Source organism: Parasteatoda tepidariorum, chromosome 4, assembly GCF_982258835.1.
Source record: "Parasteatoda tepidariorum strain Cologne lab strain chromosome 4, Ptep-v5.0, whole genome shotgun sequence".
Classification (NCBI taxonomy): domain Eukaryota; kingdom Metazoa; phylum Arthropoda; class Arachnida; order Araneae; family Theridiidae; genus Parasteatoda; species Parasteatoda tepidariorum.
Window position 1 is genome coordinate 49,651,353 of NC_141758.1, and position 138,313 is coordinate 49,789,665.

The 138,313-nt window shown below is 28.5% G+C and overlaps 3 protein-coding genes across 10 annotated transcripts; 2 read left to right on the forward strand and 1 right to left on the reverse strand.

Annotated features, from left to right (window-relative positions):
• Positions 1 to 30,857: 30,857 nt before the first annotated feature.
• On the forward strand, positions 30,858 to 32,999 carry LOC107448203 (outer dynein arm-docking complex subunit 2). Its single transcript, XM_016063317.3, has one exon. The coding sequence runs from the start codon at positions 30,952 to 30,954 to the stop codon at positions 32,953 to 32,955; it is 2,004 nt and encodes a 667-aa protein (XP_015918803.1). The 5' UTR covers positions 30,858 to 30,951; the 3' UTR covers positions 32,956 to 32,999.
• Positions 33,000 to 35,607: 2,608 nt separating this feature from the next.
• On the forward strand, positions 35,608 to 89,045 carry LOC107448205 (uncharacterized). Of its 6 annotated transcripts, none has more exons than XM_016063318.4 (28): positions 35,608 to 36,002; positions 38,654 to 38,811; positions 40,417 to 40,621; positions 45,699 to 46,154; positions 46,935 to 47,066; positions 49,119 to 49,266; positions 50,767 to 50,801; positions 51,700 to 51,827; positions 54,707 to 54,961; positions 57,051 to 57,143; positions 59,183 to 59,270; positions 60,891 to 61,024; positions 61,640 to 61,699; positions 64,148 to 64,203; positions 65,359 to 65,578; positions 67,488 to 67,557; positions 68,496 to 70,196; positions 71,730 to 71,806; positions 73,526 to 73,664; positions 76,261 to 76,385; positions 76,489 to 76,647; positions 77,467 to 77,613; positions 78,076 to 78,160; positions 79,635 to 79,975; positions 80,059 to 80,272; positions 81,846 to 81,973; positions 83,513 to 84,019; positions 86,556 to 89,045. In XM_016063318.4, exons 2-28 carry the CDS (start codon positions 38,665 to 38,667, stop codon positions 86,589 to 86,591), a joined length of 5,886 nt encoding a protein of 1,961 aa, XP_015918804.1. In that variant the 5' UTR covers positions 35,608 to 36,002; positions 38,654 to 38,664; the 3' UTR covers positions 86,592 to 89,045. The 6 variants fall into 6 exon arrangements, with proteins under 6 accessions (XP_015918804.1, XP_015918805.1, XP_015918806.1 ...); XM_016063319.4 differs by having other exon boundaries at positions 49,122 to 49,266; XM_043054450.3 differs by having other exon boundaries at positions 35,748 to 35,884.
• A 6,091-nt stretch (positions 89,046 to 95,136) lies between these two features.
• On the reverse strand, positions 95,137 to 105,992 carry LOC107448207 (uncharacterized). Of its 3 annotated transcripts, XR_015433052.1 has the most exons (5): positions 103,785 to 104,522; positions 101,267 to 101,330; positions 98,046 to 98,074; positions 97,246 to 97,753; positions 95,137 to 97,161 (listed from the first exon to the last, which is right to left on the reverse strand). XR_015433052.1 is itself a non-coding variant. In XM_087161077.1 (4 exons), coding segments are annotated over exons 1-4 (300 nt in total). In that variant the 5' UTR covers positions 105,477 to 105,992; the 3' UTR covers positions 95,137 to 97,547. The 3 variants fall into 3 exon arrangements, 2 of the variants coding, with proteins under 2 accessions (XP_087017203.1, XP_015918810.1); XM_087161077.1 differs by lacking the exon at positions 103,785 to 104,522 and adding an exon at positions 105,476 to 105,992 and having other exon boundaries at positions 95,137 to 97,753; XM_016063324.5 differs by having other exon boundaries at positions 95,137 to 97,753.
• Between the last annotated feature and the right edge of the window lie 32,321 nt (positions 105,993 to 138,313).

Sequence of the window (138,313 nt, forward strand, 5' to 3'; positions counted from 1 at the left end):
AAAGGATTTAAATATGGTGAAGAAGGAGGCCTTGCTTGACAAACTTCAAGCAATTAACATGGAATCAAGTCTGCGTTGACTTAGTTCGGTGTGATGGTGAAGAATCTTGCTGAAATATGCAATCTTTTTTGGGATACAACCTTTCAGCCTGTATCAATAAATGTGTAGCCGATACTTCCTGTTTTTAATATTCAGGATTGTTTTTTAACCCTTTATCGACGAATTTCGGGGGAAATTTTCCCTTCTTTCAAGCTTCAGCCCAAATCAATACAGAATTCGTGTTCTGAAAGCGTTGTATAGATGCATCATTGAAGGTTAATGAATATACAGCATTATTTTTAGCATTATATCATCATTCTGTGCAAAATATTTTCTCGCCAGAAAAGATTATTATATCAAAACTTTTGCTGCAGTGCCAGTTCAGCAATTTTTAAGATTTTTTAACCTTTTTAATTTTTGTGCAGTTGTCAAACCTTGATCTTTTCTTTTGTGCTAAGAGTAAAAACCAAAGTCTTCATTTTATATAAATTGCATAGTTGCCTGCGTTGTCTTTTGCAACCATTTTATTAGCAGAACGTTCTGGATTTCTTCGAATCTTTCCACGAATTCTTTTAACTCATGTAATTCTTAATATTTAATTCTTTTTAATTCTTAATATTTAATTCTTTTTAATTCTTATTTAATTCTTTTGTACAAACTGAGCGTGGACGATCAGACCTGGGTCGATCTTCACAGCTATTAGTATCCAATAATCGATATTTTTAGTTCTATATGTAAATATTCTATTAACTCAAAAGATTTTAATTGCTTAAAGATTCTACCTGTAGAAAATCTACGATCGAAAAGTTGTTTAACCATCAATCTCTTCGATTTTTTCTTTAAACTGATTAGAAATATTTTGCTTCAAATAAAAATCTTCTGCACTTATAGAAAGTGCTACTCATAGGAACAGTGAGCGGGCAATTGTTTCACAAAACGATTAAACTTAATTTCTATTTTTTGGATTGTAACAGTTCTTAGTAGCCACGCTGTAAAAAATGGCTTCCGCTAAACCAATGAGACAATTCCAATTTTAAATTGTCTCTGAACTAAAAATATAGTTTAAAAACAGAAAACCGGGCTTCATAATTTGTTTACAATTGCACTAATTTGCCTCCATGTTGTTTTTGATAGTATTTTTGGAGCCTACAGTATATCTGGTAAGCAAACACACACAGCAGACACACATGCACGCACACACATACAAATTCTTTATTATTTGTATAGATTAAGTAAAAATAATAATTATTACGATGTATATTATTTTCATGTTTCATTTCAAAACTATCTTATTCTATGGTTCGGAAAAGATGGTTCAAGGTGAGTTTATAACTATGTCTTTACACAGAATGAAAATTACTTGAAAATGTAAGTTTATGACGAAAAAACTACGAAACAAAATAATTCAAAAGACAAAAATGCAAAAATGAAATGAATAACGACGCGAAGCGATAGCAAAGTGTAAATAAAACGTCGCGGAACAGAAAAGAGGTATAAAATTGCTTAGATGCGGGTAAAAACACAAATGGGTAAAAAAGCATTAGCTGAACGTAACAAAATCATAGATCGCATGGAAGCAATAATAATGCAAACTGTAAATGATAGTTTGTAATTTTAAATATTTTTCTTAATGTTCATAGCTTAATATTAATGCCAAACGTATTGTAATAATGGCAAACGAACATACCTGCTGCCTTTTTGCATAAAAATTGGGATATTTCTCTTAAGAATCAAGATCAAGAAGAATTGGAAGTCAGGTCGCAATGAAATTTTCTTTGAGCTACTAATATTCGATATATTAAAATAATTTTCAAATTAAGAATAATTCTGATAATTCGAAAATAAAGAATTAAATTTAATTCTAGTATCTGGAAACTTAATTTTTTAAAAAATATTGACTGGCAGCATTTGAAGAATAAGTTGTTTATTTTTAGTTGTTTCTTTTGAACTTGGGCTCAATTCTGGCATTGTAATGCATTTATATTAGAATGAATTAAACTCTTCACTAAGAAAATCTTAAAATTTATGCTACAAATTATGTCAAATTTTTAATTCAATTCTGTAATTCATCTATGTCTCTAAGTATGACATAATGATATGAAAATCTGAAAATTACTGTAAATATTTTTTTTTTTGTAATAATTTTTGCGTTGTAAACAAAGTTCTGTTACTTTACAGCTCTGGTAGCAAAGTTGCCAGAGATTATCCGTATCCTACGGCAGTGGTTCATAACCTTTTTAAGCCGCGACCCAAATTTGAGAAATATGTTCATGTCGCGACCCAAGAAAAAGTCAAAATTAGGCTGAGTAAGCCACAATGACTTCTTCTAGAAGGTGTTGGTATTACTTATTATTTGGTGTATTACTAACTTTTTTGGTTCGACTCAGCGCGACAAAAGAAATATGCTTCGCGACCCATAGGTTAAGAACTGCTGTCCTACGGAAAAAACGCGTCGGCAGAAATTTCCTGTAACAAAACGGTGCTGAAAATATTTTTAAGCACCAGAAATATTCAGTGAGTCAAGACATAGCAGAGGAATTTGCCATGAAGGTAGCTGTATACCCTTTGGTTTGAAGATCACAAACAAAAACATTCTAAACAACAACAAAAATTTATTCTAAAATTTTTATTAGTTCTTTAATTTTATTCTGGTTTTTAGGTGATTCTTCGCGATGTTTGAGACATCGAAAACCATCACGTTTGAAGTAATCGTCGTAGAATGATTATATTTTTTCATCCTGAAGTGCGGAAGTTCTGAAGTGTTATTCGAACACGGGACTTCTCTAGCTTGAGGCCTACTCCCTGACTCTGGTAGAAATCGAGTCAGAATTTGTTCCAAAGTAATTTATTACTTTGGACCATATATACAGTCAAACCCCGCTACAGTGAACCTTCAAGGGACCGAAATTTCGGTTCGCTATAACCGTTCCTAACAGTTTAACTAATGGTTAAAAACTCCTTTTATTATACATTATTTAAATAAATGACTGAAAAATATTATGCAGTGACAAAAAATGTGCTAATTTTCATTTTTATTGCAAATATTAACTTGATTACACCCATTTTCAATTTTTCTGTCTATGTCCATCTTATCTCAAATGAAAAACGTTTCACGTTTACTGCTCGCCATAGTTTAATTTACGACACTTATTTGCTGGGTTCTTTAACTGAACTGAGAGTAAAAACGAGTCGAAATTAGAGCCTAATCTTCACATATTAGTGTCCACCCCTTTGACCATTAATGAATAACTACGCATTCCAATGAGCTCTCTCTGATAGGAAATAAATATTGACCCCACTGGCCCTTCACTTTTGCAACATCTGCTGGTGTTGACCTTTGTTTAGGGATGGGAAAGTGAGATAAAAGAAGCAAACAAGAAAAAATGCTTATTGCAATATTCCATGCTATATATGGTTTTAAAAATCGGTTTATGTATTTATTTCGAAGTAGAAATTTCAAAATTATCATTAAAAAAGGAAGGGAAAAAATTAGTCGAAGACAGAAAAAAGTTCATTATATCCGGGAGTACACTATAACTGGGTTTGACTATATATATATATATATATATATATATATATATATATATATATATATATATATATATATATATATATATATATATATATATATATATATATATATATATATATATATATATATATATATATATATATATATATATATATATATATATATATATATCATGATAGTTAAGAGCAAGGCATAAAAACTACATATTTGGTTACATTTACTTTAAATGTTATATTTTTTACTAGATATGTGGTATTACGAAGCCAGTAATTGGAAAACCAGAACATTCAGTAAACCGTCAGCATATGAACTTAAAAATTACAAGATTAATGATTAATACCGTACATTTTGGTTTTAGTAACCAAAATTATCATTTTTTTTACCAAATTTACCATACCTTACTTTAATTGTAGCAGATTTTTTTTTTCTCGGTGACGCTAAAAACAAGATTATAAAAAGAGCAAATACTATTAGCTCATAAGAAATGTCTGTGGCTTCTGTGTTTGGTAAAGGCTTCTCCCCATATTCAGACTGTTATTTTTTATTTTTGACGCCCTTCTTCACCAAAACCTAGGCCATAACGGTCGGTTGCACCCTCCTTAGAGGTGTGAATTATTTTTTCTTAATTTAATGGCTTCATTTATTCTTAAATTTCTGGAAAAATATCATCATTTATATCTCCCTAGATATCTAGGCGACCTTAAACTTTTCCATTCCCACGACTATATAAATATTGGAAAAATTATGAGCCTGGCGGAGTTATTGTCAATTTAAATTAAATGTATTCCACGAATCTGAAGCGGGGCCTAATTTTAGTCGAGTTATTAGTGGGAGTGATGAAAATGCTTCACAAAAAAACTTTTACCCAGCATTTGATTAAAAAAACATTGGTTACTAAATAGGTTTCACATATGCAACATAGATGTTTGTATTTACATATTCAATAAACAAAATATCATCATCATAGTTCTGAAACTGAGATTAACTTTGTAGGTCAATAATTTTCCTCAAACACTAATTAGATTTTTTTACTAATTAGTTTTCTCAGTCTGCATTGAAAAGATTCTTCATATCAAAAACTGAATCTAATCAAATGCGGATAGTTATTTATAGTTGACGGATTTCCATCTTCCTTTAATCAAGAATCTTAGAAACCAAGATACCGCATCATCATGCGAGGCTTTAAGTCAGTTTTCTATTGGTATGATAAGTAGTAAGTAAATATGCTATAATTGATACAACTGTAAACGAAAATGCTCCCGTAAGTTTCCAATTAAAACAAAAACAAAGATCAATATAATATTATCTGTCATAAAATTTTATGCATCCAAAAAAAAAAATTTTTTATAGACAATAGGAAAAAATTATCCCTTAAAAATTGCATTCAGGAAATGTTTTTCTCAACTATTTTTTTTTTTTTTTGAAAGTTGAAATTAAGAACTAATGAGTCTTAGCTACTGATCCCATTTACTTTGCTTCATGAAGCTGTTTTTTAATTATATATATTTAACTGTATTTGGAAGCATTTTCGTCTTGATTAGGTAGATATTTAGACAAGTTTCAACCGCCATACTTACTATGAAATTAAATGTAATTAATGTAAATGGCAGTAAATTGAAAATATAAGTTGTTCTAAAATTTTCAACCAATATTTATTTATAAGAAAAATTACGAATTAAACCCACTTAAAGCTTACCTTGGCATGACTCTTGGAACTCTAATGTTCTAAAAGTTGCTAAAATTTATACATTTTTTTTTAAATTAGGTTTAATGCAGATTTAATGGCTACCAAATATACTCTTCTATAGGTACAACGCATTTTTGAGTAAATTTGGTGCCAATTACAGCTGAACCAATACTATACATTTTTATGATAGATTTCTTACGACCCCTCGAAATACTGGAGAAAGTAGCTTCATTGTGGTAAATTTTAAATTTCATAAGTTGCTTGAGTAACTGCATTATGTCAGATGATACGGAATACGGTTAATCTTTATTGATGAGATGAACTGTTAAAAATGTGTTTCTTCTTAATCTAATAAAGTAAAGCAATCGAGAAAGGCAGAAAATAATAATAAATGAAAAGACATTGGAATCGATTTAGTTTTATTATTTGTGTCAGTATTAGTCTGAAATTTATATTCACGATTTCGTAGTGTTGTTCAGAACTGATAAAATGGTTTTTCCCCTCGTACGAAGAACGGGTATTCAGCTAGTTGTTACTAAAAGAGAGTATAGCAAATTGTCTAAAATTATATATTTTTCTTCAATTTCTGCAACTAGCATATTTATAATAAACTTATTGTTTTAAAATATAGCCTTCTTTAACCCTTTCCTTCTCGCTCCCGCGAAAATGACGGGGTGAGGCTTCGCCCTCTATTTCTCGCTCCCGTGATATTGACGGACTGGAAAGTTCAGTAGTAACGCACCAATAAGAATAAAACTAATTCTTTTCTTTCGCCCGGAAAACATTTTATTTCTTATTTTACACACCAGATGACAGTACCAGGATATTTTAAGGTAATTGTAGATAATTAGTTTATTTTAAACTAGATGTCAGCACTAATCAAATACGTAATACAAATACAAAAGCCAAAAAAATTAGCAATTTTATGACCGTTTTCTTGAAAATTATAACCAATCATAAAGGGGTTAAAAATGTTTTATAGATTACTAATTTAACTGTCTCATTAAATATTTATCTTTTAAGTAAAGTAAGCCTTTCAGAGCTATAATCACATATGTTTAGAACTATCATATAATATCATACACCTTCAAGTACGAATTATCTCAGTAAGGTTTGTAGAGAACCGAATTTGTTTATAATAACCTCAAAGTACATATGAGCACGTAGATTACGAAATATGCATTCTAAAAAACAGAACTCCCACTTTTGACGATTCAACAATCCTTGAGCTATATTTTGTTAATTTTAAGAATCATTTTGTCTCGAAATCATGTGATTTTTTGCGAAACGTGAACTCTCTAATGTATGACGGAACTGCTTCCTCAGATCGAAACCTCATCGTAGTGCATTGTGGGAGATTGTTAACTAAAATAATGAAACTAAGACCAAGACTATCGAAATAAAGTGATAATACTACAAGCTAACGTATGGAGGTCAAAGAGTTGACATCGGACCAGGAAGATCCTGAATTCGAATCCTCACTTTGAGCAGGATTGTAATTTATCTCTATGTTCTATCTGGCCTTCTTGTGTTGTTGGGTAGAAATTGATCCATTTGTATGAAGCTGACGATAAAGAGGTTATTCGAAAAGTTAGATGCATCAGGCACTACATGTTTTTTTTTGGGGGGGTAGACAATTTTTTTTTCCATTTTTACAAAAAAATAGTTTCCTTGAAGAAATGACGGTAGTTATTTTGCCCTTTTGACGAAATGTTCTTTCAGAGCATATATCGGGAAAAGATTTCGTCAAAAAAAATTGTGAAACTTGAGTATCAGTTTTTACATTGTATCTATCCCTCTCAATTTGTAGAACAATGTAAAGTGTGCAAAAGAAACGGATCACCCTGAATAGCTTTTGATCTAATGATCGGATTTTCACGCTTCGGACTCAACATTAATGGTTTCAGGAGTTGACCTCAAATATGTTGATTAGTTAGAGCAGACGATAACTTAAGTTGCAAAATGAGACACAAAAACATACTTTCTCGAAATAAACATGCAATTTTTTCGACGGATTCAGATTTCTGATCCAAGGTATAGGGGTAGTCGCAATCTGGGAAATATGGTCCCAATAATTTGGTCGGGAGACTATTTAAAAGTTTGGTCCCTTTCATGTTAAATTTACTTTTTGAATATTTCGCTATATCTCGCGAACTTTTTAAGCGAGTTGAAAAAATTTTACACACAATTATAAAATTCGTTTATTCAAAGATTTTTCCTGGCAAAAAGTAACTTTCAGTAAATATTTAGTATTTTTTATAATATTATTTGAAAATTGTCGAAAAAAATTTTAGGTATCCAAAATTTGCACCGTTTTTAAGAATCTTATTTTATATGGCAAAATACAAAATTTGAGTGAAATTGGTCGAATAGTTCCTGAGGAAGTGAATTTCAAAAAAATCGGACACTTAAAATTCGATTTCTCGCGAACTGTTAGACTGAATTATCTCAAATTTTTCCATGTAAAAATTACATGCTTTATAATGATGCAGAGATTTTAAGCCTTTTAATTTAAGTTTTTTTCGACTATTATAAAATAAAATTATGAAAAAATAATATATATTTAAAAAAAAAATTTTTTTGCAAGGAATTATCTTTAGCCAAACAAATTCCATAACTGTGTGCAAAAAATTTTTAATTCGCTTAAAAAGCTCTCGAGATATAGCGAAATACGCAAAAAGTAAAATTAGCATTGAGGGGTTCAAACTTTGGAGCGCTCTCTTGACCAAACTATAAGGACCATATTTCTCAGATTGCGGCTACCCACTTTATTCAGACCCTTATATACCATGGTCAGGAATCTGAATCAATTGCAAAAATTATGTTTACTCAGAGAAAGTACGCTTTTGTATCTGATTTCGTAACTTAAAATATTGTTTTGCACATGTTAATTAGCATATGCCCTTGGCCATGCCCTTGAGACATTAAGTTAGAATGCTAAAACAGGAAAATCCAATTATTAGAATCATAAGTTATTCAAGGTGGTTTATTTTTTGTGCACTGTATAATGTACTACGCTATTCAGATAAATATTTAAGCATAAAAATCAATGGATACAATTTCTTTTCTATTATTCTATTCTATTCTATTCAACTATTCAAGATCAGAGCAAGAGTTTGTCAAGTTTGTGTTTGTGCAATTGCGTTGCCCAGAACATATACGTACGTAAGCACGAGAAATGCTAAAACATTTTACATACAGAAATTTACGCATACAAATTCCAGAACTATCGTCACATATATTATTCTGTTAAGAATTTGAATTCGAAGGAATATTTTGACAAAAAATAATCTTTATTCAAAATTATAAAAATAATCTTAGAATAATCTATTTTCGTAAATTTTCATAAGAATTATTAAAATAATCATAAATATTATAAATAACCAACGGTTTTGTAGTATCAGAAAAAGTAAATATAAAAATTTATGTATTCAAAAGTATGATGGAGCATATTTTTGAATAGAATCATTCATTTGTGAAAAACTAAGACTCGCTTTTTGATGAAAATCTTTAATTTAGAAACGCAAAACATGCTTGATCAAAAGAATTAGTTAAACAAATATAACTATTCAGTCATCTAAAAAAAACATCTCATTAATGCGGATGTTGAGTATAACCAATAGTTCATTATGAGGGAGACTGTTTATCTCATTTCTCTTAGGTCAAAAATGTTCTATTTATTCTGTTTATAAATATTCAAAGTGTGTTTTAGTTTTTTTCCGTATATTTAACAACCTTGAATAGTTTTGCTTGTTTTATTGATTGGAATAATAAATGACGTCCATTCAAGTATTTTATCACTAAAAATATTTTTTCTCTCTAAATGATAATTTAGTTATTTTTATTTCATGAAAATTATATTTTCACTAAATTAATTTTTTTTCTTAAATTTTCAAACTAGTAAAGTATATTGATTGAAAAATTGGTTTTCAGCTCTTATAAATGTCATTAAGCGTTTTTTTTCTTTCAAAATTATAAAGAAAACAGTTTTGAACAATAGTTCACTTTAATTATATAGTTTTTTATATATGTAGTTATTTAAATAGATTTATTTAAAAAGCATTCATAAAAGGCATAAAGGGAAATAAATACTGTTATAAAATATTTAATATAAATCCTACACGCACGCATTTTGCGTTTTATATACATTATATTTAAAAAAATTGACACATTAATCAGAACTGTTTTAAACAATAAAAAAAAATTAGTAAGCATTAAGCAAAACAGTTTTAAATATCTGTATACATTTGAAAGCAAACCAATTAAAATCAAAAAGTTTGAAGATGTATATATACACACACACACACACATATATATATATATATATATATATATATATATATATATATATATATATATATATATATAGCAAAAATGTACATACATTTTTGTTTTCAAATTTTTTCTGAGAAAAATACGAAAAAATAAATTTATATATTAATTTATATATATATATATATATATATATATATATATATATATATGTATATATATATATATATATATATATATATATATATATATATATATATATATATATATATATATATATATATATATATATATATATATATATATATATATATATATATATATATATATATATATATATATATATATATATATATATATATATATATATATATATATATATATATATAATGCATATGTATATATATATAGCATATATGTATATATATATATATATAGCAAAAATGTACATACATTTTTGCTTTAAAATTTTTCAGAGAAAAATGCGAAAAAATAAATTTCAAAATATTAAATTGTAAACGTTGATTCTTATTTCATGATTATATTTTCCAAAAAAAAGAGTTGAAATTGTTATAATAAATTATGAAATAATATTATCGAGAAATATTAAATTTTAATTTATTTTAATTAAAAAATTTTCGTATCATATTATAATTACACTAAAATTCATTATAATTGCTGAAAAATCATTAAATTCTGAAGAAAAAAAAACTTTTTTTTTATTTGACAATAACTTCGTCAAAAAACATGTTTTTTTGGAATTTTCTTTTAAATGAAAGCTAAAAGTCCAAATTTTTCAATGGTATAATAAAAATTAACAATATCTAACCCCTTTGTGCCCGTACATTGCGTTAAACTTCACAAAAAATTAATACAATATTCTATGATTGTTTAGAGTGCAATTGTACATAGTTGCAAACTATATTAATTAAAAACAATTAAAGTACATAAAAGTAGAGATTTTAAGCTTCAAAATGAGCTAAAGCAGAAGCATTTTTAATCATTTTTAAAGAAGTTATGGCGCTTTGAATTTTGCCATTTTTTTATAAGTTTCTAGGTGTACTGATACTTTTGAGCGGTACTGTATATATATATATATATATATATATATATATATATATATATATATATATATATATATATATATATATATATATATATATATATATATATATATATATATATATATATATATATATATATATATATATATATATATATATATATATATATATATATACGTAAATTATTTCTTTTACTGTTCTAATGGATATACTAGAGTAATCACCTTGAATTACCTGCTTTATAAAGGATATACAATATTTTGATAGACTTCACAAGATGCTTCTCGGTTCTGACCTTTAATAAATGTTACGAATCACTTAACTGTTCACGTTTCTAAAACGTTTCAACTTGAGGTAATGTGACTTAACTAATTATGTACAAAACATTATTAATTAGCTGCAGTTATCATTTATCACATCAAGCCGTAACTGTAACCACCCTGTTTAATATAGCACTGTGTGTGCATTAATATATATTAGATTAGCATTTCACTTCCCTTAAAGTTCGCGTGAAAGCGTCTGACGTAAAGATTAACTTGATCTGAATTTACCTTAAACCGTTAATTTAGGAATATATATCTAAAAGTCCATGCTTTAGTCAGAAAACCAATAAAAAACTGACAGATGTGATGTTCATTTTAAATGGAAATGCTCAGCTTTTTTACGTTAAAGTATTTATTCATTGGAAAATTTTTCACCCCGTTTAAAATATTAATTGCATAATATTTTCATAAAAATACTATTTACTAATTCTGGTAGTGACAGACAAGAGAGAAAATTTGAAAATTCAAATTAAAAAAACCAAAGGATTCAGCTGGATTTTATTTTATTTTATAACTGTCGCTCAACAGCTGACCCATTTTTTTGGGTTTACGACTGCTAATGTTCAACTCCGTCGCCTTGTAATTTTTAACCCAATCCAGAAGACAATAGAACTCCTGTGTAAAGTATTGGGAGAAATTTGGCTTACTGGAGGATTTTTTGATGGAGCTAATCTGCATTTGCGTTACATGGGGAGAGAAACCACGAAAACCCTCTACGGTTAGCCTGACGGCAAGGGGACGCTAACTCATGACCCGTCTACCGCTGATCATATTTTACGCCAGCTCTGTGGTCGGTTTAAGCCGGATGTGGAACTCTTATCGACCAGCCATCTCTGGGATCCGAATCCGGTTCACTTGATTGGTAGGCGAATGCTCTATCCCCTGAGCCATCTCGGCTGAATTGCTCGGGAAACCAAGGAACTTTTTTCCCCAAAGTCGGAAATCAAAATGAATTATAAACTTTATAAACTTATGACGCTTCTTCCTAATAAAACTATAAAACAATATTTTCTGCTGCTTGTCAGACTAATCCAGCAGAAACAAGTGCTCGACGTTAGATGATTTTGTCCTCTGACTTCGTCATACTGTTGCTTTAAATACAGATAAGCTTATAAATATAATTTTCCAGTTTTCATTTTTTTTTTTTAATTCTCTAAGTTGCAATTTATTTTACATTTTTCAGTAATGTCAGCTGTTGACACACTTTCTACGTAGTTCAGAAATTTAGTTACAAAGACAATTGGTTTATTAAGCGGAGCGCAGCAAACCAAACATCCCCTGCGTTTATTTTTTTAAATATATTTATAAATCAATTAATAATACACTAAAAATCCAAAACATTATGACCATCAATCAATGATGCGTAATGAACTTATGCCTTTCAAAACAGATGTAATTCACCCGGACATGCATGCTACAAGTTCCTGGTAGCTAACTGGAGACAGCTTATACTAAATATCTAAGCAACACTCATGCAAAGTTGAGATATTGAGATGGTGGTATTTGATATCTGAGCTATTTTCCTATAATATCCCGAATGTGCTCTATCGGATTATGATTCGGTGGACTAGGTGGCCAGGACATTAATTGGAATTCATCGTTATGTTCCTCACACCACTCCAACACATTTCGAGCAATGTGAATTGAAGTGTTGCATGCTGTAAGATTCCATTTCTAGACAGAAACAGAAGCCTGGTATTGATTCAACTGAACCTCAAATTATGTTCAGATATTCCACAGCTTCCAGTGACTATCCTACCAAAACTAACACAGAACTGCCCATGAGAACTTCACCAATGCATAATATCGCCACCAGTCTGTGTATAGTTTGTTTAAATTAAGAACTCCCTTAGCCATCCGTCTGGACTCGTGGCGGTGACTATGGTAACGAGGTATAACTATTTTAAGTAGGAGTGTGGGGTCACTGCTTAGGACATGCTTTAATTGGCGAGAGAAAGGGAATCTTTTTCTTCGGTCTGTCGTGTTAGCCTTAGAGTGAAGAGATGCCACTCTCCCTGAAATGCGCTATTCCTGTTTCCATAACAGCAGATGGTCTCAGACTTTGCGGCAGGGGGACTTCTTACAGTAGACAAACTATATGATCTCCAATTTATGTTGTCGATACTGATTAAAAATAAAGCGGGAATTGTGTTATCAATTTTGTTTCGGTTAACTTGTTTAATTTTATATCACAAAATAGAAAACCGTGAACTCTGTCTAAAATGAACGTCTGTATAAAAGCAATATTTCGTAGAAATGGAAAAGTTTTGATGTCCCGGACTACACAATATTAAGTAATACTTAATTTGCATGAGCCAGAATTTGACTAAAGCGAAATCAGAAAATTTACCCTTTTAGAAGCGGTGGGATAAGAACTATTCTACTCATTTGTTGTTGTTGTTTCTAATGTCACTTGCCACACGGGCAAGCCTGCTTGGTAAAACCGAGCAAATTTAAGGCAGAGTGTGCGTTTCTTGTTTTTCAGTGGCGCCATCTATGGCCAAAAATACTCATTTTTGATAATAAAATAAAACTACTTAATTATAAATAGTTTTGATCTCTTAAACAAAGCCGTTTTTCATCAATCAGATTTCAATTTGAAAAATATTACGATAATCAATTCCTTGTGGATATGCATATGATGACCACAATCATTTTACCTAAACTTTTTTTGGTTTGATTTGAATAGCTTTATCTATATTTTTTATTAAAATTTGATTAAAAGGAAAAAACACGATATAAAAGTTTGAATTCGATGAAAATAATTCGTTGATTTGTAAGAAGATTCTTTCTTTCCTTCATTGATTTTCTAAATTTAACATCAGCATCAAGAAAAATAAAGGTATAAATAATGATATAAGGACATTGATGGCGGCATAAAAAGTTAAAAAGAAGCTTTAAAGATATTAAGTTGCTTTTGTATTTTATTATTATTATTTTAATAGGAAACTTATGCTGATTGTTCATAATATATTAAGCTTGAAATATACTTCAGAAAACAAATGCAACAAAAAAAAAATTATGTGCCAACACAATAGTTTAGGAATTCCTCTCTCAAATTAAAATATCATTCAACGGCAAATCAAAGAATAATGCAAGTAGAAGATGTATTTCATATTATATAAATTGTACTTAAAGAATAATTTCAGTGGTAAAAGTCCTATTATAATTTCAATTAATAATGAACTAAATCATTAGTAATTAAAAATTATTGTGATTACCACTGAATTCGCATTTTTTAGAATTGTAGAAACGCGATTCTATAGCCAAACAATAAGAAAAACACACACGTGATTTCAGATAATTTTCAAAATAGAGTTTTATAAACTTAATTTTGTATTTATTTTGCATGCCCAATTCAATTTTATGCCTAATTTTAAATTCAATTTTATAGAATTCTTTATAGTTTTATAAAATTATTGAATTGTGTTAGTGGGAAATAAATTGTTAAAGTTATATTTTATAAATTCCATCGTTTGCGTAAGACTAAGACTTTTTTTTAATAAAGTTTTTGCTCGTCATTTATCAAGAGAGTAACTGAGAGTTATCTGTACATTTTTATTTTAAAGACAAAACACACACTAGAGATGAAAAATCCAGTTTCAAGGATGAAATGACAATGACAAAATTGCGACAATAAAACATTTAAACGCAGTTAAAACACATAGTATAAACACATATCATAAATAATATAATTTTTAGCATGTTTGTTAAAAATGTTGTAAAAATTGTATAAAGAAAATTTTTTTGTTCAATTATATTAACAAAAGGAGTTTTCAAATAGTTTTTAGTTTCGTGTATTTTGACTATTTACAGAAAACTGAATCGAATAAATGAATGATAAAGCATCAAACATTTTGAAATTTTATGTATATAAGCATACTAATTTAATATTCGTTCTTTTTGCACAGAGTAAAAAAAATTTAAATAATCAATGAATATGTTTTTATCTAAAACTACGCTATCATACACAAACTGAAATCAATATTAAAACTATTTTAATATATGCTTTTAGAAATTTAATTGAACAAAAACACTATCCAAATTCGGTAAGGAAATTATGGTTAACACATGAAAATCAAGTTTCATTAAGCATCTTTATTGATGAAATAGAACTTTAATAGATCTGTGGCGCTCCCGTGCCACAGGTCCTGGGCATAACCATCTAGAAAGGAGATGGTTATGTCCTGGGTCCTTTTCTAGATGGTTATGTCCAGGGGCCGGGCAAGGTTGACTCAACCTTTCATCCCTTCAGTGGGTCGATAAATGAGTACCAAGCATGCTTGGGAACTAAACACTGTGGGTTTCGCGTTTGGTCGACCACCTAACCGGAACATCTGCTCCTGCACCCCAGGGCCCAAGGTCAAGGAAACTGAGATGGAGACAGCAGGCCATGGCCCTCTATGGGCTGTCGCGCCACTGGGTTTAGTTTAGTTTAGTTTAGTTTAGCTTATTCAAATTACCATTGAATTTGCATTTTTCTAAGTTTATAGAAGCATAATTCTAAAACATACCAGCAAACAAAATGATCACGGAGTTTCAGATAGCATTCAAACTGTTGACTGCAAGACATCATTCCAATATGTCATCCTCGATCATTTTACTTATGCTTATATGATGAAAAGAATAAAAAATATTTAATTATTAAAGAATGTACAGTAAATTCCATTTTTGATTAAACAGAGCTGTAAGCTTGCAAATACCGCTTATGTTGTATTTTAATTAATTGACAATACCTGATGTAATGAATAAAGAACATTCAAGTATTGAAGAGTGTACAAAAAATTCCATTTTTGATTAGAAAGATCTGTAAACTAGCAAGCACCAATAATGTTACAATTGTTAATGTTGTATTACAGAAAAGAAAAAGAAACGTTCGCAGTTTAAATTGCATATATGTGTAATAGTAATCCTATTAGAAAAACTCGTTTCCTGCTTTTTTCTCGAACGATTTAATGTCGCACTCGCTGTTCAAGTTCCAGGATTCTATCATAGACGGTTCTTCAGCTGTAGGAATAAAAAAAAATTAGCACGACTCACATACAATCTTTTCCTTCCATTATTTTACATTATAGATTTTCTCAGATATGATTTCAACGGAGCAAGGCATCAACAAACACACGAAATCGCTTAGAAGATACCAACCAAATCCCAGTAAACATATTAATTCTCGTCACGTAACTCCCAAAATGTTTATAACGAACGGCAAGAAACATACAAACAAATGCAAGATGACTTTTAGCATTCTGCCATTTCTTTTCATAAAACGAACATGAAACTGTGAAATAAATAAAAAGGTTGGGGATGCTGATGAGATATTTGCACATATTCGGAAATCTCTTGTGAAGCGATGATGGAGTCACCAATGAATATTTATTAGTCGCCCTAGGAAAAGAAAACAAGACAAAAACATCTAAGGAAGCTAAACATACAGAATAATTGAATTTCTGACAATTGATGTATGTTTAATATTTATATTTTAGCAATGTTATAATTTATTAAAAATATTGACTGTAAATTTAGCCTTAAACACATTCAAATACGCAATTTTTTTTTAAATGTTTGAATTTATTTTTTTGCGCTTTCCAAATACGAGAGTCAATAAATGGCATGTTTTATATTAGCAAGATATATCGCTGTAAAACTTTCCGGATCAAATTACAGTATAAAGTACCGGCACTTTGGGTACATCATCCGTAAAATCCATTTTACAGCAAAATCCAATTTTTAGTGTAAAATATTATACCTTAATTTTTACTGTAATATTTATTTAATTAGAGCTCAATGATTTAACGATAAATATTACTATAAATATTACGGTACATCAGAACCTTTTTCCAGTAACATGTTTCGGTAAAAATAGATTTTACGGTAAGAAATACCGACAGCCTGAGTACTGGTACTTTTTACAGTAATTTAACCCGGGATTTTAACAGTGAAGAAATGCAAACGATTTATGATGGTTATAGACTTAGGCATAATAGCATTTTTACATAGCTTTTTTCCAGGAACATGTTTCGGTAAAAGTAGATTTTGCGGTAAAAAGTACCGACAGCCTGAGCACTGATACTTCTTATAGAAATTTATCCCGGGATTTTTCAGTGAAGAACTGCAAACGATTCATGATTGTTAGACTTTGACATAATAACATTTTTATATAATAATAATAAATAATAACATTATAAAAATAACATTATAAAAATAACAAAATTATAACTAACAATGACATCATATTTAATGTACGTTTTAAAAAAACATTTAATTCATTTAAATGACCTATAATTTAGAAAACTAGAAGGAGATTTAATGAACAACAATTTTTACTTTAATAGAAGGAGCAATATATAATATATCGGGCAGAAACGTGAAACTTTTCTGGATAAAATACTTATCTTACAAGTGCGTATGTAACTCAGATAGGGTCAAGTATTCTTCATATTTGATACACAAGTCTTAAAATTCGTAAGCTCTATTCAAAATTTGCCTGTCAACATAAAGTTAAAAAGCAGGAAAAGTGACGACAAACTACGTCATAGGATGATTAAATGAAGCATCAGTAGTGGTATCCGGAATCGTGCCTGGTATCTTCTATGATCCAAACTGTTTGTCAAAAGTTCACTATCTTGATAGTTAAGCTTCTTTCGAAAGACATTTTTTATGAAACATTGATTAACGTAGTTAAAATCCTGCAAAATTTCTAACTTGTAAGTTCTGATGTTCTTTTAGTGTTTGTCCCGCAGTGGACTGATCATTAAGACACGGTTCCCAGCACATCACCGAAGTCAAGCATCAGTGACTGCGGTCAGTGTGCGGGTGGGTGACCACTTGGATCAGTCTGCCTAGGGACCGAGGGTGTGCGGTATTAGTCCTCGTTAAACTGTTCTACCGTAAAGTGTTCGACTTCGCGTGCAGGTCGTTGGGCTACAGAAGCGGGGATGTCATCCCCTCTGTAGAAGATCGAAATTGTGATGGCATGCCTTCGGATCATCCTCAGGGATGTTTCCCAGACCGTCGTCAATAGCCCATTGTGCAGCTCTAGAGCGACGTAAATGAACAACAACAACAATATTTTGGGGTTTCTTTTATAATAAATACTTAATAATCATACTTAATAATACTTAATACATTATCAATAAATACTTAAAAATAATACTTAATGAATAAAAGGAAATTTTCAATAAATAATAATTTTATAAATTTAAACAAATATTTAATATAACAGTTAAGACTACTTCTTTAATAATGCAAAGCAAATATAAAAGTAACGATTTAACAAAATTTAAAATACCTTTATTCAAATTATATCTTTTCGCATTATACATTTCCACAGTATGATCAATCATGTAAGCAGTTATAGCGATCAAATGTGGGAATAGAAATTGACTTTATTTGAATGAAAATGTCATTTACCAGAATATTTAAATCCTTGTAAAATGCAAATATTAGAGAAACAATGAACTACGGAGAAATATCCAATTCTTATAGCGAATTCTATTTCTTTAAAAAAATTGGAAGATATTTCTTTTATAAGCTTTGTTATTAAATCATTATTGCTTTTTATTAGTTTGTCATCAAAGAAAGTAAGTGATAAATCAAACTGATTAATTAATTAAATATACAAGAAGCAAAATATTATATTCCATTTTAGAAAGACTATTCTAATCTATTTTTGCCTTTTTAAAGCCTGTAATTCTAAACTAATGAGGAATTGATATATCATGAATACGCTTGAATGCATGGTAAAAAATACTGGCACGCAACCGTTTGTATATAAATTCTTCAAAATATTTATCCATATATGAATAACATTGAAAATATTATTTGCATTAAAAAATATCGAGTGTCTTAAAAATGATATGGTTGCGATGGCTCATTGGTGAAGGCAATGAACTGTCAGCATAAAGGACTGGGGTTCGAACCCAAGTGACAGCTTAGCTTCAGATTGATAGCTACCAACCTGTCTGGGAAGTAAAGGTGGCCTGGTCACATTGGTTATGAAATTCTAGAGTCTTCTTGACCCTCCATGACCACAATGGGCTGTTGCGGAAATACTTTACTTTACTCAAAAATGGCCGATGATTTGAAAATTCCATCAAAAAATGGAAGAAAATAAAAATGTATGTTTCGCTTCGTTCCATTTCGGGAACTATAGTAAAAAGTTAGTTAACATATGACTCAGCTAAGTGAAAAAACTACTAAACAATGTCTTTCGCATATTACTAGATCTCTCTAACTGAAAAGTTTATATAGGAATCTATAAATTTCATATTCATAGTGTACCACATAGTTGTTGCTAATAGTTGTTATAATGTAAGCATTTAACAAGGCCATTTGTTAACGAATTTTAGAAACAATTAAGATTCTTGTCTAGCATAAATAACTTTTTCCATTAAGCAAAATGTTCATCGCTATCTCTTATGATCATTTTTTTAACATTTTTTTAACAGTTGTTAATTTATGTTGCTAGATTTTGCTATAACTGTAGCAATGTACCAGGACCAGTCATGCAAACTGATATCACTTTCGAAATCATATTCAAAGATTAGAAGTATCTTATATTGGTAATAAATGAAGAATGGTTTTACTTAACATCAAGTGAAAGTTTTTGTTTGCAATTTGTTTGTTTTTTTCACATTCACAGCAATAAAACATTTACATTCAGCCAGATATAATAATTCCCCCTATGACAGAAAAAAATTAAATGCATATTTGACTGGATAACATTAAACATAAATACTTGATGCTACTCAGAAACGACTGTTCTATCTTTTATTATTTATTGACTCTACGATTAGAATAATATCTTTTATATGCTTTTAAATCTCAAACAAATTTCTAATCTGAGAATATCCTTGACATAACATACATTCATTTTTTTGGTAATATTAGTTTTGTTAACATTATAATAACTACACAAAGTACCGAAGATGTTTTCTGCATTAAAAGGCGTTTTTATTTCTTCTAAATAAATAATTATTATATCTGTCCTATTACGTCATTATATATGGCTGCATGTTTTGTAGGGTGTTACAATCCATGCTATGTAAGAAAATAAAAAAATGAAATTTTAAAGCATGCAATTTTAAGTTAGATAACTTATATTAATGATAAAATCAAATAATTATATTGCTTTATAAAGAAATAAAATTCTCTTTAAAATACGAACTGAATAAATAACTCGATCGCAAAGCAGATATTAAAAAATTCCAAAATGACAATTTAATAAATACTTCGTGTAACAAGCTTATAAAAGAAGTAGCTCAAAGTTGAAGAAATTTCTCAATCAATCGTAGTATTTTGCGGAAAAAATAACATTATTATTTTCATTTACATTTAAAGCAAATACCTGCCTTTCTTAGCAAAATATGATATCTTGAACTGAACAGAGGATCGAGTTGGATACTTTCTTTATGAACAAACAATTGATATAGTATTTATCACCTGAAGAAAAGAACACTTGTATTTGACAGCCATTCTTTTACTGTGTATCTATCATTTATTACAAGCTGCATTGTGAGCTTGCGTTAAGCAAAAATAATATCGTATACATAGATTGAGATAGTACATCATGAGATAATTGTTTATATAGAAAATGTGTATATCTATATAATTTAAATCAACAATTCATGAAAAATATCACGTTATTAAGTTCATTTCAACCCATATTTCATTGTTATAATTTAATCCATAATCCATTCTCTAACATTAATCTCTCTCTTTATATTTATATATATATATATATATATATATATATATATATATATATATATATATATATATATATATATATATATATATATATATATATATATATATATATATATATATATATATATATATATATATATATATATATATATATATATATATATATATATATATATATATATATATATATATATATATATATACATATATATATAATATATATATAATATATATATATATATATATATATATATATATATATATATATATATATATATATATATATATATATATATATATATATATATATATATATATATATATATATATATTTATTTATATTCAGATTCAGCGCCTGAATTAGAAGAAATCAAGAGTCCCTTTCACCCTCTCTGCCTGAAATAAGTAATTTTTTATTACCGCCTAAGCCTATTAAGTTTCAATCAAGTTCACGATTGATAGATTAGAAACAATGCTAAAAAAATACAATTTTACATACTTTTGGAAAAACATACTATTCAATCATTATTCATTACTATTTTAAAACTATATTACAATTTTACAAAGGAGTTTTTTACTAAATATTTTATTTTTTATGCGTAAATTTCGAAAGTATACATGATCGATTAAGACAAAAACTGTCCAAAATTTCTATTGGTGATATCTTTCTCTGTCAAACAGATGTAAAAACTATATCTCCAAGGCATCAATTTATGAAAACGAACAAATGTAATATATATTTCTTTCCTCGCTTTCATTTTTGTTCCTAATGATTGATGGCATTCTTTTTGTGTCTCTAATGGGAACACTTTTCCTTCTAAAAATATGTGCAGATTCCAGATTCTTTTCTCGATTGATTGTTTTTCTATTGACCAGTTTTCGCGATAGAGATAGATAAACCTAAAAAGAAGATTTGGAATAGGAAATTGTTAAGAATTGGTAATTGTGAAAAATAAGAAATTGTTAAAAATAAGAGATTGATAAAAAAAAAAGTGTTTTTAATAAAAGAGTTTTAAAAATAGGATATTGTTAAAAATAATTGATAGTTAAAAATAAGAGATAGATAAAAACAGGAAATTGATCCCAATAGGAAATTGATAAAAAATAGGAAATTGTTAAACGAGGGACTGTTAAAAACATGTATTTTTAAATGTTAAAATTAAGAACGTTTATTTTCAGAAAAATCAGTTCAAGGTTTAACCGTAATATCCGATTAATATCGGTATTTGAACAAAGAATTACGACTTGTACTGAGCAACTTGTTATAGAATAATGGACTTGTGCTTATGTATATCAAGATTCATCCTTGTATGCTTACGTATATCAAAGTTCAGTAAAAGAGTTGGTATAAAATACCGTCATACCGTCATTCATAGATAAGCAAATCATGAGTCACCGAGTGTCTAAGAAACTTGACCGATCATTTGAAATCTGAATTAAAGTTAAACGAAACGAGATAAAAATGTAAGGTTTACTGCTTTCTGTTTTTAGTGGAGCGAAAATGCAAATTAGTTCCATTTAACAATACTTTTAAAATCCATTCTTTGATGCAATGTAGTATTATTATTGTTTAAGTTTGTCCTACAAATATGAAAAATTCTATGATTTTTAGAAACATGGTCTGGAAGTTTTAATAATAATAATTCAATGAAGACTCGTCCTTTTAAAAACAAAATTGATCCGAAAAAGTGGCACTAATAATTGGAAAATATTTTAAAAGAGATTAGAAAAATGTTATTTTGTCTAGTTGTTATTTAACTAATTTTTAGCTTAAGGCAGTGTTTCCAGAATGGTGCTCCGGGGAACCCTTGGGTTCCGTGGGGAGGTCCGAGAGTTAGGACGAGATTAGCAGTTACGAAACCCTGTAATAAAATTTATTTCGAATTAATTCAGTTATTAGATAATGATCTGATAACTATTCTCAGCGCTTATTTTCGTCTTTTTTCATTTTTATTTAAACGAAAACCGCATTTCAACTCATTCATTTTCAGGTGATTATGATACAATAATAATACAATATGATACAATAAAATCAAGTTATGTATTAGACTAGATGCCAAATTAGGCTTATAAGTTTTTTCACCTCTCTGAGATAACTCCTAATTTTAAGACTAGTACTGGTGAAACTGCACGTGGAATTAAATTTCATTCTTCATTCATTCATTAAATATTTTCAAAATAATTAATAAAATGGTAATTTTTTAAATATTTTCAAAATAAAAAAATTTAATATTTTTTGCAATTGCTATTGAAATTTCTCAGTTTCGGAGTTTCGAAACTTAAAAATTCTGATCTGAAAACTGATTCCGAATTAATGAAAGACATTAGATCATTTAGGATTCCGTAGCCGAAAGAAATTAAGAACCGCTGCTTTAAGTTATCCAAAAAGGGTAAAAATTGTTTATTTCAAAAAAAAATTCGATATTCGATTTTTTTTTTCTTTTTTTTCGTTACTTTTACTATTATCCATAAACTTTAGCTCATTAGCTTTCTTAAACCCTTTAAAAAAATTTAAAATCTAAATTACAGTCTTTATTATTATTATTATTTATTTGTTTTCGAATGATAACTGACAAAACCGAAACTCACTAAAACGAAACTTTTTGTTTTGCTTTAAGTATTCGAATCCTTATTTATTTGAATACATTTTATTTTTAAGTCAGATGAAATTAATTTTCCGAAATTAATTTTCGAATAGTTAGTTTTTTTAGTAGTCAGAATTTTCTTACATTTTAGAACTTTCTTACAATTTAAATGCATTTTCTAAGGAACGTTGATTTTGGGAAAATTTCTGTACCCAAACACAAATTACAAAAGAAGCTATTTATAGAATTCTTAGAAATTTCAAATGCAGATTTTATATAATGTTAGCGATGATTTGAACTAATAGCTAAGGTCTAAGGTCTTATTTTAATCAAGCTTTACGAAAGAATATTTTGAATTTTTCTTTAAAAATTCGATTCTTAAACAATGTATTTAGTTTTATTTCATTGCTTTTCGAAAACTTTTTGGATTTTAGTTCAAAACACAGGTAACCACATTATTAATCCAGAAAAAAAAAAAAAATTTGAAATTTATGTATTACAATTTGCAGTTGAGGTGTTTGGTCATGATTTGCAGTTTTCAAACTTAAATTTGCCCGTGTTTGAAAAATATTTAATAAACTTTACTTTAAATTTATAAATTTTGCTCCTCTGCTTACCTAACATAAAATTAAAGTTTTAATTGAATCTTCTTTTTTTTTTTATTTTTTATCGAAGCCAATCTAACACCTTAACATTTTACAGTTTGTTTGCTTGTTTGTTTGTTCGTTTACGTTCTAAAGTTTTTTTTAAATGATTTCATTTTTTTTTTCTTCAAATGTTGATTAAAGTAGAAAAGCAAAACTCCAGCTATGAGGGGGTTGGAAAGAACGAATGATTAATAATTGACACCTTCTTTTAAGCCTGAAATAATCTGAAAAATACATACTTTGCAAAGGAAATTTTTTCCTTTCTTTTTTTTTTTTTTGCATATTTCTGCTAATTGTGGAAAAAAAACACTAAAATTACAGCTTCAAGATACAGAAACTCTGATGTCCTCAGACGAAATATTAAAAGAGGTAAAGAAAAAATCTTTAATTTAAGGGAGTTGTTAAAAGAAATAGCAAATTTATTCATTTTATAAAAAATGCGTGCAAGTAATTTATATATTAAAATATTAATGTTTTTTTTTTGTTTCGTTTTTACTTTTTTTTTAAGAGAACATTTATATACCAAGTAAAATAAAATTTTATAACACAAAAATAGACACTGTACCTTTTATTACCCATTGGCAAAATGGGTCTTGGTTTTGATTTCGTGGCGTACTCACTTTTCAACTACTTTTTTTTTAAGAGAACATTTATATACCAAGTAAAATAAAATTTTATAACACAAAAATAGACACTGTACCTTTTATTACCCATTGGCAAAATGGGTCTTGGTTTTGATTTCGTGGCGTACTCACTTTTCAACTACTTTTTTTTTAAGAGAACATTTATATACCAAGTAAAATAAAATTTTATAACACAAAAATAGACACTGTACCTTTTATTACCCATTGGCAAAATGGGTCTTGGTTTTGATTTCGTGGCGTACTCACTTTTCAACTACTTTTTTTTTAAGAGAACATTTATATACCAAGTAAAATAAAATTTTATAACACAAAAATAGACACTGTACCTTTTATTACCCATTGGCAAAATGGGTCTTGGTTTTGATTTCGTGGCGTACTCACTTTTCAACTACTTTTTTTTTAAGAGAACATTTATATACCAAGTAAAATAAAATTTTATAACACAAAAATAGACACTGTACCTTTTATTACCCATTGGCAAAATGGGTCTTGGTTTTGATTTCGTGGCGTACTCACTTTTCAACTACTTTTTTTTTAAGAGAACATTTATATACCAAGTAAAATAAAATTTTATAACACAAAAATAGACACTGTACCTTTTATTACCCATTGGCAAAATGGGTCTTGGTTTTGATTTCGTGGCGTACTCACTTTTCAACTACTTTTTTTTTAAGAGAACATTTATATACCAAGTAAAATAAAATTTTATAACACAAAAATAGACACTGTACCTTTTATTACCCATTGGCAAAATGGGTCTTGGTTTTGATTTCGTGGCGTACTCACTTTTCAACTACTTTTTTTTTAAGAGAACATTTATATACCAAGTAAAATAAAATTTTATAACACAAAAATAGACACTGTACCTTTTATTACCCATTGGCAAAATGGGTCTTGGTTTTGATTTCGTGGCGTACTCACTTTTCAACTACTTTTTTTTTAAGAGAACATTTATATACCAAGTAAAATAAAATTTTATAACACAAAAATAGACACTGTACCTTTTATTACCCATTGGCAAAATGGGTCTTGGTTTTGATTTCGTGGCGTACTCACTTTTCAACTACTTTTTTTTTAAGAGAACATTTATATACCAAGTAAAATAAAATTTTATAACACAAAAATAGACACTGTACCTTTTATTACCCATTGGCAAAATGGGTCTTGGTTTTGATTTCGTGGCGTACTCACTTTTCAACTACTTTTTTTTTAAGAGAACATTTATATACCAAGTAAAATAAAATTTTATAACACAAAAATAGACACTGTACCTTTTATTACCCATTGGCAAAATGGGTCTTGGTTTTGATTTCGTGGCGTACTCACTTTTCAACTACTTTTTTTTTAAGAGAACATTTATATACCAAGTAAAATAAAATTTTATAACACAAAAATAGACACTGTACCTTTTATTACCCATTGGCAAAATGGGTCTTGGTTTTGATTTCGTGGCGTACTCACTTTTCAACTACTTTTTTTTTAAGAGAACATTTATATACCAAGTAAAATAAAATTTTATAACACAAAAATAGACACTGTACCTTTTATTACCCATTGGCAAAATGGGTCTTGGTTTTGATTTCGTGGCGTACTCACTTTTCAACTACTTTTTTTTTAAGAGAACATTTATATACCAAGTAAAATAAAATTTTATAACACAAAAATAGACACTGTACCTTTTATTACCCATTGGCAAAATGGGTCTTGGTTTTGATTTCGTGGCGTACTCACTTTTCAACTACTTTTTTTTTAAGAGAACATTTATATACCAAGTAAAATAAAATTTTATAACACAAAAATAGACACTGTACCTTTTATTACCCATTGGCAAAATGGGTCTTGGTTTTGATTTCGTGGCGTACTCACTTTTCAACTACTTTTTTTTAAGAGAACATTTATATACCAAGTAAAATAAAATTTTATAACACAAAAATAGACTCTGTACCTTTTATTACCCATTGGCAAAATGGGTCTTGGTTTTGATTTCGTGGCGTACTCACTTTTCAACTACTTTTTTTTTAAGAGAACATTTATATACCAAGTAAAATAAAATTTTATAACACAAAAATAGACACTGAACCTTTTATTACCCATTGGCAAAATGGGTCTTGGTTTTGATTTCGTGGCGTACTCACTTTTCAACTACTTTTTTTTAAGAGAACATTTATATACCAAGTAAAATAAAATTTTATAACACAAAAATAGACACTGAACCTTTTATTACCCATTGGCAAAATGGGTCTTGGTTTTGATTTCGTGGCGTACTCACTTTTCAACTACTTTTTTTTTAAGAGAACATTTATATACCAAGTAAAATAAAATTTTATAACACAAAAATAGACACTGTACCTTTTATTACCCATTGGCAAAATGGGTCTTGGTTTTGATTTCGTGGCGTAGTCACTTTTCAACTACAATAAGCTAGAGTAATGGTAAGCAGTGCTATGTCAACCGCTTCTGTTTGATAATGTTTTTAGAATTCTTTTTTTCTCTTTTAATTTTGCTATGCATTAAGTTGGAGAATTTATTTTTGAGACATGGGACCAGAGAGATCCCATAAATACTTCTTGAGTTGTGAATAAAAGAGAATTTCATCATTTGAACGATATTTTTGTTTTTATTGTTTTAATTAGGAATCAGAAATTCTAACCTACAGTTCAAACTGAATCGTTCAAACTGGATTCCCTATTCATGTAAAATTGAAGAAAAACCTAGCTTTTAAATCATATCGTGAATCCGAAACGGGTGTATGATGCAGCTGACAATCACCATCAAACACCATTGTACCAATCCGAGAATGTTAATATTGATCTCGATTGGCTGTTCAATGTCTTCTATTCAGTTATCAAAAGAATTTACACAGATTGTGTCTGAGTTGCATTTAAATATGTGTTCGAAATTGTGTACCGAACAGTTCAGGATTAACAGTTAAAGATTTCCAAGATGAAAACACAATAAAATTTCCTTTCCGTAAAAGAAATTAGAGGACAACTATTTTGCCAATGGGTTACTCGTGATTGCCTTGCGGCGATCACAATTTTCTTCATTTTGTAGTGAATCGTATTTTTATTTTTATTCATCTATTGATTTATTTATTTTATTTTATTGTAATTTGTATTTTATAATTTTTAATTTTTTAAATTTTCTTAATTATTTTTAATTTTGAAATTTTTATTTTTATTCTTAAAATAAAATTTAAAATTAAAATAATTTTATTTTAATGTTACTTTTTATTATAAATTTTTTTTTTTTTTTGATATTTTCTAATCTGCAAACACACATATTCTTAGGATTTACATGAAATACTAAGATAAATTTTAGTGCTGCCCTCTAATGTAAAATTTTAAAATCATATTTCTCATTATTTCTATAATATGAACAAAATGAAACACAATATTAACATTTCATATATTATAAACTATATGAAATAAATTTGCAAAACAATTACTTAAGATTAAGGATGTATGCAAGATAAGCAATGTCATGAAAATATTAATTTAACCCCGAATAATTTTGAAAAATATTACCATCAATCAACTGGAAAACCCTAAGAAAATATTTGGTGCTGCCCTCTATCATTTGTATTGAGAAACATATTATATCAGTAATTTATGATGAATGCAGTTTAAGTAAAAATTTCCAGAGCACTGGTAGTTTTTCATAACTTTGTTTGATAACGAAAATATATCAGAAAATTTAAAAAGAAATTAATGTAATTTAAAAACAGTATTTTACGTGTAATAAAATAATTTGAAAATAAAATTATAACATAAAATGAAAACTAAATATTAAATAATTTAAATAAAATAAAATTATGCATGCTGGATAAAAAGTTTAAAATTAATAACACTTTTTTTTAAACTTTTTTTTAAATTGTATCGTTTTTATCGAACTCTTAATACTGAACAGACTAAAGGTCGGAACATTTTTTTTTCCTCCATCTTACTCATTCAGATGTATCAAAACATTATCAGAGTTATAATTACTTTATACTTAGTTAAATAACATTTTCTCATCATTTTACTTTTAAGGAGATTGTAGAATCCCCGATATATATATATATATATATATATATATATATATATATATATATATATATATATATATATATACAGTCGAACTCGTTTATAACGAGCACAAAGGGACCGTAACATGTACTCGTTAAATCCGAGTGCTCGTAATAAACGGGTACTTAAGACAGGCGTGCAACCAGAAGAGGGGGGGGGGGCTTGGGAGGTCAAATGATTGAATTTACTTAAAATTTAATTAATACTTACTTACTTTAATTACATTAATTAATTTAATCGCGTTTTTTTTTATTTCGCGCACATTTCTTATCATTTTTAAAAAAAGATAAAGCAGAAAGACTAGAAAGATGAGAAAAAAGATTACAAGACGGAAAAATATTGCTCGCTAAAACCGGGTCTTGCTCGTTAAAAGCGACTTCTGTTCCATAGACTTAACATTGATCCAACCAAATATTCTCGTTTCCCTCGGTAAATCCGAGTTCTCGTTAAATCCGAGCTCGTTATAAACGAGTTCGACTGTATATATATATATATATATATATATATATATATATATATATATATATATATATATATATATATATATATATATATATATATATATATATATATATATGACACTAAATTAAAACGGTGGGTTGACGTTGCTGTGTTGCTGTTTTATAACCGTCTTGAACAACCACCCAAATCTTTGGGGTTACGACTACTAATGTTCAACTCCGTAGCCTTGTAATTTTGAACCCAATACAGAAGACAAGCCTGGATCAAATATCGGAGAAATTTGCCTTCGTGGAGGATTTTTTGATGGAACTAACCATCATTTGCGTTACATGGTGATTAAACCCACGGAAACCTCCCACCTGTTACAATGTCACAACTTAATTTTTGAATTTTGAGTGTTCCAAAAAATACTAACCAAGTATTTTTCTTCATTTTTGCTCTTTGTGTCTTATTCAATGACAAGATGAGAATAATCTCAGAGTTGAGTATAAAAAGACAGCTACCAATGGAAAAACAAGAACTTCTTTTGAGTGAAACCGATCATTTTAGCAATAACGCAGGGCAAGGTGCAAGCCTGGTAGCATAAGGCGCAGCTGCAAGAGGCGCCGAATAATTGGATGGGCGGCGAATTTTGGTAAGGCTAGAATTTTTAAAAAAAAATTAATTTTTCTCTCCCTTCTAAAAGCTTTAAATTTTCGCTTCCTTGTAGAAAAATAAAAGTTAAAGTCAACTTATTTTCCTTAAGTAATTTGTTGATATCTTCCTAATACTCTGGCAAGAAATAACTTTGTGAACTGCATTGTCTCATCTCTTTTTCCCAGTTCAGATGACATCCCGCCCTGATACTTTTTCAATCTACTGGTGTAGATGGCGCTCACTCATAGAAACTAAAGTCTATTGCGTTTCTTTTAGAGTTTCGTAAAAAATAAAAATAAATAAAAGAAAAAAAGAGAGAGAGAGAGACCATTGTAAGGTAGGAGACGCGTTGACTTACTTTTACTGGGTTCAGCATTGGTCTATTCACAAATTCACAAAAAACATTTGACACTAAATTTCTGGCAAAATCAAATAGGCAAAGGGTGGGTTCTAATTTGTTGGGAAAATTAACAAATCGCTTTATAAGAAAAAGGGAAAAACCGAAAACCCTTAAATTTCCTGCTGCACCTTTCTTTGAAAGAAATTTCTATTAGTTTTTCAAATTCTGAAAGTACAAAATCAATTACAAGTTCAAGTTACTCTTTGCTTCATCTGAAGAGTAAATTCAAAATGTATCAGATAAAATTTATTATCCTTCCATTAAATAATAGTTTTATAAATGTTCACTTTTTCGAGTTAATTATTTAATTAAAAGTTTTATAATCATTTTGTTTCACTTTATTTTATCAATTTCATTAAAATACTTAAATTTCAGTTAAAAAGAAAATAAACGCCTGCTTAGACATCCTTATTGTCTTCAAAAACGTGAGTATAGATACCAAGCTTGTTGTCTTGTTGTTACGAGACTCTATCAGAAAGTAAAATAATCTGTCGTTCTCTACTTCTCTAAATAATAAATCTGACTAAATAATAAAACTTTTAGTAAAAAAGAACAACATTTTATTTACATAATAATTTTCAGACGATTATTTCTTATTCCACAAAAAGGAAAACGTTGCCATGGCAAATCGGCAGTTTTAAAAGAAATCAAAAGTTAGCTTTTAGCTTACATAAAAAGTAATTAACAACTTTTAACACTTGTAGCTACTTTGTGAATTAAAATGTTAAGAAGCTATCAAAAGCAAGCTGTTACTTAGATTAAGAACCGTTTGTAACACCAGCAAACAGATGTGACAAAATAAATTCAATTTGAGTTTTAAAAAATGCTTTCAAATAAAATTGAGTAAAATTATTCTGAAAGGAGAAAAACTCTATTAAGTATAATATGTTCCCACGCTATCGACACATAACACCATTGATTAGAAAAGTAAAATCAGGTCAAGCGAAAAACATCACCGTTGAAACGGAAGAATGCAGTAGTGCTGAATCTGATGACTTAGAAGACATTTATAAACGGAAGCCAAATTTTGAACATTATTCTTACCCAGATGATTATTGGAAATTTAAAAAGTCCGTAAAATATCTAAGTTATGGACGACCTATAATAAGTGCTTTAGCTTTGATTACTGCGTATGATTGTGATTTTCAGGATCCAATTATGTTAAAAGCACTTCAAGAACACAGGATTTTGGAAACTCTTTTGAATTTTTTGAAAAGTGACGAAAAAAGAATTCAAGCAATATCTCTAAAGTTCCTAAAGAAACTTGCTAAAATCCGAGTTTTGCGCCATAAAATTGTCTATCTTAGAGGAATAGAAGCTTTGGTATTGCTTTTAGAAGAACCTCAAATTGATCTTAAGCAAGAAGCTGCTGCAGTTATAACAGCTATTGCTGATTTTCATAAAGCTTGGCAAGCAGTACGTGTCTCTGGTGGTATACCATTGCTCGTAAATATGATATACTTGCCGAATCGACTTCTTCAAGACCAGCCAGAGTCTATGAGCCAACAACAAAAAGATGTTTTAAAAGCAGCAGAAAATGCAGCAGAAGCTTTGTTTACAATCTGCAAATGCCGCAGAAATCAAATGGAGTTTTTAAATAGCGGAGCTTTAAGGGGCTGCAAAAATATACTAAAAACGCCACACGTTCGGCTATGTACTTTAGTTCTGCAAATAATTATTCGGTGCTCCCATCAAAAAATCGTTCGTTTAGTCGTAAAAAATTTGAGAATGATAGAAAATTTCAGAATCCATTTTTATAGCGAGGATCAAAGTTTAATGCAGGCAGCTGCGCGTGCTGCATTTTCTTGCGCCGAAGGAGATGAATCTAGAGCATTTTTTGGGAAAGCAGGCTTTGTTGACAAGTTATTCGAAATAATGCAAACTTCTGCCTTCCATTCGAATTATGAACTCATGGCATCCATTTCATGTGCATTGTGGAGATGTTCGGAAAATGAATCCAATTTAAAAAGAATTCAAGCTCTGAACGCTGGTCCTTTGATGATACAGCTTCTGAATTCTCAACCAAAACATGTTCAAGAATATTTAACAGCGTGCCTAGGTTGTTGTCTTACAAACCCACAAATCAGAACGGTGATCAGGAAAAACAATGGTATTGAAACGTTGATAGGACTTTTACATACAACGCACCCGCCGTTAATCATGCATCTAAATAAAGCATTAGCAATTGCTTCTGATGATAACGATTGCTTGCAAATAATGGAAAAACACGATGCCCTGCGTTTAATATGGTCGCATCTAAAGAATGAAAATCCATCAGTTGTGTCCAATACAGCATGGCAGTTGGCAGCCATAATGAAAAACTTTATTAATTCAGCTGCTTACGTTAGATCTTTGGTTGGCGGTGTACAAGTCTTAATGGAGCGCTTGCGTGGTGAACATAACCGTGTGTCGACGCCAATATGTGCTTTAATTGTGGTTCTTAGTCAAGATCCTGAAAATGTAAGAATTCTAACAGACTATAAAGTTGTGCATTGCCTTTCAGAGTTGACCAATACCACATGCCGCCGTCTAAGATACCATCTATGTATGGCGATTACTGCCGTTTGTCCTTATAAAAACAACAGAAAAGAATTTACTAGAAGAAGAGTTGTATTGCCTTTGATAAGAATTCTAAAAAGTAAGACTCCTGAAGTTGCTGGGGCGGCTACACATGCCCTATATCAATTGGCTCACATTCCTGTGTGCTGTGCCGTGATGTATAATAGTTCTGGTGTGTATGAAATTTTAATGAAGCAATTGAAAAGCGAGAACAGAGACGTTCAGGAATGTGCAGCCGGTATTATACAAAAGATGCGATTGTTTCCCCTTAATCGGGATGGAAATATCCCCACGTGGCTCATAGAAAAACATTCAGATCATTTTTCTTGATAAAATGTCACAAAACTTTATTTCTTGAAGTGCAATAAATTTGCTTTTAAAATTTTTTCTTTCATAGATAATTTCACGGTATAAAATATGACAAATCTTATTTTAAAATTTTATTATATTCCGCAATAATGTAATATTTTATTATATTCCGCATTTATTTAACGCATATAAAATGAATGGTCCCGCAGTGGACTGATCGTTAAGACACGGTTCCCAGCAGATGTCCGAAGTCAAGTATCACTGGCTACGGTCAGTCTGCGGGTGGGTGACCACTTGGATCAGCCTGCGTAGGGACCGAGGGTGTGCGGTATTGGTCCTCGTTAAACTGTTCTACCGTAAAGTGCTCGACTTCGCGTGCAGGTCGTCGGGCTACCGAAGCGGGGGTGCCATCCCCTCTGCAGAGGATCAAAATTGTGATGGCATGTCTTCGGATCATCATCAGGGATGTTACCCAGACCGTCGCCAATAGCCCATTGTGCAGCTCTAGTGTGACGTAAATGAACAACAACAACAACAACAATAAAATGAATGAGTGCATGATTATTAAAATTTGATAATTTTTTGATGAAATTCATTTTAGCATGGTGATTTTTTGCTTCTCGCTTGTATTCTCTAAAACGCAAAAGCTTCTTTCTTTTTTTTTTTTTTTTTTTTTCTTTAAAGAGCTTTTCAGATTTAATAATTTATTATTCATGAAAAAAAATATTAAAAGCTTTCGGATACATTCGAGGACATTTGAGAACGTATGTTAAGACTGGAGAGCATTTTCTGTCCTCGAAGAGTTTGAAAGATTTTGGAAACAACTACTGAAATTCGGGAAGTGTGTCTGGTCACTTTAACTATAGTGCGTCAACCAGCATATAATTTTATTATTTTTCTTCATATACATTTAGTCTATAAGTTTTGTACTGGATTAAATATGCCAAATGGATTAGATATAGCAAAAGCTATTTATTCAATAATTTTGAATTTTCCATTCAGATACTTTTAAACACCAAATTTAACCCAACATTAAACTCACCAGATGAATAAGTGTATCTCACTTTTTAAAAAAATTTATTTCTTAAAAAATCATATCCTGCTTTAAACAGGTAAAATTCATTAAAACAAGATCAATACATTATGATTCTTATTGTTAAGGTCTAATTTTAAACTTATTCTTTTTTGTCAATACTTAAATATTTCTTTATTTACTAAATAATTCACACTTATTGTCAATAATGATTCGTCGCGTTATAGTGACATGTAATATCTTCTTTAAAATTTTGGTGCTTGATAATGGTAGAATAATTAATATCGAAAAAAATATATATTAAAGGTATTAAGACCTGCGTTAGGTATTTATAATATTAATGTATTAGATTAATATTTATATTATCTATTTTATATATAATAGAATTCATAGCATTTTATATATAATATAACAAAATTCAATATTTTATATATATTATTATATAATATCTATGTTATAGAATATCCTGGATGTATAAATATACAGAGTGATCTGTAATTACGCCTTTTAACATATATTTGTCAAGTCCTTGCAAAAAAATGAAGTAACAAAATCTACACAATAAGGTAGAAAACATATATTTAAACTATGGAAAAGCAAAAACGATATCAAAATCTGAAGAATCACTACTGAGAAAAAAAAGCCGAATAAAAAAAACATTTTTCCAGTTTGACTGTATTTTACAATTTGGAATAATCAGAATCATATTTCGAATCCCCCGGGAGAATTTTTTCACTCATCTCTGAAAAGAATATTAAAATATATGATGCCTGGCTTTATAAAAAAAAATAAGATTTATTTACTTATTTGAAATTAATTTAGTAAAATATTTTTCAAATACCAGCTGCAAAATTTACAGTGTGCTGCATTTAAAAAATTTATTGAAATATTCCATAATTCAAGTCGAAAATATATTTATCTATTTATTTTTTCATTAAACCTAAATGCATTGAAATGTTCAATCATTTTCTAACTTTAATCGACAACAACAAAAAATTTTAATTAATTTTACTCTGATTTTTCTTACTAAAAACATTTTTTCAACCATGATTCTTTTAAATTTTTATTCTTTTATGTACCCCTCTTTCATTTCACAAAAACATATAATATTCAATCATCAACAATCTTCACAGGTCGCTTTCTGTGGCGGTAATACCAGACCAGCACCCTCAACTCGCTTAAAATCTGGCAGTGACGTTTTAAAGGTTATTATTGTTATTATTTCAGTTGGATCTCCAGTCTCTTGTTCTGAACTTGCGTCAACCAGTTAAAACTCTGTATTGCAGCATGAATGAAGCTGAGCTAATAATTTTATACTTTTACTTACTTTTAATATTTATATCTGCCTAATAAAATGTCACCTGATCTATTTACAAAACGGGAAACGTTCTATAGGACGCCGCAACTTAAAATCGAAACCTCGTGTATTGAGTTTATGAAATTTTTAAAATAATTTTTTTAACAAGTTCACGCTTCTGCCGATGAAATAGAGGAACAAATAGCAAAATATTGTTAACGCGAAAAATAAGCTCCTTATAATGTCTATGAATCATCGAACTTCAATAAATTAAAATTAGCTTTTATAAGTTGGCAACAGTAAATGAAGAACGATTTTGATTATATATAAATTTATGAACGATATATAATCATCATCGAAGAAATAATCCAGAATATAAAGAAAGATGCCAGTTTTGAACAGATAAATTACCTCGATAATATTTTGACATTTTTATGTTGTTCTATATCAGTTATTTCAATGATTTTTCTAGTTTTAAATTCATTGCATAGCGAAGATTCATTTGAAATATCAAAGTATACACTCTCTACGGAAAATACAATCGAAAATTACAAGCGAAACTACGATTTTTGAAATTTTATTACCTATGTGCATAAAAAGTGGCATCAAGTAATGAAGACGTAAAAAAAATTTACCATATTGAAAATTAGCCATTTTTATTTTCTGGACATAATTTATTACTTTTCTTACCTAACGTTTCACTTATTTACTATATCTAAGGAAGCGTGTTCATTCTAAGTATGTATTTGACAATGACAATCAATATTAATTTTAATACTTGTCGCTCTTCTTTTTAATTGTCTTATGAGAAATATGTTCTATTCTTTTTTTCCCAATTTATTCTTAATTTTTCTGCAATTTTCTAATAAGTTAGCTGTAAAATATAATAAAATAATTTAACTATTTTGAGAGGAATTAAATAATTTATTTCCACTATTATTATTAAAAACTTTAACATTTTAATTTTTTTTTAAAAAAATAATATTTGTAAGTAGTTTCTCTAAACATAAATAACAATTAACCATAATTTTCTTGATTTTTAAATTTTTTTAATTTGTGATAAAAAATAAGTTTCAAGTTAGATTCATGTTCATTTCTTCATTAAAATTTTGATTCTTACCTTCCCACCCTGATTTATCTCTTCCATTAACAATCATTAATATATAAGGTAAGAAAAAATAATCAAAATGCGAAAGTTTACCTCAAAAATTAAATTTGCTAATTTCAAATTTAATCAAATTGAAATTTTGCTTTGGAACAGTTTTACCAAATTTTAACTGAAACATTTCACTGTTTTATTTCATCTCTTATTGAATCTACCTTGATTGATAAAATAAGCACTAAACTTGCAATAAAATCTTTAGCTAATAGATATAATTAAAGTCACTGTTTTTTCTTTTGTGTTCCTAACTTATTTAATTTAAGGAATTAAAAAGCATGAATTTTATTAATTAGCATTGTTTTGTATTTAAATGTTGTTGAAAATCTAAATTTTTATCATAAAAACAAATTGGAAGAGCTACTGAGTAAGTGAGCTCTTACTTAGTTCTCTAGTTACTAATAAGCTCTTACTAGTTCTGTCATTTTTCAGAAATACGAAGTACATATATATATATATATACAATATTTAAAATGTATTAAGGAATTTATTCTTTACTTGCCCTCTGAAAAATTTTTTTTGGATACTCTTGAGGATATTGTTATTACATTTCATACATACAATTATTTAATTATAAAATTTTAATATATCGTAATATTAAACATGCAGTTTAATTTTATACTGAAACATATATTGTTTCATAATAGGCATTGAAAATTAGCGTCATTGACAATTCTCTTTCCTCCCCCAATATAAAAGGGGAAATATTTTTATGTGCGTATTGGCTAACATAAATCATCACTGCCAGTTCTTGTACCTGCAATATTTTAAAAGAAAGAAAAACATGTAGTGGCTTGTCAGCATGAGAGTTGCTTGAAGTTTATCTCATTATATGATTTTATTTTTTTCGCTTTCTACTGTCTGATTTTTGCCAAAACTAGACAACTTTTTTGGCATAGCCGCTGAAATTCTCATATGGAGGCCTTCCCACATGAAGATTGCTTGGGTTGTATTGGCAGTTCAAAGTGAGCAATATTGAGGCATATTAATTTTATTGTTACCCTAAATGCTTTAAAATATGAATATATAAAAATATCAACAAACAGATTTGTGGCCTTTGGCACACATTCTATGAAACACATTTCATACTTATGAGCAATGTCATACTGTAATTCTCACGTTTTAGCATAGTTTGATTTGATTAATTTATAAATAAATGGCATAGTAGACATGCTGTATACCTTCCAAAGACATTTCTTTGACTAAAAATTTAAATATTCTGACGCACAATGAATTTGCATGCCAAAGCATTTCCACCTTGTGTTCTTGTAAATAACAATAATAATATGTCATGTAATGACTAGAATTATGATGAATATATCTTTAAACTATTTCTTTTTATTTATTTATTTTTTTTAGTCAAAATTTGGTTTGCCAGCTAAAAAGTTGCTTGATGTTTGTCTCATTCTGTGATTTAATTATATTTATATTTTTGATTGCTACTGCCTAGTAGTAGCCAAAACTAGGTCCCTTTTTTGGCATCTTTACTGATCTTCTCTGATGAAAGCTTTCCCACAGAAAGATGCTGCTTGGGTTGCATAAACTGGTCAAAATATACAATAATGAGACATAATAGTTTGTTACTCTGTACAGGATGTGTTTTGAAATTGAAAATGGAAAAATGTCAACAAACAGGACTGTGGCATTTGACATACATTTTATGAAACATAATTCTCATTAGTGAGCTGTACGTCATACTGCAATTATTAGATTTTAGCATAGTTTGATTTAATAACTTATAAATTATTGACTTTGCAGGCATTTTTTTAAGTGATAAATTTTAATATTATAATGTAAGTAAAATTTCCACCGCATGTTTCTGTAAATAATAATACCTTGACATATAATTACTAGAATGCTGTTTAACTTCTTTAAACTATTTCTCTGTTTTTGTTTTTTTTTAAATCAATAAGCAATAACTAGATATTTTTTGCTGCTAAAATGTGTTGTTCTGTACATGATTCCTAAGTATCTATTTCTTCATCAAATAAAATTTTCTTTGAGTTTAAATAAATTGTAGGAAGTTTAAATGTTCTTTAGTAGCATATCTCTATTGTCAAGGTAAAAAAATTTTAATGTTTATTTGAAAAATGTCTGTTTGAAGATTAGTTAAACGTTATACTGTTTAAATATTTTAGTGCAATAATTATTTATTACGTGTTTATTTTTTTTGTATTAGATCTTCTTTCTTTCATATGAAAATTTTATAAATTATTTTTCTTTGATTTAGAATCGATTTAAATGCCAAGCCGCTGTTGGATTCTTGGGTGTCCGTCCAATGTTGATAGATCCAACACAAAGTTTTTTAAATTTCCCCATGATGAGGAACTAAAACAACTTTGGATTGATGCTATTGGAAGAGATGTTGCACCTTCTGATTTTTCCAGGGTTTGTTTCCTTTCATATTTTATTAATCGTTCAGATGCAAGTGAGATAGTTTTTAATAAATAATATAAAATTTCTGCCTTACTTTCATTTACAAATGTTTTGAAGCATTTTCTGAAAATTTTTAAAAACTTAAAATAGGTAATTTTTTAGCTTTATAAATATTTATATTTATAATTCAATATGTTAATCATGATGTTTTAAGAATCTAGTCATTATTTTACATTATTGAAACTTGAATTATTGTTAAACACATTTTTAATTACATATTTAGAATTTTAAAAACATAGTCAAGAAATGTTTGTGGAATTTTTTAATCCAATATCCCTGTCATTTTAATTATACAGTTAAAGATACAACCTATTATTAATCTATTAAAAAGAAATATATATAGTTTGATGAAAAATTCTAATACTTGGGATAAAATAAAAACCTGAACAAAGAATAGAATTCAGAGACACTTATTTGATTGTTATTGTTTAAGAGAATTAATTGGAATTTTTGAAATAAAGTTATTGAAAAACTAAATTGTTAGAAAAATTAGTCTTGCACTTAAAGACTTTCTTTAAAAACAGTGTTTTTACTACTCCCATATCCAAGATCTGCTGACTGGAAAGAGTTCAAATATAATTTTACAACTTCAGGTACATTTTCCTAAACTTAATTTTTAGTTCAAGGGGAATTTTTATTCTGTTCTAGCATTGCAACACTTCTTTTCTGTTACATGTAATTTTATTGTGGTTTTAACTTATTTTCATATATTGCTATTTATATGTTTACAAATAACAGAAGCAGAGAGAGCCTGGTTAGGGTAGGGGCATAAGGGACTGTTGCCGTGGATCCCCACAACAGAGGGGGGATCCCAAATTGATAGAAAGTTTATTTTATGTTTCTTTCTTTATTGAACTTTTTTTTCAAACAAAATATCAGTACAGAGTAAAATCCGTCAGTTTCATGTTAGCTTCGTTATTTCTTCATTGTATGAACACAAGAAATTTGTATTTCGTAAATCCATGGCTTTCTAGGTAGGATTTCTGCTAAATTTTTGCAATCACGATGGACAAATTTGGCCCTTCAAAAGCCTGTATTTTTACATATTGCAAAATGTGATATGTTTACAAAAATCTGGACTTCTGATTGGCTTAATTGAGCTATTGAAATTGCAAAAATTTGGCTGAATTCCACCCTAACTTCAGCAAGGATATCAATTTTTCCCAACTAGATGACAAGGTTAACAATCAGAAAACTGCATTCGGTGCGAGGGACAGAACTATATTTCGCCTGACCATTGAAGGTGGGACTTTATAGCTAATTTAGATTCTAATAAATTTTCTTGTGATCCATAATTAGGTTAAAAATTTAAAAACCACCCTAAAGTTCTGTTCTTCATTACTGATGTAGTGAAGCAGAGTGGGTCCTCAAAAGAAGTTTTGGCCCCAGGCCCCAATTAGGCTAAGTCGGGCCCTGGAAGCAGAAGATCTTTTTAAGCTTTGTTTTGTCAATATTTTTATTATTTATGAAAAACACAGGATACTTATTCCACTTAAATATGGAATTAATTAATGAAAAAGGAAGAATTGATAAGGAATGTTTTTTGTTTTGTTTCAGGTGTGCTCCAAGCACTTTAGGCCTGAAGATGTTGAATCTCTCAGCATTATACCACTGGTTGACTCTGCTAACAATATACCGTCTCGCCTCAAACTTAGAGAAGGAGCTGTACCTTGTGTATTTGAGGGTCTAGTTCCTAGAAGACAACGCAAAAAGTCATCACCAAAACGCAATCTCTCTCCTGAAAAAACAAAGAATTCAAAAGGTGCTATCTTATGTACATATATTATATATGTGGGGGTATTGTCAAACTTATTTATAACACAATTATTTTCAGAGTCTCTTTAAACCCCTTGTGACCAAAAAGTGACTTTATTGTTCCTTATTATGCTGAATGGGGTTAAAACGTGCAAGATTTGTTTGTTATTGAATGTTACCATTATTCAACATACATCACTTATGGTGCAGAAATAGGTGCTTAATTTTTAAACTTTGTTTTTCAAGGTGAAATGTAATATCCGGCAAAAGTGACCAATCCACTTGGACAACTTTTTTTTTATATTTAAATAACGTCAACTGTGAGAACTATTGCTTGAAATTTCAAATTTTTAAGTATAAACACCAAAATTGTTAGTAATTTTAGTTAGGCTAAAACCGGTGATGAAATTTAGCCGGTACACACATACTGGCTTTTAAAATTTCTGAAGTACCACATACCAGTTCTTAAAATTTCTATTAATTCAAAACATTACATTTTGGAAGGAGTTTGATTTGTAGTTTACTGAAATAAGTGTATTGTGGATTTTTACTGAATTGGAGCATTTAATATATTTCAACAATTTTTAGTAATTATTTTTGACTTCATTAGAAATGAAGAGACTACTAAGTTAAGTGAACTACAAAAGACACGTTTATAGAAAAGAAACATTAAGTGCTAACCAGGCAGGCGAAACCAATTATCCTGAGCGCTAAACACAGGACGAGTTTAATATTTTTCTGGAAAATTTTAGGGATTAATAGTCGTTAAAAATAAATTGGGATTTGATTACTGTTTCAAATTGGGTATAACAAAGGTATTCATGTTTCTGAAGAATAGAGAATGCATAGTGAAAAGTGGGGCCTTTGGAAAATGTAAAAAAGAACCAGTGGACGTTTTTGAAGAAGAAAAAAATTAATTACTTCATTTCAAAATGATAGGGTGACCTGGGGTAATTCCTGATCAAAAAACGCAAACATCTGTTTTGTGAAAAAACTATTCAAAATAGAATTTTAATATTTACTGGAAGTTTGAGGCTATATGAGATGAGTCCAATGCCACCTTCTTTTGTTTGAAAATCTAATTAGAATTTAAAAGATTTAAAGTTTTTAGTGATCAGGAATTACCCCTGGTCTTGATCATTTCTGGGGTAATTCCTGATCACTTCTGGGGTAATTACTGATCACCAGTTTTTATTGTAAAGGGGCTGTTTAAAAATAATTATATAATGGTAATTAACAAATAAGACATCAAGATCAAACAAATAAACCAAAAAGATATGTTTAAGCAGCTAATAAAATGATTTATTTATAAGCAAGAAGAACGATTAACACTTTAAATTTTCAAAAATCTTTGCATCGTGCCATACATTTTAGGCAATCAGCCAACTCATTCTCATGTTCTTCTGAAATATAAGAGAGTTCCCGCATGGGTTACTTTTGCTGGATTTTTTAACTTCATTAAGGGAAAGTGTAAAGTTAAGTAAGGTATGTCAACAGCTCTGGCAGCAGCTCTCACACTGAAATTTTCATTTTCAATCATTAAAAGAAATTCACTAATTTGGTTTTCTAGAAGCTTAGTATCCTTTTTAGGCTTATAATTTCTCACCATATTTATACTAGGCTAATTTATAAACTTAAAAATTATTCTAACAATTATACTAGGCTAATTTATAAGCTTAAAAATTATTCTAACGATGTGCACACATAAAATTAAGATAGAAGCAAGGTAAGACAAATCAGAAATGGTGCAAATCAGAATACAGTCTTGTATACAGTTAAAAACAAATTTTGTGATGACAGTTAAAATATATTTTATAGTTGTTCCACTTAATAAATATGAACTGTTATTTAAGAAAAGACAAGTAGGTACAGTACAGAACCCGTTATCCGGAAATCAGAAAACCGGAAAACCAAAAAACCGGAACAAAATTCGATAAATTTTCCCACCATTATAAAAAAAAAAATTTTTTTTTCCTTATAAAGTTTTAGGATTTTTTGTTCTTTTTTGAAAGATGTTTACCTTACCATCATTTTGGAAATAATCCTTAGTGTATTGCTCCATCGTTTTTTCTTTTTAAGATTATTTCCAAAAAAAATTATTTTGTAGTTGTGTTTAACAATAAAAAAACGCCTTTTTGTAGCGATTCAGAAAACCGGAAAAATCAGTTATCCGGAATAGCGATGGTCCCGATCGTTCCGGATAATCGGTTCCCTACTGTATTTATAAGCTATTTTATATACTATTTATAAGAGGAAATGACAATGATCAGGAATTACCCCAGTGATCAATAATTACCCCATCTGTAGGGGGCAACATTTGATATAGTTTCCTATAATCAATTCTAATATTTACAGTAGATGTGAAACAATTAAACAAAAGCTTACACTACTTTTATATCAAAGAAAAAGAAAGTGACTCAAAATATTTATTATTAAGAGAAGGAGGGGGATCTTTGCAGAATTGTGCACATTTTGAAACCCATCTTTGAAATGGAAAATACAGAAAGCAGTTTAAAAGATACTTATTTTGTTAGATTAAAACAAAAAATTATTATTAAGTAAATGTAGTTATACTCTAGTAAAGTGTACAAGCATTCTTGTCCATGTCTTAAATTTAAAAAAAAATAATTTTTTTAAAATAAAACCTAGGTGATCATTATTTACCCCAGAAACAGAGTGATCGTGAATTACCCCGGGTCACCCTACAACATATGTTAGCATAGTTTTAAAGTGTCACAAATTAATCTGATATGCATAGTTGTCAAAATTAATGAAAAATGCATAGAGTCAACATGTAAAATAATTAATACCATGTGCAGTTTGACAGAACATTGTTTATTCTCAGAAATTGAAGATGAAATTGAACTTCAAATAATAAATGAACTGTATATGGCGACTGGTGTTCATTCAAGAAAATCAGCAACAAAAATTTTGTACCCTATGTCCTATAAATTAAAAATGATATAATTGGTAAAAAAGCAAATAAGTATTTAAAAATTTGACCTTTCTTTTACTAACTAAGAATTTTCTATTTTAATTTATCAACATACAGGGATGAGATTCTTCCGCGGATTTCCGCTTTTTTTCAGAGTTTTCCATTTTTTCCGCTGAAAATTTTTTTTTTTGCACAAGTTAAAATATTTTATGAGGAATTTCATTTTCCCCGGAGCGAAATTATTGAAGTCCTTATTCCTCCCTCTGAAGTTTCTCTAAAAATAATTTCCTAGGGATAAAACTGGTTGACCTTTATACAGGGATGAGATTTTTTTTGCTTTTTTCTTCAGCCTTTTTATCAAAAACTCCGATTCTCTTAAAGTTTCTTTTTTGAAATTTTTTTTTAAATAAATATCCCGCTTTTTTTTGAAAATTCAGTTATTGAAATAAAATAATTATATTTATTTACGATTTTCAAAGAAAAACAGAAAATTCAAACTATGTCCTAGCTGCTAACCCTTCCGCATTTTTACTTATGTTAGCTATTTTCTCCGATTTCACGCACAGAAAATAAGGTTTTCCGTGTTTTTTATCTGTCGGCGGGATAGCTCGTATTTTTTCGTAACTCAGACGTCGCTGCTTCTTGTATTCTGGAGTGAAAGCAAACAAAAAAAGAGCGAAAAAATAGAGGTGGATTTGCTGTGAAAATATTTATTTACTCATTCAATTAATCTTGTAAATATTTATTTATTATGTCTAAACAAAAAACAATACAAGCAAGCCTTTTAAAAATCCCAAGTCCAGACTCCGCAATTCACGCGATTTTTTGATCAATCATCGATTTTCGTATTTACCTGATTTAAAAGTTGCGCATTGCAATTCTTATTTACGCTTTTTAAATATCATACATTATGACTCGTATTTACGAGATTTAAAAATCGAATATCGTGTTTTGTATTTATGCATTTTTAAAATCGCGATTTTATTATCAAACATTGATTTTCGTATTTACCTGATTTAAAAGTTGTAAAAAGATTCTTATTCAGGCGATTTAAATATTGTACATTGCGATTCTTATTTACGAGATTTAAAAAAACCAATATCGCAATTTGTATTTACGAGCTTTTAAAACCCTGTGTAGCTACGCGAGCTTAAAATCCAATGCCGTGATTCGTTTTTGCGGTTGTAACATCGCTCAATTTAAAAATTATGAATCGTGATGGGGATTTATAATATATAAGTTTAAAAATCGCACTTTATTTGTCAAATTTTTGTTTATATATATATATAATATATATATATTCTCGGATTTCCTCTTTTTTACTTTCTGACTACTCTCATCCCTGCAACATAGCGGGAGGTGGGGAAATGCAAGGAAATCAGGTTTATTCAAAAAAGATCGCAATTCTACAACTAATCTTCAGCAAATACTTTTCTGTTTTGATCAATCAACAAATAAAGTTTTTTATTTTTTGAAAAAAAAAGAAAAAAGAGCATCAGAAAAAGAAAATTTGTAGGAAATCAGTTCCTAAAAGAAGGTTTTGTTTGCCCTGCTGATAAATTCATCTGTAAGTAAATTTTCTAAGGTTTTGTTGCTGTTTCAATTGTAAATTGTTTAATCATTTTATTACCATCATAGTTGGCCAGCCAGCCCAATGGGGGCTAATGCCTTCCTCTAAAGATTTCTCCATAATGACTTCCGATTTATCTTTGATCTCCAATTCTTTTCAATAATTGCACGAAAATCAGTCTGAACTGCGGCCTTCCCCGCCTTCTTGTTCCATTTGGTCTAAAAAGCAATTATCTTTTTACTGTATTGTCACCACTCATTCGAATCACATGGGCCATCCAATTCTTCTATTTATTTCTATGTATTTAATAATATCGGGTTGTTTATAAATCTTGTACAGTTCAAAGTTAAATCTTCACCGGTTATTGTTTTAATTTACACCACCTAGTATACTCTGCGAAATCTTTCTCTCAAATATTGCGTTACAATTTTCCTCTAGTTTTGTCATTGTCTAAGCTTCAGAAGCATATATCAAGACCGACCTGACAAGAGTTTTGTAAATAAGATCATATTGCTATTAAGTGTTTAAAAAAATCTTTGGAAATAAATTTTAATTAAAAATTGTTTTTATATTTTGCAGTTATGCCACGGAAATGCTGTGTTCCTGGATGCAAATCAAACTACAACAAAGAAGCTGTCTACACAACAGTATTTCAATTTCCATCTGATCCAGACAAAAAAAAGCTATGGTTAGAAAAGATCAATAGAGAAAACTTCAAACCAAGTGCATCTTCAGTTGTTTGCATTAAGCATTTTGAAGAGAGTTGCATCATCCGGGAAGATAGAGCTACCCGAGACGATGGCACTGAATTGGTTGTGCCAAGGAACAGGTGTACTCTAACTGCTGATGCAGTCCCAACTATATTTGAAATTTTAACCCCAAGTAAAACATCAACACCTAAGAAAAAACGTGTTGTTAAAAAGAAGAAAGAAGTTTCAAAAAGTGAGGAAAAAAGTATTTCTAATTCAGAACTTGAAAAGGAAACTATTGCTAATGAATCTTTGAACAAGTCAGCTTCAAACACTGATATTCAGAGTAAGTTTTTAAGTTACTGTAAGTCATCGAGTTAAATTTTAGTTGAAAAGAATGACAGTTACTGATTTAACATACAGATTCTGTTCTATTTATATATATAGATCAAAAGTGAAATTAAATAAGTTGTTGTCACTTCTAAATGTTTGCACTTACAAAATTTTGCAACATGACAACTAGAGCTATCACTAGACTTTAAGAAGTCCTGTAAAAGCATTTTGCAGGGCCTTCTTTTTCTTCTATTACTGTGGGGTCTTTTTCACCATTTAATTTCACCCAAAATTCTTAAAATAATATATAAAAAGAAGAAAAAAAAGTGTATGAAATAATTTATTTACTTCTGTTTTGTTTTTTTTTTAATTTATTTTTTATAAATAAATTACTTCACATTACTTCTTCAAATTTTTACTATTGCTGAAGCTTTGTTAATCATTTATTATGTACAAAATCCTTAAAGTAGAGATGAGAAGATTTGTGTTATGCATCTTATTTTTTTAATTCTATGATTTTAATTTTTATGAATATTTTTATTTTGCAAGTCCGAAAAACTTATAAATATCATAGCATTTCAAAAACTATGCTTCAGTAATCTTGATATCTGTATGCTTCAAATAAAAAAACACATTTTCTTTTAATTTTTAATAAAAATAAAAATAATTTCAATTTTTATTAACACTTGTTACATTTATATTACAAACATAAGTTACAAAGTTTTTCACATATTTCTCTTAATTCAGTTTTTAATTTTTCTATTAATACTTATGATAGTTTGTTAATTTTTAGGTGGTGATGAAGAGGATAAGATAATATCTCTGTCTGACAGTGCTTTAGATTCTTCTACATCTGAAATAGAAAAGAATATTGACACATCTCCAACAACAGATAAACCTATTATTACGATCCTCAAAGCTCAAGGTAAGGATTATACCAACGAAGAATTTTGTAAAAATATTATAAATTCCAAAACTTATTTTTTGCATTTGAACTTTTATTTTATACTTAGGCTATCTATCATTAGTGTTTGAACCAACTTTCTCTCTAAATAGGATAAATAGTTGATTAGTAATTGATTTTTGGTATTTTCTTTAAGTATAGAAGTTTTTAATATTTAGTTGGTGGGAAACAATGAACTTTTTTGCTAATTGCTAGAAAATTAGTTTTTAAAATTATCTTAATTTTACCCAAGTTAACTTATCTGTACTGATTTAAGTATAAGTTTTATGTCCTCTTAATAATTCTATAGTTTTTTTATTGATATGCAGTTTTTAGTCTTATACAATGTTGCATTTAAAAAATTTTATCATGATGGTAGAAAAATGTTAGTAAAGAAGGTTGCTTTTCAGTAATAGAATTTTCAGAATTTATGTTGCATAGTTTTATGATTTGATTCTCAGTGCAATCGTATTGCAATACTGTGAAATTGTTATCCAAACTGTATGATTATTGTAATTGTGATCATTGCAAAGTAGAAATTTCAATTTATAGTAAAAAATTAAACAATGCAATTTTTTTTCATTTAAAGAAGTTATGCACTTATTTAAAGTTATTTACAAAATTTAATCATAACAAGAGGAGTGCTGATGTTGCTAAAAGAGCAGCTCTCATAGATCTAAAATTACTCTAAATGTTTTGCAGGGGCTTGCTTAATCTGCAATGTATGTTGAAATTTGGATTTAGGGCCTTTCGTTTTTCAAATTATAGTTATTACATTAGGACTTTGATTATCCAAAAAACTATCTATTTCTGAACTGCTAACTAATTCTATTGGTTTTTTAAAGCTTATTTCATAGATTTTTATTCCTTTACAAGCTTTGAAGGTCTTTTTCCTGTTTTATTTTCACTATGGTGTCATTAATTTTACTGTACAGTTAACATAATATGCTTTTTTTTAAACAGAAATAGAAGTCATGATAATTAAACTAAACTATACTAGTAATAATGAAACAGCAAAAATTGCAGATTTCTATAGATTCCAAAGTAACAAAACATTAATTTGTTACTTATATGAAATTATTAAAAGATCATTCTATGTATTCATGCTCTACAAAGAGTCTCATTTTGAAGACCACATGACAGCATTATATGAATTATACAGGGTTCCTACACGGTCAGGAAAACCTGCAAAAGTCAGGATATTCTAAAATTAAGCTAAAAAGTCAGGATTTTTCTTACATATTCATAAAGTCAGGATTTTTCTTACATATTCATAAAGTTAGGAAAATAAAAAAAAAAACTTAAGTTCATTCTAAGACTGACAGGCAAAAGTAAAGTTTCAAAGAAAAATTCTGTAATGTGGTAAAAATCTGGCTCGCAGATTTGATTAACCCTTTATATCCTGACGACACTCATGCATTTGGTTCCACTTAACATTAAATAAAATAATATTTCCAGAATCCAACAGATTTTCTTGATCTTTTTATTTAAATAGTTTTCGTATCTAACTACAAAAACACACTAAAAGTTTAATCTAATAATGATAATTAAAAATATGTTTCACAAGTTTTCTGAAAATATAATTTGGGATATAAAGTGCTATTGCGCAATTCCACTTTAATATGTAAGTGTTTATCCTATTCAGTATATGATACTTATGACTAAGTAGCATATTATGACTAATTGAAACTGCAATGTTAAAAGTTTTGTTGGAGTGGGAAACGGCGGGTCAGGAATTTTATTGTAAAAGGTCAGGAAAAACCTGCAAAAGTCAGGATATTGTTTTCTCAAAATAGTGTGAGAACCCAGTTATAACAGCATCTTATAGAACTTGAAAAAGTGATCAAAAAAACTAAATGCATTTTTAAAGTGTTAAAAAAAGTTTCAAAATTTACTTTGATTAACAGAGGTATTCAGAATTAAAAGATTAGATAATTAAGGTTTTACTGTCATTGATTTTTATGTAAAGCATTTGTGTCTTGTTAACAACAGATTTTATTTTGATGTAAGTTAAACACATTATGTTTTTAATAGTAGAAGATATTGAAAAACCAATATCTGATGATGAAGAAGAAATCATACCACTTGAACAACTTAAGAGTCCTATTATAAAATCAAATATGAGAAAAATTCTGAATGATTTGCCATCTCCTTACAAGCATCTGCCAACAGTGTCTGTTTGGTAAGTGCTGCTGATTTATTCTATTCAATCTGGGGATATAACATTTGTCATAAGCTTCTGTCTGCAATTAACTCTGAAGTTTCTATTGTTTATGATTAAAATAAACTGATCGACTTCCATGAAATGCAGGAAAAATTATCTTCAGGTGCTTATTTCAGAAACCATATTTTACTAATTATAATTTTAATTAAGCAATTTTAAAGTAGTTAAAAACATAATTTATGTGTTGTTGAGTTACGTAAAATGCTGAATTCGTATTTATGCCAAATATTTATTATAATGCTTTGTTTAATTCCGTAACTGCTGAAAGTATTGTTGATTGTTTATGGCATTTTTGTAGAGTTGAACCAAATGGCATAAATAGTTGAGATATTTGATAACTTGCTTTTGAAGGATTTCGGAATATTGGCAACTGTTAATCAACTTGTCTAACTTTACTAATAAATTATACTGTTTTGCATATTTATTGTCTGCACCATCGTAGCATAAATATTCTGCTCAAACAAAAACAAAAATCTGCTTGCTATTTCTAATTTTTTAACAAACTGCAACAATTTTTTTTATATTTATTTCCATTAAAATAGCTAATTCTATCGTATGATTTGGCCATGTATATATATAGTTAGGATTTTTTTTAATAGCAACTCTAAAATTTATGGGTTTACATGACTAATGTTTCTTATAATATGTGGGTGCACAACTTTTTTGAATGAAGGGCTGCTTGCACAGCAGGTAGATTAAAGAAGGGCCGCATGTATATTTAGTTATGTTAGCAGCAAATATGATCATTTTTATCTATAGTGTTCTAAGCACTAAATGTTTTTATCTGTAAACGTAATAACATATATTTGCAGAAAATTAAATACTTTTAATTATTTGAATTTATTTAAAACTAAAAAAACTTATCCTTTTTTTTTCTTTTTTTTTAATTTTTCACAATTATTAAACATATATTTTGTTAATTTATACATAAATATTGGGGGTGGATATAAATTCTAACCAAAAATAAGCTTACAGAATGAAAGAATCAGAAATATACACATTTTAGAGTAATATAAATTTGAATTAACCCACTGACGGTTTTGCACGTAAAAAGTCGCATTTTAACCTGCAGTCTTCTCTGCATAGCAAAACCGGTTTTCCCATGTTAACTGATAGGGGAACTGTGTGTAGGGGAGAAACATTCTCCCAATTTTGCCCATTTCCTTAACCGCCAGTGGGTTAAACATATTAATTTCAGAAAATTTATAATATTTAAAGAAAAAAAAGAAATTTTTTATTATTTTAGATTAAAAGAATTTTTTTTTATTCTGTTCAGAAGCTCCTGCGGGCCACATATCAACAGTCGGTGAGCCGCAGTTTGTGCACCCCTATTATAATAGTAAATAATACACCAAACTATAACTTCCTAATAAAACTCAATAAATTGTTAATTTGCATATCTAATCTAACTGAACTTTTTGTTTCACCCATTTAATGTTTTTGTTATTTTTTTCACAGCTTAAAAGAAGAAGATAGAGTAATCTTAACACAAGGTAAAGGATCAATTACACAATTTATTTATTTTTTTTTTGTCAGTTTTTATAATCTCTAAGCATGCTTTAATAGAAAGAGACTGCACGGTTTCATTTCTACAAAATTATTCCTTAGCAATTGATAAATTAAACAAAGGAAACCTAGCCATGAGGATTTCCAGTTAAAAAAAATAATTGATTTTATGTAAAGAAAAAAAAATTTAAAAAAAAGAAGAAAAATCTTATAAAATGAAGCAACAAAGCATTAAAACCATTAAAAGCCCATAGTAGGCTTATGGACAAGAATTTTGTTTGATGTGGAAAAAAAGTTTATATTTTCTGCAAGCTCAAATAATCCAAAGTTCATTTGTGATGATGTTCATAAAAATTTTAATATATTTTTCTCAATTTCATGGAAAAATTCTAGATGTGTAATAAATGGTAATAAAAAGTTTTTTTTTTTCTTTTTACAGTTAAAATATTGGATGTATAAGCATGTTTAAAAAGTCTGACATTTATAGAGTTTTGGGAACAATAAGAAGGAAAGGATTGAGCTAAAATTAATTATAAAATCTAGTCAATAAACTTATTTTGTACTTGCCGAGAAAGCATTTAAGATAATATAACGGATACAAAATGTAAAAAAATAGTCGTGTGTATCAAATTAAGCATCAAACAGTGTTTTAAAAGTAATTTTAATGCAAATAATTCATTAATTAAGAATATTAGGTGACTAAAAAAGAAATCATAAAATAATTCAAATTGTAAAAAGTTTAACTTAAAAAAATATCGAGAAATCATATTCAGTAGTTAACTAGGTAAATGACATTAGATAAATGAAAGAGTTAAAATAGATATTGAATATGTGCTTTTTTTTTTTTTGAAATTTTGGTTAATGATGTTAAATTTTGAATTTCAGATGAAAGTAAATCTCTCAAGCGTTCATCTTCTGTTAGTAGCAATAATAGCAATAGTGTAACAGAGAATGCAAAAGTCTCTCCTTTGCCTAAAAGAAGAAAAGTTGAAAAACCTGCACCAATTGTTATTGTAATTATTGTTTAATTTTCCTTAATTTGTGGCACAATTAAAATGCTTCTAACATTCAATATACAGTAAAACCTAGATTATCATGATTAAGGCTACACGGTACCCTTTTTAAAAAAAAAATTTTAAGGCCTGTAATATTAAAAGTAATAATAGATTTTCATTTGTATTATATTATTAAACTGATTTTCAAAAACAAAAGGGAAATCGACAAACCACAATTTAAAAAATTTAAATTTTTTTAAAAAATTTAAATTTTTTTAAATTTTTATAACTTTTTAAATTTTCAAAATTTTTCAGTTATTTTTAATAATATAAATATCTTAGATTATTAGGAACAAAAGTTAGTATGGATTTGATGCTCTGATACTTAGTTGAATCTTAATTATTTTTATCGTTACTAAACACGTGGAAAACCCGAAAATTCTAAAAACTCCAACTTCAAATTTTTATTAAAAAAATGTATACATCTCACACTGAAATCCATACTAACTTTTGGTCTGTATATACATAAAAGTTTCTACAAAAAATTTCAAGGCTTTATCTTTAAAGGGAAAAAAGCCTTAGGGAATCGAAAACAGTGGCATCAACAAAAAAGAAAGTCTGAGAAAATGACATTTAAAGTAAAGAGAACCATAAAACCAAAACTAAAAATGCTTGTACAGTCCTACTTTCTTAATATATTATAAACAAACTTATTGCTGGTCCAAAAACACTAATTTACTTGAATATTAATAGTATTATATTTTTTCACATTTAAAATTTATATGTAACCTGTATCGGCTAAAATACACGTAACATTGGTTTAGACAAACAAAGCAATAGGAATAAAGAAATAGCTAGCATAATTATATAAATATTCAGTCAATCAAGTATAACAAATATCCTGTTACGAATGTATTTATAAATTAAAAAATATTAGTCTTAAAAAAGACTTTTTATAAATAAAAATTTAGTAAAAACACAACTTTAGAACGCATCCATCAAACACCGAACATAAATAAACAACAATGCTTCTAGAAGTGAAAGTGAAATTTGATAACTTTTGGAGAAAGTGAAAATTAATAATCATCGAAATAAAATAAGTCTTTTTTTGAAAAAAAAAAGTTTTAAAATTAGATTTAAAAGAAAACGAAACTAACCACGCCCCCTCGCTTGTCAAATTGTGAGTCTGACACAACTCGGAAAAATTCTAATATCTCTAAAACTAATTAGATCTCAGATGCAAAATTTTTCAACTTGCTTCCCAACCACATTAGCCACCCAAAAATGCAAAAATATTTTTTTGCATATTTTTGCGAATTTTAGGGTACTGTGTAGCCTTAAGAATAATCCAGGTTTTGGTATATCCAAGATTTTGATTACCTAAAGGTACTGAACGTACTTTAGGTAATCAAAATCTTAGAATAACCAAGTTTCATTGTTACTATCATGCAACTTCATTGCACAACTGAAAAAGTTAGTTCGATTTATTTAACGTAACATATTCACGTGTTATTAAATTTATGTCAAATTTAACTAGGACCAAATACAACCCTATTTTCATTTTTAAAATATCCTGACATAAATTTAAGTTGATCATATTAATTTATTCTTTTTCCATGTTATATTATAATCAGATCCTAAATTTTATACATGTGATAAACAAATCACATGTGTATGTCCTTCTGTATTGCAACAATCGTGCCTTTAAAAGGCTACATTCCATTCTGAATTGATGCCAAACTGAACACGTAGAAACCACTAATTCAAATGCTTTAATAATTTAATTGCAACTTTAGATTACAAAGGTTTTGTGATATTCAAAGTTTTTCTGTATTCATCTGCCAATAATATATTTTTTCATGTATGTATTCAGGGGTCTTTCCAGGCCGAATTTACTACCGTTTAGCGGTACCTTCACAAATTCAATTTTAGGAAAAACGGTAGCGAAATACTTTTTCTTAAAATTTTATTTTTGTATCCCTTAAGGAACGATAAATCCATATTTTTACCCTATTTTTGTGTTGATTTTTAAATATAATTTTTAATTTTTCACAAATTATGTCTAAATTTTCACAAAATAGGTACCTGTCAGAAAAACCTAGACAGACCCCTGATATTGTTTATGTATACAATGTTAGCTGTTAACTTGTTGCACGTTTTTATACTTCAGTTTTCCTTCAAAAATTTTTAGTTTTAATTTGAATCTTAATTATCTAAAAACACAAACACACTTGATTGTCACCTCTTATAATTTAAAATAAGATCTGATTAAAAACTCAAAGTTAGAGTTATAAACTTGGGTACTGTCCACAAATTAAACATTTTTTTTAAACCTATTTTCCCTGATTTAACATTCAAAATTTTTAAAACTCTTAAATAATTCTATAAAGAATGAGAAATTGGTTTATTAAATTAACCAATTAATTAATTAACCATTAAATTAACCAACTAATTTGGTGAAAGTTCTCTAATAAATCAAATCATGTACGCTATTATTATTATTTTTTTTTTCAATTTTAAAAAATTACTTGGTTTAATTTAACTCAGTTTATTTTAATACATTTAACTAATTAAAAATCTTAAAACTGTCACAAAAGAGGGCAGTTAGTTACTAATTACCTCTTTAAAATAATGTTCCACTACATTCGACATTATTGAAAAACTCAATTAATTAAAAGTAAACTGAATTGTATTTTTATATAAGATTAAATTTTGTAAATGTTTAATAAATAAGAATATTTTGAAAAAGCCTACAGAGTAGTAATTTTTTTATAGTGTTTTATTTAGTTTTCTTTTTAATCAAAAAATATCTTACGAATTACTTAAGTCTCAACTGAAAAATGATTAATTCACAATATATATTTGAGTATGCATATATTCTTGATTTGTTTACACAGGGCAGACAGAATGATGCCTATTGTTGGGCATGCCATCGTGAAAATATTGTTCTTACCTGCATTGCTTGCCCCAGAGCTTACCATCTGAAGTGCGCTGGGGAAATATCTGAGCCATCAGACTGGGTCTGTTTAGAATGTAGGCGAATTCTCACTGCTGAAAATGTGGATACACGTTCATCAGTGTTATCAGAAATATCTGTTGACAAACTAGGTGCCCTGTTGAGATTTTGTTTAAATAAGATGAAACATAGAGCAGTAAGTAGTTTTGTAATTTAAAATTTATTGAAACTATTCATTACTAATTTATGTTCAACAGTGAAACATCAGTAAATTGTTTTAAACTCTTGAATGTGAAAGTTAAATAAATACATAATTACAAATAAAGAATTACTTAACTATTTAAATGTAAAAAGAAAGCGGTAAAAAAAAAAATTATATACACAGCACCATTTATACTTCTTACAGGGAATAGATATAAGTAGATATATAATTGAAAATTAATTATAGTATACCTCACAAAATTGTGTTTCATGTAAGATATCTGCCCCTGAAAATTATCTCCGCAGGTGAGGTTTCACTGTATAATCTTTTGTGAAATTTTTATAAATTAAAGGTTCACCTAAACTAATTTTGCTGAATGACTGAATAAATATATACTTAATATTTTTCTAAAATTATTAAGTATGGTTAATCTTTAATAGCTTCTCACATATATTTCTAAATTTTTGCGATATTCTCTTATATGTATTGCAATATTATCTTATTTATCATACAAATTCCAGTCTTTGTCACTGTTGAACAATAGTGACCCATACCCTGCAATGTCCGCTAAACCATTGTCGAGGTGACAATGATGGTATCCCTATAATTCATCTGAAAGGTCAAATGCTGTATGGTTGTGCATCTATCAACCTGAATACATCTCTTTTATCATCGTTCTCTTTCATCTATGACCTGTGGTGCACCACATTTGGCTTGTTGCTGATTTTGGATAAAGCCATTTCGCCATTCATGGTATACTTTTGCAAGGCAGCAGGTGAACAATTTACATAATCAGCTGTTTTAGAAATGCATCAGATAAATCACTTGGTTTCCTAATAATTGTGATGCTTTTTTGGTTCAGTCTGTCTTCCTTTACGCTCTACTGCAATGTGCTACTATCTGCCGCCTTCTGTGATCGGGTATTTCCCGTTAATGGAGAAGGTTGGTGGTGGCTGGCTGTGTTAACGCTTCTAATTTAAACAAACATATAGTCTGTTTTTTGCTGTTTGTATAAATTATTTTTTTTTATAGTGAATGTTTTTAAATAAATTTCGGACTGGTTAGCAACATGGAAGCCACATCAAAGAAGCATAAACAAATTTGCTTTCGTTTGTTCATATTCCTGTCTTCATGTAATTCTCAATCCTGTTATTATTATTAAGATTGAGAAGGATTTGATTGTTAAGTTTGAGTTTCTATCATTCAAATATAATTTAATTTATGAATCATACAAAAAATATTGAGTAGCTACTATAGCTTTATATTAGCTATAGCTTTGCTGGTTAGCTATATTATAGCTTTATATTATACTATATATTAGCTTTTAAAAGTTCATTTTTGTTCTAGCAGAATTAAACTAATGCAACATAGGATGTTTTAATTTAATTGCATCGTTTTTAGTTCTGGCAACTTAAAATGTCTGATTAAATATAGCTATTATTATTCTTCTCATTGGCACGACAGCCCAAGATGGGCCTTGGCCTTCTCAACAAGCCTATGCCAAGACATTCTTCCCTTAGCCAAGGTTCTCCAGTTTATTATCTTTAAAATTTGTAGGTCCTTTTCAAGGTAGTCTAAAAATCTTAGGTTTGGTCGTCCTCTTTTTCTTGTACCTGTTGGCCTGGCACAGAAAACTTTTTTGGTTGTCCTGCTATCCCCCATTCTTATAATGTGACCTGCCCATTTAATCCTTTGAATTTTGATAAATTTAATGACATCAGGTTCTTTATATGCTTTGTTAAGTTCCGTGTTTGATCTTCTAAACCAGGTACCGTTTTTACTTATTGAACCAAAAATGCTTCACAGTATTTTTCTTTCAAATCTAGCTATCATATTTTCATCTCCACGGGTCATTGTCCAGCTCTCACATGCGTATATAAGCACTGATCGTATAAGACATTTATAGAGTAACAACTCTAATTTATATTTATAGAATAATACAGCTTTTATGTTTCCACAGTTATATGGAGCTTTGCTAATGTCATGTATAATTGTAACGTTTATCTACACTCCTATTTGTTTAAATCCTTTCTTATGTGTTCAGTGAAACAAATTTGTTATTATTATTTTATTTTTTTCTTAGATGCCGCCTTTCCAACAGCCTGTTTCTCTTGAGCATTATCCGATGTATCTGCATTATGTTATTCATCCAATGGATTTTAGTTTGCTTGAAAAGGTTTGTTATAATGGGCTTAAGATTGTTTTTATACATTTTATTTTTTAATTTACATTCAACAGTCATTTAATACAATTTAGATTTTCAGATTTCTTCCAAAGCAGCTGTCTACTAAAAAATAAAATCCAAAATTTCCACACAAAAAAAAAATTTAACTTTATTTTTAATTACAATCTCTGAATAGTTGCAAAACAGGGAATTCTATCGATCTGAAACAAATCAAATATGCATCAAGGAATTTAATTATAATTACTTTTGTAATTTACATATTCTGCTATATGTCTATAGCTGAAGAAAAAAAACACAAATGTGCTATATTGTAAATAACAGTTAAAATGTTTATGCAAAAAACAAATATTTATTTGACAGAATCAAATAAAGAATTTTTATTGAATAACATTATTACAAAATATTTTTAAAATAAGATCAATCAACTTGTAACATTTTTGATATAACAAACTTATATTTGTTAAAGTGTACACCATCAAAATATTGGGGGAAGTTTTTCCATTAACAGTGAAATACCAAACTAAAACTCGTAAATAATCTAGAGAATTAAGAATTTAATGCATGATATTTTTATACAGTACAAGGAGACTGAATAGTGCAGTTAGTTTGTATATATTTCTTTTAAAACTTGTAATTCATTTTTAATATTGTATTAAAAATATTCAAACTCTAATATAATGGATAGGTGGTCAGGGCTGATAGTGCTCCCGAAAAAATCTGGATTTCCGGACTTTTCGCTAACAGTCATCTGGAAGTTTCCGGAGATCGAAGGTCCAGGCGTTTCAAAAAATCATTGATTACAGAAGTTTCCGGAAATCAAATTTTCAAAGGTGGAACTTAAAAACACAGTTTATTTTATTTGTTTGTAAGGGAGAGCCAGAGATATACTTTATGAGCTTATAGTCTTGATTAATATTCATTTTTTATCAGTAAATAGTTATTATAATCATAAACTCAAGAAAGAAAGACATATTTGTAAATTTTAATTACTTCTCCAGGTCATCATAGGTAAGTGCAAATGGTATAGCTATGTGTAAAATTTTAAAAATATTTTAAGTAAACTAAGAAATATTGAGAAAAAGGAGGAAAAAAAACCTTGTTTAAATTTTTTTCTAATTTTTCAGTTTAAACTTCTTTTTTTTTTATTCAAGAAATTTTCTGGAATTTTGACTTGGGCTCACAATCACCCTTGTATGGTGCAATGCAAATATTCCTGTTCTCAATAAATGTAACAAAACTTTTATTTCAATGCTAGTATGTAACTCATTATTTTTCAATTTCATGAAAACTGTTTATGAAAATCTATTTTTAACCTTTCTTTCTTCTACCGTATCAAACATTAACATATGCGTTATTAGGTTTACTTCAATTTCCTTTAATGGGAAAACTAACTAATTGGCCTTCCTTAAATCTTCAGCAAAATTAAAAGTGGTATTTCACTAACACTTTATATTATAAGAGAGATCCATTTATAGGCGCATTATGGAAAAGCACACTGCTGAAAGATTAAAAAAAGCCAATACAACCAACCTCACAATATTTTATGTTAATATGTAAATAATGTTGCTAAAGATTTAAGGCCAAATATTTTGTTGGAAGTTAAAGAAAATCTAACAATGTTTCACTAATGTTTAATGTGGTAGAAGAAAGAAAGGTTATAAATAGATTTTGATAATCAGTTGTTGTGACATTGAATAATAATTAGTTATACAATTGCATTAAAATAAAAAGTTATTACATTTATTGAGAATAGAAATATTTGTTTTTCATAAAATTGAGTTTATTTATTTAAAGAGAGTCTAGGAATGATTAAATATATGAAATAAAATAAATTTAAGAGCTAGGCAATATGTTATGCTTTATAGTTATATATCATACATGATTAATTAGGATGTTTTTGGCCCTTCATTTTTGCAAAACGTATCTATGCGTAAATATTATTAAAATTTGAATATGATGATCATTTTATCATTTCAATTTATAAAACATTTTGCATTTAAGCTAATAATTTTTCTTCTGCATTATTTTAGAATATCAAACAAAAGCTGTATGGATGCACAGAAGCATTTTTGGCAGATGTTAAATGGATATTACACAACTCTTGCGTTTTCAATGGAAGTAAGTAATATATTCAGGAATGAGATTTTTCCGCTTTTCAGTGGATTTCCGCTTTTTTCGCTTTTCTCTCTGGAATTTCAGCCTTTTTATCAAAAACTCAGAATCTCTAAAATTTTCGTTTTTTTTTTTTTAAAAATTCTTTTAATAAATATTCCGTTTTTTTATGAAAATTTAGCCGTTGGAATAAAATAATTATTTCTGATTTTCAAAGATAAACAGAAAATTCACATTACGTAGCTGCCAACCCTTTTTGCATTTTGACTTATTTTAGCAATTTTCTCCGCTTTTACGCGTGGACAATAAGATTTTTTGCATTTTTACCAGTCCACTAGATAGCTCGTATTTTAATATCAAACATCGATTTTCGTATTAACCTGATTTAAAAGTTGAGCGTTATGATTCTTATTCACGCGATTTCAAAAACATACATTGCAATTCTTATTTATGAGATTTAAAAATCCAATATCGAGATCTGTATTTACTCGTTTTTAAAATCTATGTAGCTATTTATATTCACGCGATTTAGAAATGATGCATCGTGATTTGTATTCGCGCTATCTGAAAATTACGCATCATGATTTGTATTTTTACATTTTTGAAATCCAATATCGAGTTTCATATTCATTTGATTTCAAAATTCAATATCGTGATTCAGATTCACGCGATTTTAAAATCCATGATCGCTATTTGTATTCCCGTAATTTTCAAAATCCTTTATTGCGATTCGTGTAAGAAGTAAGTTTTTTTTCTTGAATTAGTTACTATAAAGGTGACAGTTTTTCTATCGACGATTGTTGGTATACATAGACATTACAACATCAGCGAAACTGGATGAGAATATGTGTATGTTTAAAATTCTGCTTTTTTACCTTTTGACCAATCTCATCCCTGTATATTTCAGAAATTTGTTTTATATTTTACTATTTAGTTAGTCAATTTAAATTTATTTACTTTGTTTAAGAATTGTATTTTTTAATTGCTTTTGAGTGTCCTAAGCAATTTTTCTCATTTCTGTTGGTAATGCAATTGTATTTATTGTATAGTTAAATTGTTGTTTAATGGAATGGTAAATAAAAAAAGAATAAGCTTATTCTTGGAAAGCTATTCAAAGATAAATTGCATTTTAAAGAGCTATTGTACTTAAACTGGTTTAAAAAATAAAAAAAAAAACTCTTTGCTTCAAACTCATAAAAATTTAGTATTATGAATTGGGTACTTGCACTTCAAGAAGAGGAAGATCACAGATACCCACGCATGTGAACCATGATGTCAGCTGAGTGTTTATAAGCAAAATAGCAAGTTAAAGTTGAGCTAAGTTTCTCCACATAAATTAGAATGTTAATTAATGTGAAATTCATTAAATACAGTGCTGAATTAAACATCAAATTTGTTGAAATATAATTCTTTCTCATCCGCATCTTTTACTTAACTTAGATTTATTATATATATTTTTTTTTATTATTATTGTATTGTCACTGTGATATATTTTTGTTTTACGGTATTCTCTTTCTTATGCTATGGTATTTCTCTACTATAGTTTTACAAAAATTTTAAGATCTCACTCACATATATTATCCCATGTGATTATTTGTGGTGATAGTTTATTCATTTTATTTTTAGACCAACACCCTTTAAGCGGCAATGCAAAAGCCTTGGTAAAAGCGTGTGAAACAGATATGCAAGAGATTGAAGTGTGTCCAGATTGTTTTATGCACAGTGTTATCCGCAACAAATACTGGTTTGCTGATGTTTGTGTAAGCAGACTTTATCTTCTTATATTTTTAATATTTCCAAGTTCTTATAAGTTAAACTTATTTAATAACAAATACATTTTGCATTGATGCCTAGGATAAAAACCATAATAAATAGTTGTTTGCTGATGCAAACTTCATCTTCTTATATTTTTAATGTTTCCACGTTCTTTAAACTTATATACCATGTTCGTTAAACTTATATACCACGTTCGTTAAACTTATATAATAACAAATAAATCTTGCATTAATGCCTAAGAAAAAATATTTTTCAGCCTAGCAATTTTTTTTTATGTGTAAAAGTATTATGTTAAGTATAATTTTGTATTAATGCCCAAGATAAAAACCATAATAAATAGTTGTTTGCTGACATTTGTCTTAGCAAACTTCATCTTATATTTTTAATATTTCTAAGTTCTTATTAGTTAAACTTACATAATAACAAATAAATTTTGCATTAATGCCTAAGAAAAAATATTTTTCACCCTAGCAGGGTTTTTTTCTGTGTGTAAAGTCGATCTTTTATGTGTAAAAGAATTATGTATTTTATTAATCCTACCTAGATATTTTGTTCTGTCAACAATTTTATTAATTATTGTTATTATTTTATAATTTCAGAGAAAGCCTCATCCTCTTGTTTGGGCAAAACTGAAAGGTTTCCCTTATTGGCCTGCAAAGGTAATTTCCACCCATCTCTATCTCTTTGTAATGTTCATAATTTATTTGCAGTGTTAATATCTATGTTGTGAACTATTAAAGGTCAGTGTGGCTTTATTACAATTTCAAATGCAGAATTTATTTCAAACACCTATAAGGAGTGTGAACTAACAATTAAAAAGCCATGTAAAAGAAAGTTTTAATTTAATTTTTTTTAAAAATTGAGATTTCTCAGAAATTTCTTATTTAATGATATAATATTTTGCTTAGTCATTTAATTTCAAATATCTGTTAAGATAAAAGACAGAAATAACTGTCACTGAGTGACTTTTATTAGAAAGAGTCAAGTGCATTTGGCAACATACAGTTGATTAATAAAACAAGATAACTCAAATAATCTCAAGAAACTGAAGCACTACGATATTACTTGTTTAAAAAAAACTTGCCTTCAAAATATGCAGATGGAAATCTACTTTAATTTCCATCTGCATATTTTTGAAACCTATGAAGTTTTTTTATCAAGTAACACTAGATTCATTTGGCTTAAAATTAAGCCGCAAAGCAGGCTAACAGTTAGAATGAATGCTGTAAAATTATAGATTAGAAAAATGTAAAGTGGGGATTGAAATTATGTAGTTACCCACGTTTAAAATGTGTTTGTACAGTAGTGATTAACATGATAAAAATAAATACCTAAAACAGTTTAAAAAAATTTAATGTTGAAATGTCTTATAGATTTAAAAAATTCTCCCGCAGCTATAGGTTATTTTTCGTTAAAACTAGTAAAAATGCATTTATTCACTCTTAGTCTATCATTAGTTCTTAATTATTTATTTGAAAATCACCAATATTTAAACGGAAAACTTCTTTAAAAATATAAATATTGAATTCTCATAATCTGATGTCAATATCTTGTGCCAGTATCATAAATACTGATTAAATGTCTATTAAGCAACTGCTGTCTTCATGAAGTATGCGGATTATTTTTTTATTTTTTTTTATTAAGGTTACAGAGAATCTGGTGCCATGGGAATGTTAAACTGAGATATCAGACTCACAAAGATTTGTACCAATCGAATTCGAAAAATTAATTGCATTTGAGCCTTGCTTGTTTTGTATCTCGCAATACTTTTTTAAAAAAATAGTGTGCTATACTTCGTTTCACCTTAAGTTGGAACTGCAGGGAAAGCTAGGAAATGTAATACTGAGCCTTTGAAAAGTAGTTCTTCACTATTTTGGAATTAATTGCAGTTTAAATGCATGTACAAACATAAATAAATGTTGTATAATAAGAAAAGTTTTTATCTTGAAACATGAATTAGAAGTTTTTCATGTTTAAATGTATTTAACTTATAAATACCTTCTCAGTAAAGCGTATGTACAAAGAAGAAGGAGGTGTTTAGTTTGGCACTGAATTAGTTTTCAAGTTCAAAGAATTGGCGCGTTGGCTATGTTTTAACACTGGTCAGCCAGCTCTTTCCATTCTCGCTTAATTGTCTTTTTTCTTCGCATAATTGTTCTTTTGTTTTGTTTTTTATTAGTTATTACCTATTTTTTTGCATTAATTGTTAATTTCCTGCCTATGTTGACTTTTCCTTCCCCCACAAAACACCAATGTGGGATAAATTAATGTACATTAATCTAACAAAATAAGTTCCATATGAAAATAAATATCTGAAACAAAGTATTTATGCTCATCTATGCATTTCTTTTTTTTACTTAGATTTACAAAAAAGAATATTTTTAAATATAATTTTTTTTTTTGTTTAAAATTAGTTTCGCTTAGTTAAAAAATCATAATAAGAAAATCTGTTTTTTTAAAAATCATAATAAGAAAATCTGCTTTTTAGAAACCATAATAGGAAATCAGCTTACAATTAGTATCTTAAAATAATAATTATTAGAAATGCTCTAAAGAAATCTTGTTCTGTTCTGTATTCTGTTCAAAATTTTAGTAAGATTCTTGGTTTTGGATGGGGGAAAAAAATCGGCATTTCGTTTTTTTTTTTAAACTCCAAAACAGGCCACTTTCTCTCCTTTTTTTGCGACCTCATTCCCCAACCGACTTAAAGAATAACCCAGTTTCCATGACAATGGCTGTAATCCGGTCTTCCTGCCCTTCTCTCCAGTGCCTACTTAGGGTGTAATGAAGTATAGACTACAAACTATGCAAAAAGTAGTAACTGCTCTACAAGCTACGCCAAAAGTAGCAACTAAAGTAGTTTTATTACCCATAGTGTGCTACCTCCAACCACTGGTTTTGTACTATTTACTTTGAGTTTTCCTTCAACTAAACTTATGTTTTTAAAATATTATTTCTTAACACATGAAGCATTGAAAGCCAGTTGCTACATTATTTTAATAATAATGCAATAAAGTATAGCGCCTGGTATTACTTACCCTATCGTTTCAATGTTATTTTCAAAATGTTCAAAATCTTGTTAACAAATCATAGCATTTTCATTTCAGGTTGTTCGTATTCTAGATGGCAATGTTGATGCTCGTTTCTTTGGTGCTCATGATAGGTAAGCAATTACAAATAAGTTCTAGAATTGTTGTGTTTAAAAAATGGTGCTGAAAAACAGCTACATAGAATTATATTGACTCTTTATTGCTTATTTGGTGCTATTTATATTTGCTGTTTAATATTGTTTAAAATTCTACCAAGTCTGAAATTTAGATAATATGACACCAAGTGCGTTTTTAAAAAAAATTTCTACTTATATTATTATCTGTGTTCAGAATTTTTTTGCTATTTTGTTTCTATACGTGAAATGCTGTTTAATTGACATTTTTATAACACACTATTAACTATAGTCTAATTTTAATGTAAATGCAGACCTGCCAACTCTCAGGCTCTTGTGTCCACTCTTAGGATCTCAGGACAGCAAAGTATTTTCTCAGGCTTTTTTCTGAACTATATGAATTTTATGTCCCAGGTGCACTTTGAGCGCTGCCCAGAAACTCTTTCTCTCAAATAAGTTATACTGGTGTTCGAGTGTGTTTAGTTCATCGTTGATTCCTTTTTAAAACTTTTTTTGAATTAAAATGTTTACTAAACTTTATAAGGCATTCATGTTAAAATGTCTATTTCATGTTAAAATAGCTAGCTTTAGAATGTTTTCATTCTTTGATGGGATTGATAAATAATAATGTAAAGTTAAAGGCAAAAAAAGTAATGCCTACAGTTGTTGGTAAAGTTATTGCTGGTGATATTAACCATTCCTTACAATGGCGTGATCAGTGATAAAATATTAAGCCATATAACGAAAATTTAAAACTTAATTCTGTACTACTTTCTTGTCAAAGCAAACTTCGAAGAATTTGTTGACTGAGAAATAAATTAAAAAAACTTAATTATATAAAGTTTTTAAAAATTGCTGTATCATCATCTCAGTCTGAGTCATAAATTTTTAGGAGTAAAAAATTTGTCAAATTTATTTTAAAGAATGTGTAAATTCTTATCTATTAATTTTTGCCTATTTCGCTATATCAGAGTCACCAATAGTATCAAGCTTTTTTATTTTCTGAAGTTGGCAGATCTGTAAATGATAGAAATAGTGTGGGACATGCAATCAAGTGTTTTCCAAAATATAAAGTGAACTTGTTTTATACTTTTTTTATTTACTTGATGCAAAAGTTATTTGAAATAACCTAATATCTTTAAAAAATATTTTTAGAGCTTGGGTTCCTATAACTCAGTGCTACCACCTTTCAAAGGAAACACCCACTACAAGTAAACCTAAGAAGAAAGTAAATTATGATGCTGCTTTAGATGAGTTAAATGTGCATGTCCAATTACTTATCCAAAAATTTGGTAAATTTGACTATGCTTCATCCCGCACAGTGTTTGATCCTATGAATAAGAAACTAATGTACCATGGTGTTGATATTGATAAGGTGAGAAACATATTGTTAAATCATTTTGCTATATTATCAAAATATAATATATGTTTTAATGAGTATATTAGTTCTTGTTCTATTAATATAATCTCATTTATTATATTTTATGATTTTGACTCTTTATTTTCAGTTTAAGTTCAAAGAATTACTCTTAATTGTCAACTATAATTACAATGAAATTTGGTTGTGGGTTATGTTTCTTAAAATTATATTTGTATAATCTATAAATGACTCTTAATATGTGATAAGAGTCCGCAGTGACAGTTCGTTAGATATCAGTGTTGTGTGTCAGCACATGTAAACCTTCCTTAAAACATCATGTGTCACTCTGTACATAACTATGATCCATTTATAGCTTACCTCAATATAAATTATGAAGATTGAGGTTGAACATAATAATCTTTACTAATTATTTATTGCTTTTAACTAGGAGTTAACATTTTATCTTTACTAAGTATTACTCATTTGTGATATACTATTCGTTTAATATTTACCAATTGAAATATATTGTTAAAACTGTAAAATAACGAAAAAATTGAAAATTTCTTATTTGTACCCAATGTTGATAAATTCAGCAGTAATAAAGGTTGTTGCATGGCATCAATTATCAACGTCTCACAAGTAATTAAAATTCAATGTAATATCTCATCAATAATCGAAAGCAAAAACTATTTCAGATAAATAATATAAAAATTTACTCAACAATTTCAACAAATTTTATGTGGTTAGATTAGTTATATAACTAATGCATTTATTTAGTTCTTTAGTTGCAATTTAAAATAGGGATATTGATATGAAATGTGTGCTGCTTAGTTCGGTCACCTGGCACACATCCCAATGGTTAACCAGCTCTATCCATACGTTCAATAACATGTGTCTATCAATATCCATCATAGCAACAGTGAGGCCTTTTTGCAATGTTGTTGGCAAAAAAAAAGTGAACAACCTGAATACAGTTTGATCTAATGGTGTGCTAAGAATTAATCTTAATAGTTCAATGGCCTAACCTTAAATATACAAAATAATTACAGCAGACGATATTATAACTCTGAAAATCAAGCACATAATGTACTTACTTGGAATAAACTTACCTTTTTCTAACCAATTCGGATTCTTGACCTCCAAAATATGGGAAGAAACAACAATTTGGAAAAAAATAATCTCATTGATTTGGTCAAGAGAGCTGTCAATAGTTTGAATCCTTTAATGTTAATTTTACTTTTTGCATATTTTTCTACATTTTGAGAACTTTATTAATGAACATTTTGCACACAATTATGAAATCCGTTTTTCAAAGATAATTCCGAGCTAAAAAATTATTAATTATTTTTTTGTTTTATTTAATAATAATCTAAACATTTTGAATCACGTATACAAGTTCTTACATCATTTTGAAATAGTAATTTTAAATAGCAAAATACAAAATTTTAAATCTATCTAATAGTTCTTGCAAAATCAAACTTTAAACATACAGCTTTTTTAAAATTTTAGAACTCAGAAACTGTTTGACTGATTTCTTTCAAATACTTTACCAATGCTGTATGCCACACTGCTGTAACAAATTTTGATAGAAACATGCTATTGAACATATAGACAGAATTGGATTATCATTGAGAAGTGTGTCTGGTGACTAAAAGTGCTCACATTATATATCCGTAGTATGTACCAAACTTGATAAGTGTTTGTATCTATCCATCCATAACCTATCTTTGTTATATACTTTTAAATAAACAGAATTTTAAAACTGGATTAATCGTTTACGTTAACCCGTACTTCAGATATAGATTGTTTGAAGAAAGAAAAAAATTTTGTTTGGTCTGTTGAACGAACAGCAATTTTATGTTGTAATTTTAAACTGATTTAAATTTTCTCTCACTTGAACTATAATTTGATATTTTACTTGCAGGTAGATAAGGAAGAAATACCTTTCGATGCTTCAGCTGCCAATAGCAAAGCATTTTGTCCTTCTCCTACAGGTAGTAAATTGTTTATCTTTCGAATAATCATACCTGAAAACTTTTATAACTATTTAGAATACGATTCTGAGTCAAGCAGTTTTTTTACACAATTTTTTAATAAATATTAAATCTTTTCCTTTTATAGGATTGTCAAAAACCATTACCTTTTTATTATCTTTAATTATTGTAATATTTTCCCTGTGCGCCTTAGTGAAAAAAGTAACATTTCAATGTTGTTGTTTTTTAAATAGTAAATTCATATAAAATTTTATTAATATTAGATTTATACTTATATAGAATTAAGTTGTAAAAAAAATCTTAAAATTGCCCTGATTTGAATTTTATTAATATTATAATTCTTGAACTTTTGATAACTGATAGCTAGTTTAGAAAATTGGCAGTTCTGAGTTTATAATCATACGAGAAAACAAAAACTGTACTTAGTGTTTGCATGTAAATTGCCTTAAGAATTTTTAATCAATATCTTTCACAAATTAAATAGTATAACAAAATATTTCTTTAAATGCTTCAAACAAAATTTTTACTTAACACACTTTTTAAAAGCAATATCATAATTAATAATTGTTTGCTAATACTAGGATTAATTTTTCAGTATGTATTACAAAGTAATAATGAGAATAAAAACGGTTACAAAATGTTAGTTTAAAAAATCACTTTTCCCTAACTTTACCTGCATTTACAGTATTTATTATAGTTAATTATACAAAATTTTGCAAAAGAAATTGAGTCAGCTTAAAAGTTTATGATCAGTATTTCTCTTAGTTGTACACGTGTACTTCACATTTGATATTGACAAAGTCAGTAGTAGAAAACTTTAAAAAAAGGGAGGGAAGCAGCTTAAAGTCTTAAAAAATATAGATTCTAATATTTATAGTAGCTTTTCTGAACTATTTTATTAATTGAAATGCATTTAATTTACTTATATCATTTTTCAGGTGAAAGAAGAATGAGCTTAGATTCAAAGATGGATGTTGATCATTGTGAAGAAGCTTCTTCAAATTCAATGTTTTCAACAGCTGAAACGCGAATCGCCCGAATGCTATCTTGTGAAGATGAAAAAGAAATTTTAGATTCTTCTAAAGACAAGACTGAAAATAAAACTCAAGAAACTACTAGTGGAAAATCTAAAGATGATAAAGAAAAGGATCTTTTTCTGGATGATCCACCTAAGTCTAAGCCTACGTCAAACGTACCCCGTGATAAGCTTGAAATGGCACTGGAGCGTATTAAAGGATATGTTTCATTAGATACAGAGGAAGAGAAAGAAAGCAGCAATAAAGAAGATGAGCCAGATAAGTCTGAATCTGTTAAAGAAACTAATGTATCTTCTGAAGGAACTACAAGTATTTTAGCCAATTTAATGAAAGCTAAAAGTTTACCAAAAATTGATTTACCAGATATTCCTGCAATAGAGGAAGAAACTACTACAAAAGAGAAAGAAAGTTTTTTGGATATGTCAAAAAAGAATGATACATTTAAGTTGCATCTTCTTGAAACAATCAAAAAAGCAAGATCTCGAGCTGCTGCGGATGATGAAGAGGATGAATCTGATATGGAAACAGATGAAGAGGATTCTGATAGTGATTCAGTCATAGATGAAGAAGGTAAAGAAGTTATAGAGGAAAACGAGTCTGATGGGCATGAAGATAAAGAAGTAATTGATACAGTCACTGATGAGGAAGGAGATGATACCGAATCAGAAAGTGAAAATGAATCAAGTTCAGAATCTTCTGAAACTGACATTGAAGAAATTGAAGAGGAATCCGATAAAGTGTCTAAAAATGTTGAAAAACAAGATGAGGATGCTGAAATTCGTGAATCAAATGAAAGAGACAGTGAAATAGTTGAAAGTAGCGAAAAATCTGACATTCCGGTGCATTCTATTACTCCTAAAAAATTATCTCCAGACACTAATAAAAATATTGAAACAAAGTCAACAGAAAAATCTCCTACAGGAAAACAATTGAATGGATCTTTAGAAATTCAAGACAGTGGTGTTGCAAGTAATATAACACTGGGTTTACAGCAGGTATCTGATGCTGATACGCAGAAAGGAATAGAAAGCTCTGAGGAGAATTTAGATGAAAACAAGAATGATGATGTGGAAGATGATGAAGTAATTATTTGCCCTCCTGTTAAACCACCTACACCTCCTCTAATTTGTCTTGATGATGGTACTGAAACAGAATCAGAAAATGAAGATGGCAACAAAGTTACTGATGCTGACAAGATGTCAGGAAAAAATGAAAACTTAAGTATACTTCAAACAACTAAATTAGTAGAAAAACCTTCTGTAGTTCGTTTTTTGAAATTTAATGCAAATGAAGTTTCCCTTTCTAGAGAAAAGATATTTCCTCGATTAAGAGACCTTGCGACACATCGCCGTAACAATAAAAGATCACGAATATCAACATCTAGCTCTGGTGAAGAAAGTAGTGATGATGGTCTTGTTGTCGATCGTAACACAGGTGTTCCTCTTAGAGGTGCTCGTAGAACATTTAATAATTTTAAGAATAGATCTATTTCTGCTTCTAAGTCAAATAGTGTTCCAGAAAGTCAAGAGATGCATGAATCTCCTGCTGATGATCTTGAGTCTAGATTAGATCATAGAAAAAACTCTGTAGATAATTCTTTAGGTTTGTATTATTTTTAGCTATTTCATAAAATTTTATGTATGCATTAGTGTTAACATTCTTCAGTAATATTCTTTTTGTATTTATGAATATCTTTCAGTAACATTCATTGTTTAATTTTGGAAATATAAAGTATTTTTCAATGTTATTCTAATTCATTTTTATGATAATTATTTTGTGGCTTGAAAAATAATGATATGAACATTTAAAATAATTAAATACTGATATTCTACTCCTTGAGTATAAATTAAAAATAAATTCTTCTGCTGTTCCAACAGATATAAATAAAAATTGCGAGATTTTTTAAAAAAGTATTTTTGCTAGAAATTTTATGTAAATACATTATATGTAACATGTTTTAGGTTTATACAATCATCAGGTTATAAATAGCAATAAGATATTTAAAATAAAATTTTAACTTCTCTCCTAATTATTTATGCCTTAAAAGAAGCTTTGAATGTTTCATTTATTTTTATTTGATTAAATTATGCTAACAAATAGAATTAGACTCATTTTTTAGGCCTCTTCACACTGTAGGGTGCGTAGCGCTTTTAAAAAGTGCTTAAAGGTGTTTATTTTCGTTTTTTAAAAGCCCTTAAAGGTGCTCTTTTCATTGGGCGTTTTTAAAAAGTACTTAATTTTCCCTCTTTTAAAATGAGATTTTTCCTTTGCTGTGTTGATTTTCACTTTGAATTATGCAAAAAGACACAGTTCATTCTATTCTATTCAACGTTTTCATGTTTAATTCAACCCCAGTCTATTTCGGCGTATAGTCAGTCCGTATTGTATGAAAATGCCATTCGTTTTACATGCTTCAAAATTTTATGATTTTTGATAATTGTTAAAAACAATGCCAAAAGGTTTTTTTTTTTTTTTACATAACGGTTAAAACTGTCGATTGTCAAAAACTTTACAATCCTGCCTCATTATGATATTTTTTAAGGTGCTTACAAATATTTTTTGAGTGCTTGAAAAGTGCTTAAAAGGTGCTTATTTTTTGTTGAATAATTTGGCTACGCACCCTGCACTGTCATATTGATATATTCCTCTTTGGCAATATTAATTCAATATCAGAAGTTAGAATTTAAGTTTAATTTTTTCTTTTATGATTTTTTAATGTGTTCTTTTTTCTCTTTTCTTTCAATATTAATAATTTATAGATCTTCAATTATCATATAATAAGTGTCTGTTAGTCATTATAATTTTCATTTGTGTACTTAGTAGTTAGTGGGCTTCAAGGTTTTCTTTTACAAAATTGGTGATCCACTCAACTAAAATGGTTAGGAACCTCTGTTCTAAGTAATTTTGCTGAAGTTTTCTGTTAGCTATGCCAACTGAAACTTTGTTTGTTAATGAACCTAGAATTAGTGTTGAATTAATTCTAGGTTCATTGTCATCATCAATTTCGTGTTAACTATTTCAAAAATTTAATAATTAATGAAACTATAGTTTTAAAAACTAATTGTAATATGCATTAAAAAATTATCTTAAATTAATTATTTCAACTATTTTTATATTTATTTAAAATATTTTCAGCTGAAACTTCGTCTGTTAATGAACCTCGAATTAGTGTTGAACAAAGTATGATATCTGATGGATTCAATCAAGAAAATGTAAGTTTCACTTTTGTACTATTTACTTTTCCTACAAGGAGTTCTACAGTGCTAGTTCTCAAAAAAAGTAAAATTGACATTTTTAATTGTTCCCCATTGAAGTTAAGTTGTATGTAATCATTAAACCATCATATATATTTATTTATGCCAAAGAGTAGAAGGATTTCATTAAAAATCACGCAACTATTTAAAACAATGATTTATTGCACACAACTATTTTATTAAGTTTATAAATTCTTTTAAATGTATATATATTTTATCTATAAAAGGCAAAGCTCTAACTCAATCATCACTACATCTCCCACATCCCATTAACTTAGAAATCTGAATTTTAGGCCGTAGGTTCTTTATGAGATAATAGAAAAATTTAAAGTTTCATTTCGATATTTTGTAATCATTAGGATAATTAGCCTAATTTTCAGTAATGCCATATAATATTAGCCTAGTTGACAGTAAAGCTTTTACCAAGATAAAAGTCTCAAATTCAGACCGTGTCTGAAACTAAAGACTGTGATTTAGATCGTATCAGATATAAAGGAAAACTAAAAAAGTTTCATTTCAAGTATACACATCTTTATTTTGTAATTATCCGAGTAAATGGTCCAAAATTGACATTAATACTAAGTAACACATTTATCAAGTAGGAAGTCTCAAATTTGAACCATGTGTTCTTTATGACTTGAATAGAAAAATTAATCAAGTTTTATCTGATATTTGTAATTATTGAGTAATTAGCCTCATTGACAGTTATTCTAAAAAATACATTTTTACCAAGATAGAAGTCTCAAATTTGGACCATATGTTCTTTATAGCAGTGTTTCTCAAACCAATTTACTCAAAGAAACAGTCAAATATTTCAGTGTTTTATCACAGACCAGTGAGATTTGTAATTTGGATTATTGACTTGTAATTTTTACAGCTACAAAATTGTAGCACTTAAAAAATTTTTTGACCAGTTAGTTTCTGTTATTCAAATACTCTCTACAATGAAAGATATTTTGAGCCAAAACCTATTTAAATACAAATAAAATTGATGTCAATTCTAATATAATTATGAATTCTATTATTCAAATAAACAAAATAGCAAAACCAAATTATGTGTAAAATACAAGTAAATCTGACACAAATAAAAAGGTAATACAGTGAAACCACCAGAAAAAAGCAAATCCGTGTAGCAACCACCCCTATTTACAACCACTTTTGGGAGGCAAGGAATTTTTTCCATAAACAAACGTATAGGAGAGACCATTAAAACCTCTCCGAGCGACTGAGCAAACATCTGCACCAAATACAGGAAAGATTAAATAAGGAAGCAGAAAAAAATATCAAAACAAAAAATGTAACAAAACAAATAAGTAGATAAAAATGTATTCAAAATATTTGTGTATTTTAATTTAAATATCTTATTGTTATTAGTGCGAAGCAAACCAGCTGTTTACCGCAAGCGACTAGTATATATTTATTTACTATTTTCCTGTCTTTCATTCGTTATAAGTAGTAGGATGTGCTATTTTCTCTGACTAATGATTATTGAAAAATGTAATCCTTTTATTTTTTTCTAATTTCTTTTATTGTCAAGAATTATTTTGGTAGAAAACTTTGATTTAAAAAAAAAAAAAAAAACTACTGGTCGCAAGCAGGTTTTTTATTTTTAGTTTTTACATTAAAATAAAACTATTTTATTCTTTCACTGCTGACTTGTTTGTATGTGTATTTTAGAGTCCAGAGAAAGGTCCCCTTGATGAAAAAGATATGGAAATAATAAGATTAAAAAAGAAATTAAAAACACTCTTAACTGCCTTCAAGTTACAACACTGGAAGTTAACTCAAGAAAAATTGGAATTAAGGCATAATATGAGTAAGTAAATTGGTTAAATTTTATGCAATTTTGTATTGCTCCATTTATTTCAATCATTGTTTGATTTCTTCTTTTTTTCTTCCGTGGCAGTAAAAACAGTCTCTCAAAATTGTCAATAAAAAGGTGTCATAGAATTTTGAAAAAACGCTTTTTTTTATATATATATAGGAAGAACTCAATTTAGATAAATGAAAACTGATTGTAATTAATAATCAGATTAGGGTACCCATTTTCCTTGCACGATACCTAGGACTTAAAATGCAAATTCAGTGTATATTTGTGATATTTATATGCTGTTATTTCTCAATGTGTACTTAACAACCAAATTCAAATTGTTTATAGCTAAAACCTTTTTAAATCTATCATCGGATTATTTCAACAGTCATATATCTTAACTAAAAATGGGGAATAAAATTACATTAAGCTGCAAATAAAATAGTAAAAATATGCTGAAATATCCATTTAATGATTTAAAGGCAAAAAATTTCTTACCTTAGTATTTTTTCTTAGATTTAATTCCAGAAAGTGAATGAAAAAACTTTTTTAAATAAATTATTCAAAGGTTATATTGTTGCAATGCCATAGGTGACAACTTGTGTGAAGTCTGATATGAATATCTTGAAAATTCAAAAATATTTTCCACACATGCACAATACGAAGGAACTATTTTAAATACTCATATCTTGAGCAATTATTAATGAATTGTTCTCAAATTTTAAAATAATACTTTTTTTTGAACTTCTAAATTGTTCAAAAAATTTTGTTTAATTTTGCTAAACTTATAACAAAGAAACGCCAAATAAAAAAATTTGTTTTTTATAAAAAATATTTAAGCTAGGCTTAGAAAATTTTATACTATTATTGTATGTAGTTACCAAAGTAATTGATACAAGTTTTTTGTTTATTTTTCTTTCATACGATATTCAAAAACAATTTATTTAATTATTTATTTATTGCCAATCCCCCAAACCTTTCAAAGCTTCGATAATAATGGGAATTAGTATTGCTAGTTATGAGAAATCATTTCACCTAAACCTCTAAAGTTATAAAATAATGCTCTAAGTATTTCCTGAGAAATTTAAAAAAAATTCTAAAACAGAAAGTGTCTCTTCAATTACTGTAGGGTAGTGTATGTTGCTACCATAAGAAAAACTTTTTCATCTACTGCCAGCAAAGTTAAAAGCCATGCATCACTATACTGTACTTTTACAAAATGCTGTTTAACAATGGCTGATCCGAAGCGGCAGCTAGTTTGTTTTTTTAATATTATCATGTCATTATATGAGAGACCTATAAGTTACCACAGTTTGGTAAATGTGCAGTATACTGCTTTCCAACCAAAAATTAATTGGGAAAAACTGCAGAAATGGCATGAGAAATTTTATAATTTTTCTTTTAAATAATTTCAATAAACTTTGGAAAAGACAATAAAACTATTGGGTTGTTCGGAAAGTAATTTCGTTTTTTTGGGGGAAATGAAAGACAATTTTCGTATAATGAATAAATATTTTATTAAATCATTTATTGGCCATTCTGGTCCAACACCTTTTGCCATCTTTCTGGTAGTAGCATGATTCCACGCTCATAAAATTTTTGGTCTTTGCTGGCAAAAAACTGATCCAGGTGATTTTTGACCTCTTCATTAGAAGTAAAGGTCTTACGGTCCGAAAAATTTTATAGTGACTTGAACAAATAATAATCCGAAGGAGCCAATCTGGAGAATATGGTGGGTGTAGTAGTGTATGCCATTCAAGCTGTGAAAGCTTTTGGCGAGTGACAGAACTTGTATGAGGTCTCGCAATATCTTGGTGGAACACTATACCTTTTCTGTTGATTAATTCTGGCCTTTTCTGTTGAAGAGCATCATTCAGTTTGTCCAGCTGTCGACAGTAGACTTATGAATTAAGTGTTGTGTTATCCAGTAAAAGCTCATAAAAACTATTCCAGTAAAAATTCATAAAAACAACCCGATATAACTTTAAAGTTCGAACATGTAGCAATAAATTATTGTAGGTGTGAAAAAATTTTGTTTTTTCATTTAAACTTTTTTTAACCAAGACAATTTAAGATCTAGGTAATTTATATAAAATAAAAAATAAAAAGCAATATTATTTTTTCCACAGAGGATGTTACAATTTTAGTTTTTAGGAAAAATTGATATTATTTTTATTACTTTAAGGAATAGTTATTCTTTTTCTGCCAAACAAACTAATCCCGGAGCCTAAAACCTAATTTTTTTCTATGGCGCTCTTCTAGATGTATTGTTTTCATTTATTGTTTTGCATCCTTAATATGAAATCTAAAATATGCATACAAATTATATCTGGTATAGCTTAAAATTTTCACTTTTGCCTATTATGTTATATTTTGGGCCGCTAATTTTGTATTTACTTAACATAAGACTCTTGTTTTCAATTTATCACATGATGTGTCCTATTCATGTGTGCAGTTTTCCAATTAATATCTTTCCTGAACCTGTTGTTTTTAAAAAATCAATATTTAAGCTATTAATATTTAAATAAATATTTTTTAAAAAAATGGATAAAAAATGTCTATAGTCAATTATGAATTGAACTTTAGTTTTCCATTCATTTAGATCTTATAATCATGGAGATGCGGGCCAGCCTTGAAGCTGAAAAAAAACAAGCTGTTGAAACATTAAGCCGGAAATTTGATCATTTCAAACAAAAGGCTGTTAATGAAGTAAAGAGAAATCAATGGGTATTGTTACTTTTTTTTTACCTAAGATCTATTAATTATTTTTTTACTTAATGCATTTTGAATTAATGCTAAAGATATTGAACAGTTTAAATATTTCTTTTAGTGTGCATTTTGTTTAAATGAAGCAAGATATCAGTGCTGCTGGAACACTAATTATTGCTCAGTTAATTGCCAAAAACGTGATTTTCTTGTACATAAAAAAGTATGTACTCGAGTGAAACATAAGCCAAGCTCTACTGTGATTGGTGATTCAGGAAGTGAGGTGAGATTGATTTATTGCAAATATAATTGCAGCCAATATGATAAATAATTATTTTTAAAGAAATATCTGTAGTTTCAGCACACTGTTTTTATAATCTCGTTTTTTACATTAAATTTTATTAACTTTTTTTTTAAATCAAATAAACCAATTTCAAAATATCATTTATTGTAATGTCTGCCAGCTAGGAGGCCAGGCAGTCAGCGTGCCTGACTGTGAAGAGAACAGTTGCGGGTTCAAATCCTGCTTAGGGTATGGATGTTTCTCTCTGTGTGTTGTTCTATGTAGTGTGAATGTGACCAACTCTATAAACGGGTATCTGTGGGAGCGTGGTATAGGTAATGTTGCTAGCCTCCATACATTATACAAAAGTTATCAATCTTATATTTATTTTAAGCACTTTCCAAAAAAAATGAATTGACAAACACGAAATTAAAAAGAAGGAAAAATAGAATAAAAATTACAACAAAAAAAAAATCAGAAAGCCTTTCTAATGCACAGGCTTTTAGTCGGATACTAGCAGTTACACTTCTGGAATAAGCTTTGTATGTTCTTCCAACCCTGCAATACTTTTAATAAATAATTGCACTCAGATAAAACATTTTATTATTTTAAAAGATCTATGGGCAGAAGTTGAATTCAATGTTTTTTTTTAAAGCTGGAAAGAAAATTCGAAATCAAACATTTTGTGACATTTTCTACCTTTTTTATACTGTAAAAAAAAGTATTTGTACAAATATTCTGTATACTGTTATTATAAAATGTACTTGAGGGAAAAAAATTATCATCTTGGAATATATTTATCTTTTTAATTCTCTATAGCCAAAGGATAATAAAAAAGTTTATGTTGTCAATATGGTTTCGAAAAGTGATTCCAAATCATCTCAACTTCAAATTGTGCCAGCGAATTCAAATGTTTCGGTCTTATCTAGTACAACTACTACAAGTGTGCCAAGTACTAATGTTCAGGTAATTAAACATAACTATATGAATCGTAAAATAAATATTTATGAACTTAAACTGTTAACTTATCTGATACATTAATTACTAATTGCTTTGCGAAAAGCATTCCTGAAATACTGTGTTAGTCAAAGTAGCTCAAGCTGTTGAATGGTTAAGAAAATAAATTAATAAAGCATATGAAACCAAGTAAAATTAATGAGCTACCCTTAAGCACTTAAATATCTATTCAAGATAAAATAAAAGTATAGTGTATCTGTTTGCTGCTTTCTCTTAAGATACAAAGTGTGGCAATTTATATATATTATGAATTTTGCAACCAATTTGAAGAATTGGAGATTTCTGGTTTTTAAGACCTCCATCCCAAAAGCCAGAGAAGTTAGGATGTCTAAAAGTAAATAAATTATTTTATTGATTATTAAATACTTTTTTTATTATTATTAAGTATAATAATTTAAAAATATTTTAAAGTATATTGTAGCTCAACCCACTATGAAATCTAGTGATTCAACAACACATGAAGTCTCTAAAGCAGAAGAGAAGCAAGTATCAATGGGTAACTTCCTTTTTTTTAAACATTACGTTCTGTAATCATGACCTTTAATTTAATGCTTTTTAGAATCCTGAAATATTAAAAGATTGATGTAAGAACCACATAAGGGTTTACAAATTAATATATAAAAAAAGAAAAAGAATGTAATCAATGATTGCTGTTGATGAATGATTGCATGTAATCAGGGCCGGATTAACCTATAGGCACGTGCCTAGGGCCTACAAAAAACTTGAGAGAAAAAAATTTGTTGACAAAAATAATTTAGCTTTAAAAACAAGTGTATTTTGCCCAAAATTATGAAGATACAAATAAAAATATAATATTTTACGGTAATAAATTATTTTGCAGAATCTTATGATCTAATATATTACTTTTTTGCGATTTTTGGATTCAACGAAATCTTGTATTATGCTGTCGAATTCCAAACTACTCAAAATGTCGGATTCAATAGACATAAGTGCGAGCGATGACAAACGATCTTGATTCATTGTTGAAAGCAAATAATTTTTTAGCAAATAGCTTTTAGTTTAATCTCAGATTCTGACAAATTTTTTTGAACAAGAAAACCGAAATTATCGTACAAATCACTGTAAGCTTTACGCCATTTAGTCATTTCTGAAATTAATACATCTAAAATGGCGTAATACGTTTCCATACGAAGAAAATTTTAATCTGGAGAAAGATCTTTCTCCTTCTGCATTTGATCCAAGAATCGACAAATATATTCTTAATGCAATGTGAACGTTAGGAAAAGTATTCACAAGTTTATCTTTAATTTGAGCCTTCAACATTTCTTGTGCAGATTTATGTTCATGCAGATTTATGTTCATACAAATTTGAAAATAGTAAAAATTCATCTACAAAGTTTTCCTCTAAATCGGATGAGTAAATTTTCACCAAATTTTGCGCTTTTAGTTTAATCTCAGATTCTGACAAATTTTTGTGAACAAGAAAACTGAAATTATCGTACAAATCACTGTAAGCTTTACGCCATTTAGTCATTTCTGAAATTAATACATCTAAAATGGCGTAATGCGTTTCCATACGAAGAAAATTTTAGCATATATTTTGAAAAAAGGGGAGGATGGGAGGGCCCATAAATGGCTGTGCCTAGGGCCTAGGAAAGGTATAATCCGGCTCTGCATGTAATGAATGATTTGCTGGCTAAAACAGTGAAATAAAAGTGATTGTCAGGGACAACTTTAAGTTTTGTTTCATCCAGCGATCAAATTGAATTTAAAATTTGCTTCACCTCGTCTTACCTGCCTTGTTGCTGATTCAATAGGTTTTGGTAATTTTTCCCTCAAATTTTATGAGATCCTTTATGTGGGATTTTATTTTTTACAAAGATAGATTCTAAAAACATTTATTACAAGCAATGGTTTCAGAACTTGAAGTATGTAAGATTTCAAATATATTTATGTAAAATCTCTAGTATTTTCCTTTTTGTTTTGAATAATATTAATTTTTTCCCCAGATACTAGTGAAATTATCAAAAATGTCAGAAATCGCAATTGTGATTTGTCTACAGCTATCACTTTACTGAATAAAAAGAATCTAGAAACTGCTGCATCTTCAGAAGAAAATAAAACTAAAGAACCTGATTTAGAAGAAATATACTTTCCTTCTCCTCCTCCGGTGAGTTTTGAAGGCTTAGATACTGCAAGTGCTGATGAAAGCATACTAATCAGTCAATCTGAGGCTTCTGAAAAAAATTCATCTGACACAGAAATTTTAAGTCAAGAAGACAAAAAAGGAGATTCATCTGCTGAAGAAGAAATAAATTTTTCAGATAATGATGACGCTGATAATGAACAAGTTAGTAACTACCTATTTATTGTTAAATTTAGAAATTAAAAAAAAAACATGCACTTCAGTTTAAATGTGCTTTGTATTTGTAGGTCTCTATAGGAAATGGAGTTGAAATAAAGGCTAAGTTTTTAAACAAATGCCTGATATATGGCAAGACGGCCAAGAGATTAACTCGATGTTTGGTTGATGTTCTTTTTCCAGACTTGAAACAACTGGCTACTTGTTCTGCTTTTGGTCAAAAATCTAATGTCACAAAACTTACTCGTGCTGCGTTGCCTGGAAAGAAAGTTACTGCTATCCTTGGTGTGTTATCATTAGTTTTATATTACTAAAAGTATTACACATTTTCATCAATCTTGAATTGTTGTACAATGTGCTAAAGAACTTGAATCACCTTGAATAACTTTTAATCTTATGATCGGATTTTCAAGTACTAGGACTCTATCTTAATGGTTCGAGGGAGATACCTCAGATATGCTAATTAATTTGTGTAAACGATATTTTAAACTACGAAATCACACAAAAACGTACTTTCTCTAAATTAACATGCTTTTTAACAAATTAATAAATAAACAATGAAAAAAAAGTAAAAAAAAATGGTACAAAATCTAAAAAATTTCTGACGCACGAATTCGGTTCAATTTACATATTAAAAAATAGATATCAATTATATTTTTAAAAAAATTATCAATTTTAAAACTTACTTTTTTAACAGATAGTTGATTTAACATCTTAAATAACATTAAAAATTAATTATCTTTTAATATTAGAATAAAAGTATTTCATTGTAGACTTTTATACTTACTGCCAATTGGTGTTTCCCACAATGACTAAAAGTTACTCTTTAATTACATTTGATCTGTGATAAATAGCAGCAACATAAAATAAAATGTGTGTGTTGACCAGTGTACCTCATTATTTCTATGTACTTGAATCTTTTCATTATATATGCTTCTTTAGTTTATTTTTGTAATAATTTTTTTAATTGTTTATTTTCAACTTCAATAGCAAATAAAAGTGTTTTATTAAATATACATATATATATATATATATTTTACAAGACCGAGACAGGACTAAAAAAGGCAGGATTTCTTTTTCTGTTAGGGACCATTTTATCCAGGAATAAAATGTTCAACACCCCTTAAATTCTACTTCTATTATTGTAACACTGTGTATATAATTGAGAAATATTAGTTTTATTACAGAAAAATGAAACTTTATTTTAACTTATTCTATTTGTGACCGAGAAAATGTTATAATAACACGATTTGCATAGGTTTTCAAAACCCTTAAAAGGTTCTTAATTCATGAGTCTGTTCTTAAAGTCTTTTAAAAAAACACTAGTTTTTAGTTTACATATTCTAAAAATTGTGTTGTTTTTTGGCTCCCTGCAGGAAAATAAACACCTTTTTATGTCCTTCGGAATTAATTTATTTTTACTAATTATAATTAATTAATTTTTTTACTATATAAATCTTAAAAACATGTTTAAAAGCTTTTATTTACTTGAATTATGAAACACGTATGTGCTTGCTCTCTTTTAGAAAAATGATTTAGTTCTAGAAATTTAATTCATAAAACTTTTTAAAATCTTTTAAAAATTAAAGAAACACTTGCTTTAATTTACATGTTCTTAAAATTTTAATATTTTTTGGCACCCAGCAGAAAAATAACTTTTTTTTTTATCCTGCAGACTAATTGATTTTTATTGCTGTATAAAACATAAAAACATGTTTAATTACTTTTATTCACTTGGAGTATGAACTGTGAATAAGCTTTCATTTAGAAAAATCATTTAGTTCTAGAAATGTATTTAAAAATATTATTTTCAATATATTATGTTTTCTATAATGTTCTAATGTCTCTTGTTTTTCAGAATTTGTTCAAAAAAGATTCCCAACAGCTACTAGAACAGAGATTGTTTTAGCTATAAATATGAAATGCAAAGAAGCTAGAAATATAGTAGATAAGCAAGACGGAGAAAAGCCTGTCAAAAGAAATTTGGTAAGGCAACAATTTAAAAAAAAAAATTGGAACAGATCAAATTCGATAATAGTTACATGCATAAGCAGCTAAGAATGTTGATAGTTAAAGCTCAGTAATTTTGTTTATTTTTATTTTTGCACATATTATATATCATTTGCCATTCGAGCTTTAATTTATCTATTTCATGTCTTTTTAATCACTATAATTTAAAAATTCACTGTTTTTAAAGTGCAAAGATGCATTAGGATTTTTTAATCAGAAATTCGTTTAAACTTACTAATCTATAATTTCGAAAGAAATCATTAAAAATTTAGCTATAAAAACAATTGGGAAAGAGAAATAATAAGCTTTTATCATTTAAAATTAATGGTACAAGAGCTGAAACTGACTCTATTATGCCAAACTCAATCATAATTTAAATTTCAAAATAATGGATAATTAGTTTTTGAGCCAAGAGTAGGATTATGTTTTTCCCACCATTTGGTAGAATTTTGCCTCTTCTCAACAAACAAAAAAATAATAATTACGCCTTACTTGTAAGTAGTTAATGACTCACCATCATGATTTACAGTTTATATTCACATAATTTATGACTCATTAATTCATGCATTCTGAAAATCCTATTATCAGCTATTAATATTTATTTTATTTACAAATCATTCTTCACAATTAAATCTTTGATTTACAAATAATGCATTGCTGTTTGTATTCACAATTTTAAGAAACATTGTGATTCTTATCTAAGGTTTTTATTATTTGAAACATGTTTGTAACTTTTCAATTTGAAGTTCATGCAGATAAATTACATTAAATTTGACTGTAATCAATAATAAAATGTCCTTAAAAAAACCGGTGTATTTTTTTATGATGCCATACAGCTTTTTTACAAAATTCATCTCTGAAGAGCAAAAAGGTTTATAACTCATTCTACTGTTATAAGTTTTGACTGTCTTGGTTGAATAGTGATATATATATTGTTAACCTTTCTTTTGTAGAATTTAACTTGTAAATCCTCTTTTTTTTTTCCCCTTGACAATTCTTACAATTTAAAGAAACAAAAAAGGGTGAAAAAATTACAAAAAAAAATTCACTTTATTAATTAGCAAGATAATGCTGGTGTATTAGAGATTCAAGAAAGAAAGAAATTTGTAATACCATAATATTAATTTCCTAAAAATGCTTTTGAAATATTACTTTCAATTTATTAAATTATGATTGTGATAAATCTAGAGTCTTACGAATCAATACTGTGAACGCTAAAATATCAAAACTATATATTATGTACCATTTAGGGAGCAAAATTTATGGAATAGCTGATAAAGATGCATCTACAATATTGTACTGCTTTGCCAAAAATTATTATGACAGTGATCATAAGTACTTTTTCCATACATTTCATACTGTTCTTACCAATCTCTCAATTAATAAAGTGCCTCTTTTATTGGAGCTGTGTCGCGTAAAACTGATAGTTTAAAATGCTGTTTGGAAGGAAAAGTATTATGTTTGCATTTAATTTTCCTTTAAAATGACAAATTTATTCACCTCATTTTTATTTAGTTTCGTAGGTTATTGGCCAGAGATCAAAGTCTTGAAGTAAACAAAACGAGTACAGCAACAACTACTACTGGAATCTCTGTTACAACTGGTTCCATGAGACCGAAGGCACCTATAATGGTAATGAGACAACCGCCTACCAGCAAAAGTATCACTCTCAAAACTCCACCTCTATCGTCAGAACCTATTACATCTCCTACTAAAATTGTTAACTCGCCAAATATATTGAGATGTTCTCCTCAGGTCTTAATAAGACCAAAATTTTTACAACCTGGGGATAAGCCGAATTCCCAACCCAAATTTTCTCCAAAAACTTTTAGAACTTTACTACCTAGTCCACAACCTATTGGAATTTCACCCAGAGAACCTAGAAAAATTATTCTACCCTATGATGCTTACAAGAAATCTGTTTCTCCACGGTCTTCTGCTGGTACCAACCCTTCCCCTAGACCTTACATTATTTTGGGAACTTCTTCTTCATCTTCACCGCAGTCTCTAGCTGTTACCCAAGTAAGTGTTTATAATAAAAACAATCTTTCATTTTCAATGGGTGTATATATTTATTTCTATGTTATTGATTGAGAATAGCTATTCTAATTTATTTTCCAACTTTTTTAAAGAAAAAAAATATTGATAAAACATTAAAATAAGATACAATGTCAAGTTTTATTTATTTTATTTCAACCAAGTTTTGTGAAATCTAAATGTTTTGATAACTAAACAGAATAGTAGTGTCATAAAAAGAATTAATCTATAGGATTATTCCAAGGGCACAAAAAATTTCTAGAGCCTAATATTACCACTAACCAATTTTTTTTTTAGTCGGAGGGTTAAAATTTCCTTTTCTTATGATGCTTTTTTTCAGTTACAGCTTTTATAAAATATTTTTAGAAATGAAGGTTTATATTTTGTTTAAAACAATTGGATAATGTAACTAAGTAAAAAAAAATTCGTGATTTTGCCCAATTTATTAATAAACCATATGTGTTAAAAATAATAAAATTCAGCACATATTGAACTAGTAATAATTTATAAAACTAAATTTAAAGTTCCACTTAAGGAATTCAAACTAATAAATAAACAAATTGATACATAAAGTTTTTTTTACAATGAAAAATTTCCCAAGATCTGCCTGAATTTCTCCAAAACCTCGTTCCCATGATAGGAAGTATTCTTCCCTGGATTGTTCTAAATTAATATAAATCTTTGAACTAAGAACATTTTATAAAAAGTCTAACCAACCTGAATTGTTCCATCTTAACATTTTAAGTTTATTCAACATACTTTAAAAAAAACTACCTTTAGAGCTTACATAAACCTTAAGGTTTAATTGTTCTATGTTCAGCAATATGTTTATGCAGTCAACCCTGTTGAAAGGAATATCCTCGGTTCCAGCCAAATCTATGCAATGAAGTAGGTTATTCGATTAAAAAGGGGAGTTCAATATTCATTCTTAAATTCTAAACTTTTGCGAAATTTTACTTTTTAATGGCATTTAATGCTAAGTGTGGCGTTTTGAGTAAATAAACTCAGTTTCCTGATCAATTAAAACATTTATTATTAAAACTGTCTGTGTTAGTATCATAAAATATAAATGTCATTTAAAGTTACATAAAAATAAATCAACGTAAATGAAAAGTATAATATAGGTACAGTACAGAACCCGTTATCCGGAAATCGGAAAACCAAAAAACCGGAACGAAATTCAATAAATTTCCCCGCTATTTTTTTTAAAAAAAATGTTTTTCCTCATAAGATTTTAGGCTTTTTCTTTCTTTCTTGAAAGATTCTTACCTTACCATCATTTTGGAAATAATCATTAGTGTATTACTTCATCGTTTTTTCTTCTTTTTAAGATTATTTCCAAACATTTTTTTCTTTTTTAGTAGGATTTAACAATAAAAAAACGGTTTTTTGTAGCGATTCAGAAAACCGGAAAAATCAGTTATCCGGAATAGCGATGGTCCCGATCGTTCCGGATAATCGGTTCTCTACTGTACTATAATATTTGATAATTATTATCTATAATCGAAGACTGTTTTTATGCCTGTTGAATTTGTCCATTCAATTTAAATTTTAATTCATTATAATTATTATTTAATTAATTAAAATTATAATTATTATTTAATTAATTAAAATTATAATTATTATTTAATTAATTAAAATTATTAATTTAGAAATTAATTAAATTTTTCCTTTCAGTTTCTACTAAGACTTTCAGGACTTGCATATTCCTTTCGAATACATTCAGAATTTGCTTTTATTTTTACTTAATTTTTTCTAACCCTCGAAACTTTAGAAATTCCAAATTAATGTGCTACTTTAGTTTGAAATTTATTGTTTCCAAGAAAAACGGATATTCTATTTTAGCTGGTGAAACATTTCTCAAAAATAGAAAAAAAGTTTCATTTCAGTACCTCTTTACACAGCAAATATCCATTTAAACAAGGAGGTTTAACATTAGTTTCATATAAGGTGGTTTTTTTCCACATTAAATTTTACTCGTATAAGCAGGTTATTCAACTATCTGACATGCAATTAAGTGGGGACAACTGTATTAGAGTTTTTGTGTTTAATTGGCTTAAATGAGTTATATTCAGTCAAACCTTCTTTAATGACAACTTTTAAACAATGACAAGCTTCAAAAAACAGCTGCATATTTATGGAACTAAATATCCTCCTGACAGTTTACATTAGGGTGAACTTCTGAGTGAAGTCATCCCTTGAAACCATTAAGATAAAGTCCTAGAACGTAAATATCTGATCATTAGATCGAGTTATTCGGGATGCTCCGTTTTTTATTTTGCGCACTGTACATCAATTTCTTTTTTTTCCCGTTCTAAGTTTAACTATAGCTATAAATTTTTGTTGTTTGATACTGTATCTACAAATAGCAACAAACCTTCTGACACAAATCATGGGCATCACCCCATGAGAAAAATAGTTAGTTTGAAGGTTTTGCTGTATGTAATTGTCTAGTAAGAAACTTAATTCAAATCAAAATGCACAAAATTCTGTAATTTATTATTTTGTTTATTTCTTTTAGCCAAGTTCACTGCCATTGCCTCTTCTAAGAAAATGAGGAGCTTCCCCGTTCATCTCTGCATGTATCATTAGTCTCCATAAATGACCAATGTTTGTGAATTGTGATAGTTTCTTTTTCATTATGTTGAAACATGTGCCATAAATGACACTGAAAATCAGCTTTAACTTGTTCAAAGATTACCAATTGCCATGATTACCTCCTTAAAATATTGATGGATAATTGAAGAAAATATTATGCAACAAATTCAAGGTTGCTTTAAAGAAAAATTACATAAAAATGTACTGCCATTAAACATTTAAACTCGATTATTCCTTCATTAATTTTATCAGTTTCTTTGTATTCTTATACAGTAGGGAACCGATTATCCGGAACGGTCGGGACCATCGCTATTCCGGATAACTGATTTTTCCGGTTTTCTGAATCGCTACAAAAAACCGTTTTTTTTATTGTTAAACCCAACTAAAAAAAAAAAAATTGGAAATAATCTTAAAAATAAGAAAAAACGCTGAAGTAATACACTAATGATTATTTCCAAATGATGGTAAGGTAAACATCGTTAAAAAAAGAAAGAAAAATCGTAAAATCTTATGAGGAAAAAATTTTTTTTTTTAAAAAAAATGGCGAGAAAATTTATCGAATTTCGTTCCGGTTTTTTGGTTTTCCGGTTTTCTGATTTCCGGATAACGGGTTCTCTACTGTATTACAAATTGTAAACTTTTTTCTTAAAGTTTACTTAAAATATTTTCTTTGTAGACACGTTATGTAAAAATAATGAGTTATTCTATCATTTAACATTTGAACTGATAATTATATTTCTTATTCATTGTAATGTAACTTTCAATTTACTGAGTTTTAAAATTTATATTTATTCTCTTTTTCCATTACTGAATAATAATAATACTTTACATTTGTATAAGTTTTTCAAAATGGGATATTCCTTAAGTGGGTTGTGACATTTCCCGACCATCCCAGTTAATTGAAAGTCAGCTGTAGGCGTTCCTACAAGTTCCTTACTTGTGAATTATAATGTTAGCTAGTCTTTTTGTTTTTTTTAATTGGCACAAAATAATTTATGAATAGCATTCCACGGTTTAAATGCATGTAGCTGCCGATTCTCTTAAAAAAATGGGGATGCTCCCAGTTAGGGGAAATCTCTCTGACTTAGAAGATATTCAATTTTTCTGAATTTTTAACATTATTTGGAAATAATGAAAGATGTAACATTTTTGTAACTTTAATTTTTTAAACATTTATAAAAATTACATTATTTACATTTTCTATCTGTTCAAATTTTAAAAATTTCTCTTATTCAGCTCCAATGGTAAATGCATTTTCAACCAGTTAAATTTTTTGTAAATATTTTTACTCAGTAAACTTTTAAATGAATCAAGATTAGTCTTAACGATGCGTTTTTGATTTAAAATACTTTATTAGAATATAATAAGGTAAATACTGGTACTTTTAGCTTAAAGGATACTTGTTTGTGTGTATATTATAAAGATGTGTTTATAAAATTTCAGTGCAGTTAAATTTTAAATCAGAATTTTAATTTCAGTATGTATTTTTTTCTGATATTCACCTTATTCCTGAAGGCAGTTTTCTTTACTATCAAAAGATAGTAACACAGTAAGAGACATTTATAAGTTCGCCCAAATGATGGGAATGCATTGATTTACATTAATTTAAGCTATGAAGTTTATATTTTTATTTAAAAATTTCTTATTAATGATTCAAGTTATGTAAAATATGCTATAAAGAGAAGAAAATCAATTTAAAAATGTTGCTAAAGATGAGAGTAATGTTAATGTAATCCTTTTGGTCATTATGTAAGAAAAGAAAAAGGTATTTGTAAATTTTTATTTAAAATTTTTATCTTTATGTAAGATTTTGTGAGTTCAGTTGAAATATTAATTTTATAAGAACAAAAGTGAACATATTTATTCCTATAGTTATTCAATAAAAAAAATTTCATATAAGTGTGGCAACTAACTAAAACAAATTTAAAAATAATATATTAGCAGCTTACCTTATATCGATCACAGCTCTGCAGCAAAACAATATTTTTTTTAATGCTACGCAAACCATTCTCTCATTAAAATAAAGTGAATAACTGTTTAAAAATATTCAATATTGTTTTGATTCTATCATTTTAACTGTATTATACACTAAATCTTTCGGAAACAAACAAACTCAGGATGTTAAAAAAAGAAATAGTTACATATTGCTATGATGTCATCGAAGAAATTAAGACTTCTGGTAGAGTTTGTTTTTTAGGATAGATAGCGAATAATTTGCACTAAGTAGGAAGTGCCCTCAACTACTGCAAAGTATCTTTGTTGTAACTGCAAAATGCTTATATTTTTTATTCTCTAATGTTGGCAGCTAAGAATGTGTGGTACTTATAGCTGCATTCCATTTTCGTTTTTTTATTTTAAGAAACTTGTCAATAGAATTTCACTGTATAAAATAAATATGAAAGTGTTGTTATTATTACAGTTTGTAATTTATTTTTACTTTAAACACAAACACCGTTATGAGTTTAAAAATTTTTTGAGTTAGTTTTTTAGTGCTTTAGTATGGCTTCTGGTCTTTTTAAATCATCATGCAAAAATAACAGTACAATGTTGATCATTTGAAATCTAATATATATAATTCTCTTACGTGGCTCCCAAATTTTGGCTGTATTTCTTTTCCGCCGGTGGCAACGTTTGCTTTGTTTTGTTTACATTACTATTTCTCTTACACGGCGGCAAAAAAAAGCCTCCTTACAACTCCCCGAACGGTAACGCTAGAAAATCGACCAATGATTGCCGCTAAAAATGTCACATCCCAAATCTAGCTGAGGTGGCTCAACATATAGCGCTTTTTCGATAGATCTCTATTTTAGTATTTTGTCGAAAGCGCTTTTTTTCACGAATTTATGTATTACGAATTTATTTGACGATTTTTTTATTTATATCCAAATTATACTATAGCATACCTGCCAACTTTCACTCTTTCTGAGAATGAATTTTCCAAGTGGTAGTAAAACAATTACCGAAAAACAACCTTACTCAAAAATGTATTTACATTTTGACTAGGTTAAAATTCGCTATCGTCAAGATTAGCGTGCTTTTATATATTTGTTGTAATTATTTAAACGTAGTGGTGGTCAAACTCATTTATAATTATTATTATAATTAAAAAATTTTAATGACATGACGTGAGTTTCGGTACCACTTTAAATACAACATTAAAATCTTACGGAAAAACCGGAAGAGTTGGCAGATATGCTATAGCACATTTCTAATAGATTTAACGAATTACGTGTCATTTATTTGAATTCAAATTTATTTTAATGCCTTAGTATTTACTAAAAAGATGTAATTTTTTTTTTAAAAAAAAAGTTTTTATATTGATTTGAATGATTGTTAATGATTTTTTCAACAATTTATTATGACGCATATTCGTATGGTATTTTTTGATAATCAATTACTGTTGTGTACAGTCCGCAAAAAAAAAAAAAGATATCACCCTGAATAACTTTTGTTCTAATGATCGGATTTTCACGAACTAAGTGTCAATCTTAATGGTTCCGGGGGGGTGACCTCAAATATGCTAATTAATTAGTGCTAACTATTAATTAAGTTACGAAATCAGACACGAAAATGTACTTTCTCTGAATAAACATATAATTTTTTTCGCATATTTGGATTTCTTATCTTCACAATATACGGGGTAGCCGCAATCTGGGAAATGTGGTCCCCATAGTTTGGTCAGGAGAGCGATTACAGGTTTGGACCCCTTAATGTTAATTTCGATTTTTACGTTTTCAGTCATATTTTAAAAACTAATGAAGCAATTCAAAAAAAATTGCACCCACTCATAAAACTCATTTACCCAAAAATAATTTCATGAAAAAAATAATTATTTATTATTTAATTAAAGTGAGGATGAAAAAATTTTGAATTATAAGGTAGGGATTTTTTTATACCATTTTAATCTACATATTTTTCAATTGAAAAATCTAAAGTTTCTATTGTTTTTATTTATTAGAAGATGAGAAAAATTAAAATTAATTATTTAAAAAAAATAGTTTGGCGACAATAAAGAAATGATTTAATGGGGCGATTAATATTAAAATGTGATAAACTTACGAGGAACTTGACTTGGCATGAGTGGCGTAAAATTTCATTCATACCTTTTTCGCTAATAATCGTTTGGTAAACTTTTTATTTTTTTAAAACTATAAAATACGATATTTCTTTTTTAGTCGTCTAAAATTCTATTTGCAATTTAGTAAAGAAATTTGAATAAAACATTTTAATCAACGAGTGTCGAGTTTTATAAAAGCATGCTTGTGATTGAATATGATTATACACCAGATTTTGCTTATGTAATGTGATTATTTTTTAGTTTTTTTTCGCAAAAACTGATACAATTTCTATAATATACATACGTATGAATAGATTGGGAATAAAATATTTATCAATTTCTTGAATATATTTTTTATAAATATTAATAAAAATATGTAGTTCAACATTTTTAAGCATCTCTCACATCATTGCAAATTTCTCAACATCTCATATATCGTCTTAATCTTAAAAGTAATTTTTTAATGACCTGTCGGCGAATGTTACTGTGAATGACCGAAATCTGAAGAATGTCGACTTTCACCGGTGAATGTCAGCAATCACATAGTCGCTTTGGTGATAGTCTAAAATATTTTTTAAAACCGATTTGATATTAATTTATTTGCTGATATAATTACATTTATTCAATATTTTAATACTTACTGACGATAGTTTAGAAGAAACATCATTGTAGGGTATACCGGGCAAACGCATACCAAGGAGTGGCACTTGACCTTAAAAAAGCATCAGTGTAGGATATACCGGGCAAATGTATACCGGGCTGTGGCACTTAACTAGACCTAGTATATATTTCGGACATTTACCAAAGGTCTAGTCATACTAGTTCTAGTTAATTGCCACTACCCGGTATACATTTGCCTGGTATACCAGATACTGATGTTTTTTTAAGGTCAAGTGTCACTGCCTGGTATACATTTGCCCGGTATATCCTACACCGATAATTTTTTAAGGTTCAGTGCCATTGCCCGATATATATTAGCCTGATTCTCCAAACACTGATGTTTCTTCTAATCTATCGTCAGTAAGTATTAAAATATCGAATAAATGTAATTATATCCACGAATAAATTAATATCAAATCGGATGTAATAAATATTTCGGACATTCACCAAAGCGACTATGTGATTGTCAACATTCACCGGTGAAAGTCAAACCACTGATTTCGATCATTCACAGTAACATGCACATCATTAATATAACATAATGACCTCATCAGTATGTTTTTTTTCATATTTTGCCTAAATAACATTTGTCATTCTATAGAATGCCTAGGGAAAGTATGTAATCCCTCTCATATTTCATACTTTGCCTAAAAACATCCGGCATTGTATAGAATGCCGAGATATTCTATTCAATACCGGCGTTTCATACTTTGCCGGTAACATATATAAGAAAACAAAAATAATCATAGTAGCAGTATTTGGTGGTAAATGTAGCTGTAATCGTATTTGAAGAATATGCTGTGCGACATTTTATGGTGAATTTGCGAATGTAAGTTTCAAAATGTATCGAAAGATGAGGATGGTATTTGCTAATCATCTTTATCCAAAGAAAGCCTTGTAACCTAAATATCTAGCAAAATGAAGCGATTTTTTAAACAATGAATCTTACAATATGCAACATATTATTTCAATATCTTATTCTTAAACATAACATATTTCAGCGTTTTTAAAATACCACTAAACATTCAGCAATTCCTTGAGTTATAGAAAAGAGAAATATCGTAAATTATAGAAAACATTGTGAATGCGCATTAGAATTACTATACAATATACATTTTATTTTTGTCCTGCAGTGGACTGATCGTTAAGACACGGTTCCCAGCAGATTACCGACGTCAACCATCACAGGCTGCGGTCAGTGTGCGGGTGAGTGACCACTTGGATCACTCTGCGAAGGGACCGAGGGTGTGCGGTATTGGTCCTCGTTAAACTGTTCTACCGTAAAGTGCTCGACTTCGCGTGCAGGTCGTCGAGCTACCGAAGCGGGGGTGCCATCCCTTCCGCAGAGGATCAAAATTGTGATGGCATGTCTTCGGATCATCCTCCGGGATGTTTCCCAGACCGTCGCCAATAGCCCATTGTGCAGCTCTAGTGCGACGTAAAGTAACAACAACAACATTTTATTTTTCAAGCTCTTTTTTTTCTTCAAACTTTCTGGCCTAGAACACTCGATTAAAGCTGTAAAAATGATTATCCCTAAAATTTTGTATATAGCCATAATAAGTTATGTTAATTTGAATTTTAGTATGAAATCCTCGAATTTTTATAACAAAAACAACTTAATCTAAATAATATCAGATAAAAAGTTCATGTATTTAAATTCTAAAAACTTAGAAAATCATAAATAATTTATAAATCGATTCAAATTTTCTTTTCAAAGGAGATTAAAATAAAAAAAAATTTTGCTTTTTGGGATATATTTTCTATTAACTTTGAGATATTTCTATTAAACCTCTCCGAGCAATCACAGAGCATTATTTAAAAAAAAATTTTACAGTCAGAAATTGGTTGCTTAGCAACCTAGTGAAATCAAGTCCTCTTCTTTTGAATTAGTCAATGGGTTACCTTAAAATATTAATTTGCGTTGGCGACTTTTTCTGGCAGTTTTCTGAAATATCGCCAAATATATGAACCTTTATTGTGACCCAATTTTTTCAAACTTTCGTCTACCCCCCCTAATTTAAGTGTCTGGATTCCAAATTTGTGAAAAAAAATATATGTTTATTCAGAGAAAATACGTTTTTGTGTCTAATTTTTTCAAAATTTCGTCTACCCCCCCTAATTAAAGTGTCTGGATTCCAAATTTGTGAAAAAAAATATATGTTTATTCAGAGAAAGTACGTTTTTGTGTCTAATTTCGCAGCTTAATTAATAATTAGCATATTTGAGGTCACACCCCGGAGGCATTAAGCCACAAAAGCGAAATCGAAAAAAAAAAAAATCAATCCTAATTTTCTAACGAAAATTTTAAAGCTGAACATCTCACTTTTCCAGTTACTGTATTTTCAAGAAAAAAGTGACAAGTCTACTAGAAACCCTCTAACTTGCCGCATCATATTAAAAACGTTGATAGAAACGGAAGTTTTTGTAAAAAGAAAAAAAAAGTTCTATAGAATCCCAAATAAAAATCATTCTTAATTTTTAAATGAAAAATTTATTGCTAAAAACCTTAATTTAACTTTTTCACGTTGCCATATTTTTAGAAAAAAGCGAAGATAGAAGAATAACGATCATTATAAACATTTTTTTTTTAAAAATGCTGATAAAAAAAAGAAGGAAAATTGTTCTTAGTTTTTAAAATATAACTATCATTAAATATTAGTTTCCGATGTTACTGGTAATGTCTTTATAGGAAAAAAGTGAAAATAAAAGAATTAAGTCTATTAGAAGCACTTACACTCTATTAAAATACTGTGTGTAATAAAACGTTCTCAATTCTTGAAACAAAAAATTTGAAAAAGTGAAATTAACTTGCCTGAATACAATATTCAAAAATCCGCAGTAAATAACTTGTGGTTCAGTATAAAGTAATTTAGTTAAAATTCTTCAAATTTCCATTTGTCTTTCAGAACATAAATTTGAAAGTTTTAGAACTTCACAAATATGTGTAAAAACTATTTCTATAAAACAAGAAATACGATTTTGGTTTTTCTTTATTAAATCTATTCAAATTTCGTTAAAAAAAAAAAACATGAAATTTTTTTTCTTTTTTAATTATTCGGCAAGACAACAGATTAAGTGTCCGAATATATGTTCTAGCCTTACTATTCAGTATGATCAATAATTATTATAATCTTATAAATGTGCTTAGTAATATTAATGATTAATTTCATAAATTTAAAAATAAAATTAATTTTTTTTACATAATTTAGTAACGTAATTATTAATTTAAAAACTTAAACACGTTACTCTACAACAAATATATTTATAAATGTGCGTAAAATGTGTTTCTGTGGCAAATAGAGTTTTCTGCTAGAAACTTATTACATCATCATGATAGAGTCGGTAAGTTTTGTAATCTAAAATAGTTTTGCCATTTTGTTCATTTTAAAAACACATAGATGAACTTTTATCAGTAGAAAATATTTTTCTTAGGATTCATATCCTAATTATGATATTCTTTTTTTTTATTTAAAAAAAAAATGCCTAAAAATTTTTTTTTGTGCTTTTAAAGTATTTAAAAGGGGCTTAATTTTTGTAGGAAAATTTGACTATGCACCCAATGTATTATAGATTTTTTACAAAAAACTGTTTGAAACAATCAAAAAAAATTTTTTATTTAATTCTCTGATAATTTTTTACTCATAACTTAATAGCAATTTCCTAACTACTGAAGCATGATTAATATTTTATAAGGGTTATTGTTCATTTATCCTGTTTCAAAATTATTTAAATGCTCTTATTTAGCTTTTATGATTATTGCATTTTGTAACCATTGACACTAAAACACTTTTAAAAAAATTTTTATTAGAAAGGCAATATAAAAACCACAAATAAATATTTTAAATTCCAACAACTACCAAATAATAAAAATAAATACAAAAGATTCTAACCAAACAACCAACATAATAAAAAATAAAACTATTGTGATACTTGATGGCAACAATACTTAGCAGAAAATTATCTAGCCATCTAAATAGATAAACATCTTAATTTATATTATTCATACCACAAATATTAAAAAATAGCACCAAGGACACTTAACATTTTCATAACACTAGATGCAATCATTATAAATGTTATAACAATTAACATGGCCTTGGGTATAAATACTATCATATTAGAATCAATTTCTTTTCACCAGGTCATGCGAAAATTGTCTCACACATTGTGGAATGATAAAGTATATCCAAGAAAGTAACTATTCAAGCAATAAATATTACGATAAACTAATAGTTTCAGATCATCAATAAAAAATTAGTTGAAAGATATTCTCAATAAAATAAATACTTCAGAAGATATATCACAGAAAAAATAGTTAATTTAAATCCACATTAATATATTTTTTTAAAAAACAGTGTTGCATATATCACAGTTACTTATTATATTAAGGCTTAAAATACTTAATATATATAATTGTATAGAAATATATATGCATAACAAAATTATATGTGAACTCCCGATTATCTGCTTTACAGATAATGTCTTGGACTTACTTTCACACATACAAAATGCTTTAATAAATGCAACAACAATTTTGTTCATAAGAGAATCTGTCGTCTGCTAATTTATTAGTGTGAAATTCTATGCCATATTTTATCCACTAGGGATTCTGATGCACAATAATTTGTCTGTGTAAGTTTTTGTTTCATATTTTGTACTCGTAAGATTATGTATGATATTTTCTCTACTTAATATGCTGTCTTGCAACTCTTAACTGCAAACTCCATATATATATATTATTGTTGATGATTAATATATTTTATTCCTCTGCAATGCCAAAATAATGTTTGAAAACGCTAACAAACAACAAGAAAATAAGTTAAGATATTATTTTAACACTTTAAAATACAAATACATAGATATTTCATTGAACATTTTGTGCATTATCTGCAGAATCAACTCATCATAAATTGTCTTGCCATTTAATTCTGCGGAGAATCCATCAGGAGTTCACTATATATATAAATACATCAATTCTAGAAAAGTCTACATTATTTTTTTTTTATAAATTATAACAAATTACACATCATAACAAATTGCACTTCTTTTTTATCAATAACTCACAATAAATTAAAAATTGAAGCATAATACAATTGGTTTGGGGATATCCAATAATTCATATCTTCAAGTGTACTTATTAATGCCAGTATACACAGAAAAATTTACAGGCACTAACTTGTTAAACATATGGACGGGGTTCTAGATTTCATCAAATAAATCTAAGAGACACAATTCGATTTCAAAGTGGCATTTTTATGAAATTCCTTTATCATTAAGGAAAAAAAATGTGATCATAAAAAGAATATTTCACATACAATGGTGCTAAATTTATAAGATGTATACTAGTCTTTTTAAAAATAGTATTGATTTTCTCACAATACATGTCACTTTTATTTAGTGCACTGCTATTGTTTTTATGCAAAAAGTTTCAACAACTTATAGAATAATGGCAGATGACTTTAAATATAGATACACTTTAAAAATTAACAAATCACCATTTGAAAATTAAAAATTTTTATTGCACAATTACAATAAAAATTATAAAATGATTCTAAGCCTGTAATTAGAGCTGTAGACAAAACATAATCTTGTAATATTTTACAGTAATGAAATAATTTTAATTATCAAGCTTTAGGCTCCTTTTAAAAGTTTAATGAAAGCATTCAAGGCTCATTCAGTCAGCTTTTTTTTGAGGGGGGGGGGGAGTAGATTTTGAAAACAGGTTCAATTGCACTAAAATGTTCTAGAACTGATAAATTTTTCAAACTTGATACCAAGTTTAAGAAAAGAAAATTATTTCTCTCTCTCTCTCTCTATATATATATATATATAAATATATATATATATATATATATATATATATATATATATATATATATATATATATATATGCATATATATATATGCATATACACTACATCTACTAAACTTATTTAAAGTGGGGGGGGGGAAATCAAAGGACTAAATAAAAAATTTGGAGAAACATTTTACAATATTCACCATAAAAAAAGAAAGCTTCCCTAAAAATCCACAAAATAGATGCTGCACATAGTTCTTGTTATTAATCACAATAATTCAAATGATTTGAATAAACAATACATAAGATATGATATGAATAAATAACAGATGAAGTATGACATGAGTAAATAATAGATCATTCTGGAAAATGTATACATGAAACTGCCCTGAAAACCCTTAATATGGAGTGCTAAGAAACAATGTTTTTTCCTTTCCACGTATTGATCCTTCAATATTGAATGGTTTTTTCTTTGCTTTCAGATAATTAGAATATATGCCAAATATTCCAGTTTCCCTCTTATAAAACAATGCCAAACCCATCAAGAAAACAAACAGTGCAAAGGCAATAAGTACTAGAACAATGTATCCAAATGGTATAACACCTATAAAAATTAAAACATTTTTTAAAAAATTATTTTAAAGAAAATATAAAACTGGTTTTCAATTTTTTTATATTCAGTATATATAGAAAATTTTATAGGCATACAAATAATGCAATTTTTAAAATAAAGTCTTACAAGTTTTTTCTCCAAAAAAAAATTTGTAAGCCTTTCTTACATAAAATTATATTTTAACTTCTCATATTTAAAGAAAATAATAAATTTTGAGTTAAACAAATAATAGTCCTTAAATAAAATTTAAATGACATTAAAAATTACTAAATAAAAAACTTACCAACCCCAGATCCCCGGCTAATTTTAGTTCTGAAATGAAACATAAGTATTAGTTTAATAATATTTGTAGCACAAAATTTCCTTAAAACAATTTTAAAATTCAAATAGTTATCTTTCATTAATAATAATGAAATGATGATCTATAGTTTAACAATTTTGTAATCAAAATTTGTACCCAATAATTTTAAAAAATAAAACATTAATTTTGACATAATCTTTGAATAAATTTTAAAAAAATTATTTTAATTTTAAAAAATAAATAGAAAAATTGGCAAGCACAAAATGGACAAATATGAAAAAGACTTCACATATATATATCAAGTATTTAGGGAACTGTTATGCATCTGCACCAAATCCTGATCTAGAAATACGGGAGCCCTAGGCACAGAACTATAAAGAGCCCCATAGTCATTACTTTAAACTAAATTTACATGTTGCTTAAATATGAAGTATTTTTAAATTATTTATAATACAAGTAAATTAATATATATTAGTAAATTTGAGCTTATATTTATTTCAATTTTTGTTAACTCATAACTCTAATAGGCAATTTACTAATTAATTAAGAAACTTACTCAATTTTAGGGAATTTTCTAAAAAGTATAAAAATTGGGAGAATTTTTATTACACCTGGTTTTAACGAGGAGAAACTAGCAAATCCAGTAGTCTACTGGAAAATCCAGTACAGTTGGCAGCTGTGCTTTGCAAAACCTAATTATGGCTAATAAAACATTCATCTCGAAGAAAAAAGGGTAACACAACATTTTATCCAAACACCACATTTTAATAATTAAATTTCTGAAAAAAATATTGCGTAGAAAAACAAAACACTAAGAAAAAATTCAAAACATCAATAATCTTCTCTTCCCATCTATACAATTAGAAATCAGCTACATAACTCATCAAAATCTTAAATATCCACCTACAATACAATCTTACGATCTGTTTATTTACAAAATTGTCAGATACATCATCAAAATATCAAATATCTCTCACTAATACACCTACACCATTCAATATGTCCGATTCCCCCATAATTCTAATTACATCTCAGTAATACCTAACTACGTTACAACTGAAGCCAGATTATTGTAAGAAATCACCAAATTTAAAAAAAATCCTTAAAAATTGGTGCAGATGCATAACAGTTTGTTCTGAATTTAGTACTCTTATGAGAGAAATAATATCAGTATTTCTACTCATTGCCTTATTTAGGAAACCAAATGTGGTAAACAAGTGGAGAAAATGTAAAAAGGAAAACTAATTAGCTTATAATCAATAGAATTCATGTAGCATAGCTATCAACATGAAAAGGAAAAAAAGGTAATTTACTTAAGATCTCTTGCTTAACACATTCGCTGCCACTAAAAATGATATTTCCATCCTCAGAAGCCGGATTACAAAACAGGGTTTTAATGGTTTAAATGTTCCTTATATTTTCCTAGGAAAACCAGAAAAACGAAGAAGCATATTATTTTCCTGTTTAGACAACGTTTTTTTTTTTTTTCCGACACTCTGAAGTGTCAATGGCACACAGACTTAACGTGTCTTCGTGAGTGCCACTGACGCTCCAGCGTGTGTGATCAATATTCTCCGAAATTACTGGCATATTGCATAAAATAGCAGCTTGAAAGGAATAAAACGGAATACCATTCAAGTATATGTAGTACCATTTATGAAACAATACTGAAAATATTTGTAAATAATACGCACAATATACAGATATTGGCAGTCACGCACATAAAAAAAATCAAACAAAAGTTTTGAAAACCAACCACAAAAAATAAAAAAATAATGCTTCACTAACATGCCGAAACAACCTCCCCGTTGAATTCCCAAAGCCACACTAAACACAGAGCATATAACTTATCATAGGCGATCGACGCGCTAGCGCATCATCGGCATACCAGTAGGTGCCGCTCTGATGCGCTAGAGCTTCGGTGGCAGTGAACGTGTTAATATTTATCAGTATCTATACATAAAATAAAATATAGAATTTGTGTGTATCTGGATTGCGAGAATACCACAGGCACTAAAACTATCGGGTTGGAGGGAAAGTTCTGTCGTATTTTAAAGAAAATATTTGAATTCATTTATAAAAATATGCGTTTAATATTAATCTATTTTATATGCTTCGTTATTTGTTACAACCTGTTGCCATCTTTCACGTAACCTGTGAATTCCTGTTTTGTAGAAATTCTCGTCCTTAGAATTGAAATAGTCAGCAACTGCCTTAGAAACACTTACAAAAGACTTGAATTTTTTACCCGTTAGATAATTTTGCAGAGATCTGAACAGATAACAATCTGATGGTGCAATGTCAGGTGAATACGGTGGGTGACTAAGGATTTCCCATCCTAACGCATTCAGTTTTTGAAGTGTCACCATTGCAGTATGCGGGCGAGCATTATCGTGTTGGAACACTATTCCTTTTCTGGACACTAATGTTGGCCTTTTTTCTTTGATAGCTGCTTTTAATTTATCTAGCTGATTGCAGTACAGAACCGCGTTGATGGTTTTTCCCCGTTTCTGCAACTCGTAGTACACTGGACCTTTCCTGTCCCACCACAAACAAAGCAGTACTTTTCGCTGATGGATACTTGGTTTTGGAACTGTTGCTGATGATGTTCCTGGTTTGCAGTAGGACTTTTTTCTCTTAATATTCTCGTAAAGATTCCACTTTTCATCTCCAGCAACCAGCCTGTCCAAAAACGGCTCCACATTGTCTCTAATCAGATGTGATGAACACATTCTTACACGATCAGACAAATTCTTTTCCGTTATTTCATGTGGAACCCAAACACTTTGCTTTAACACAAACCCAAGAGATTTAATGTGATCTCCAACAGTTGTATGATGAATAACAAACTCTTCTGCAATTTGTCGACTTGTTAAATGTGGATTATTTTCCAACATGGATTGCAAAACATCACTATTGATTGACGACAGAACTTTCCCTCCAACCCAATACATTCAAACTGAAGCTAAATGATCACAAAATTGTATACAAAATATAGAGCCCAATTTTTTATTTTTAAATTAGACTTTTACAAAATAAAATGTTCTCATTGGTTTAGCAACAGTCATTGTTTCTTGGGTTAAGATTGTAAGAACAAAACAAAATATTTGTTCTTCATAACATAAAATCAATAAAATGTAACAATTTAATATCGATTACAATGGCTATAATGCATAGAAATAAGTTAATATTCAGATACATACTTCAATTTTCTGTCATCTGGAACCCCAGGAACATCAGCACCATCAATCAATGAAAATAAGAACACTATGAAAAAAATATATATTTGTTGTTAATCTAACAAAACAATAGGTATTTGTTTATCATCTATAGAGCAACCATTAATTAGTGGCTCTATCATTAGGGCTGCAAGTTTGTCAAGGGGAAAAAAGACCCGAAATTCGCGGGAAATTTTTAAAATTAAGCAGATTCTAAACATAAGAAAGTTCACTATATAAATGATGCAAAAGACAGAAATCGCGCAAATAATGAAAAAAGCTTAAAAAATACACAACAAAAATATTTCTTTTAATTTAAAGCCATATTAATAATTTTAATAAAATTAACAGAATTTAGGTACAAAGTGTTGTACATTGTCACATTATTCTCATTTATGGTTTGTCTTTCATCACTTAATACATTTTTATGCTTAGAAAACGATCTTCCTGCTTAAACGCTGTTTGTAGGCACCGACAAACATGGAATTGCCACTTTTGGATAGCGTTCGGTCTTTGATTTCCAAAACTCGATAAATTTTCCTTCATCAAGAAGCGATTCCTTGACCGTTGCTTTGTAAGAAGTGATTGCTCTGAAAACTCAAGCATTCTACATACAAACTACTAGTTACAAAAGCCTTATGTCCCTCTCATCTAAGAAACCTATCCCTATTTAAGAAATCACAAGAAGCCGCCCAAGAAATATTGCCCAGATATGTAGAAAGGCAGTAGAAAATTCATTGCACAGTGCAATAGCCTGGGTTGCGATTTTTGTGTCAAAGATTTGATTTATAGCATTTTCTTTCTTTTGTGATTCCAATTTCCTTTGTACTCTTACTGACTTCAGGAAAGTAATCCCACCAGTCTCTTACCCTCCCTAAGTGTAGAAAGACCACCTTACTTGACAAGATAGTGATTATCTCTAAACTATTTTCTTGTCATTTTGCAATTGATTCGCTCCCCTAAATATCTAATCAGTTTTACATGTTCAATTTAAGGCTTCAGAAAAGTTAAAAATTCTGTTAAATAAAAATAATAAATTAAAAATGAAAAAAAATTCACATTTTAAGCCATTTTCGTGCAAATTAAAACATATTGAGAAATTCGTGGATTTCAGGAAAAAAGAGGATAATTTCGCGGAAATTCGCGCTGCGACAGACCTGCAGCCCTACTTATCATATAACAAATCATTAGTGTGCAATCCTAAATGTGTCAAATAAATATCAATATTTGGAATTAAAGAAATGGTAAAAATATACTGAGGGTGCCCCTTGGCGAAATTGGCGACTTATGTTGTTTGGCGCCATTCCTGCTTGCGCGGAACGCCGTGAAAACTGGAATGGCTGCCAAAACATAATGATATTTCAATAAAACATTGGAAAATTTCAACAAAACATCGGCAAAAACTTAATAAAATTGCAATGAACCCAATATAAGCAAAATTAATAAACCCAATAAAATGCATTTTGAATCGAAACAAAAAATAATGGAGTAAGCACCGAAAGAAAAGGAAAAAAATAACTACCACAAACAGGACATTTATATCTATTACTATTTGAATCTTCATTCATACACCAGTCAATCACTGCTTTTTTTCCATTGTTATTCAAATCGTACAGAAACTTAAGATATATCTTATTTACTGTAGTCATTTTTAAGACCAGAAGCAAAAGTTACCTTACCAGCCAGTATCCAACGTAGAACTAATGGACCTCTGAAATTTCGTATACCGTTGAACATTTAAAAATAAAGCTAAAATATAAACCAATCCGAATCACGATTGGGTTTCAACATCGCCCAGATTTGCGATCGACCCCTATCACAACTTGACGAGAATCAAGGGGCACCCTCAAATATAGTCTACCCAAAGAAACTTTATTAACAACTTGATTAATTATGACAAGATTTTATTGTAGACTCTTTGGTATACTTACGTACCAGTATATTCTTAGATTATCTTACATTTATGGAGTAGTTAGCACACTACTAATATCAATAAATTAACTTAAGACAAATATATGAATGTCAACTAAAACCAATGAATTAAAACTCAAAAAGTTACAAATAAATATTTCGAATATATAAAATAAATTTTTCTTTATAATTATAATTTCATACAACAAAATGTAAAAAGTTTACAAATTTTTCAATACATACGAGGGTGACATCCGTATTGTGATCCCCCCTCCCAATATAAATGAAGAAAACAGCTATTTAAACTTAGATAAGTTGAAAACAATCAAGATATTTTTAAAAAAATAATAATTGACATATATTTATCGAAAAGATCTGATTTTTATCAATTTCTTTTTTTCAAATGTGAAATTTTTATATTTAACTCTATATTTTAATTTTGTTTCCCTAAAAAAGCTAGACGCTCATGCATACAGATAAGTTTACTTTACTCCAAAATTTATGATAATTTCCTTCCTTATATAATTAAAAAATTCACGAATGATAATCAAAAACTATTTATTAATCACAAATTATACTTCTGATTACTTACTCATCCACGACACAATAAGTAAGATAATACCCATTTTTTCCTTTATTCTTATTAGAAATTAATCAAACTGAAGTCTATAAACAGATTCGATTTATTAGATTACGAAAGATTTATTAAGTTAACTTCTTTTCTACATTAAAAATACTTTCTTTTAAAAAAATTTCAATATAAAAACAATTCAAAAGTTTGTTGACAGCCGTCTCTACGGGAACACGCCTTAGGACTTTTGTTGCCAGTTACCAAATTATTATGCATAATTTAATACCCGTACAAAGCGAAGTACAGGTGGCGGTAGTAGAGTGGACTAATCATAAGACCATACGTGAGGCGTATGGGTCTCTATCTTTTAAGGAATTGGTAACTAATTTTAAACCATAGTTTCTACTACAGAATGGCAACAAGGAAATGATAACGTCGGATCAATGGGCTTTTCGCATTGTGATTGGCTGTTGACTATCACTCATGGTTGCAAGAATTTGGGAAGTTATCGCGTTTATTGTGAATTAAAATAAAAATTTCAATAATTTTGTGCACGCCTATCTGTGTTCTCGCGTAATCTCGTATTTGGTGTGATAAAACAATTGATTCATTGATGGATTGTGTTTACATTTATTTCGTAAACAGACACTGGAAAAGAGGAGATTTGTGTTTAAAAAAGAAATTAGGCGAAAATGTTTTCGAATTTTTAGATATTTATAAATGTAACAATAAAAATGAATGTTTTCTTTGCTATGTTTATTATTTGTTTTTTAAATAAAAGTATGTCATTTTGATATTAAGAGTATGTTAACGGGTGCTCTTAATTACTTTTAAATTAAGTATTCTCTTTTAAAAGCTTAGCTGCAATATTTATATAATTTTCTTACGTTCTGTTGTAAGGAAAAGAAAATTCGGATCTAAATTAAAAGAATAATTATGCCATGTAATGTCTAATCATCCTATGCATATTTCCTAACATTTGTACTTAATTATTAAGCATTATAATTGTAACATAAAAAATAATTCTGGAGTAAAGTTCAAATTGATGTTTAAGTGTTTATATATTATGTTTATTCGACATTAAAAGTGTTTCTACTTCTAATATTTTATAAATGAATTTGTAACCCGCAGTTTTAATAAAATAAAATTATCGCTAGTTAATAAAACTATGGCAAGAGAAAAATTATCGGTAAAATTTTTATGTGGTTATCAATTATTATATATTTATTTGGAAGTAATGAAAAGTAATAATATATTTGTGAATCTAAGCACATCATGATAAGCAATAATATTGAAATGATAAAAATTCTGTGGAAATAACAATAATATTGGAAATGAAAAAATGATTATCAAATGATTATGGGATGATTATCATAACTACGGCAAGGCCAAGTGCCGCCAATTTTTTGGCGACCTATTTAGATAGGCCGCCAAGGGGTAGGAGGAAAAAGAGAAACCCGATCATGACATCACGACGGAAAGGGGGAAGATGGGGGAAAGAAAAGGCGCTCTCTAAGAGGAGAGGACCAAAAAAGAACGGTGTTACCGTCGTGATATCAGGAACGGGGAGAAAATTGAAATAACAGGTACAGAAGATAGAAAAAAAAATCGCATGCAAAATGTAAACATAGTTCAAGAATGAAAAATCTGGGTTTTAAAGAAACAAGGATAACGAAGTAGAAAATCAAAGATAAACATAAATAAACACTTACTTATGGAAACTCTATTCAAGTAGGCTAATCAATTTTAAAATTGTTAAGCTTTAACTGTTAATTCTAAATGGAAAGTTTGGCAAACGTAATAATTTTTATATTTATTGCATATTAAATACTATGCTTTTCAGGTAACATTCTTAATAAAACAAAACTAATTTTTTTAAAATAGTTAATTGAATTAAACTTTCCCTCAGAAATTTCTAATTAAATTTCAATTTATGGTTATCGATTTCTAAAACATAAATTTTAAGCAAAATCATACTAACTTTAAATTTATATTTAATTTTTTAAAGAATTATATTAAATTATAATTATTAAAACTGAATACATAATACTTTTTCTTCCAATATTTACACATTATAATACTCTATACAATTTTGATCTTATTTAAACAAATTAAGCAAAGTAAATGGTGTTTTTTTTTTAAACATAAATTTTAAGCAAAATCATACTAACTTTATATTTACTTTTAAAATTTATATTTACTTTTTTAAAGAAACAATAATTAGTAAAAAATAAAGATGCATTACGTCTAAATTATACACTATAAAATTTTTAAAATACAGGGAAACTTACTTCATTTACGAATAAACATCGAGTCGAAAGAGAAGGGGGGGAAATAAACAGTAATTTTTTAATAGCAAATCTTAAATTAACAAAAAAGGAAGTTTGAAATTAAAAAATAAAATTATATTTATTGCGAATTAGACAATTATTAATTCAAATAAAAACTCTTACAAAAAAACAGTTTGTGTAACTTTCCACACAGCCATATTGAAAGAAAGAAGTGCGCGCTTTTCTATCGAACCAATCAAAACGTTAGTTTGGAGTGTTCGGCGGGAAACTTGACAAAGTATCGGGTGATCTTTTTCTTAGAATCCATTCCTCCCACAGCCTTAGAGGAGCCTAAGCCCACAGCTGCACTGGGGGAAAAATTCATCAATGTCAAAGTTCATCTTCTAGAAAAGACCGCTCTCTTCCTATTCAACTGAGCAATCTGAAATTATCACACCCCCTTCAATGGGACTTAGGAAATTTATTACCATTGCAATACTGAAGTTATGCTTTCATGACTAAAAAAATATTCCTTATAAACTAAATTTTTTATAACTTAAATTATTTCGTAATAGTAACTTCCATCAATAATTAGGGTGAATAAAATTCAAAGTAAATTACATTTTTTAATAATAAGAACATTCCATCAAGTAAAAATGTATGTATCACGACAGCGATTCCCAAATTTTTTTCGATTATGAAACCCTAAATGATCCAACTTTTTTCGACGGAACTCCGATTTTGTAAATGTAATAATTTTACGCATGTAAAAATTTAAAACGCCTTATGTAAACATTTAATGCATTTATATCCACGAACTAATTTTCAGATGCACTAAATAGCTTAAAAATTATTGAACTCCTAATAATTAACATTTCAACATATTTTTCGCTCAAATAATTTCTCGGTATTAACTTCTGTTTCGAATTCTATAAATAACACTTATAGTCTTCAATTAATTATTAAAAAGAAGTTTTATTTAGTGTCAATAGAAAAGGGTTAATGGGTTCAATCATTTAATCTTTTTTTCATGGTTTTTCAGAAATCTAGATTCTGATATTTTATTAATACTTCAGCCTCGGGGGGGGGGAGTGCCAGGAAGGAACTGCCATGTAATAAATCAATTATATGCATTTGCCTTCAATAAAATTGACCCAACCTAATATTTATTTCTGAGTTCAAAAATTGATCTCAGAAATAAATATTGGGCAGGGTCAATAAGGTTCATATAATAAACTAGTTTTAAAGTTCTGCTTTCACGAATTCGCCTCTCCCCTTCTATGACTTCTCATTTATTAATTCCATATAGCTGATTACGACCTTAAAGGTTTTTATCAAAAAGGATGGAAATAGTGCACTTAATCGTCGTTGACGATTGATATAGTTGCTTACCAATCTGCAGTGGACGTTAACCCATTTTTATTACATATTAACTGAAACTGAAAAATAAAATTTTAAAAATTTCTTTTTTATTATTCATTTTCGAATAAGGTTTCTTAGTTTAAGAAATTTTAAATTGTTACTTTTATACATGTAATATAAAAGAAATAAATGATAAAAAGTCATTAAGAGTGGTGAAATACGATTCCTCTAAATTTTTCTCATCAATCCCACAATTTAAATTGAAAAACTCTGATGTCGGTGAAAATCTTCTTGTTTTTCGCATTTGAATTATTTATTTTCTGGTTGTCTTTCTTTGAAGATTGAAGTCTTTCGAATTTTCTATTTTGAAGAATTCAAATAATAAAATCAATAATACAGAAAGTTACATTAAGATTGAGAAGAAGGACACATCCATAAAATAATATAAAAAAAAATTAATCTTTGACATAATGAACTTATCTCGGGAAATTTTATTATTCGTGCTTACATAAAACTGAAGCATAACGGAATAAAATTATCTATTGGTAACGATGCAATATGTTCATTTTCTCTCCGGTTGAGTTCCTTTACCATCAGGCTAACAATGGACGGTTTTTCTCTTCTCCCACGAATACGCGTTAGTTTTAACTACAAAATTCTTCACGAAATCGAATTTGGTCGACTTGATAAGGTTGCTGGGCTTGACTTAGGAATCCTCTTATCTTCTAGGTGTAGCTGAAAATTACAAGGTTTAACATTAACAGCTGCAAATGCCTTAGGTAGCTCCCATCGTCCATAAGTTGCGTCTGTAGTTTATACATATATACACCTAGATTTCTTTTTTTCTGTTTAGTTTTGAATAACTGGACCAAGCCAAATTTTAGGACCCGCTACGTATTATTAGCATTTAATTATTATCATATTATTAGCCTAATTATTAGCATTTATTTATGATGTGCTTAAACTTCAGATGTAGCCAATAATTCCAAAACTCTTTGTTTTTCCAAATTGAAAAATACTGAAGCTGAATATATTTTCCCGAATCGACAAATTGTTTGGTTATTTGCGGAACAGATAAAAATACCGTGTTTTTTATTGTTATCAAATCAGTAAATAATTCTTTTCTTAGCAAGTCGACTCCAGAAGTTGATTTTCTTAGATAAAAATATTTAAATAGTATTCATTACATCCTGCTTCACTTGTAATCTTTATTATTTTTATTTTGTCATACTTTATTAACGTCATTTTTTGATCAACGCATCTACACGCACTGTAAGATAGCCTATTTCGAAACTTCTGTTCTTATGATATTAAACTATACATTTATGATTTAAATTAATCTTAGCAAGTGTTATTTTTATAACCATAAGTTTTATGACTACAATGAAGATTTATAACATAATTTACCCAATTGTAAAAATATAAAATTCTGTATATTGTATATACCGGTATATAAGTCGACCCGCTATATTTTTGATTGCTCTCTTGTAATTTTTGGTATGTCAGGTATATAAGTTGACTGCTGAAAAAACCAAATATGAAAATTTTTAAAACGAAAAAACATGGGAAAAAATTATTAAGTCTATAAAGACTATTAAGTGTAGAAAAAAAAAACTATTAAGTCTAGTATCTGCAAAATTTTCTTTAGTTGAAAATATTCCACACTGTACTCACTCGCATTTATGTTACATAAAATGCTTTGTAATTATTGTAAAATCTAATAAAAAATGTGGAATTTCGAATTCTTTGGATGAGGGTGGAGAAAATTTTGTGTGGAACTCAGTAGTTTAAATTTGAAGCTTTATGGTATTTTTTTAAAAGTTTTTCATTGTGTTATATTTTTTGAAATAACTTCTCTTATTTAAATTTTTCTATCTGAAATAAATTTAAAAAACGATTTTTGAAGAAAAAAAAAAACTTTAAAAGTAAAATTTATTGCAAGCATATTAAGAATAGTGTTGTAAAGGGCAAATTGATACAGAGTTATTCATATCTATCTCATTGAGTGAAATGTATCGATATTTCATGATCAACGAATGTCCGACTTTATTACTGGTGCATAAGTGCCTGATTTACGTCAAATTTTGAATTCTTTTATTATTATTTTTTACTCTTTGTTTTATTATATTTTATTCTTATTTCTTTTATTATTTATAATTTTTCAACCTTATTTTTATTATTATTATTTCCACCATACAACTAAGATTTTTCTAATAAATGATTATTATTAAATTTTATATTAAATGAATCTCCTACAATGTCAGATATTCAAGATTTCAAGGTACTTCTGCCATGGGGATTTATGCACCTTGAACTCTTTCTCGACATAAGAAAAAAAAATTGTGCCAGAAACACACGAAATAAAGCGCCTTAAAAAAAAAAACTGGAAAAAATAAATGAGTGATAGTTAAAAAATTTTCAAGACAACTGAAAAATGCTTACATTTATCTTTCATTCGTAAATTCGATTCTTGAGTTATTTTTTTCACCAATATATATTTCCTTTAAATTAAATATTTTTTAACTGCTTAAAATATCTAGTTTTATCCCACATTTGCGACCACTTTGAAAAATTTTCCAGACCGTGGGAACCCTGCAGCAAGTAAAATAAAATTGTATGCGTTTTTTTCAACTTTTAAATTTTTTAACTTTAAGCAACTGTAAAATAGTTATTGACTAACATAAAGGAAATGAGAGATAAATGTGCGAAAGATTTTAATAATAAAAAAAATTGGGAAAAAATGCTATTACAGTTGACCGTCTTAATAGAGTATACTAAAAATAAATTTCTTAGTATAAAAAAGTCGATTTTTTCTTATCAATTATATTTTTTAGATATTTTAACTCTTCTTTCTTCTCAACATAAAGTTTATTCTATAATAATTTATGCTTTTTCCAAAAATAAATTTAATTTTTTCGATTTAACAAAGTCTTAACAATGCACGGATACTTCGAATTTACTTCACCAGTTTTTAAAAAACCCATGCAGGAATTTTTAATACATTTTTTTACAATTAATCGTTTTATATATTTAGTTTATCTTTAAAACAGTTTTTCATATTTTTCGAACCATAGTTGTAGAGTTGGTAGTTGAAATTTTCGACTCCGAATTTTTCAGAAAGCCAACCACCGACTTATAATATATTGAAATTTTCATTTAATCTTAGATTCAAGACATGCATTTGTAAAAAATATTAATGCACAATCACGCATAACAAATAAATGTATTAGCCCAAGCTGATTCTTTAATAAATATTGAAGGAAACTAACCATGATACATTAAATTTAATTTTTACCTTTAGAACTTAGCTTAATAAATTTGACTTAGGAATTTTATGAGCTGAAGGATACCTTATTTGTTAAATATTTAATTAAATAATTTATAAGTATGTATTATTTGCTATGAAAATCGGTGCAATGTTAACATGGATTGTCATGAAATCATAATTATAAATACATTTTTAATTATAAAAGTGTATTAGGATATAATTATTTAAAAAGTAAGTAATTTTACAAAAAAAAATATGTTTAATTATGTGTCAATAATATGAACCTATCAATCTAAAAGATATTCGTTAACTTTATTATTTATAATGTATTTATGCTTTTAGAAATAATAACAGCTCCATAGACAATATTAATTTTAAAATAGTCCAAATCATGAATTAAAGTTTGTAAAAATACGAAATAGTTTTGAAAGATCGCCTTGAAGGTGAAAATAGAATGAATTGCAAAAAATAATAAAAGTAACAGAAACATTTCGTTCCTCTTTCCAATTTTCTTTCTATTTAAGTTCCCTCCCCCCCTTTTTTATCTCAATGCTGATTTATATTTTCGCAATTAATATCATTTATTTTTATTTAATCATAACGTTTTGCCGTTTCCAGAAAATCAATAGCTAGATTGTCTCTCAGTCTCAATAGCTTTATGCGTACTTTTTTAAGATTTTAGTAAAAAAAAAATAGGTTTAAAAACGTTTAAAGATTATAAATTAATTTTGTAATAAGTAATAATTTAAACGATTGTAGTAAGATTAATAAAAGTAATATTTCTATCCTCATGATTATAAACATTCGTCTAAATCATTTTCATAATCGGAGTTGGGCTAATTTTTTTACAATTCCGATTTATAGACATGATTATTTTGAATGCAGAATTTATTGAAAAGTTAGGAAACGGTTATTTAGTTTATTTTATTTAATTGAGTCAGATTACAAATTCTCTCTACGACCCAGCTCTTATTTGATTTTTGTATTTATAAACTTTAAGAAAAGCTTTTTATTTATTTATTTTTAAATTTTTGCAACTAATTTTGCTCGATTTGAAGATTTAATTGATTACAGCAATTAAATATTTTTCCTTGAACAAATTTCAATAAACTACACTGCGCTCTGTAAGATATTAATAAATGCAACTAAATAAATATACAAAAAAAAAATGATTATTTTGAAGATTTTTAAATTTTAAAATTTTTTTTTCTTCCAATTGTCATGTTTCCAAATAATCACCCATATAACTGTCTAATATTAACATTTCAAGTTACTTATGCTTACATATAAATCAAATGCCTTTAGTCTGAATCTATTGTCTGCAACTGGATCGCAATATTATTAGGCTTGATTAATTTTTAGTGGGATGATAAGTGGTTGCGAAGAAAGTTTGAAATAAAAAATTTATGATAGAATTTTTAAATAAAAATGAAAGCTTAATGCAATCATTACTTTTTATAAGCATTTATGGAGAAAAAAATTTGCTAAAGCTATGTAAATTATAGGAAATTTTGCCATTTATAATGGACATTTTAAAGGAATTATTAAATATATTGTAGGAAATGGTGTATTATATTTATATAGTATTTGACTATTTCAAAACCAAATCTTATCAATGAACACACACGAAGGCCTCCCATCCATTAATCATATGGTACTTGCGAACCTAATCCCCGCACCATGACGAAAGTGCTACAGCGGATGTTAGCAATAAAGCCCCTACCTTGGAATTTATGGTTGTTGGTTGATAATAGATTACTAAAAGTTCAATGTAGATTGTTAAAAATTAAATTTATAATTATTATATAAGATTACAAATGAGATGAGCTAAATTATAATCATTAAGATACATAACCTGAGTTTCATGTCAAAATTACTGATTTAAATAAATTGCAAGTTGCACTTTATTTAATAATAAAAAAATACTATTTTCGACTATTCGAATTATTTGTTAACATAGCATAATTTCTCTTATTGTTTATTATACTTTGCTTAGTTCAAGCCTCTATTTACAAACTATTTAAATTAAACCCCCCTCCCTCTCTCTCTTTCCATTTTTAAATTGAAAATAATACAGAGATGAATGTGCTCCGGAAAAAATCCGGGTTTCCAGATGTTTCGCTATTTGCGATCAGGAAATCCACAGTCCAGAAGTTTACAGAAATCATCGATCACATTTATGTGTAAAAATTCTTGTATATTTTATTTAAAAATATTAGAACTAGAATTTATTCTTGGCATCTCTTTCATTTGTAAATTTTTTTTCTTTTGGAATAATAAATGTGATTAGAGATAAAAGTAAACTAAATACATAATTATTAATTTAAATTATGCTGCATATAATTTATGTAGACTTTCACGTTGTGAAAATATCAATGATTTAAATTTATAAAGATATTAATTTTTTGAAATGCGTCATTAATGATTTTACTCAGGAAGTTTTCAGGATTTTTTAATTGGGCTCACAATCACCCCTGATAATAAGAATAGGGGTGGAAAATAAGACACTACTCGTAAGTGGAATAAAACAAAAATTTTTATTTGTCATGCTGCTCGAGAATATTTCAAATGAGGAGTTAAAAAATTCTGTAGAAAATTAGCTATTAGTTGTGGTGCAGCTACATTTTCTTACAACTCTGAAATCAAGAAATTGATCCTCTTTTGTATTCTTAACAATTGCAATCGAAAATCTTCTTTTATAAATAATGTTGCTTGCTAGTTGAAGGCATCACATATGATTGTGATTTTTGGAACTTACAATAACACTGTATGGCTAGATTAAAATAAGAGAAAAACAAGCTTAATTTCCCGATACATAGATATTAAATATTTTTTTTATATATATTAAATTGGATTTTTACTTACTATATTGTAGAGTTAATAAGATAGCTTATCCATATATTTTTAATGTTTATTAACACATCATTGCTCATTTTAATTGAAAGTTTATAACAGCAAAGATATATTTCATTAATAAAAACTAGTAGGACAAAATATTACTCGTACTAAGATGCAGTTTCCCTGTTTTGAGAGGCACATTTAAGATATGCAATTTAATCACTGCGGGTGCAAATAATAATTTAATACAGACTTAAAAAGCAAAATCATACTCTTTTTTTTTAATAAATATTCCTTCAGATTTTTGACTTAATAGCTTGAGACGAATAACAAAACTTTTCTAACAGTGTTATTGATAAAGATGTTGAGCCATAAATACTAAATAAAAAGACTCATTCTTGTATTGATATCTTTGTTAATGAATATATTCGGACTTCTCTTTTTGAATTAAAATTTGCCTGGTTTTTGGGAAAGTACTGCACAATTTTCTCAGATTTTTTTGTCCACTCTTTTTGGAAAGCTAATTACGTGTAAAATAATAAATTATATTGATTTTTGAAATGGGTTGTTTTAAAAATACAAGCTACAGTGGATACGCAATGCATACGAATCGTCAGACATAATTTCCATCCTAGAGCGTTTGATACATCAGATACTGTTCAAACAATTTTCAGTTTGCTTCTATGTAATAAAATAATAAATTTGAACTCATTGAACTTCATAGCTTCGAATTTGGAAAAATCATTTTAACACATTATTTTACCCAATATCAGATTTCTAAAAATGCAAAAAAGGAAAAGTTACGTTAAAAATACATCAGGGAATAAAAATCTTAAATACATATTTAATATCATAATAAACAAATATCTCTCTAAGAAATGGGTAAATAAAAAATGTTTTATAAAAATAAATAAACTTACCTTCCTCTCTCCTTCGTCATTGTCTAAAAATGAGAAAAAACTGCTCCTCCCCCCCATCTATTATAAAATAGCGGCTGACTATGAAGATTTTATTTATTTATTTATTTTAACGAAAAAAACATCTTAAAATTTCCTTTAAAGAAATGTAAGGTCAAGAGGAATTTAAAAAAAGTTACACAAGTGAATGAAATGTTTCTTATGAAACTCGTCTCTTAAAGAAAAGATTAATATGTCATTAAATATTATTGTTTGAAGTTTTTGATTATTGGAATATGTCTAACAAAAGTGGATACTAATTTAATTTATTTTGTTAAAAAATCTTTAATGTTACGAAATGTTTCAAATATGACTTTTAACATTAGTGAAAAGAAAGCTCATTCGTTTTTACGGGACGTGGTGTAACGCATGATACTCGTCGCCTCTAGCACATGATCTTATTAAAATGAGAAAAATAATTAGAGATAGTAATAATTTCTGTTATATATGTCAGGAACAATGATAATTACCATATTAGCGACTTGGTTACATTTAAAACGAAACATAGGACTCAATTCCTTTTTTTTTTTTTTTTTTTTTTATTTATATTAAATATTACGGCAGTTTCAGAATTGCATCAGATTTGAAAAATATTCATTAAAAGAATCGGGAATTTTTTTGCAAATTTTCATAAGATCATGTGTTAGAATTTTCATAAGATCATGGGTTTTGTGCTTTTATAAGATCATGTAATAGAAATATTAAAACATAAAATTCTCTTTGCAATATTTAGTAATAATTTTAATTAAATCTTTCAATTTTAGTTTTAATCTAAAACTCTAAGCAAGAATTTAAGTTTAAAATTTTATGACTGTGAAGAGCATTGACCTGATGACGTATTCTGATGCATTGATTGTATTGACTTGTTTGGAGTTCTCTCAGAAATGTTTTTTATTTTCAATTTCTTAGTAAAAAAAAATAATAAATAATTAAATAGATAAATGAAATATTATTTTTACTGATTTGATTTAAATTTTAACAAAATCTTTTTATCGCGTTAAAAGTTATAGTTTTTTTTTTTAATTAAACTCCAAATTTATAATTGAAATACGTGCAATGGAAACTAGTATTATACTTGCGAACAACGTTTTTCCGAGTTTAAGTGTTAATTATGATGAAAGTTGACAATGTAATTTTCTCTATAAATCAACTACAGATATTTTTTAAGATGCAAGCAATCATGCTTATAATTAAGAAATAAGACTTGGTTTTTGTACTTTATCACTTTTGAAATTGCATTTGAATAAAATAATGTTAAAGTAAAGTGCTGCGTATGATAATGAAATATATATAAATATTTTTTTAAAACTTTTATAACTTTTGAAACTGCAAACAACTGAATAAAATAATAAGGTTAAAGTAAAGCACTTTAAATGTATTAATTGCTTTCTCAGGTCTATTCCTTGAGATCTATCTTAATTTATTATTTGTGTAAAAGTATCGATTCCTTTGTGAATAATGTCTTATATATATTTCCAATCGAAAATTATCATCTATTGAAAATTATCACATAATTGAAAATTATTTCTGATTAAATGTTTAATTTGACGAAAAACGATTTAATAAAATATCATACATCTGAAAAAGCAAACAAGTGATTCAAATTTTTTTTTGAATGTATAAAGTGCTTCCTTAACTCATTTTCTCAAATCTATTATAGTTCATTATTAGCGTAACAATATGTATTTCATTCTGAAGAATTTTTATTATGCATTTGGAATAAGAAAATTTAATTTATTCTTTTCGTCCTAATTACGCATCTGAAATGCTGAATTTAGCGATAAAAGCAATAAGTAATGTATTGCAATAAAAATACCTTACAAAATTTCGTTACATTTGAAATTGCAAACTTTTAAGGTAATTGCCATAAGATCTTCATCCTAATTAAAAATTAATAAAAATAAGGTTAAAGTAAAACATTTAAATGTCTAAGCTTTCTTAGAAACGTTTTCCTCAGATCCATCTTAAATGCATTTTGTATTGAAAAATGTATAGTTCATTTAAATCTTCATCCTATTGAAAAATGAATAAAATGTTTAAATCAAATATGAATTATATTTCAGAAACAAAGAAAATAAACTGTGGTGCATTATAAGACTTTTTAAAACTATTATTCAAATGTAATCTCATTAATTTTGAGTCAAACAGATTTTTAAAAAAAAAAAAAGAATAAAAGGATTAATAACTTTAGATTAGACGTTTGCAAAACGTGTGTTTTATCTTCAGGAACTGACACCGTGAGTACGTTATTCAAGAACTAATATTTTGTACATGTTATTTAAGAACAAGAAATCGGAACCGGTTACTTAATAACTGATATATCTTAACCGATAAGTTCTAAGGAGTAGTCAGAGAATTTGAGCCAATGAGAAGGAAGAGGCGTAAACGTCATGATCCGAGGAAAACTGGTTCCCTCCGCCAGAAACGTTATCTTCCTTCCTCGGCGACTCTTCGCCAACTTGCCGTAGTTATGATAATATCCCCCATATTATTTACTGCTGTGTATTAAGAGTTAGGTCAAATGTGCATCAAGTAGCTAGTATAAAAATGTTGCTTTTTTTAAACTTACCACTGCTTTATTAGAAAAACAATTTTGTAACAATCAAATAATAAATATATAAAAATCTATATTTGAAGCATATAAGAGTAAAATTTTTTATTTTTTGATTTAGAAACTATCAATCATAAAGATCCTTTAAAATTTGAATTATATTTATATAATAAGTAGAAAGAAATATTAGTAAAGGAAAAATTTCATAATGAGTCATTGAACAATATATCAATCACTTTTGAACTGACCCCCCTACTATTTTAATGAAATTTGGTGGAACATGCACACATGATAAAGTAAACAATTCGAACAGTTTTTAATTTGAAATTTGTCCATGTTATAAACACTTGAAAAAATAAAATTTTCACTGAAAAAACCACTAACTTGCATACATATAAATAACTGTATTTTTTTTTTTACTTAAAAAAAGTTACTTTAAGAACTTTTATAAGTTACTTTTTTTTTACTTTAGAGGAAAGTAAATGGTGTTTAAAAAAAGATTTGAAACACCATGGCAATAAACCTTTCATTTGATACCTTATATGACTTTCTGAGGCTAGGTCAACTTTCAAAGCAACCTGATTTGACCTGTGATATGTGGTCTCAAAGAATTATGAAAGAAATATTTTTTTTTAACTACAACATTCTTCTACACCTTTCAAATTTGTAGCATAGAAATTGAAATTTAAAAAAAAAAAAAAAACATTAATTATTGCAAACCAAAATTTTTATTAATTGAAAGTGGTATGCTGTACAACTTTTTTCCCTTTTAAGACATTTCATACAATATACATGGAAAACTGAGTAAAAAGCCTAAAATTCTTAAACCAATATATAAATCAATGATCATTCATATCAAAAGTAGTATTTATCCCATACTTTTGTCTCCTAAAATGTATCGAAAATAACATTTTTATTTTTAGCAAGTGTATTATATTTTTCTTATTAAAAAATGGTTTACCTTTTGATATGCAAAAAATATGTGAAATAGTTACAAGATATGAATAACATTTATTTCATTGAAAATATTTTTTAAAACTATGATTATTAACTCTGTTACAATATGTTTTGAACAGAATTAGTAATTTTTTAAACATATAAGCATTATAAAATTTTATGAAATAGTTAGGAATGATGTAGTGCTATTTTTTTGTTAATTATTTTTATCTCATTAGACGGTATGAAAAAATCTTAACCTGTTGTTGTTAGTACTTCAACCTTCTAAATGATCTGTGATTTATTTACTTTCAATATCAAAGGCTTCTGTGGGTACGAGTATGACAGTGAGGGTCCATGAGGCTGTAGAAAACGTATCTTAACTTCTTCGTAGTTTATATTTACATCTAAAATACATCGTATCCACCATTGGCTGTACTGCAAAATTACAACATACCCTCTAATATCTTCTAAGAGCAGTTCTAAAGGATGTAACACCACTGACTGGATCTTACTTTCAGATGAATTTTAATACATTTTCGTTTTAATTGATGTGTGGCTTTCGTGTCTGTTTTCATATATTTTTTTGTGTACCGGAGATTGTATGGCTTTTCAAAAAAGTGTCTCTATTTCTCATAATCATAATATGATTTTATAATACACAAAATTTGTTTATTGAACACAATATTAAAAAGTGTAAATAATTTACTCCAATTTTTATTTCATCAAAGTTTTTTTTTAAATTTTTTATAGGATTGTTTTGTGTTGAATGAATATCTAATTTAAATTGGTCTAAATGTTGCTAGCATATATATATATATATATATATATATATATAGATTTTTTTTTCTGAAAAAGTTATGTATGAATGCTCAAACATGAAGGAAGAAATTTTTTTTGCAGTACAACTATCGTTTTATGTTAAAAGGGCATTTATTTTTTATGCTTTGTTTAGAAACATAAAGAGACCAAAGAACATCTTAAGGGATTGTGGATCTCATTTCAAATCAGCTTAAGTAAATAGAATTAAATTGTTTTTTATTATTTGAATTAACAGTATTTGTTTATGCTTACATGGTTACTGCTACTTTATAGCCTAAAATAATAATTTCTTGTTTTGTAATCAAATGGAGAAGTGTATTATTTCTTCTTAGTCTAAATCAACTACAGTTTAAATGGTCATAAAAAGTATATTAAATTCTTAATTTATTTACCATTTGTATCAATGTTAATGTACTCAAAGTTTGGTATGAAATAAAACCTAATATAAAAAAGAAGCTGCTTTTGTACATAGTCTTAAAAAAAAGCTACAAGTAAAGTAAAGTTTCATTTTTTCATAGCATGTTACACATATATAATTTTTTTTTTCATTTTTTTATCATGGCTAAAATAAATTTTCATAAATTTAATACAGAAAATGAGATTTATTAAATATTTAGTTAATTTTTTACTCATGAAAAAAAAAAATATATATATATATAATTTTTATTTTATTTGCATGTATAGAATTGGCATTTTATGTATAATCTGCACTAAGGCTCTTTCTCATACTGTTTAGCAGTTTTGGAATTTTGACATTTTTTTTTCAAAAAAATTATTGAATATAGCTTTTTTTATTTTATTTATTTTTGTCATTTCTTAGATGACCCTTTGACTATCCTTGGGCTGCAACCCGCAAACAGTAAGCCTGTACTTATCCCCATGATTCATGCATAGAATAAAAAGGCATACCCCATTAATTTAACAGTACTTTTTATTATTTATTTTTAATTGTTTATTTGTAAAATCGCTGTTTGAACTCTAATGCACCATTGAAAAAGATTTTCCTTAGAGCATGAGTGGTGAGTTTTCATTGCTTATTACTAAGGAAAATAGTGAGGTTAACTGGTAATCAATAAATAATGTTTCAATTTTGATTTGCTACGTTTTATATATGAATTAATTGTATTTGAAGAAAGAGAAGTGTGCTTAGGATAAAGCTCAAACTGGACTGACTCTTTCTAGATGAAATTTCAGTTATAGTTTAATGACAGCATTACCAGAATCGACTACACTGTTCCAAACATCAATGATATTAAAGAAAGCTCATCAATATTTGCAACATGCCTGATAAACCTAGTATGAAACACAAGGATAAAAGCAGCAGAATTTTATTTATTTACTTTTTTTTTTTTTCCAGAGTGCCTTCGACATTCTAAATGCTCCTCAATATCGTTTGAACACTAAGTTGTTCTTTTTTTCGTAAAATCTATGCAACTTTTTACAATAGCTCATTCTAAAGAGCGGTCGAAAATATGAGCACAAATGCTATGACAATTCGCATTTCCGTCGTATCTATGAAGTTAAATTCAAGAATTTAAAAATATTTTCACATTACAGTAAAATTTATTTGTCCAAAACTAATGTTGAATGTTAACCTTTAAGAATTAAATATTATTTGTATTTTATTCATTAATGATTATAAAAAGAAGTGTTTTTTAAAAGGTATGAAACATTTTATATCATTCTTAACATCATAATTTTTCAACATAATTTTGAAGAGACGTAGTAATTACAAGAAGTTAAAAAATGATATTTTTAAATTTTAGGTATTAGAAAAGCTATTTATCTTATTAAAATTTAAATTTGATTGTGAAAATTACCTAATTAATAATCACGTAAAATACTGTATATCATACAGGGTGTTCTGTAATTACATCTAACACGTTGTTAAAGCTGCAAATTGATATTTCATAGAGGAGAAAAAATGACAACTTCATCGTATCAGTTAAATTAATTGGTAAATAGGCGGTATGAAAAATAGAAAACCAGTTTGAATGGCCGATGACACACGAACGTGTTAAGTTTTAATCGTCTTCTAAGTTTTGTTTACTCTAGTAATCACAAGTTTTTAGTCAATCCCACCTTCATCAGTCGTGATTCATTAAATTTTGAATTTTTTTTCCTTGCCTAAATATTAATTTATGACCCTTAATGTGTGTACTCGTTTTTTTACTTAAATTTCATCAAGGATTTTAAAAATATACATTAAGGTTGAACTTTATGAAATGCCCTGTTTAAGTTGAAACCTTTTATTGTTTTTAAATGAAATTATTACGACAACCAGTTTCGACAACAATGATTGTAATAGGATGATTTGAATGCAGTCATCCAACTCCATCCAAACTCAAATATGTTATGCAGTTTAAGTAATGATATTTAAGAGCTTTAAATCTGACTCTCAAAAAAAAAAAAAAAAAATCGGGATATTACTGAAAAATATTGTGATTGGAGCGCGTGGTTTTTATTTTATTTCATAATCGTCGTTCAACAGCCGACCCAATTTTGGGTTTACTGTTACCAATGTTCAACAACGTCGCCTTGTAATTTTGTACCCAATCCAGAAGACAAGGGAACTCTTGGATCAAGTGTTGGGAAATTTTTTTTATTGAAACTAACCCGCGTTTGCGTTACACGAAGAAAAAAACCACGAAATCCGTCTACCGTGGAGGATATTTTGCATCAGCACTGTAGTAGGTGCAAGCCGGGTGCGGAATTCGTATCGACCAGCCATTATTGGGATTCGAATCTGGTTCACCTCATTCGGAGGCGAATACTCTTTCCCTTGGTTCCATCTTCACTGAGTATTAACTCTGCAGGATGTTCCAATTTTCTTTGATTGGTACCAATTTTATTGTTTTGTCTAAATTTAGTCATCTTCAAAATGTAAATAGCAATTCGATCGTAATTTATGGAAATAAACGGTTTTTTTCTCTTAATCCGCAATGATTAATGAGAAGCAACCATGAGGGTTGATCAGCAACGTAAACAAGGGGCGGAACTTTCCAGTTTTTAATTATAAAATTACAAAACTACGGAGTTGAACATTAGTGGTCGTAAACCCAAAAATTGGATCAGCTGTTCTACGACGGATATAAAATAAAATAAAATCTATCTATTATAGGCCTGGATAGTAGGGCACTGAACCCATGCCCAAGAGTTCGTGGGTTCATCCACAGCCGGCCGAAGACTGCCCGTGTAGTAAATGGTGACTGATGCAAGTTAAATCTATCGAGTTGCAAAGTCCTCCATGTTCCTATAACAAATCAATACCTCTGAGGGTACTGAAACAAAAATTTCCTTGTCTTCTGAATTTGTTCAAAATTACAAGGTTACAGAGTTGAACATTAGGAGTCGTAAACCTAAAATTGGGTTGGCTGTTCAACGACGGTTATAAAATCTATATTTTAAATAAGGCGAGTGAAAAAGTCTTTATCTCAGTTCAAATAAGGGGGAAAATCAAAACTGTTACTCGAGTAACCAAAAGTAGATTACAAGACAGGATGTGAATATTAAAGTGCAAGAGCGTTTAGTTTAGAATAGTAAATTAAGAAAAAGACTTTGACAAAGGAATAACATAAAAAGATTAGTTGAAGCGCTTTATGTTACACACACACACATATATATAGGGAGGGGGAGAGACTCCCCCCACTCTATAGGTACTGCCGCGGTCATAATTTTACTTCTTATAATCTTAGCTTAACTAAATTACGCCGAAGGAAAAAAATGTAGCTTTAACTTAAACTAAACTCAGTGGCGCGACAGCCCCTAGGGGGCCAAGGCCTACTGGGCCCATCTCAGTTTTCTTGACATTGGGCTCTGGGGTACAGGAGCAGATGTTCCAGTTAGGTGGTCAGCCGAACGCGGAGCCCCAAGTGTTTAGTTCCCAAGCATGCTTGGTACTCATTTGTCTACCCACTTAAGGGATGAAAGGCTGAGTCAACCTTGCTCGGCCTGAGGATCGAACCCAGGACCGGTGGCACGGGAGCGCAAAGCACTACCACTCAGCCACCGGGCGTCTAGCTTTAACTTAAGATAATTTAAAATCTGTTCTCCTATTTATATCCAATTATGTTAGAGGCTATGTGTCCTTTTCGCTCGCATTCACTTGTTTTTTCCTATATTTTAAAAACATGAATGTAATTATAAATGGATGCAGAATTTAACAGAGTATTTATAGTTTGTCTAAGCTAAGAACTCCCCCCGCCACATGGTCTGAGGCCGTCTGCTGCTATGGATAAAAGAATAGCGTATTCCAGGGAAGGTAGCGAGCCGACCGGCCTGTGGAGGGGTTAGGGAACTGCCTTTGCACCAGAAAGGTTCTGGGATCGAATCCCGGGCAAGGCATGGATGTTCTTTTCTTCTCTGTACTATCTGTCCTTACTGTGGGAGCAACGTTGGTCCACCTAATATGGTGCCCTTGTAAGAGAGGCCAACAAATCTGCCCTGTTAATGTCCGAATTGACGAACAATGTTAACACAGGAGGGCATTGGGGGGGAGGGAAGGTGGCTTCTCTTCACTCTAGGGCTAACACAATAGACTGAAAAAAAGTCCTCTTACTCTCGCTGAATCTTAGCCAAAATCTGTCCTAAGCAATGACCCCACATCCCTTGAAATAGTTAGACCTCGTTACCATAGTCACCGCCAAGGGTCTTGACAAATGGCTAGGCGAGTTTTTACTTTAGACAAACTATACATTAACTAGTTCATTAAACATTTTTTTAGAAAAAATTGCACGTTGAGACATAAAGGTTTGCCACCCCTGGACTAAACCATCCGACAGAGAGCAATGAAATTTGGCATACTAGTAGTTCGTCGCACGAAGATTATTGTTCACATTAAAACATTATATTACAAACCGTTCGAGCGAAAAACGGATTAGAACTTTCTTGCGTCATGTCCACTTAATTACATGTCGGATAATCGAATAACAAGCTTACACGAATGGAACCAAATCATTTTGTATGCAACTAATGTTAAACTTCCCCGTTTAAACTGACATTCTTTGTTTTTTGTCCCCGCCTAATTGCATGAAGAAGAGGTACTGAAATGAAAAAAATTTGTTTATTTTGGAGAAATGCTTCACTAACTAAAATGAAATTTTCGTTTTTCAGTTAAGATAAGGATACAATAGGTGGTCACTTCAAAAGGGTCCTGTTCATTAGTTGGTCTAAACAGGTGTTAGGGGTAAAACTGAAAAAAAAAAAATCTAATCTTGCTGCTAGTTATACATTGAAGTGAGCGACGAGTGTTTTACCCCTCTTTGAATTATAGTTTGTTTACGGTAAGAACTCTCCCCGCCACTAAATCTGAGGCCGTCTGCTGCTAAGGAAACAAGAATAGCGAATTTCAGGGAGGGTAGCTTCTCTTTACTTTAGGGCAGTGTTTCCCAAACTTATGACTTTTGTGTACCCTTTCTAAATTTTTCGTAATGCTGTGCACCACTAATAAAAAAATGAGTGTATTTTTTACTATAAAAAAAAAAATGCACAAAAGTTAAAAATCACAACTGGCTGTTCACACCACTAATTATTAACTGCAAACTCCGCAAAAAATAGCAAATAGAAAAATACGTAATCGTAAATTTTCATGGCTAGCTTTGTTTTTAAATAAGTTTGTTTGAAATTTTCGTTTATTGCAAGATATTTCGCATAAGGACGCGTACCCTCGCTAAACTGTTCCCGTACCCCTGGGGGTACGCGTACCACACTTTGGGAAACACTGCTTTAGGGCAATATGAAGAAAAATGATTCCCTTTCTCTCCCCCACCCGAGACAAAATATATCCTAAATAGTGACCCACACCCCTATTTGAAATAGTTATACCTTGTTACCATAGTCACCCCCACAGGTCCAGACGAATAGGGGAGTTCTTACTTTAGACAAATTGTTCTTACTTACACATCATTTAGAATTTTAAAAAGGTACAGAGTGATTTGTTTTGTAGTCAACATTTGTGGTCCCCTCCTGGTGCGCTATTAGCTTTCATAAGAAAAAATTTCAAAAACGTAACAAATCAGTATACAGCGTGTCTTTCTCTTAAGTAAGAATAATTATTGCTTAATCCAGAGAATAACTCTGAGAATGATTGCAAGTTCAGCGAGAAAAGGATGGATTTGACTTAATCGAGGGGGGGGGGGCAATGAATCTGGGAAACGATATATTAAAAAAAATTCCAAACTAAAATAGCTCATTAATTTGGAAATTCTCAAGACGAGGTTAGAAAAAAAAAATTTAAAATAAATAATCTGACTATGCGTTTGAGAGGAATACGCAATTATTCATGAAAGTCTTAATAGAAACTGAAAGGGAAAATCTAATTTTGATAAATTGACGAATTAAACGGGTATAAAAATAGTCTTCAATTATAGATTTTTTCGGAAGGGATCAAATAATATTTTAGTACCTATATATTATACTATTCACTAATATTGATTTATTTTTATATAACTTTAAATGACATTTATATTTTATGATACTAACACAGATACTATTAATCAAAATTGTTTATTGATCATAAAACTAAGTTTATTTAATCAAAACACTATAATTTGCATTAAATACCATTAAAAATAAAATTTCGCAGAAATTTAGGATAGAATATTGCACTATCCTTTTAATCGAATAACCCGCTCAATTGCATACATTTGGCTGGAACTGATGATATTCCTTTAAGCGGGGTTGACTGGTTAAGCCTTAGCCGTTGTTTCCTCAAAAATCTTAAAGATAACATCATCGATACTTTATAGCTCTATTTAATAACAATAAAAAAGAGTTATTGCTTGTACTTTATTTAGTTTTTTTTTTCTCGCTACGTCATAATTTCAATCAACAACAGTTCCGCAATTGACTGATTGTTGTCACGTTCTCAGCAGATCACCGAAGTCGAGCATATCTGGCCGCTGTCAGCGTGCGGGTGAAAAACTACTTGGATCAATCTGTGAAGGGACCGAGGGTGTGAGGTATTGGTTCTCGTTAAAATGTTATACGTAAGTACTTGACTTCACGCGCATGTCGTCGGTCTATCGAAGCGAAGGGAGCCTCACCTCGGCAGAGTTCAAAATTGTGATGGCATGTCTTCAGATGATTGTCAGGAATGTTTACCAGACCGTTACCAATAGCCCATTGCGCAGCTTTAGTGCGACGTAAACAACAACAATGAAAAAAAAATTTACGTGGTAGCAATATGTCACCAAATTATCTCTAAAGTTATCTGAAATCACGTATTTAATTTGTCACGTCTGTCAAAATGTGTTTCGGTGTAAGTAAATAATTTAAAAACAGCGGTAATTAAAATTAAAAAAAAATTCTTTTGCAATGAAAGGCAAAATTAATGGGAAAAAGGTACTAATTTGCTTAGGAAAAACGTAGAAAATTACTTCAGTTTTATTAACCGCTGTCCCTCTTTTCTTTTTCTCTGGCCTTTTAATTCCTAGTAAGAATATATATATTTTTTTGGTATTCTCTCTTTAAAAATAAAAAGTCAAACAGCTGATAAAAAATATTTGTTAGATTACGGAATTATATATTTTACTGAAATATAAAATTCAAAATAATTAGTTTGGAAAAATCTTTTTTTGATTCATATTCGAAAATGTATTAATGATTTTGTAAATTAAAGAAGTTTCAATTATAAATAACTGTTTCGCTAAGATTTAAATAACTGCATATTAGTTAAATTGTTTGGAAGTGAACCGCGTTTGAAATATTTGACTTTTTATGCAGGAAAAGACATGGTGTTTCACGTTATATTTCATCTCACCAAATATTATTAAACTTCTAAATTTATTTCTCACCTATCCTGACATGAATAAATAAAAAGAAATAATGAAAAAAAATATATTTAATGAAAATTCTGAGTCAAAGTGTTAATGCTGACGCTCAGTTCATTTAAGTAATGTAATAGATGCATATTGAAATACTAAAAAGTAAGCCATTATGTTACAAAAAGCAACATTATGGAGTTCGTAAGCGTATAGATTAATCGTAAACAAGCGCCATACTATTATTGTCGCCAATGATGCTTAATTAATATGGGTAATTCCTATTATATAAATTAAAAAAATTACTTATTTACAAAAATTCCAAGTTAATGGTTAATTTCCTAATAAATATGCCTAATAATGTTGAATACAGTTAATCTCAATTTTAATGGGCTGAACAACAAAAAACAGGTTTTGTTATGTTTTTGCTTATTAATTTTGTCAGTATATACCGTTCAGTTTTGTCCACGATTTCATTGGGTTGTTCAGTACCGAGTTATTGTTTTTTTGATTTTATTAATCCTGTTCGAAGAGTGGATATTCAGCTAGTTGAAAATAAAAAAAAGTTGAATTACAGTTCGTTAAAAATAAGTTAACTAACGCTTTTCGTTTCCCGAAACTCTTGTTTTTTTCTCAGGTCAAGAGCTAGCCCTTGTACAATACTTATCAATATTTTAGTCAAATAACTTCTAAACGTACTATTGGACGTATTTTCAAAATTTTAATTAAATATAGTAGCATTAAATTCTAACTTGAGATTCATTTAAACTGAAATAGTTGCAGTGTTATAGTAGTAGCACCTTGGATACATATGTACTATAAAATAGTATCTTTCTCTTGATATACATCTTCAAGAAAGAATAAATAAATGAGATAAATTTTCTTTTGAATATATTTATTTTTAGTGGTAAGAGTACAGCATATGTAAAAAGTATAAAAAAGGAAGAAAAAAAAATTATTCAAGTTGGATCAGAGAATTTGAAGCACGTATATTTGTTTTTGTTCTTACACAATAGACAGAGTATGGTAGCTAGCTTGACTCTATGAAGGTGCTTGCAGATGTAATCATATAATGTCTATGACCACTATCAGTGGCATCATCCTGAGAAAAAGAGCAGCCAAGTCTTTCTTTATAACTATTGCATAGCTGCCAACCTTAGGAATCAAAAATGAGGAACACTATATGCGACAAAATTATACGCACTAATTACGAGAGTAAGATAAAAATTTAATTATTAAATCATAACATTAATAGACATATATTTAAATATGTAAATTAGTAAAACAAAACTATAAACACTATCTTTTGTGGGATACTTATAATATTAATGTTTAATAATTAGGAATACCGGTATAATATATTAAAAACAAACATTACCTATTAATATATAATTATTTATCTCCAAATTATAAAACACTGGTAAATAATAATCTACATCATAAACAAATATTTCTGATGCAAGTGTTTAAATACTAAAAAAAATTTTTTTTCCAAAAATAATAATTTAGTGAAATAATCAGCAACAGACAGCTATTGGAATAATATTTTCCAATAAAAAGCTACTAAAAATTACTTTAGCACAATAATCACAGGATGCATGCTTGTGGCGATCAGAAAAAAGGATTGGTTTAAAATCAAAAATTTTATGAAAATTCAGAATTTTTATAAAAATATCAGATTGGATTTAAAAATTAGGAACAAATCCGAAAAATTCTGAACAGTTGGCAGCTATGCTATTGTCTGCTTAGCCAGCCGTAAAATAAAAGCATTTTTCTAGATAAAAAAATAGAAATCGTGTTACTTTAAAATTCTACAGTGGATCAGAATCCAATCAAAGACTTCAGTTATATTAATAACTGACAACCGTGCCGGAAAATAAAGAGCTTAATTATTTTTATGAATTTAAAAAATATACAATTATATTTAATACATATAGCAAAATCAATGACTGAAATGTTATCTTGTTACGGTACAGAGATATTCTTCAAACTAAATGAGACTCTGCATAAACCATTGTAGAAAATCAAGTCCTGGTAAATATATCTCACAGAAAAGCTTTAAGCAGACAATGCTGTGAGACCATTCCCCGGGACAAACATGAATCATCAGCAGAATCCAGGCAAAAGCTAGAAGAGAACAAGTTGCTTCAAATTAATATTGTAATCAAGATACCTTGTTAAGATTTCAACCAATGGTTAAGTATATAGATAAAAGCACAACTCTTCAAATTGTGAATCTAATAAAGGATTGCATACATTAGTTTGAATCAATTTGAATTACAGAGTGAAAGAACATTTAGCACAGAAATTTTTTTATTATTATTAAATCTGGCATATCCATCTTTTTCCACGCATATGGCATACTTGCGACACTTTCAGAGTGGTCTCACAACTCTTTTGGGTGGAAGCATCACTCAAACTCATACTCGGGGATTTGACACATCTGTCACTTTAAAATCAAGACATAAAAAAGGAGTGTAAATTATTGCAACATTAGCTTTGTTGCTCGATTTTTTCTTTTTGCAGATCCCCAATTTAGTCAGGTTACTTACATCTGAAAGAAAGGGAAAGTGTCTGATTAATATTATTTAATATTTCTATTGCAGCATCAATCAGGGTTTACATATAAAGACTAATGGCTTTAAGAACAAGACAATCACAGGACATTACATCACAGCATTTAATAGTTAGTCACAGCACAGATTTTATTATATTTTCTTTACACAACATAAATGACCCCACAGCCAATTGTTCAGTTGGTGTGTGCACTGTTGAGTCACCGTTTACCCTAGAGACAGCCACGTAGGCTTCTTAAAGGCACGAGTCCATGATGGATCATGGAATGTGCATGTTGTGTTATCCCCACGCTGACTTTTAATGATGAGCCAGTACATGTTGATGTGTTTGTCCATTGTTCAGGTTTGATTGCACTGTTCCCAGTTTTTTAGTATCTAATCATCTAAATTCTGTCGACATCACCAGTTCCTTAATGAATATTATTTTCTAAACCTTTTACAAGAATAAAAAAATAAAATCATAAATCAATTTTCTAAACTTATTAGTATCTAGATCAAACATTAAATTAGTTTTTATTTAGAATGCAATAAATGCCACTGATAAAAACAAAAGTAATAAATATTTTTGAAATAATCAAAGTAAAAGAATATATATTATTAATAAAAGAGGAATATACTAACTGGTAGGGCACTGTCTTTTCCTTAACCACGGTGTGATTAAAGACAAATACTGATAAACATTAAAAGATCATTTAATTCATTCTGACTTTAATTATTTTATTAATACTGTAATAATTTATAAACAGTGCTGTACTAACAGTAAACAATCCGTACTATAACAATACAGTTGGGGAAAAAAAACTCACAACGATTAAGGTATAATGCCACTGTTAAAAATATACAATTCTCCGAATAATCAAAACATTATAGTAATAAAAGAGAAAGATACTAACTGAGACACTCATATTAGCTTCTGTTGAGTCTAGATCTCATTTAAGCTAACAAAGAATAGAATTAGATCAATCTCCGTGCAATCTAAAATTTTTTATAATCTCTTTTAGTGTTGAACATATACCCATTGCTATTTAGAAATAGAAATTGGCATTATTCATTAGCGTTATTAGCAATATTCATTTAGTATATTTTACCAAAGGCATTTAAAGTGGAAGAGTATTTATAATTCAGGTACAATGCTCTAAACAATCTTCCCTCTGTCCTTTAAGGGTAGAACCAGAATCATTGAGAGAGAGAACTAGTCATAAAATATTCTATTGCATCTAAAAAAATTTCTGCATTGTGTAAAGTAGCACAGATAAGAATATTAGAAAAAAAACACTCTCTACTGAATATTTTTCTTTACAGCATCATAGTACTAAATCTGTTCAAGTACTGTCAGGGATCTGTCCAGACATTCTGTAAAAGGTCCGTATTTGTAAAATTGGGAAAAAATTACTTGTAATTTGTGAATATAAAACGTTATATAATGATATGAATATAAACGTTGTGAATATAAAATGTTAAGTCACATTCTTTCAACCAGGGTCCTGCTTTTGTGAATTTGTGCAAATAGGGTCTGTTATTGCAAAAAAAAAAAAAACTTTTTCAAGGAGTTTTTAAATTGTAAAGACTTACAAGATTATGCCCAACACTGTAAAATTATAATTAAGAAAATTAAAATTTAAAAAATAAACAGCAATTGCTGCTACTAAATTAGAGATGCAACATACAAATATTTGGTATTTTGCCCATACTGCTGAACGCAGAATATTCATTTCGGACGAATAAAGGAAGAAGTGTCTGCCGAAGACAGAATTTATTTAGATTATATCTGTCGTCCCCCCCCCCTTCGGGAAGGGTTTATTCGATTAACAAAACAATAATGAAGATAAACGAATTTGTGAAGGGTCTGAGTAAAGGATAAATTATTTTGTGAATAGTTCGTTAACGGACCCAAATCTCTTCTAAACAGATATCTGACTGTGACTACTCTTTCTTTGTATGGGATGAGTTCTGGTTATCTGGCTAAATGTCAAGACAAGATTACAATATTTTTATATTATTAGTATATAAAGTTGTGTATAAATACACTTCTTTTTTTAGCAACTTTGCTATGCATTCTTCAAAGATGTTTGCCAGTTGAATATGGCCCTGGCAATTTAAATGTATGTGATCTTAACCAATACATTCATCCACAGATAAAGCTGATTCACAGAACATTAGTCCAAGTAAAATTCACAAAGTTTTAATTACTTCATTGAATCGCTTTATAGTGACGTTTACAAGATTAACAAAATGTTGATGCATACACTGATCTTTCAGCAAGAGAAATTTCTAAACTCTTCGTTCGAGAAAAACAACTCAGAAATATTTCTGTATTGTGATCTGCCGTGCCAACTACAATCGCCAAGGTGCTAAACAGATTTTAAACTTGCAAATTTAATAACAAAAAAAAAAAAAAAAGCACATGTAGATAGTTGTCCGGGGGTGGTTACGAGTTATACCTTCTGAGTTCCCTTCTCTTTTTATTAGTTCCTGGCGGCTGGCTACCCAGAATTATTCTTCCACAGATAACCAAACCAAATCTCCCCAATAACCCCACAAATTTTATTAGCCACACAAGCCAGTTTTTTAAAGTTGGGCATTGTACCCAATTGCACATCATTAGTTCCTTTATTTTTAAGAAAAGCAAAATAAATTATTATTTTATAGCACAACCAAAAGTAATATTAATAAAAAAATAAATAAGTATCTGAATTAGAATAGTTACACAAGTTACTAACAATGCCAACAAATGGTTTAGATACATAATCATTAAATATGTAAATAAATTACATTTCAACTTACCAACATGAATTAAGACAAAAACACAATCGTCCCTTCACAACTGCACACTTAATTTGTCCACACCGATTCCAGGGTGTGCAAACATCGATATCCCATTTTCATTCAGCATTTAAGTAATTAGCCAAATACTTCGCCAGGGAATCACCTAGTAAAAAAGTATTTTATGAAGAGAAAGAAGAAATATGAAAAGTTTGCTTTACATTGTCCACATAAACTGTCAAAAAACTTAGGGTAATGAAAAAAATACAATTATAGATATAGTTTGAGAAGTTAAATAATTGAAAAAATTCAATTTCATATTAATATCCAATAAAGATAACTTAAATTTAAGATAACTTGCTAATCTGAATTATCTTCTAATTTATTATAGTATTTGTATTATGTATTTTAAATAAAACAAATTATTGAGTACAAATTGTTTTGCACATAAATGTGATACACCTATAGAATAAAAAATTTTTTTGAAAGTATTCATGCTCATAATTTATTCAATAGTTAAGACAACCTAAAAGAATAATAATGAATGCAGTAACTGTGAATGAAAATGATAAATATTATCTAAATTTGTTCCATTTCTCTCAGAATTTTTTTTTTAGATTAGTTTACAATAAAATTGAAACAAATTATTTTAGACATGATCAAAACCCTCTTCACTATTTTTAAGAAAATTCAATATTAATCTTTCTAAATAAAATAAATTTTAATTAGCAATATATTTCATAGAAAAAAAAGATACCTCTGTATTATGTCACTAAAATAAACATAAATCAAGTAATTTAACTAAATGAAATTTCATTACTAAACTGCTTCACACAATTTCGGCAGATCAAACAAAGGATTTCTAAGGAAGCAGAGAAAAACTTTGATAAATGAATTTTTATAACGATTTTCTTAAAATACATACATTTTACAAACTATTTACTTTAAAATCTAACGCGTGGTATTCACAGATATGTTATAAAATTCATTAATCTTTTTAAAAATTTCATGTAATTTTTTTATATACTGCTATGAAACGTACACTAATATTATAAATCTTTAATTAATAAGAATTACCTGTAATTAAAACTTTCATGATGATAAAATATGAAATCCCGCGCAGACAAATACAGAAAATGGCTTCCTCTAACAATAGCTTTTAGGCGGGTTGACACGATCAAAGTACTTTGATCAAAGTAGGCGCGCGCAATCAAAGTAAGTCATAAAAGTAAATAAAACAAAAATGGGAACCGCGGAATTTTAGGGAAAAGGGAAAATGCGAAGGGGAAAAAAGTCACGCACTGTTGTTGAGAGTATGATATATCAAATGAATAATCTCGGCCTCTGTGAATTTAAAATTTCTTTCCAATTTTAAAATTATTTAATGAAGTTTAAAAAATAAAATCATATTTTATTAGACATTTATACAAGCAGTTTAACCAACCCTGTAATTCTATTAATGAAAAGAGGAAAATTATTGTTTTTAAAATTAAATAAATATATGAAAAGTTCCCTGTATTTGTAATTGTCTCTTACTTTGATGTGACGTAATTTACTTTGAAGGGTGTTCAACTTTAATTTCTACTTTGATTCAAACAGCGATAATTGTGCCAATTGTGGGTATCGGTAATTGATTGTCATCCATGACGTACATCCGGGAGAGAATACTAAAATTGATTAGGGTCAATTTTGCAAAAGCGTTAAAAGAGGTTTTTTTTTTTTCATGCAGAGAAATAGCTAGATCATGAATTGATTATGATGGTTACAATTAAGTACAGACAAATTTCTAGTTTTTTTTTTAAAACTTAAACACAACAGAAGACATGTGTGTTGAAGAAAATGAGAGAAACTGACCTTTCATACTTTTATATACATAATTTGCGTAAGAATTCTGTCACAATATTAAGTAAAGCCTATTTTCACGCAATCCAAGGACCATTCACACTACACGTAAAGAATTGCTTTTGTCGATTCGGAGATGCAAGCGAGAACCTGATTTCAAGTCTTTCCCGAAATATACTTCATTTATCATGTTTCTGCTCCCAAAAGGAGAGTACACACTAAAAATTCGATGACAATAATTTAAAACTTCCTTTCATAATAATTTAAAGTAGTAGAGCTTGATAAATTATCTGTAATGTAAACAGAAACCGTTCAAGTCGAACAAAGTGTGCATCTGGTTCCGCCACCACGCTCTTCTGATTTAAGCAGCATGGATTTCTTTCTTTGGGATGCAATGGAAAATGCTGTGTACGTAACACCTGTGGATTCTGAAATGGATCTGGTTGAAAGAATCGGCTACTCTTTTACAAGTTCCCCAATCCCTGGCCTGATGGTGTGTTAGCAGTGATGCATGCGTTAGCAGTGATGGTGACATTTTCACTTATCTACCACAACACATGTAATATCTTTAACCAATAAACATCTCAGAAGATCTTAGTCTTGTGTTATTTTGTTTCACTTATCATACTTCTTTCCCAATCCCATGACGTTTCCGACCACGGGTAGCTATGTAATTTTTTATCCTTGTGATGCCTCTTACCAACCTTTAAGTTTTCTCCAATAATCCTGGGACACCCTGTATTACAGAACATATATATTCGATATAGTCTGCTTAAGATTGACGAAGATGAACTTAACCTTAATTATGTTAATTAATTGATGTTAACGACGTTTAAAGTGATGAAATCAGCAAAAAAAAAAGCACTTTTTCAGAATAAACATATTTTATTTTTTAAATTTTTTCAACAGATTTGGTATTTTGACTCTTGAAATATGGTCTGGTTAACCACAATCTGTAAAGTATTGTTCCAATAATTTATACAGGAGAGCGATTAAAAGTTTGAACCCTTTTATCTTAATTCTTTATCTCGAGAAATTGACAAGCGAATCAAAATGGTTTTTGTACACAATTATAAAATTCCTTTATTCGAATATAATTTCTTGTAAAATATTTAGTATTATAATGCATTTCATCTAATGACGGGAATTTAAATTGTAAGATATTATGGTTAAGTTTGCAATTTTAAATGAAAAAATACAAAATTTAAATGAAATTGGTGGAATAGTTTTCGAGAAATGAAGTTTTAAATACATGACTTTTTTATAATTTATTAACTCAGACATTATTCAAATTTTGTACACTGATATTTAAAATTACATACTTTAATAATGATGTAAGAACTTGTACATATTACAAGAGAGAAATTTTTCGTCTACTATTAGATAAAATAATTATAAAAACTATTTATAAATCAAATTATTTTTGGATTAATTAATTTTATAAGTACATACAAAATAATCTTTTGATTCCATAAAAATATCTCGAGATTTAGCGGAATACGCAAAAAGGGTGAAATTTAGGTTAAGAGGTCGAAACTTTAAGACTGCCCTCTTATGTAACCTTTTGAGACCATATTTTCCAGCCATAACATCCATATTTTGAGGGTCAGAATTATATATCAGCAAAAATAAGCCATGTTTTTGAGAGAGAGTACGTTTCTGTGTCTGAATTCGTAATTTATTGTATAATTAAAACATCGTTTGAATTAATCAGCAAAGAGTATTTAAGATTTGACCCACTATCACATACGGGAAAATCTGATTATTTAATGAAAAGTTATTCGGGGTGTCAAATTTTTTATTTTGTGCACGCCCTTTCTTAGAAAACATCGAATCGATTTTCAAATTCTCTCTATTTTTTTTCTCCTTCTTCATGTTATGGGGCACAGATTAAGAAGTTTTTATTTTCAAAAAATATTGAACATATCAGCTGCAGTTTTTTTTAAATCTTTATTTTCATGATTAAATTTTTTATTTAATTCATTTGACAAAAAACTTCCAATTCTATATCAGAGTTAAAATTTCCATCAGTACTATTTTGAATATAATTAAAACCAGTTTAGTGTAAATTAAAAAATAGACTGTTCAAAGTCAGCTAATTTAACAAGCTTTATGTGTGTTGTTTCTTAATAATTTAATAGATTAAATTTAATAATTTTCATTTTAATAACTTTATCAATTACTACAGTGACGCTTTACGACTTCTTACATTTTCTTTAAATAAAAAGCGTAGGAAACAGTTAAAAAAAGAGTAGTTGTAAGATTGAATTGTGGAGTGAACTGTTAAAATGAAAATTTACTGTTTTAGTGAAATATAATTTATAATATATTGTTTTATATAAAAAAAACAGCATATTATATTAATGTATTAAAACATTTCTAATCCATCCTTAAAATTATAATTGAACAATATGAAAATTTTCAAAATAATATTACATTATTTATATGGATTAAAGATCCTAAACACAATAAAAAATACTAGTTAAATTAAGTTATTTTAACAATTAATTTAAAAGTTGATCTGTTGCAATTGATTGTTGTATCAATGCAAATGATAACAGTTGTTTTTTTAAATTTAAAATCTATTATTAGAGTGTGGAAATATAACTTTTCTAATTAATTATAACTAAATTGCCTCTATCTTGCATGTGGCCTTTTTATAATAATTATTATCCTCGCGTTGCCGTAGTCAGACCGACATGCAAACAACAATCGTTTTGTTTTGCCAACAGTTTATGTAAACAAAATATAAATAAATAAAACTGATATTTTTTCCCGTTAAGCTCCTTTTATGATTATTTGTGAATTTATATTAACCCTTTATAAGGCCATAGTAAGCATACTTACCATCAATTTCATTAATATTTAGAAGTCGATGAGAAGATATTTCTCCACCCATAATTTGAGCTGTCATCTGCTGATAACTTCAGAAAATATAAGAAAATAATACAAATAATTGAATGCTTTGCTTACATAAATGTAGGTAACAGTATAGGTTAGCGTGATATCAAGAAGTCAAACCAAGATGGGGGGGGGGCTTATGGTGAGCTATAGATCCAGCCCCACCTAGCTTTATTTAAAGCTTTAAGTTTATTTAACACCGTTGGCAACGTTCAGTTGACAACTGTAGTTGTAATTTGGTTTTTCATTTTTTCAGCTTTACTTTCATTCTCGGCTGGCAGATCAGATGGTTGTGTTCTTGTTTTAGTTAATAAACTTAGTTTATGTATGAATGATATTTATTTCCTTATGCATAACGCTCAATAGACCCTCGAAGACACGGGGACCTAAAAGTGGTGACCCGGACGTGATGTGAACACTCCTACCTTGGCAGCAACGTCCACTTCGATATGAATACGCCTACATCAACAGTAACGCCTACTTCTTTGGATGGTCCACATTGAATAGTTGACTTGCTACTTGCGACTACAACATCATCCACCTCCTACCGCTGTTGCTACTCAGTTTCAATCACACACAACGTACAACGTGTATACACTCGACTGCTAAAGGCAACACAGGAGCGATTACGACCGTGAAGTTAATACACCTCTCACATTCAGCACTCAAAAAATACGGTGATCTTAATACAGCTCTCCCGGCTTCGCACAAAAACAGCAATGATTCAACTAGTGGTATCCATTCATCGAATTCTATCACAGCTATAATTCTGGTGGGGGAGTACTGTAGCGTATCTAGCACTACAAAATTATAACTACAATACACTAGTATATAAGACATGTTAACTCTACTCTATGTCGGGGTACCTTTTCATAGATGAAGGGTGACATCGTCTATAACTACTAGACCCACATTGGTGACCTTCGGACGTGATGTGAACACGCAACCTTCTGATATTTTCTCTTCTGATATTTCTGGTATTTTCTCTTGTGCGTTACGCTTTCCTTTATTTGATCCTTTTTTAACGAGTTTATTTATAGTTATAAACACTAAATTTAGATTTTTATGTTTAATAATGACCAAATTTATAAGTTTATAGTTAGTAGTTTATAGTTGTCAATTTCTCTTCTTATAAATCTTTTTTCTCTCTCTTCATTGTGTTATGTATATATAAATAAAGACATCTATACATAAAACGGAAGAGTAAGATGGTCTCCCCATCACATTTTATCTGACAATGCTAATAAATATATATACAATAGTGTCTCAATAGATTGAGGTGGACGGAACCGAGCCTACCTCGAATTTTTAAAAATTTGAATTATCAAAAACTTATAATTTAAGAAACATTTTAATATACGAAAAAAAAAGAAATTTTTAAATTTCAGTATTTAATTTAAAATAGGTTAGATATCATTACTTTGCGTTAGATGATAAGGTTACATGTACCACATTACACCAAATTACAATATTCATTATATTACTGAATCAGGTTTATTGTACTTTAAAATATTTGTCTAATGTTTTTGGCTTAAAAGCACTGTTCACAAGCTTCAATGTCTAACACAAATTTTTTTTTTTCAACATTCAATTGTAGTAATTGTCATTATTGCTTCACATGTTCTGTGTACTTAGATCATTATTTCGAAGTAAGACAGATTTTTTTAATATTTCAGATTGAGTTTCAGGCATTTTGCAATGAGAA

Bases quoted from the DNA above. Each gene is read 5' to 3' on its own strand.
- LOC107448203 (XM_016063317.3), top strand. From the start codon at position 30,952: ATGTTCCCACGCTATCGACACATAACACCATTGATTAGAAAAGTAAAA.
- LOC107448205 (XM_016063318.4), top strand. From the start codon at position 38,665: ATGCCAAGCCGCTGTTGGATTCTTGGGTGTCCGTCCAATGTTGATAGA. The intron at 47,067-49,118 runs GTAAGGATTATA...TGTTTTTAATAG, and splicing joins TACGATCCTCAAAGCTCAAG to TAGAAGATATTGAAAAACCA. The intron at 59,271-60,890 runs GTAAGTAATATA...TTTTATTTTTAG, and splicing joins CTCTTGCGTTTTCAATGGAA to ACCAACACCCTTTAAGCGGC.
- LOC107448207 (XM_016063324.5), bottom strand. From the start codon at position 103,818: ATGGGTATTATCTTACTTATTGTGTCGTGGATGA. The intron at 101,331-103,784 runs GTAAGTAATCAG...TTTTTTTCATAG, and splicing joins ACTTATTGTGTCGTGGATGA to TGTTCTTATTTTCATTGATT. The intron at 97,754-98,045 runs GTAAGTTTTTTA...TAATTTTTATAG, and splicing joins TAGCCGGGGATCTGGGGTTG to GTGTTATACCATTTGGATAC.